Raw genomic sequence first — 127,200 nt, forward strand, 5'->3', positions numbered from 1 at the left:
TGAAAAAAACCCGGTTATAAAGACAAAAAAACAAAAAAAAACAGGCTAACATTTTTTTTCTCAGTATATGCATGCAAACATGTTTCCAGCATTCCAAACTGAAGGAAAAAGTGAAATTAAAAAAATACGTACAACGAGTGAAGTTAAAGCAAAGCATGTAACCACCCGAATATACCGGTCCGTCATCATCGACCTGGATGTCCGGTTCCAAAAGTCATGATGAAACCTTCTATTGTCATTTAAGACGAGTGTTTAAAAAAATAGCACCCTAGGACATCTGGAAGTTGGTTTAATCAAAGTTGCAAGATTTGAAAAAATCCGGTCATATAGACAAACAATTTTGTTCAGTATATACATGCATGTAAACATGTTTCCAGCACTCCAAACTGAATTAAAAAGCGAAATTATAAAGTTACGTACAACGAGTGAAGTTAAAGAAAATCATGTAATAATAATAACAGCAAAAAAGTGTAGCAAGCTTGACTTTTCAATTGATTTTGAAAAAAAGAACACAAGAAACAAGTAGAGATTGCTGTAAAGTACTTAGTGGGGTTAACGACAACTTAAAGATATTTCAAGTTCACACTACCAAGAATAGAAACAAACTTACTTAAACTGAAACTCAATTCATCAAAGATAAGGCAAAACAGGGGTTATTTTCAATGGTCCGTCGTTTGAATAGATTTGTAGCTCGACGTATAGCTTGCTCAATCACAAAGCGAGCTTTATGTTTTTGATCGGATTCATTTGCTTCACGTTGAGAATTACTTTGACGATCTGATTCTTGGCGAGCTTTGCGTTCTTCAGAAATCTCGATTGAGCGAGATTGTGAATTTTTCAACCTGTTTGCTGCTAAGCAAACTTTACGTTCTGCAGGCGGTTTCTTTTAAACGACGTGGTCAAAAACGTTCCCGTTCTGTCACTTGGGTTGAACATCTTCATTATTATTAAGCTTCTATATTTCACACGAGCCTTTTCCAACCTTCTTTTGCGCTGTGTTGCTGTTTCTCTTTTCGTTGTTAGTCACTTTTTTTGGCGGTTTAGAGTGTCTGTAAGAAGACTTTTTAATTTTAGTTACATATTATGTTTTTTTTTTTTTTTGACCCTCGAATATACCTGCCCGTCATCATCGAATTGGATGTCCAGGTCCAAAAATCATAATGGAACCTTGTATTGTCATCTAAGATGAATGTTTTTTTTAAAAAAATTATCACCCTAAGATATCTGAAAGTTGGTTTAAAAAAAGTTGCAAGATAGGAAAAAATCTGGTCAAACAAACAAACAGACAAACAATTTTTTTTCAGCATATACATGCATGTAAACATGTTTCCAGTACTCCAAACTGAAGGAAAAAGCGAAATTAAAAATTTACGTACAACGAGTGAAGTTAAAGAAGAGCATGTAACCCGCGAGTATACCGGTCCGTCATCATCGACCTGGTTATCCGGGTCCAAAACTCATGATGGAACCTTGTATTGTCATCCATGACGAGTGTTTAAAAAAAAAATAGTACCCTAGGACATCTGGAAGTTGGTTTAATCAAAGTTGCAAGATTTGAAAAAATCCGGTCATACAGACAGACAAACAAACAAACAAGCAAACAAACAAACAAACAAACAATTTTTTTTCAGTATATACATGTATGTAAACATGTTTCCAGCACTCCAAACTTTAGGAAAAAGCGAAAATAAAAAGTTACGTACAACGAGTGAAGTTAAAGAAAAGCATGTAAAAACAAACAAACTTGTGTATAAATTTTAAATAGTTATCTTTTAAATAAATTTTTATGATCAGCCCAAGACTTTATAAATAACCTGTATTGTACATATGAAATTTTACTGCAGCAGTTTTTGTAAAAAAATATCACCTTTTGTTCTCTTCAACTAGGTAGGCAAAGTCTTTTTTAAAGTACATATGCCTTTCCTGCAGTGCAGCTCTTTGTAGGAAATGCAATTATGTTTTATTACACTAGCAACTCTGAACCCACTACAAGTAGGGGTTGCACATTGTGTTCCACCTTTCTATTCTTCTGATTCACTTAAATAAGAAGGATATTAATTTACTGGATTTATATATTGGTAGCAGGACATGCATTTACAGTAACTACATGATTTTAAACGAGCTTCTACCTTTGGGTCAAGGTATGAAGTTAGATATATGACTCTGTTTTGACTTAGTGATTGCGAAAAGAAAATTTTTCACTTTAATGCACCTCTTGCATCTACCTCAAGTACAAACATTTTTCTTGGTTGGGTGTATGAGAAGGGTAACGTGGAACTCGATGAGCCGTCACTTCCTTGTGGTGAATTCTGGGTTGTTAGCGTAATAAAATATAATTGCATTTCCAAAAACTAGCTGCATAGTGCGCATTTTTCGCACAAAATTATATCTGGAATATAAAAGAAAAATTACTGCAATGTGCAAAAAAAAAAAAAAAAAAAAAAAAAAAACAGCTATAACAGTCAATTTTGGGAAATTTCACGAAGCGTGATCTGAAACATACAATATGATTTTTTTTTTCTTTTCCATATTAAGGATGCCAATACCATAATTTTCTTTTGTTTTTCCATTAGAACTTGCTCATAGAAACTTTTCTCTTTTCGGTCAACTCTTGTACTCATGGCCCAAAAGATGAAGCTTTTCGCTGTAAAAAAAAGTGAACTATTTTTCAGCACGTCAAAAACCGTTATGAAATTTAGCTTTAAATTCGTCATATTTGTCATTGTTATCATCACGTTCATTATTTTTTTTATATCTGCAGTATCTTATCTGCAGTTCAGTAGGCCGTCAACAAACGTATTATTTTACTGTTAAAGAAATTTTTCGAAGGCAGGAAAAAATGAGTTGGAAATAACCAAAAATTGTATGAATCCTAAAAGTATTGCTCGCTTTAAGCGGGGTTAGCTGCCGACCAATTAGTTCTAATTTACTAGTTAAAACCGGGTTCTCGTTAAATCAGGGCTTAATAAAAGCAAGTTCGATTGTATATTAAACAAATGATAATACGAAATGACAACATTATTAAAGTTCAAAATCGCAACATTATTGCATCACATGTTTCTTGTTTTATCCAACATTTTTAATAAGTACGAAGTAGTAAACTTCCGATGCTAACTGTCATCCAACAGAATCAGAAAAGTGTCCAATTACTTAGCTTTATTAATCAAAAAAAAAAAAAAAAAATTCTGAAAATTATGTTAAATATTCAGTTTCAATGTGTCAGTGTTAATGAAAAACTACGTGCACGGGAATCCTTTAAAATCTTTGCGCTTTAGATTACTCCCAAAATATAGGTTTAGATTGACTTGTTCAGACTTCAGTAAATGAAGCAATTAGTACTGTAGGTATAGTGAATTAGAGAATTTCAATATTTCTTGCTTAGTTAGGGATTAATAAAAGTTGTGTTGATGATTATAAAACTAACTGAAGTGTTTTTCAAATCATATACCTTTAAACATAAATCGGATAATTGCCGTAAGCAGTGAAAATCAGAAACCGCACTCCGAACAGCATTTCTTTTTTTTTTTTGTTCCGCTAAAAACAAAAGGTTTCTTTTCAGTTTCGATTCAAAAACTTTATTTTATATATACGAGTATTTTATTAGTGCTAAAAATAAATGTTTATAAACAAATGCATCAATGTACTGTAGTAATGATAATTATACAGTTGTTAACTTAGAAAATATTGCGGAGAGTGATAAAATGGCTGAAGGTATATACCCCCCCCCCCAAAAAAAGCGATTTTTTTTCCTGTTCAGTTCCGGTTTGATACCCTGGAAAGAACTGTAAGCTGGCTCCATGTTACAATTTATTGCTTAGTCATGTAATTTATGGGGAAAAAACCAGGCAAACTAATAAAATACAAAAATCACTAAAATTATCCAAAATATGACAACTTCTGCCAATTTTCTTCCAAAAGGAGAAAAAAAATTACCTTTTTTTTGACGACAGTGATTAAAGAATAATTTTGAGCTGCAGAATTACATTTACGCAAACCAGTTTACACATCACCGTTTTATTGCGATCCAATCCGTGACTATGCTATTGAAGTTAAAAGAAAGCATTTCAAAGCAAAAGTTTTTATTGTAGCTGACGAAAATGAAATACTGAGGATTGAGATTACTTTCACGTAGATACAGAAATGAGCATTTGAAATTGCTAGAAGTTCTTTTGCTCAAGGGCACAAATATTCTAACAGTCTAAGCGAGATTGATAAATGATCACATTATGCCGATTAACGCTCTTTTAAATGCACAAAAGGTTTTTCTAGGGGGGGAAATCTAATTTATGCATCGGAAGCAATCTTTACTTGACAGACTAGCAGATGTTTAATTTTTTTTAAGCTTTCGCTAATTAATTTGTTCAAGAAATGTTTGAGCTAGAGGTTGTAGTTAACTGAATCGTTTGAAAAAAGACCATACAAGGTTGCATCATGCATCAAGTTTAAAAATTAATAGCACCCTGGGACATCTGGAAGTTGGTTTAATCAAAATTGTAAGATTTGATAAAAATTCAAAATTATTTTTATTTTTAAAAATAAATATGGTTTCATAAATTAAAAACTGTATTAAAAAAAATAAAATGAATTTAAAGAAAAAAAATTTTCGTGCTGCTTATTGTTACAAAATAGTTAATTTAGTTATATATATATATATATATATATATATATATATATATATATATATATATATATATATATTTTTTTTTTTTTTTTTTTGACCACCGGTCCGTCATCATCGACCTGGATGTCCAGGTCCAAAATCATGATGGAACCTTGTATTGTCATCAAAGACGAGAGTTTAAAAAAATAGCACACTAGGACATCTGGAAGTTGGTTTATTCAAAGTTGCAAGATTTGAAAAAAAACCCGGTTATAAAGACAAAAAAACAAAAAAAAACAGGCTAACATTTTTTTTCTCAGTATATGCATGCAAACATGTTTCCAGCATTCCAAACTGAAGGAAAAAGTGAAATTAAAAAAATACGTACAACGAGTGAAGTTAAAGCAAAGCATGTAACCACCCGAATATACCGGTCCGTCATCATCGACCTGGATGTCCGGTTCCAAAAGTCATGATGAAACCTTCTATTGTCATTTAAGACGAGTGTTTAAAAAAATAGCACCCTAGGACATCTGGAAGTTGGTTTAATCAAAGTTGCAAGATTTGAAAAAATCCGGTCATATAGACAAACAATTTTGTTCAGTATATACATGCATGTAAACATGTTTCCAGCACTCCAAACTGAATTAAAAAGCGAAATTATAAAGTTACGTACAACGAGTGAAGTTAAAGAAAATCATGTAATAATAATAACAGCAAAAAAGTGTAGCAAGCTTGACTTTTCAATTGATTTTGAAAAAAAGAACACAAGAAACAAGTAGAGATTGCTGTAAAGTACTTAGTGGGGTTAACGACAACTTAAAGATATTTCAAGTTCACACTACCAAGAATAGAAACAAACTTACTTAAACTGAAACTCAATTCATCAAAGATAAGGCAAAACAGGGGTTATTTTCAATGGTCCGTCGTTTGAATAGATTTGTAGCTCGACGTATAGCTTGCTCAATCACAAAGCGAGCTTTATGTTTTTGATCGGATTCATTTGCTTCACGTTGAGAATTACTTTGACGATCTGATTCTTGGCGAGCTTTGCGTTCTTCAGAAATCTCGATTGAGCGAGATTGTGAATTTTTCAACCTGTTTGCTGCTAAGCAAACTTTACGTTCTGCAGGCGGTTTCTTTTAAACGACGTGGTCAAAAACGTTCCCGTTCTGTCACTTGGGTTGAACATCTTCATTATTATTAAGCTTCTATATTTCACACGAGCCTTTTCCAACCTTCTTTTGCGCTGTGTTGCTGTTTCTCTTTTCGTTGTTAGTCACTTTTTTTGGCGGTTTAGAGTGTCTGTAAGAAGACTTTTTAATTTTAGTTACATATTATGTTTTTTTTTTTTTTTTTTGACCCTCGAATATACCTGCCCGTCATCATCGAATTGGATGTCCAGGTCCAAAAATCATAATGGAACCTTGTATTGTCATCTAAGATGAATGTTTTTTTAAAAAAATTATCACCCTAAGATATCTGAAAGTTGGTTTAAAAAAAGTTGCAAGATAGGAAAAAATCTGGTCAAACAAACAAACAGACAAACAATTTTTTTTCAGCATATACATGCATGTAAACATGTTTCCAGTACTCCAAACTGAAGGAAAAAGCGAAATTAAAAATTTACGTACAACGAGTGAAGTTAAAGAAGAGCATGTAACCCGCGAGTATACCGGTCCGTCATCATCGACCTGGTTATCCGGGTCCAAAACTCATGATGGAACCTTGTATTGTCATCCATGACGAGTGTTTAAAAAAAAAAATAGTACCCTAGGACATCTGGAAGTTGGTTTAATCAAAGTTGCAAGATTTGAAAAAATCCGGTCATACAGACAGACAAACAAACAAACAAGCAAACAAACAAACAAACAAACAATTTTTTTTCAGTATATACATGTATGTAAACATGTTTCCAGCACTCCAAACTTTAGGAAAAAGCGAAAATAAAAAGTTACGTACAACGAGTGAAGTTAAAGAAAAGCATGTAATAAAAGGGTGAGACCTGTAAAAATATGAATTTTTTTATTGTTCACCCTAATGTACACTTCTCTTAGACCGTAAATGTTAAAAACGCATCAGTAAATTAGCTGCACTTAGGGTTTTATTTCTCTCAAAACAAGTAACAATATGTTCTACAGTGTAAAAAATTACATTCGAGTTCAGCTCTAACGAGCAGTTTAATAACCTCTGTAGCATTGGAAGAGAAATGTTAGACTCGACAATCGGTAAACTGTTAGGATACAAGAACTTGTCAAAAACATGAGAACGTATATCTCGCCAGTGTATTCCTTAAATATACATCCCCAGTGCCCACAACATTGAAGTTCATTTCTTGTGCTTAAGGACAACAATTGTCTGGCTTGTAAAGGGTGTTTTTTTAGAGGTAGAGAACTTTAGATTCAAATAAAACACAGTTAAATGTTGTTAATTGCCATGAATGTTGCTTTATTCGAAAGATGATTCTTTGCCATTTTTATTTAAATATGATTTTTGGCCGCCTCGGCTGGCTCGGAGAAAGTCTTATCGGAAACTCCAATTTTCTCACTTTTTGCAGCAATAGAGGCCGTTGTCAGTAATAAGGTGACGAATGTTCTCTCCCAAGACGTCAATCGTCTGTGGCTTATTGGTGTAGACCAGAGACTCCACACCAGACCCACAAAAAGTAGTCCAGCGGTGTTAAATCGCATGATCTTGCAGGCCAATTCACGGATTCATTACGCGAAATTATTCATTTACCGAACGTTTCTTTCATTAAATCAATTGTGATGCCCGCTGTGTGGCATGTTGCACCGCCTTGTTGTCTATTCTAAAATGAAATGGCAAACCGAACTGAACACAAAACAAGTGACAGCTATCAAAATTGCACACATATGAAAGTGTTGCGAACTTAAAGTTCTATACCTCTAAAAAAAAAAACACCATTTAGTTGTCACTTTTGAGTAAAACAACAAAATTGGACAAGCGTGAGATACAATTAAGTAAAACAATTTTCAATTTAATATAACCGTTGACTGAGCTATTAATTTTCCTAACAGATTTGTGTTCTTTAAATTCCAGATAGTTGACAAAACAAGGACTGAGGAATTAGACATTGACGTTGATCAGCACTTTGATGTAGACGTAATATCGCTAGTGATGAAACAAGCAACTTCTTTTGCATAATCCTATGGATATTCGTTATGAATAAGATGATTTCTCCTTTGAATCCAAGCAGTTGTGAAATGAGAAATAAGTTGTGTTTGAGTGAAAAACAGCTTTATAAGGTCATCTAACGTGCAACAGTTACGTGGCTTCTAGTTGTCATTTTTGAAATAAGTAACAAAATAGGAAAAGTATGATATAAAATTGAAGGGCTCGGGGCAAAAACGTGATAGACTCACTTTTGAAAAAAATGAGTTTTTTGTTCTAAATGCTGTTTTAATAATTTAAATAAACATGACAATGGTTTATGTCATTGTCAGAAAAGCGTATTTGGTTTTAATATTGCAGAACATACAATATATAATATCCATGAAAAATTCTTGTAGAATTTTTTGGAAAGTTGGAAATTGGCCAACAGAAAAAAAAAAAAAAAAAACTCATGTGTCGTATCACGTTCTTTCCCCGAGCCCTTTAATTCAGTTAAACAAGTTACTAATAATAATTAATTTAACATAGCTGTTAACTTAGCGATTATTTCACTAATAAACTTTTGAATATTCTTTGGATTAAAGATAAGTTTCAGAGCACGAACTAAGGAGTTTAAAACCTTGACGTCGATCAGCACGTTGATGTAAGCCGTATAATAACGCCATTAATGAAACAAACAGTTTTTCTTGTATAAACCTCGTGACATCGTAATGAATGACATAATTTCCTTCTACAAATCCAAGAAAATATTCTTGAGGGAAATACACCTATATATGAGCCAGTGAGAAGAAAATGGATGTAAGTAGACTTTATAAAGTTTGGAGGAAAACGCATTCAAAGTTCAGATTCTAGGTAGGTTCTCATTGATTTTTTTTCTAAATAATGCAGTATATCAGCACCTACAAAGATTATTAGTACAATCTCTTGCCCCAAAGCAAAGGGGAGGTTTTCCTACTACTTGCACTAGTTATCTCCAATTTTTCAATTACTTACATCCCTTTTGCATCTCACTGTCTCATATGGTCATTTACCATTGAAAAAAATAGCAAAATTGAAAAAGCATGATGTGCAATTAAGTTAAACAATTTACTAATTCAACATGACTGTTAACAATTCATTTTACCAATAAATTTGATTGTTCTTTAGTTGTCAGATAAGTAACAAAGCAAGGACTAAGGTCTTAAGAGCCATTGTCTGTAAGGATCAGGCAGGTTGTGATTGTTGAGATTTTTAATATTCTTTATTTTCACATAGGTTGTTTCTTATCATGAATGTAATGTAAATCCGAAATTTGAGCTTTGTCTGACTCACCGTTTTTGAGAAAACAATTTCTTTTTTATTTAAGGGGCGTGGCACATTTTTGCTGGTTTTTCAAATTTGCAGATTTTAATGTGCTTGTTGCTTGAAGCGCCCTTATAATGACATGGATTTTTTAATTCCATATTACTTAATGGTCTTGTTAGATACTGTTACAGCTGTCAAATCGGTGACACTACGAGGGCGACGCCCACAAACTCCGTTTAAAAATGACCGAAAATGATTTTTTTTTTCTATATTCGAGGCCAATTTTCTCAAAGCGCCTTCATGATGACACCAACATTTTTAGATCATTTTCTAGCCACACTTACATACATCAAAAATATGTATCAAAATCGGTGTCACTATAAGGGCGCCAGAAGATATTGGAACTTTTATTCGATAAATTTCACAAAAACACAAATATTTAAAATCTAACTACAACTGTCGCCCTCATAGCAGAGATCTGATACTAAATTAGATTGATAACCAACATGTTTGTCTAGCATTTGCACAAAAAAAAATCGGTGTCACTCCTATTATTTTTGGAAATATAATCGTTCGAAGTTAGTACGTTATGGCGTTTTTTTATATTTATTTATTTAATCCTTTCACCCCCAGATAGTTTTTTTGAACATATTTATTTTTAATTTAATACAAAAATGTGTATCTTTTAACATAAATAGCTTTGGGAAGCAAGAGCGTCTTTTTCTTGAGTAGAAACTGCCCGTTTTGATATAGGTACAGGCGGATGTATTGTGCATAATATGTCTAGATTACCATACCAATACTCATCTTGTTTTTTGGGCCAAACAAATATATTTATTCCAATTGTTCTTGACATAAATTTGACCTCAACTTGCAAATGGATTTTAAACGAAAGATGTATAGAGAGAAGCTCTTACAAACATCTTATATAAATGCTTCAAATTTTCAACTAATAAATACCCCTGCATTGCCAAAAGTTCAATTTAATGAAATTGGATGGGCCCTATCTTTACGAGCTTAGTTCAAGTTCACTTCAAAGCAGAAGGAGTATTTATAAGAACAATTTACGACTGGTGAAAATACTGGGAAAAAACAACATCCCTGTCAAGTTGCACACTAGATGAGAAATGCAGTTTGTAACGGGGAAAAAACTGTTCGTTGCTTCAGAGTATTGTACTATGAAACAAATCCGATTCCTTTTTTTTCGATGGAAGAAACAAAAAAACGAATGTATTCTCAATACATCAAATGAGAATATTGAAGAAAGCGAACATTCAGAATTTGAAACAGAATTTGAGGATAACGCAGACCAAAACGAAGAAAACATTAAGAATCAAATCAAACCAATTTCAGAAAGACGGTCATCTCTTATTGAAAACTGCTAATTTTGTAGCACTAAAGCATGGGAAAACATGGTATCCCAGAAAAATAGTAGAAGTTGACCATTTGCAAGTTTAGGTCAAATGCATTTCAAGAACAATTGGAATAAATAAATTTGTTTGGCCGGAAAAACAAGACGAGTATTGGTATAATAGTCTAGACATGTTATGCACAATAAATCCACCTGATACCTATAGCAAAACGGGCATTTTCTATTCAAGAAAAAGACTCTCTTGCTGCCCAAAGCTGTTTATGTTATAAGGTACACTTCTTTGTATTAAATTAAAAATAAATATGTTCAAAAAAAAATCTGGGTGTGAAAATATTAAATAAATAAATATAAAAAAACGCCATAACGTACTAACTTGGAACGATTATATTTCCAAAAATAATAGGAGTGACACCGATTTTTTTTTGTGCAAATGTTAGACAAACATGTTGGTTATCAACCTAATGTAGTATCAGATATCTGCTATGAGGGCGACAGTTGTAATTAGATTCTAAATATTTGTGTTTTTGTGAAATTTAATGAATAAAAGTTCCAATATCTTCTGGCGCCCTTATAGTGACACCGATTTTGATACATATTTTTGATGTAGGTAAGTGTGGCTAGAAAATGATCTTAAAATGTTGGTGTCATCATGAAGGCGCTTTGAGAAAATTGGCCTTGAATATAGAAAAAAATTCATTTTCGGTCATTTTTAAACGGAGTTTGTGGGCGTCGCCCTCGTAGTGTCACCGATTTGACAGCTGTAACAGTATCTAACAAGACCATATAGTAATATGGAATTAGAAAATCCATGTCATTATAAGGGCGCTTCAAGCAACAAGCACATTAAAATCTGCAAATTTGAAAAACCGGCAAAAATGTGCCACGCCCCCTAACCAAAAAAATTGTTTTCTCAAAAACGGTGAGTGAGACAAAGCTCAAGTTTCGGATTTACATTACATTTATGATAAGGAACAACATATGTGAAAATAAAAAAATTAAAAATGTCAACAATCACAAATGCTTTGAACTGCCTGATTCTTACAGACAATGGCTCTTAATCTCTGATGATGATCAGCACGTTGATGTTGGCGTAATAACGGCAGGCATGAAATGAGAGCAATTTCTAGATTATAATCCTTAGAATATACGTGATGAAAAAGAAGAGTTCCTTCTACGAACCCAAGAAGTTATGTTTGAGGGAAATACACATTTATAAGATCATCTAACTTACAACAGTTGTCAGGCTTACAGTTTTTTTTTAAAGAAAATAACAAAATCGGAAAATTATGATATCAGTAAATTCATTTCACTGGCAAACTTGAATGTTCTTTAGATTGCAGCTACGTAACAAAATAAGGACTAAGGTATTGAGCATAAAAGTCGATCAGCATGTTGATGTAGGTGTAATAATGCCAGTGATGAAACGAGCAATTTCTCGAACATAATCCTCCGGATATTCGTGATGAATAAGATGATTAGCTCCTACGAACCCCAGAAGTTGTGCTTGAGGAAAATACACTTTTATAAGGTCATCTTTATCACTGAAAGAAACGATAAGTTATTACTACAGAAACTCGGTCTTAGTTCAGTTACATGTTATGTATTTAAAAACAAAGAGGTTAGAGAATGAGGGGAAGTCTTTTCACAAATTAGTATTAAAATAGGGGGCGGGGCAAAAACTTGTATGAATGACTTGAATACTCATAGTACGTAATGTTGCAATCTTACACTACATATCGCGCCTTTTTTAAAAAGTCAAAATAGATAATTTTATATCTATGAAATTGCATTATTATCATACTTTGATATAAATCCGAGAGTTCAGCCACACTTAGTTTTACAGCTGTGTAAAAAATCCCATAGAGCACTTAAAATAAATCATGCTTTTCTATTTAATAATAAATATGAAACGTATATATTTCTACAAAAACTATATAACCAATTAATTAATATTTTCAAATATTTTTTTTTCCAAGTCCTTTTACTGTGGCACGTCACCCGCTTCGTCACCGTACTATACCGTACTTGTGCGGGAGTTATTGCACACCCAAAATATGAAAAGAATTAAACAATATATACCTGAAAAATTATTTACTAAGTAAAAGCAAAAAAAAATATCAATGATTGTAGCGTAATGAACTTGGTAATTCTTGAACATTTATTAATATGTGATAATCCATCGTGAAATCTTCACCGCATTTCAAATAAATTACTTCATTACCTTTTGTTTTAAATATTTTTAATTGTTTCTATAATTTAATTTATTTGCGTTCTTATCAATAATAGTGGCTAAGAGTACTACTGCTGTGTTCTTTATTGCGTGCTGTACTATCACCTAGCTAAGGCATTTACTTCCATCTATACGCTATTTTTCCGCATCGGTAGTAATCTGGCATCGTAACAGCGTGCTTCCGAAGCAATATTCCGAGATTAAACCCTGAGTGTACTACGAACTCACCAGGATTACCGACACGGTGTTTTTGAGCCATCTGGGGGCGTTATTCATATTGCATTAAAAAAAGCAGCATTAAGTATATGATGACATACAGAAGCCCCACAAAAGAATTGGCACTTCAAATTCAAACTGTAATGTTATAGTAAACTGTAATGTTAGATATACATTTCATTTTATTGAACTTTTTGGACAATCTTTTTTGTTTTTAATCTTTTGTTACAAAATCCTCACAAGCTAATCTGGTAATAATTTTACAAGTCACTGTTACAAATGATAAAGCAATGATCATAAATAATCCTCCACAATTAATTATTTTTAGACCTTTTTTGGTCATTTGTAACAAATTTATCCTTTTCTGGGACGTGAAGTAAATGGTCCGGGACACCGGGATTTTGTTTGAAAACCGGGACTGTTCCGATCAAACCGGAACGTCTAGCAAACCTATTTAAAACTAATCTATCCGAAATCGGAACTGAAATACAGAGACGTATTTTGCAGTCGGTAATTTTTAACCCGATTCCGAGGCCAATTACTGAAGTTGCAAGATTCCAGACACATCAAAGTAACAAACTTCGGAAAAATGACGTCATGCGTCACGTGACAGCTCAAATTCCGAGAGGGGAAGACTTTCCGGATAGATGAAAGTAATGCCCTAAGTCTCATAAGGAAATATTTTAGTTAGGTTCTTTGTAGGTGATGATGGTTTTGCACTGCTAATTCCAGGTTCTACATAATGTAAAATGTTGTGATGTTTGCTGTTGAGTACTTTACTTGTTGAATTCGCCTGATGTTGAGTATTTTTTGGTACCAGCATTTAGTAAGTATTCGCCAATATCTAGAAGAAATGATCTCGAATATCCTTGTTATTAAGAAAAATAAAAAAACAAATTAATCAAACCCAGAAAACCTATTTCAGCGGTATTAAGTCAGTAGCATAGCAAAGTAGAACATGGTTAGAAAAAGTTTAATTTTTGTAAAATCGGTATTTTGTAAAGAAACTATCATGTATACCAGAATTCGCTGTGGCACGCTATCCCATATCGAACAGTTTAGAAGCCACACGCCTTACTTTCATGTCCTTGTAAAAGAGAATAGAGTATTCAAACTTATAAAACTCTATACAATCCTTACACTTAATTTTGACTTCAAAGTTTCAATAAATTTGCATAAGTTATTTGAAAATTTCGGTAAGTAAATTATGCCCCTAACTCAAAATATCTATGGAACAGCTAAAATGATCATGGAACTAGGACTCACGATATATAATGGCTAAAGAAATCTCATTCTGCACCTATTAACTTGCGCGTGTGACTGCCTTTCTTTAAATGATTACAAGAAATACAAGGGGTGCGGCATCTATCCTGCGCACCACAATATTCCTGTCACCATACTGTTCTATGGTGCGGAGAAACGAGCTTCAAAACTGGTGTCTAAAATCGAAAAAAAAGGGTAAAACATCAAATCAAAGCTTGAAAGAAAGAGGTATACTTATAATTGACAGAATTTTTCTCTTTAATACATTTGCTTGGATCAATGTTTTGTTTCCGGGAAAATCCCGATGGAATAACTTATTGAACGCTAAAAAAAGTTTCGTGTTTTTCAATACAACTCTTTAATTCAAATACTTTAAAATGTTTAGAGCAGAAATTTTTCTACTGAACAATTGTATAAGTACGTAAAGTCAAATAGTTTCTTAAATGCTTGAAAACTTTGAAACGTAAGGACATCACAGCAGCCAAGAAAGGTTCACTATTACTTAGGCTGAGTCGCGCTGGCTTTGGCAGGAAACAGGTAGCAAAGGTGCGTAAAATTGCCGCAAAAAGCAAAACATCATAGATTCATTCCATGTCACGTGACCCGTTGGTCCCCGTCCAACCATATCCGATTAGGAGGACGTTCTACAAAAGTGCAGACCTGCCTTTGAAACTAATCTATTCAAAATTTCAGCTTCCAGGGCACAAATTATGAGGATCTAGGATTCCTCAAAAATAAAAGAAAAAGATGTCTTCAAAATGCCCTCCAATGGCGGATCTTGGAAGCTGAAAATTTGTACAGGTGAGTTTCAAAGTCATGTCTGCCCCTCTGTAAAATTTCGTTCAAATCGGAGATTTTCGGGTGGAGACGACGAGATCATTTGACATGGAATGAATCAGTTTTTGACGAAACTTTCCTACCTTCTTCCTGCCAAAGCCAGCGCGACTAAGCTTAAATAATAGCGAACCTTTCTTTCCTGCCGTGATGTCCTTACAGAGAAAAATTTTGAGCCTTTATACTATGACGTAGGTCTGGCTCTCATGGGCTCTTGTATACTTACTATACTACTCGATATACTTACACTCTTGCTAAGGATTTAGTACCATAAATATATAAAGTATCTTTTTCAAATAATCCTGTTAAAATTATTGCCTAATGCTCCAGCATAGATGCTCTGTTCCAGAACGTCGAGATTGGCTTGCCAAGTGATATTGCCTCCGTCAATATTTACTGGTGCAATACTAGCATCAAATGCTCTCCGAGGAATAAAACTCTAAAATAGAACATTTAGTTTTACTAAAAACTGACATTCATGAATGAGTAGAAAATTCGGATAAAACATTTCTACTTAACAATATCAAAGCTATGAATTTATTTTAATTTATGCTACCAAATTCGAAATATGATCCTCAATACGTACATATTTTGTCTCCATGCTTACTTTATTTCCATTAAACACTTCTCATAATTTAGCAGTAAGTTAACACTCCTAAACCAGCGCTAAGGCAGAACTACCGGGTGACCCAGCGGGTAATGTTTGAAACAAAGTCCAATAGATGGCGCTAGGTGCAAGTGAGTGAAGCCAAACTTGGTGCGCATGCTCCGTTCAGTGGGCAATTGCAACTGTGATGTTCCTTCAGTGTGCGGTGCGCTTTATCGTGTGATTCTCGTTAGTAAAAATAAACAAAAATATTCGACGGAAGTTCGCGTATTTATTGTGCTACAAATGGCCAGATGTGATGAAAATGTGAAGGCAGTTCAACGAGCGTGGCAGCAGAAGTTCCACAACAAGAATCGGTCAAACAAAAGAACTATGGAAAGGTGAGTCATTTTGTGCGTTTGACGGTACAAATGTTTTCCTCTTTGCTTCTATGTTTGTTCTGAAAAATGTGTTTCAATCCTCTTCCCTATAGACTGTATGCCAAGTTCAAACGTACTGGATCGGTGGGAAGACGATAAAAAAAGCTATCGCAACAGTCACCGCTACTGTGGTCACAGACGGTTTTTCGCTGCCGATAAGACCCGATCTGCAGAACCACCTAACTGCTGTCCTTGTTAAAGATGGCGGTCACTTCGAACCTCTATATCATTAATAGGCCAATATGTCCTTTCAACATAAGTCATTAAATTCTTCTCATGTCTCTTGTTTGTTTTTATTTTTTCATTTATTTCAAAATTACCCGCTGGGCCACCCAATAGATGCAATATACCAAACAGACCGGTTTTCACATCCAGGGACTGCTGTTTCAAAGTGATAACCGGGCAGGCTTTTATATTGCATGCACTTGGGACAATGCTTCTGATATTGTCTTTGTATTTACTTGCAATCAATTGTTGGTTCTTGATAATCGTCTTCGACTTTTGACTGACATTTGTATTTCGACTTTCAAACTTTTGTCTTTACGGATAGTTCACAGTATTTTAGCAGGACTGCTCCAGTCAGAGAACTAAGTGAAAGAAATTTAGCAGCGGCTTCTTCTTTGAATAGCTTTTTATAATACTGGAATTTAGTCATTTGACAAAAGACATTCACAACTCAGGCAAAACATCAACCAATAAATATCAAAAGCAATTAAATGGAGGCCATTGTCAGAGAAGTGCAATTTCCCACAGCGTGATTGGTTAAAGGCTTTGCTTGTTTGCAAAGTCTGGTTGTCGTTTACCAGACGAGATTAGAATTGAAGACCTCAGTGCAAGGAGGGTATATCTTACTTTTTCCCCGATTTTGTGTGTGTGTGTGTTTTTTTTTGAAGTAAATACGTATGAATTTATTATCTTTCATTAGATATAAGGTCGAGACATCTCTAACCAATATCCCAAAATATATTTAAAGAGACTACATTTCAGGAAAAGTACGGTATAGCTCCTCAGGAACTCTATGTATTATTTTAAATCTAAAGAATTTTTAATCACATGACTTGCGTTATTTTTATTTTAGAAGCAAATAACATTTAGATTATTATGGAAAACCAAAAATGCGCGAGGTTAATTATAAGGTTTTGGAACAACAACGAGTCAGCTCCGATTCATTATACGTAATTACACACATAGGTAACATTATTTTATTAATATATCATTGAAATAGGTTTTGTAGAGGTAAAATCGAGCATAGAATTAAATATACGGACAAAATCTTTAAAAGTGAATTTTTAAAACGATTTTCTGTGACCCCGGAAGATTTTCAAATGTGGAGTTGCCCCCTCCATGCACCGATCCCTCCAGTGCACTTAATTACCAGCTAAATATGTACTATGAAATATGCTTCACTCGAATTTTCCTGGTAGAGACATTAGAAACTGCAATTAAGTCCTCTAGGATAGATTCGCTTTAACATGTTCTGGCGAAGAACAAATCGTCGGTTTAGACTAATGTAGGAAAAACTCACTAAGTGCATTTGGATTAATTACTAGAAACGTAGAAAAAATTAAAAAATGATAATTAAAAAAAGAATATGCAATTTTTTGTTGCCATAATTTATATCTTGAAGTAAAGTTTGTTTTGAGCCTGCATTATTGTAATTTTGGTTTAATCGTACCAGTTTTTAGTAACCAAAAGTGCTAACGCCTCAAAATCGACTTGAAATGCACTTAGTGAGTTTTTCCTCTAAACCGACGAAATATTACTAGCACGATCAACAAAAATGTCGAAAGAAGAGTATTTTTGATTAGGAATATTAGACCACAGTCTGTGAGAGGAGGTAAAGAAATAACAACAGGTTTGAGATAAGCATTAGTTTCAAAACCGGACTCAGTTCCGAGAATGGGAAGGTAGTTACTCCACAAGAGATTTTCTTTTCCACAAGAGATTTAAATAAGAGTATCAATGAAGATTGAAATAAATTAAACATCGTTAACACTAACAAGTAAATAAATCTGTTTTTCACCGATTGTAACAAAAAGGTTGCACATCGCTAGATAACTTAAAGAAATTGAATGCTCTTCGATGTTTGTGTCTACAAAACTTTGAAATACTTTTTCAAAATTATAACAAGAACTTAATGTTTTCGAACTTTGAAATATGTGTTTTACAAGTATGCGTCTACGAATCATTATCGTCATTTAGTAGCATTACTTACTTCGGGAATAGCCTTTAAGAAAAATGCTTTTACAGCCTCTATTGCTGTTTCTGCATCCGCATTAGGAGGGATGGCAGTCAATGACTTTCGTAACAGTCTCATAAGCAATCCAGTAGCAGCGTCAGGCAATTGAGTTAAGTCTGCCATTGACATATCTTCAACAATTAGTATCTGTACTTTGTCAGGCTAGAAGTCCAAAAAGAAATTTGATAAGAAAATGATGGCAACGATACTTATTCGTTACAATTAAAAGAAAATGTGGTATACTATTTTAATGAAGACGATAATGTATAGATAGCTTTTTTTCTCAACCGACCAAAGGAATTTCAGTGTACAGAATATGTTGACACATTTGCATGTGTTATCTTTTAAACGCAGTATCCTTATATATCAGCACTGCATTCATTTACTCTAGACCTATCTTCATGTGAGTATTTTTTCCCCTAAATGTACCGTACTATTTTATAAAAAAAAAAAAAAAAAAAAAAAAAAAAAAAACATTATTTTAGCTATTTCAAACTGCAGTAGAATTAGTCGGGTTAAAAGAAACAGGAGGTAAAATGAAACAAACTCTATTACACGCATACGATAATTTTTAAAGTCAGCATTGCTCAAAGATGACACTATAAAAACTTGCTTGATAAAGTTTAGTGACTTTCCATTATAATGTTCAGGAGGTCTACAAATGCTTTAACAGGCTACAGTTAATTTTGTTTGCCATGTGGAAGATTGCAAATTACATTTATTTGTGAATTTCTTCTGCCCAGCTATTTTCAATGCGCAATTCAAGTATTTCCATCTGCCCCATACGTGCTGTACTCTGGGGGTGAGTATAAGTAAAAAGGTTTTTCATTCTTCCTATTTTTTGGAAGAATAAAATTCGATGTAACATACACTTTTCTGTGTACTTCACGTAAATTCGGTGCATAATTTAATTGTTTTTGTTTTTCCTTTTTGATTGATTTCAGATTACATTTGGAGGATTCAAGGGGTCGCATGCGAAGCCGGGCCGTACATTGAGTTTTTTAGAGCAGAATTAAGCTTTTAAACTGATTGTATATAGTGCGATTATCTACCTGCATAATAATGCATGAAACATGATTTCATTCTCTAACAAACAGTCGTGAAGTCGAGTTTTTCATTTCCAGTCATTCTTAAATACAATGCACAATATTCTTTCTTCTAAATTCATCCAACCGAAAGGGAATGTTCTAAAGTTTAAACCTTGTAATTTTCCCTATACCTCAATTGACTCTACTTTATTCTTACATGCATGCCATTTTTTTTAATTCAAAGGGGAGCTTGATCAACAGTCATATATTTTACCATCTTGTGTAATTTACTACTTTAAAATTGATTTTAATTTCAATATTTTTGTGATGTAGGGGAATGTGGGTCAAAGTGAAATTTCAAAATATTTGCTTTGCTTTTAGCACCAACTATCTAGTACTATTTTCATTATGTAGTAACACATATAGTCTATTCCAGTTGAGAAAAAATGATGTCTAAAAATCAAAGAATATGATAATACAAGCCAATTTCAAAAATTGATACTCATATTGTAATATTGTGTTGCAAGTCAAAACTTATTTTTGTTATTATTAAACTAAAAAGTTCTTGCTATTAACATTTTTAATATTAATTGAGACCTACAAATATTCAGTGTAGTATTTATTTCTTTTATAATAAGTAAGCCTATTTGTATTTTAAATGCTTTGTACAGTTATTCAAGTAAATGCGGTGCAAAGTGGATGGGGCAAAATGAAATAGTTTTTTTTTTACTTATTCAATGTTTTATCAAATCACTTACGTATTCAATTATTAAATATTTCATTAAAATTCCTTTATTCACTTATTTTCTTATTCATTCACTATTTTATTAACAGATTTATTTTTTTTCTAATTTATTAACTTATTTATTTATCTATTTATTCGTTTATTGTTTCTTTTATTTTTCTTTTATTCATACTTTCTTTTATTTATTCATTTAGTTCATCAAAAATGTCTTTAATAAGTGAATAGAAAATATTTCATTAGAAAAATATTTTATTTTTCACTTTGCTCCATGAAAAAAATAAGTGAAGAATTTCCACCTTTTTTCGAGATTCCAATTTACTGCCAAAAATAAAAAATAATGTTTCAATGCAAGTTTTATCATAAAATGTGTTGTTCTTTCTTTTTGTACCGTAAGCTTAAGAACAAAACTTAAAATTGTTTGCTTTGAAATAAGTAAGTTATCTTAACCATTTCACTTTGCCCCACATTTCCCTATTATGTTTTATTTTTGAGCTTGCTTGTTTCGTTTAAGTGATGTTTTTACTTAATATTAAGTGTTCTTTCATGTTATCATTAATAGCTGCCACCTTTCTTAAAACAGTTGTTGGAAAATAAACAAATAACATAATCATCATCTACAAAATAAACAAAAAATTAAAACATACCTGTCTTAGAGCAAGTGTCTGGGCTGTTCTTCCACCCATGCTGTGACCTACCAATATGGTTTCTGATATGTTACGTAAAGCAAGAAAGTCTTCTAAATCTTCCGCCAAAATGTCTATATTGAAGTCCGATGTCCATGGACTGTCTCCGTGGTTTCGAGCATCATAAGTATATATCTACGTTATAAATATTCTTGAGAAAAGTCTTGTAAAACGAATTCAATAAGGGATTTTTTAACAAACTTAACGGAAAATTAAACATGTAAGCAATTTTTTACAAAGCAGCAAAATATTGATTTAGAAATCTGTGATTTTCGTACTTCCCAGAAGAAAAAAGCCTCACTCCCACCACGTCTATCTTTTAGGGAGGGGGTGAGGGGGAGACAATAAAGTTGGAAGAAAGTATTTTGGTACGCAATACGAAAACAATGGGGTACTTCCTTCAGTCAAAACTACTACTTTTAGTCACTGAAATTGATAGAATAAGCAAAAAATGAAATGGTGCCAGAAAATAATTTTATCTTTCCAACATTTAATTTTTAATTGTTTTTTTTAAATGATAGATTTCTAAAACAAAATGTTTCTTCGCGTGGCATCACAAGTGAAGAAAACCGTCTTGAATTGAAGCTCCTGGTAGTCTTTTCCGGCATGTATCGCCTTTTGGTTATTTTTCACTGCGAGCATTTTTTGGCCGAATGATAATTGTTACTTAAATACAATATTCCTTTGGCGAAGTTTGGCAGTGTCTAGAAACTTTATTCATGTTACCCCCTGCGACTTGCTCACTTGTGACGTCAGCAGCGAAAATGGAAACAACGACTTAATGTCTTTTAAGTTAATTTTTTTAAGAGAGAAAATAAGTTAAAATTAAGGAAAAAATTGTAACTGACCCCATGTTTTGACAGTAAAAATATTCGGTCGAATTGACTCATGAAGAAAGAAAATAACTTTTTTAAAAAATCACGAAAAATGAGTAACTTAAAATGAATGTAATGAAGAAGTGAATTTTCCCCCGTCATTAGGAACCATACCTTCTTTCATTTATGTTTGAGAACTAAACGTTTGAGAATTTTAATAATATCCTAGAGTTAGGCACTTCAAGAGAAAATTTCTTTGATCGCTCTTATTTAAGAAGATTACAACATAAACTCTATTGTGATCTCAAGGATGTGAAATGCACTTCCTTCTTCAACCAATCAGAGGTAGGGAATTCGCTTTCACTTAAACTGGAATGAATTAATATTGTTTATATATTTAAAATTTATGAAAATAAAAAAATACATAGATTGTATTTTTTTTTTCAAAAAAACTGCATGTTTTGGAAAGAAAAAAAAACTCCTGAATAAAGATGAATATTTATGTCTTATTACAGAAAAAGACAAAAAATAAATTTCCCTCGTTAAATTAAAATTTAAAAAAAAGTAATTTTTCTTCAATATCCCGTTTATATATTATTTTCATTCGTAATAAAAACCAAATTACTTGGACAAAAAAGGATAAAAATCATTTAAAACTTAAATTACGTTTTAAAGAACCAGTTCATTAGAAACCCAGCTTCAGGGTGCACAACTTTGGAAAGAACTGTATTTTTACACCACGTTGCATTTTTTTGGTCTAACTGTTCTCATCACAACCGTTAGTCACAAAAAGCAAACAAGTATTTTGCTGTACCACATATGTATGGGTGAACTAATTCTGTATATACTGCATTAATTTGAACAGAAGAACAATTTTTTAATCAATAAACTTTTTCAATATTGGGTGACCTGTAAAGTCAGCAGTGTTTACAAAAGTGCAATTCAAACAAAAAGTGCTTCAAGTTTTACCCTGTGCATTAAAATTACAACAAAATGCAACATTTTATAATATAAGGAAACAAGTCGTAACTCACTGTTCGTCCTGTTTTGTCGGCTAAAGGTTGTGCGACATATTTCCAGGATTTTTTTGAGTCTAAAAATCCATGCAGGAAAACTATGGGAGATAATCCAGGCTGTTCTCCACTAGATGGTAAGTAAACATCGTACGCTAAGTTCATTTTTCCATTAATTTCTATAAAAAAAAGAATGAAAAACCCAAAAGGAAAAGCCATTTTACGAACAAAATTGAATAACATGAAATTTAATTTCATAGACAAACTCATTCGTTGCCGAGTAAAATATTATGACAAGTTGATTAATTATTTTGCCGTAAAGAGCAACTTGAATAAGTAATTTTTAAACAAAAAACTACTCGCCAACTAAAAAACGTTGAAACATTTTCATTTTAAATTATTCTTTATTACGTTCAAGTTACTGACTTTTAGCCTACTTTCCCAATAACAGTCGGAAAAAGAAGAAAAAAAAGCATTAAAAAGGCCTAATGCATCTGAAAAATATCGCGAAAATCAAAATAAGTCAAACATAAACAAAATAATTAAAAAATTAACTAGAATTTATAAATTTTGAATTCAAATTATGTTTTTCGCAATCACGAGTTGCGACAGGACCCTGCCCATTGGGGGTTGTTGTTTCTAGAAACGGCTCCTGTCCCCCCAAGCCTGCCCCTCCTCCTGGGCGGTTACGTGTGTATAGTTGTGTGTGTAGGCTTGTGTGTGTGCGTAGAACTGTGTGTATGCACGTAGGCGTGCGTGTATGTGTGTAAAGGCTTGTGTATGAGCTTGTATGTGTGTATGAGCGTGTGTGTGTGTATGAGCGTGTGTGTGGGTATGAGCATGTGTGTGTGTAGGACATGGACGTCATCGAATAGGAGAAACGGACTCCAGGAGACAGTGCTCGGAGCCGCGCCTACAGAGGACGATGGACGGTGATGCTGCAGAATCCACCTGGTCCAGCACGGACACCAAAAGCGGTCAAATGAGAACAATAAGCAATCGTGATTGCTCAATAAATATCGAAAAATTAAAAATTTGAAAGTAGGGTATTGAAATGGGGTAAAATGTCTGTCGGTCTGTATGTCTGTCCCACCCTAATAACTTTTGAATGAATAGTCCGATTCGAACAAACTTTTTTTGTTCGAAAGATCTCGGAGAGGACACCTCGTTCCCATATTTCACTTTTTCATTTGAACTTTTTTCTGTTCAATTTTGAACAGTTCAAAAAACTTAACATTAGCGCCTACGGGGAATTTCAAGGCAATTCCGAAGTGTGAGGCGAATTTGCTTCAAACAAGCATTGTAGGAAAAAGGTTTTGATGATTAATGTATATAAAATATCTTTTTGATTTGAACAATTTTCTGTTCAGTTTTGAACAGTTCAAATCCCTTAACATTAGCCCCTACGGGGAAACTGAAAGTCAATGTAGATTCCGTACTTGAAGGAGCATTTACTTCAAACAAATTTTGTTGGAAATAGCTCTTGACTCCAAACTCCAGACCGATTTTTTAAAGCCGCCGTTTAAAGACCGCTTTTCACGGTCCCAGACGGTCCACTATATTTTTTAAGTATTCTATTTAAGGACGCTTTATACTTAAGGACGACTTTTTTTTTTGGTTCCTTAAAAGTCGTTAAACAGACAGCCAACTGTATTATTTCCTTTCATTGCCTGAGGAATTTGTTTCCTCCCACGTATATACCTTGCCAGTTCTACATATCAGTTTCTTTGGATAAGTGCGTGATTTCATTCGTAGTTTTCACTGGTTTACATTAGTTATTCAGGAAAATGCACTTTCACACATAAAAGACAATGTTTTTAACATCATTTAAGCTTAGAGACCGAGTTAACGCCTACTGATACGTAAATCGTTCACAGGGCGCATTGGCGACCTTACTAACTAGAGATAAATTCATTAATTATTATTATTATTATTATTATTATTATTATTATTATTATTATTATTATTATTATTATTTTGAAGATATGGCTGACACGAAGAAGCCTACAGACCTAACTAGTCTCAAAAGTTCTATCGAGAACTCAATTTGGAGCAGAAAAAAGAAATGCCAGAACTTGTAACAGACTATTTTAGTTGCACTGTTGTATCACTTCCAAAGGCTCTGCTTATGCATGAAGCTTTTTTTCTTCATTCCTTTAAAAAAGTGTTTGCACCTTAATTACTCCAGTGTTAATTTAGATAAAAGTTGTAGGTTAATAAAAATCAACTTAGGTTAGAAATAAAAGTTAGGTAGATAGTTTTAAAAAGCAGCTTTCCGACTCAAAATATAAAGAAAGCGAGTTTAATAATTTATGATTATACGTATGCGATTTTATATTTTGTGTGTACCTTGGGTTAGTTTTGAAATCCTTGTTGTTCACAATTTGCCTCCGTGTAAAGCTTTATTGCTGTAACGCTTTATTGCACTTGATTTTCAAGTCTATTTGGCGTACTAAAGCATAGCTCTTGCATAGGCTTTATAGGGTGCTTATAGCCAGTCCTTTGAATTATTTGAACTGCTTTATGTGCATACCACTGCAACTGTTTTATGTGTTTTTAATTTGCGAAAATCCCGAGCGTAACAATTATGTTTTGCTATCCCAACTAATATCAGGGTCATTCACAGTATTTTAGACAAATGTCGCGTCCGTAACATGATACTTTTTTTTATCATAACTATTTAATTTACAGTTTGATTAGCACATTGTTTAAATTTGAATCTGTGTATCGGTAAGGCAAACTCAAAATAAACTAATGAGCTAATCAAACAGTAAGTAAAATAGTTATGGCAAAATGTCCTGTTACGAACTCTATATACTTGTCCAAAATACTGTTAAATGACCCATTACTGAAATAAAACTAAGTATTTCTTCTGTGAGACACAAATGTGCAGAAAAAATGTACTTTCAATATTTGATTTAGTCAGTTATACTATCAGTATAAAATTATTTTGTAAAGCAATATTTGTCTGAATTTAATTCTTTAACGTTAATTTTGTTTTTCCATTGCAACTAATTTTTTCTGCAACTAAACAAACAAAGAGTAAGATACAAATGGGCAATGTGAATTGATTTGGTATTTAATCAATTATATTGTTGGCATAAGAACTATATATGCATTTGAATAACTCTCACGTTGCAACTAAATGATAGAGTTCTAACCAGCCTCATTAGGAGATATTGAAATTGATGGGACATTGAAGGATAATTACAATCATAGTCCTAAATATTGAATTATTATAACAAAAGGACGTCCAACAGTATCTTTCTTTGAAAAGAATGCTTTTCGCAAACGATATCAGTAAGTCAAATCCGACCCAAAGCATTTAATAAAACGGATTGATTTAAGTAAAATGAGAATATTGAAATTATTTTCAAAGTCACTGATAAATGCGAAGGTAGATAAGGATGATAATGTTAATCTTGTATCATTCGAGGCAATTAAATGAGTACATACCTCTAATTTCCACAAACAAGAAAAGGAAAAAACCTATTGGAAATAAATACTCCTTCATTTTCGAGCACTTACTGTCGAAATGAAAGATCTAAAAAAGTGAAAGTAATCCAAAACAACTTTCTCGTCGCTGTGTTTCCTCAGAGTTTTTCTTACGCAATCTGCAGTTTAAGGTCATATACTATGTATAAGTGGTACCAAGATTGTCCTCAAACTTGTTTTTTGTCTTTTCATCTTCTCATTCATTATAAAAATAAGGAAAACATATTTCAATAGTCAATTGAGCGATGATTTAATTTGGAATTCAGACCATTTAAAAGTGCGAGAAATGCTGAAAACACTTAATAAGAAAACTACTCATCACAAAAAAGTACTGGATTTTTTTTTTTTTGCAAGGGGATATTTTCGTTCAAACTACTGTTATAACCAATCAATATGATTTCGAGATGCATTAGGCTTCTCATCACATCTGGTCTCTATTGTGTGTATCACATATAAATAAAAACCTGCATTTTAAAATCAATTAGACTCTTTTGTTAAAATTGAATATTGAACTATTTCGTATATATTTGTTAAAAAAAGAAGTATAAGAAAGGAAAATACTTTATTTAAGTTAGATGCGTTAGACTCCTCATCACAACTGGTCTCTAATGTATCATACATAAATAAAATTTGCATTTTAAAATCGATTAGACTGTTTTGTTAAATTGAAAATTAAACTATTTCGTATATATTTGTTTAAAAAAAAGTATAAGAAAGGAAAATAGTTCATTTAAGTTTGTTGATTTGATAGTTTGGTAAGCTTGTCAAAGTTTAAAGGAACGAGCTGATGTTTGCATCACATAATTTTCTTTTACTCCAATTTAATGTCATTTCCCCATTACTGGCAATTTTAATGTGATTCAATGGTTTACTCTCTAAATATCACCAACATTGGCCAAATGAAAATCAGATTAAAAAAATAAAAAATAAGAAAAAAAAATCTCCGAATTTGTCGCCAAGTTGGCGACCGAAAGACTGGCGATATATCGCCAAGTGTCCTCCAAACTATAACTCCACTGGAGTTTACATCGAAATAAACAATGATTTCCTCCCAAAAAGGGGCAAAAGACCCCTTTAGACACCCGAATGCAACCAAAAGGGGAGGTGCACAACTAGAGCCCACTAGGATTCTACGTACCAAATTTCAACTTTCTAGGATATACCGTTCTTGTAATTAACTCGGGAATCGTCAAAATGGATATTTCGCGTGTCTATACGTTCTTAGGCACTTATCCACGTGTGGGCGAGTAGAAAAAAAACTTTAATATTAATTCGGTGGTGATTAAAATGGAAATTAAGGTCGATTTTTGAGTGAATTTTTTTCACGACTACAAAACTTCCTTTTTCGTAAAAGGAAGTAAAAACTTTGGTTTATTCTTAAAGCTTGTTTTTCTGGTCATTGGACGAATTCGCATGGTTTCAACTGCAAGAAGATTTTTGCTCACCTTGTCAAAATTTACGTGTTCTATTAGGTATCAAGGTATCATGCGTGAGAAACGAAGAAAACGTACGAGATACCTAAAATAGTAATAACGTATTGCACAATGGTGTAGTATGGTTTGTCTTCAAATGTTGCATAAAAGTAATATAGTCCAACTGCAAATTTCTGCCAGTGGGAGAAATTCGCGCGTCCATTTTGGATTTTCGAAGCTTTTTTTTTCGTTTTGTATCTCTAAAACTATTTATTTGAGAATAAAATCAAACATTAACAAATTAAAGAGCGTAAAACTAACTCTGAAAAGGTTATTTATTTGTTATTTATTTGCTTATTTTGTTGCTGTAGTAAGTGCAGACATATTTGGTCCCTTATCTCGTGAGTTTTGAGATAGCGATGCAAGTTTCGCCTAATTGCGTTCATATTTTGAAAGACAAAAGCATATTCCTCTAATCAGAATTGTATTAAAAAAGCAGATGGGGATAGAAATTTGCAGAGGAAGAGTATTATCAAGAGAAATTTGTTTTGAAGCAAAATTTATTTAAGAAAAATATAAAACGAAATCTAACCAATTTTCCACAAATACAGTGGTGGTCAGGTATTATAAGGACACACAGAAAATTGAACAATAAAAAAATGTTTCTGAAATAATTCAGTGAAATTTTTACACAAAATGCTTTTTTATGCTAGAAATCATTGTGGATAATATAACATTTGAAAATACAAAATATAAATGTTTTACCGTGATTGATTAAAAAAAAATGTCATTGCTAAGACTAAACAAAATTAGAAGGACAACTAGAATTTTGCTCTGAAAACCCCCTAGTAAGCAATAATATCGCTCCTTTTTAAAACTTTTATCTGTCTTAAAGTCATGGAAGTTGAAAAATGTTCTAGGAAATTTTTATCCCGGCTTTTTCGAAGGAAAAAATGAGTTTTGTCTTGTTTCGATATTGAATACCATTTTTTCATACTTCGGGTGCTAAACTTTCTCACAAAGTTTCCATTAAACTAAGATCAAGCCTTTTTTCCGGCCAGTACAGAAATTTCACGAAATAAGCACAAAGAATTAATTCTGAGGATTTAGAAATATGTGATTAGGCATTATCCTACTGGAACAAACTGCTTAAACTTGTAATTAACGACGTTTTTGTTTTAAAAAATATTGCTAAGTTCATTCTGCCCCGCACAAAAGAATATTGGCATAGTTTCCGTTTGTTGACTATTCCTCAGACCATTACTGAGCCGCCTCCAAATGTACGCCTTGAGATATATTTTTTCCTTCACGGAGATCGTACCATCAGAAGTGTCAAAAACCATCTAGTTCATCCTAATTAAACTATTTCTCATCAGAAACAATTACATTATACTACTTTTTGTCCATAAAAATGCATTTTTCTCAAGTTCCTTATGATTTTTTAAGAGTCGGTGTTGGTATTAGTTTCACATCATGAAACTTTTTCTCTTTTTTTTTTTTTTTTGAGCAGATTTGTCTTTTTATAATGTGTTTCGCACGTACAGGAACAGAAATTTCCTACCCTTTCATCTTTGTGGACCTTATTTGCCGAGGTTTTTGAGAAACTGTAAGTGACCAATATCTGTCTATTCAGATTTGTTTTTGTTTGACGTACATTAAGTCGTGAAGTGTTTCAATCAATCACTTTCCTTTTCTCAAATTATTTAAGTTAAGTACCTAGCGGCATGACTAAAAATAGAATGTGACGTCACCAATCGCTTACTAAACATTTAAATAGTTATGTATGCAGTGTGCAGAGCAAAGAACACGCAAATTTTGCTTTTTAGAATACACAAATCAAAGTGTCCTTGTAATTTTGTCTATATTACAGGGATGTCTAAAATCAAAATTCATTATTTAAATACGAAATTCCTATGTAGTTCTAATAAAATTAGTTTAAAATGTTTCTTTTGCCATTAGTTTCCAGTTTTAAAATTCGTATAATTTTCCAACCAAATGCAGTCAAAATTTTCAGGATTTTTCTTTTGTGATTATAATTTTGGCCACCACTGTATTGCCGATCACACACACACATGAAGAGATAAAACACAAAAAAAATAATTTAAAAAATAGTAAAATTGTTTCTTTGATCTTTCGCCGCAAGATACTGGTTTTGTTTGCTCAATATTTATTCATGTATTTCACAAATAACACTAGACAACGAATTTAAAGTTTTTTATTTGTTGCTTAAGGTATTTAAGCATAACAAGTGTTTCTATTAATGTTGGTCTTCTGAATCCGAATTTTCAGTTCGATTATTTCATCACGTCATGCTTCCTTGAAAAAGGTATTTTACATGTATTGTATAATTAAAAGAATTTCATCAGAAACGTATTCATTTACTTGTTTTTTCTTAAAGAAAAAAGTATATTTAATGTGCATAATTTGCTGGGTTTAATTACATAATTAATCTTTGGACTTGCGGAAATAATGTTGTGTGGAAAATAAAGATTATTTAAGTGGAGACTAAAGTTAATTCGATTCAAAAGATAAAACATATTTTCGATAATTTGTTTTGACAATGCAATAAACAAACATTTATATCTGTAGTTATTTCATAATACAGCAACATTTGAAAAAAAACTGAAATTTTTATCAGTTTTAACGAAGACATGAGAGCTGAATCAATCTGTGTCAAATGATCCATAATTTTCTGAAAATGTTTTCCACCAGCTCCGGTTTTATTCAAATTTGGTGTGGTATACTTGTAGACTTTTTGATGCTGATTATGAAAACATAAATTATATTGTGATTGATGAAAGGCTCGAAACGTTACGAGCCTTTAAATATATGCCAAGAAGATTTTTCTGCCGCCATTTTGAATGACACTAAAACGGGTACAAATGGCTTTTACTCATTAACAAATTTTTCTAGAACATTATTTTTTTCATTTTTTTTCAGTGTGATGTAAGCTTGATTTTAAACTGAGTTAAACTTTTACAACCCTTTCACATTTTTTTCTGCGAAGGTTTACTTCTAATTTTTTGACTCGAAATGGAGTAACTTTGAAAGAACTTTACTCACCCTTCGATTGTAACCAAATTTTATGCACAGGTGTACCTCTAAGTGTAATAAAACATCGGAAACAAAACTCTCGGTGGCACATTCACAGTAAATTGTAAAAAACATGATGTTTTTTTTTTATTTTCAGTCCAAAAAAAAAGGAACTCCTTTTAAAAATAATGCTGCTTTCGCTGTGTTTCTCACAAAATGAAAGCCAACACATATAAAAGGAGCCAAAAGATGAGAGAAATATTAACAAATTTTAACAGAAGTTTCCTCACAAGGCCCCCTCTTCAACTGCAACAAATATATGTGGACAGGTATCTTAGAGTGAATTTTAACACCTGGTGATAAAACTCTGATGGTCAATTCTAGGTATTTTTTAAATCTAAGTTTTAATATTTAGTAAGTTACCGCCCTATAGCCAGGGCTAAGGCAGGAGTGCCAAACAAACTGGTAGCTAATACAGAATTAGCGCTGACCAGACGAGTGACTGAAACAATGGTTCAGTTCAACTCGAAGATTGAAGGCAAGGTAGGTATATTTAGTAATATAGGGTGGTAACTTACTAAATATACCTGCCTTGCGTTCAATCTTCGAGTTGAATCGAACCATTGCTTCGGTCACTCGTCTGGTCAGTGCTAATTCTGTATTAGCTACCAGATTGGCACTCTTATCTTCCACCTCCAGCTCAGTCACTTTCCTATGCCGGGCTGATGAGTGCTAATAAGCACGAAACTGCAGTCCTCGGCTGGAATTGACTGAGCTGGCGGTGTTTTTCATGTAAAAGTTTTTATATTTCATTTTTAAAATTTATTTGTGATGTGTTGAAAATTTAAACGATAAAAAAATAACTTTTTTGACAGATTTTTTTTCTATTCAATGATGTTAACATCATTCGATAGAAAACCTTGACTGATGAATGAGTGTTGAGTAATCATATTTAAATTATTCTCTAGAAGGCTAATTTCTACCCAGTCACATTCATCCCTCCGTTTGAGAGATAATATAATTTTATGCTTTGCGAAGAAATCTGGATTTTACTTACATTTTAACATGAAAAGTCATTGTGCTTGATGACTGTGAGACCTCTACTGAAGAAAGATCATAGTATTACAGAAATCTACATCAAAGAAAGTGACGCATCACCTTATCTTCAGCGTCCATCACTTTCTTACTCTGGGGCAGAGTATGACAACTCTTACTTACTCATTGAATAGCCGATATTAATACAACACATGCCGGACATACAGACTTGGTGATAAGTCAAAAGTTTTAGTGTGCACTGTGGGGATAAAATATGCTTCTAAGAGTGGAAAATTCTAATCTTGGAAACTATACATAAGAAACAGAAAGATGTAAACTATTGCTTATTTTCAAAATACATATAATATGCGATCACTGTTTTAAAATTTTGTAGCAATTAAACAACTCGAAAATATATTGTTCACTTTATAAAATGTAGTGCAAGCAAATAATATTTGCAATTATTATCTGACACTTGACACGAAACAGAATTTATACAACACTCACCGACGCTTACACCTATCGAATTGTAAAGACGTCAGCTGAAGTAAGTCCAAATGCATGGAGTTATATCTCATATTATTATTCATTTGAATCATATTTATTAAAAAGTTTATCTATACATGCTTTATAAAATACTAATAGATTTGAATTAACATTTAATGTTTTCGGTGTGTTTTGTAAATCAAAGTAGTAAATGCTTTTACTGATTGATAATCCTAACTACTTATTGTGATGTTTGTCTTTATTTTGTAACACGACTAAATTCTCTTGCTGTGGCTTTTTTACTTGTGTTAAGTTTCATTTTGTGGGAAACACAGTTTAATAAACATTACTTTTGAAGAAGTTCAATTTTTTTGACTTGAAATTTAAAAATGTGTTTTTCACTATGGCCTGTGAATGTCCCACCGAGAATTTTTTTACCAGATGTTTTAACACACTTAGAAGCTCCTGTGCAAAAATTTGGTTAAAATCTAAGGGTTGAAGGTCCTTCTCTCAGACATTTTGTAAAGTATCTGTCTTAATGATGAGATTGTTGACTGTCTCAGGCACTGTTAGGCAAAGGGATGGGGTTCAGGGACCTTCCTACTGTAATTTTTCAAAACTGAAGTTCCAGAAAGGAAAAAGGATTGAAAAACTAATAATGAAATTAAAAAACGCAGTTTTAAAGGACCTTCGATGACGTGAGGTAGGAGATTTGTTGGAAGCTTTTCTCTGGAATTATTACGAAATTAAAGTTTTGAATACGCAATTTTCGAATACCTAAACTCGGGGACCTCTCGTCTCCCTCTCGACTAAACATTCGCATTTTTGTTGTTTTATATAAAAATTATGTAATAGCCCCTCCCCCTTTCTCCAAGGCTAGAGTACATCAGAGTCTTTGTAAGAAGTAAGTAAAAAAAATGAGTCGTGCCGTCTTGAACATTTTCTGTATCTGCCTTTGATCATTTTGTGGAGTTCTTTGTGATTGCAGAAAATTCAGTATGTTAAAAGATCTTTTGAATCTAGTGCTGTACTTGTATACTTTCTTTCAGAAGCTTGATTTGGTTCCAATTTCCGAGTCCCCTGACAATTCAAGGCTTATGGTTAGTTACGATAAGCAGTAGGGAAAAAGGATGTCATTTTAATGTATGCTTTAACTCTCGTGGATTTTATTACTGTGTAAAGTTTATGAAATTGTATGAAGTACAACTGATTATGTGACTCTATGCTTTCATTTTGTAGTCTGTGTAGTTTCTAATAATAAGTTCTGTCAAGAGTACATCAACTTTGTGTCACCCACAATTTTTTAGCTCAAACTATCTTTATAGCTTCCCCTGTCTTAATATTGTCACACAAAGTTATTTATGATTGAAATCTCCATTAAAAGTAGAGCAATTATCTTTTTAATTATTTTTATTTCTTAATACATTTTGGATCGATCAAAAGACTTGACTTGTCTTGAGTATCAACCTTTTTATTTAAACGTTTAACAAAAATGTCGAAACTTGAAAAAAAAAAAAAAAAAAACTGAATGGTATAACAACCTTGCACCCGAAGACTTTCAGAGAACCTATGAACAATGGCAAAAACGCTGGCAGCGGTGTGTTGATGCTCAAGGGTCATATTTCAAAGACTTTTAGTTCGCTGTACAAAAATGTTTAATAAATATTGTATTCTCAGGTTAATCTTGAAACTTTTTGAGCACTCCTTGTATACCTAATCCTTTTTTATATTTAGTATCAATAACCAAACATTGATTATTTCTCAATCTCCGAAGCTGACCAGCATGTTGATTCAGGCGAAATAAAACCAGTGATGAACCGGACAATTTCTCGTACAAAATCCTCCGGATATTCATGATGAACGAGATGATTTCCTCCTACGAATCCAAGAAGCTGCGCTCGGGGAAAATGCTCTTTTATGAGGTCCTTTTCTTGGTCACTAAAAGCAATTTAAAAAATCTCATTAAAAAAGATACTGCCTTTAATTGGCATAGCATAGTTAAAAAAAACCTTCAAGTTAAAAAAAAAAACCTTCACCATACTGTTGCTAAAACAAAAACGGATTTTTTTTCCTACGTACAAATTTACAAAATTTATTGACATTTTAGAAAATTTTGAGTCAATTTCTCACATTTGGGTTAACAATAAATAAAATTTGGCTACTTTAAATCAATCCCAAATTTGTTTTCAATTTGACTGAAAATTAAACTTTTCTTTATTCGACCCTCAACTCTAATTCACATAGGGGAGCTCAATTTTTAACTTTAAGTTTTTCTTAAGACCATGGGTAATTTCAGAAGCTTATCAAAAACCTAAGAGTTAAGTTTAATTTTATTTCTCAGCTTTGACCAATTATTGTAAAATAGCTTGACCCGAACATCTGCGTTCTAGTATATCTTTTACGGAGTATAAAACATAGCACACCAGTGAAAGTCGGTGTTCTAAATTTATTTCAGCTACCAGTTTGTTTTAACTCTCCGCTTCTATGAGATGACATCTTGCCTCCAGCTCGGTTATTGATAAGTCTAGACTGCTGAGTCCATAACAAGAACGAAATCGTAGTCTCTGAATGTCATGACCGTGCTGTCGGTAAATTGCATGTAGTCATGGGGCGTAGTCACGTAGCCAGGATTCTCATTAGGGAGGAGAAAGTATAGGCGACATGATGGTGGTTTTTGTTCCCGCCTCTCCTCCGTCAGTGCCGTATCTTTGTTTTCGTCTTCCCGAAGCAAAGACTGCCTCCGTAACCCGTCTTCCTTCCAGTTCCATACTTAAATTTAATTTTTTTTTTGCATAAAATGTGAATTAATAATAGTTACTACAAAGTTAATATTCAACAAGCTCCGAGTTTTTGCAAAATAGAGTTAGCAGTGATTTTACCATATTTTCATTTAAAAAAATTGACTAGTGCAGAAGGGAAATTGAATATTTGTACAACAAAGCACTTTACCTAGGGGCCTAAATTTTCGTTCAGAGCAGAAAGGGCGTATGTCAAAACTGCAGAAGTCCCGGATTTATACCGTTTCTGTTCGCAGCATGAATCACGGAACAGTAAGAGGTTCTGTTATCATAGAACTAGATTTTTGGCAGAATGAAGTAAAAACAAATAACGCCTTCACTATAGCATTACCACGGTAGAGGCAGGACTGTCATTTAGTGTGGTCAGGGAAGGGTTAATACCACCCCCCCCCCCTCGACTTTGAAAATTTAGTTCTTTTACATATAAGTGAGTGTTGTTTTTGTTGGTTTGCGGTGAAACTTGCATCCCCAACCCTCCATAAAAGTTTACAATCACGGGCCTGAGTAGAGGAAAGGCGGAAAAGAGTATCGGAATAAATTGCTAATTTCTCATGGATTTCATTAACAACTTACTAGGAAGTAAGAAATTTAAACGCTTTCAGTGATATATGCGCAGATCAAAATAGGAGGAACACTGTAAAATGATTCTACAAAAAAAAAAAAAATGTTTTAAATTCTCAACATTAATGCAAGTAATTTTATTTACGGTTTTCAGGAGCATATTTTCGTGCTTGCGAAGTAGCGCTGGTCAGCTATGGCTAAATTACCTTCATCAGTATTATTGAGTGCAAGGTTAAAATTCTCATAATATAAGAGGAAATAACTGATACCAAGAATATTATTGAGTGCAATTTCGACCATAGTCATATTAATATGTACATCAAACTTTTGTTCACAAAAATAGACACGAAAAGGATAGAAAAAGAATATTTCTACAGAGGATGCATTTGATAAATATGTGTCGTTTTATACACATTTGAAACTTCTGCTTCCATCTCAATTTATTAGTTTTTCTCAGTTCTTTATTATTTTTTTGATACCAGACTATACTATTTAACAAAAACCACAATCGAGAAAAAGATGAAAATTTAAGAATTATTTTCTTAAGATGATGATTTTACGCATATGGACTTCATTAATTATTTTGTCACTTTGTTTTATTGTTTTTAACTGTCATAAATCAGTTTAAAGAAATCTGTTTGACCCACATTCCATTTTTATCACTCTAAAAGTCTGAACTAGACATACAGCTTGTTGATAACAGAATGAGCATAAATCTAAATGAAAGAAGAAAAAATTAATTAATTTCAGAAACGAAACAAGTACTAATTTAAAGTGAGGTAACAATCCTACTCCTGGTTAGATTATTCATAAAAAATCTTGCAGAACTTAGGTCATTTATAAATAAAATAATGATTTTTTATTGAAAAGAGATTTTTAAAAAAAGTAGAAAAATGGTTCAATTTCTATATTTATATACTTACATTCTTGCTATGGATTTAGTACCGTAAATATACAGAGCATCTTCTTCATATGTTCCTGTTAAATTATTGCCTAATTTTCCATCACGGTAACTTTTTTCTAGGACATCGAGATTTGCTTTCCAAGTGATGTTTCCTTCGACAATCTTAACAGGTAAAGTAATATCGTCAAATGCTCTTTTAGGTGCGAAGCTCTGAAAAAAAAAAGTAATATTGCACCTTGCTAGCAACATTCGAGCAATTGTTCAAACAATCGTTAATTTCATGTGATATTGATTGCTTTATTGATCGATTTAAGAGCAAGACAGGCATGGATAGTTGACATTTTTGATTCTGTCAAAGTTTTCAGAATATGTTCTTCAAGTACCGTTGTGAGAAACGTGATTTCTTTTTTTTTCTTTGCAATTTTTCCCCTTAAAGTATACGGAGGTCAAAGTTGGAATTATTTTTCTTTAAGAAAAAACACCGATTTATATTCCCCAGCATTTTAGATGATTTTTCATATTTTTACTATTTTTACTATTTTACTACATGGATCATCTTTAAAACCCAATACTCCAAAGGTGGTCCAGCAGCTACGATTTTGAAATTGTATCATAAAAATAGTTATTTTTTTACATTTTCTTTCATTGTAAAAAAAAAAAAAAACAATAGAATATAAGATCAGTAATTAATCTGCAGAATGGAAAAAGAGTTAACTTAATTAAGGAATATTTGAATATGATATATTTAAGGAACATATGAATACTATGTTATCATTTCAACCTTAAAAAAAAAAATGTTTAGAAAAAAAGTTTTTAGCTTCTTTTTTTTTGCATGAAAAATAAAGTGCATTAGATTTATTAAATCAGAACCGTGAACTTAATCAAGTAACTTTGTCAATTTAAACCTATGGAAAAATATAATTCAATTTTTTCTTTGCCCAAAAAACAGTCATTTTTTGCATTGTTTATTTTTCACATTCCTATTATTAACTCACAATCTCCGTATATTTATGTATGTATATTGTTCAAATTTTGCGACTCAATTTTCACCCACTTCCAGTGATCGAATTCTTTTGAAATTTGGAACTCGACTTTACACCTAGTGAAAATGTAATATTCTGTAATCAAATTAGTTAATTAACTATTAATTATTAGTTAATTTCAATTTTAATCAACATTTTTGCATCATAAATCCCCTAATATGAGGACGAAGAAATGCTGGCAAAAACTAGAATAAAATATTCATAGTTTTATATAGATATTCCAGAAAATCCTCTGATTTTCCTGCAACAGATAAAAACTTTCCAATATACCAAAGTAATTAGAATGTGAATTATAATTGTTTTAAACTAATTTCATACCAAAATGAAGGTAAACCTTCAATTAAAAATTCATTGTTGATGATGGTTACTGTTGAACAATGCATTTATTAAATTTTGTATTAAAGCTTTCGGATAAGCAGTATCTCCAGTTTTTAAAGTAATCTGAATGTGAATTCCACACACAGGAACGAACTTGACCTAAGCTGGCATTGACTTTAAAAAACATTTTTTTAGGCATTATTTGTTTATTTCAGTATTTATTTATTTCTACTTCATAAAGAAAATAAGCTCTCAGCAGAAAATCATAAATCTCCGCAGTGCACTTTTCAGTTAATACCATTTCCTTAAAATTATTTTGTAGTCCTCATTATTTAGAAGTACGTGTAAATGATGATTGAATTTTTGCCTTATTTTAAATCTTTTTTCACTATAATTAGCTTTAAAACTATAGTTAAGACCTCGTACCATTGTGAAGGTTAAGGCTACGCAAATCTTTATTACTTCATTATAAACCCTGTCAGGTAAGGTTTAACCCAGCTATATATAGAAATTTATTACCTAACACAAAATAAAACAGCATGAACTAGTTGTTTCCGTGCAATGCACAATGTGTATAATGTTATTTAAATTTTAGTTCCCACATCATTGTCTTAAAATTTTTTAACTTTGGTAACATGCTCTTTTTATGCATCATATTCACTTGAAAAAAAAAATCAAACGTTTTTATTAGCTACTCTATTTGAAATAGTTCATTAACATTTTACTAATAAGTAACTTTGTTCTCAATTCAATGATTTCCAATACTTAAAATAACGTTCAAGGAATTACGTTTTTTTTTTCTTTCTACAGGTATAACTTTCCGAATTTTTTCCATAATTCATTGGAATGCTCTTGGAATGTTTTAAGAGTTACTTACTCCTGGCAAAACCTTCCAAATAAAGTTCATTAAAGCCTCTAATGCTGTTTCTTCGTCGGCATCAGGAGGGATAACAGTCAACGATTTTCGCAATACTCTGATAAGAAACCCAGTAGCAATGTCTGGTAATGAAGTCAAGTCTGCCATTCCCATCTCTTCTACAATCAACATCTCAACCTTTTCAGGCTAAAAATAAAAATAAAAAATGAAATTTAATTGAAATGACGGAAATAATGATTATTCATGGTAACTTAAAAGAAAGTAAGATAAATGTTAAGGAGAAAAAATGATGAGAAAAGAATGATTGATAATTAGGAAGAGAAGAAAAAAAAAGAAAAGGAAAGCGAGATAATGAGAAAAATGAAATTAGAAAATAGGCTAATTGATACCATAATACTAATTAGTGGTGATTGTATCACATTTAGAATTCTGAAAAATCCTAATTTAATTCGAATGAAATGTGTAAGTCACCAAAAAGAAAATTAACGTTTACCTCCCATTTCAGGCACTGATGGCGGCAATTTTGTTAATTTGGGGAAAATATGTACATTTGTCGTTTTCATGTGGATTTTTTTTTTATTTCTATCAAGTATGGATTGTTTATTGTTTTCTTTTCAACCAGAAGTAACGTTATCGCGTTCATTGAACAAACACAAGTCAAACATAAGCATAAAAAAGTCACCCTAACTCGAGAACGGCCGGAAGTTGAGGGTCAAGCCAGGTATCAAAATATCCAAAAACTTCCAAGGAATCAATTCAAACTATTCTTAACTTTGTAGGACTGTTATACGAGAGTAAACTGAATGAAAATATTGATAACATTCTTTCTCAAAATTAATGGCAAAAATGTACTGCCACGTTCAAAATTTTAATTCCAACTTGACTTATGATTTCGATTAAGAAATGATTGATCTGGTGAAGGCAGTGGTCTTTGGGGTATTAAATTCTTGCATTGCAGATGGCACGTTTTAATTTGATTATTAAAAATAAAAAAAAAAATGTGTTGAAGATTTGAAGGAAACGTAAACATATCACTTAGAGGAAGGTGTTGCACCTCTACCATATTGTTCCTTTGACCACCTAGGTTGTGGAGCCATCTAGCACTATTTTAGGGAGTGTAATATATTTAGTGATTAGTTTCTTCTCTAGAGGGCCTGTGCAACCAACTTTCAATTATTCAAGTCAAGGAGGATTCTTGTGAATAATTTTATCACAAAAATTTAAGTATGTTTTTGATAATGTTTTGCCTAACAATATTTTTTGTGTTATGCCTATGTCGGTAGAAATAATTGGACAAGGCAGCTATCACACTGTAAGAAATATCGTGGAATTCTTGAAAATGATTAGTCATAACCCTAAAACTGTAGCAAACTTTATTATTCGCACTACCATGGTGTTGTACGTCTGACCATGATTAGTTGGCTGTTCCTCTGACCAGCTCAAAGGTACAACATCTCTGAGTGACTTTCTCATCATTTATATTTTGCTGCAATTTTTTTTTCAAGCTTGTTGATATTTTTTTACTTTAATTGTTCATGAAGAATTTATGAATATGTAATTTATGAATGAGTATATTAATTTTCTAGAAGGTTTTCCATTATGTTTCTTTTATTTTAGTTAGAGACAAGTCCAAGCAGAATGTCAATAAGCAAGAAAGACATCAAATGGAAGAAAATTGATAAAAATCACCTGCAAACTGCGATAAAATTTATCAAAGAGCATAAAATGACAATTGAGGAGAGGCTTCAAGGCCTTTTGGTTCGTAAAAACGCACTTTGAGTGACAAGTTTACAAGGGAAGATTAAAAGTTGCATGACATTAATGTAGAAGACAACTGTGGTTTAACTTCCAAATCCTACTATTTACTAGTGAATCTGTTCGACAATCAAAGAGTTTTTCATTTGGAGTGGACTTTTCATCATGAAAAAATCAGATAATCAAACATGAACTGCAACATTCTTATTATACTATAATTAATGGCATTTATATTACGCTTACATTGTCCTGCATACATTTAACGTACAATTATTTACATCGATACTGAATACAATGGTTTTTTGCGGTGTTGTGTTGTTTAATGGCCTGGTCAGAGGTACAACAACCCATGATCAGAGGTGAAACTATATGTTGTGCCTTTGACCACGGTATTATTTCTTTAAAAAATCAAACAAAGCATATTAAAAGTAAAACTAGAACGTTTGAAAACTAAAGGATGATTTAAAAAAAATAAAGGAATACAAAGGTAAACACTCCAGTAGTGACTAGTGCTTCAGTAAGTAGTGACCACTCCAAGGTTTATATTTGAAAAACTAGGAGTTCTGTTATCCCAGTGGATTAAAATGTGCAGGAGGTAATACCTCCTGCACTTTTGATGTACTTTAAAATCCATTTGGAGACCTGGAATCCTATTTTTCAAACATAAACCTTGGAATGGCCACTACTGAAGCACTGGCTACTACTGATGTGTTTAACTTAATTGTAACGAAATTTTAATAAATAGATTTAGCCTTAATATTCAAGCTGAAAAAAAATTGCAAAGTGGTCAAAGGAGCAAAAACCTCCCCCTACGTCTTGAAACTCTGAAATTATACACATTGATAAAGGGTTTCATTAGAACCCTAAAATGTTTTTCCGTACAATAAAAATCTGTTCGCGACGTCTGTCTGTCCATCTGAAGATAGATCTTCTCGAGAATCGCTGCGAGTCGAGAGTCGAACGAGATACCGAAAAATTTGAAATTTTACAAGGAAAACAATGGGGTCAATCTCGTAATTGTACTAATTTAACTAGCGGAGAGATTAATTAAAACGTTAATTAACATTACGTTATTTAGGAAATTGTATTTCTTTCCTGCTGCCCTTTTGCATATAGGTGAGCAAATAATAAAATTCTAATATTTGTTTTAAAAGGAAATTTTTTGGCTGCGGTCCAAAAATTTAAACAATTTTTCCATCTAGAATCTTATTTTCAATTAGCTGCGTTGTCCGGCTTTGCACGGTCTACCTTGAAAGAAAAATTGTGTCAAGTGAAGTATATTTAACAATCAGGAATAAATAAAAAAAGACATCATGCAAAATTTCCCTTCCAAACAATCACGACAGATATTCAAATACTTTTAAGAAATAAGAAAGATGTATTTAAAAAGCGTAACCATGGAAGCACAAAATAAAATGGTTAAAAACTTGAATAGGGAACAGATTTTTGAACTTCATTCAATTCGCTTGTAACTTTTTTCTAATTGAGATAGAGGTTTAAACTTTCGACCTTAGATCGAGTTAGATCTGGAGTAAAAAAAAAGCAGCTCTTTCCAATGGTGTCAAAAAGAAAACTGTGAGACAATTCCTTCACTTTTTATTGATGGATTTAATGAAGAAATTAGTGCATAAATTTCAACTAAGCCTAAAAAAATCGAGCTAAAAACGCAAATAACTTCCGCCGTAATTAAGGTAGAGCATTGAAACAAATTGCATAGAACGTGAAAAATTTACCCTTTCTAACCATATATAATATTGCTATATGCGAGTAAACTTTCACCCCATATTCGGGAATTTATGTGAAAATTGGGCCTAAATTGGAATAGAAAAAGAACTATTCCCCGATTTTTTTCTCGAACCGGTCTGCAAACCTTTTCAGGACTTTAAAAAACAAACGGCAAAACTTTCAGCGAAATCGACCGGTTAGTTCTCGAGTTTTGAGAGTTCAAACACACAGGTACGCTTTTTGAAGACTTCATTTTATACTATGTAGAGATTAGTTTAATGCAGCGTTTCTTAAATTGTATTCCACGGAACCCTTGGGTTCAACGGAGTTCTCTGAGGAGTTCCATGAAACCAGCATGTTTTCTTTTCACCCTCTTCCAATTCTTCGAATTCGTCGCTTAAAATATCGATTAAAATAGACGCCTTTTCAAAATTAAAAATAAAATTACTTTTACTTTCGTCTAAGCATAACTACCCACCTGTGTTAGCCACTACAGGAATAATTTTGTTTTTTACCTAAAATAACGCAAATTTTAAGCTATCAAAAAGAGCCTGAAATTGTGCCCTTTAAATTTCGATATCCAACATTTTCCGAGATAAAAACACCATCTTTTCCCTAATTTCTCCAAAGATAGCCGGAAATTACGCTTTAAAAACTATATTTTGAAAAATGTCTGGAAGAAGCTATTGATCTTTTAATATCACTAAAGGTAGTTTAAAAGTGCCTTCAATGTTGAAAAAATTTCGAGAGGGCAACATAAAAACCATCTTTTCAACAACATTACCAAATGTTGCCAAAAACTATGAATTTTGACGTGAATTTCAAGTAGTTTGCTCTTGATAATTGTCATTCTCGATCTATGGCAGCAGTCAACAATTTCAACATTTGAGGAGTGAGGACCAATTCAAGAAGCAGTACTGGTCAAGAGCTTCTAAATGGTCTATAGCTCTATTTGAAGTGAACCCACATTGATATCAAAGTCTCTGATTAATGAATAACTAAAAAAAGTGTTACAAAATAAAAGACATTTCAATTTTTAAGGTTAAAAATCTTTTTCTGTGTAAATTTAAGTGAATTATTAACGCTATTGTAGGTAAAACAGATCAGTATTTCCTTTTCTTGTTAAGAAAATATTTTAATCACGTAACTCATGCATGCATTCTAAGGTTATTTATTCCTTTGAAAAACATTTGGAATCACAAATACCAGCGTATTGGTTTTTAACAAATAATGGTTAGCATTTATCAGTAATTAACATGACCTATAATGAAATTAATATTGAATTTAGCTTGATAGTCTCTTTGGGGTAAGAAACTTGGCCCCCTCTAAAACAGAATCCTGGCTACGCCACTGCAAAGTATGGACGAAAAAACGGAGGTTCCGCAAATAAAGTGAGCATTAAAAAGAGTTCCACTCATCAAAGAAATTAAGAAACGTTGGTTTAATGTAGCTTTTATTCTGATGCATCTTTATTACTAATAATAAAGTTGAAAGTCTCTCTGTCCGGAGGATGTCTGTAGGATGTCTGGATGATTGGATATCTGTGACGCGTACAGCGCCTAGACTGTTCGGCCGATTTTCATGAAATTTGGCATAAAGTTAGTTTGTAGCATGGGGGTGTGCACCTCGAAGCGATTTTTCGATGTGGTTCTTTTTCTATTCCAATTTTAAGAACAAATATATCATAAGATGGACGAGTAAATTACGAAATTATCATAACGTGGAACCGTAACATGCCGCAAGTCAATTGGTGAGATAAGAAATTATCATAACGTGCAACCGTAATAAGGGTACAAGCCAATTGGCGAGAAAATTCACAATTATTATTTGTATATCTACAGGTGAACCAAAAGATCATTTAATTTTTCTATTACGGGCAACGCCGTGCGGGTACCACTAGTAAAACATAAAACTACTCTTAAGCAATTTTTCATTTATAAATTTATTGTAAATTAGGTTTGTTTCTCTTTTATTCTTAGCAATGATTTCTATTTCTTTCTGTTGCCATTTTACATTTGTGTTACTAAATAACATTTTAACAATTGTTTCAGTGGTACTGACGTCATCAAAACCATCAACCGGGTTAATCAGTTGCTCTATTCGGATATAACCTTTATTTGTCGTCTATCCTTTTTTTTTTACAGCCAACGTTCTTAACTCTTTTCAGCATATGAAAGTTTATTCATCGTAGCGTAAACTTATCATTACCAGCCTCAAAGTTTGGTAAATTTAGGACGTGCGACTATTTTGTTTATTTGTTGAACTCTTTCCCTTCCAATTTTTTTCGAGTTATATTAACTCTCTTTTTTCTTTCTGTTCAGTTAAAAGAACTCGCTAAATAAAGATTGTTTGGATTTCTTTAAATGAAACAGAGTTGAACAAAAAAGTTTGCTTTTAATGATTTTAACTAATTCTTAATTGGAATCTGATGACTTGGTATTGAAGTAATACATATTAGTATTTATTAAGTCTTGATGCTTTAGTTTCGCGTAATCAACAAAGTAATATGTGTCATTTTCTGTAAAAAGCTGATGGTTATTGAACATATAAATATTTCAGAAGTACTCATAACTTATATCATTGATAACTATTACTAACGTTAATGGGATTTTTGCCAAAAATATGTTTTACTGGTGTTTTGCAAACCCTGAATTACGCGCATTTATTTATTCCTTGACGCGCTTGAAACTGATGTCAGAAGAGTACCAAAAAAACATCAACTGGACATAACTTTCGTTTTTTAGGTAGCCCGTGCAACGCCGGGCACGCATTTAGTAAACATTATTTTTGGCAATGTGCGCTACGATGAGAGATACTATCAGATCTATTCTCACGAAAACACACATACTTCATGATGTAATATGCTAAGTAGAAAAAGCAAAGCATGTTTCATGCACTTGAGGAATGCTTTAACGATATCTAATGGCAATTCATCTATGGAAAGAAAGTTGAGAGTTAAACTTCAGTTAATAATATACCAATAAACAGAAACCTATAATGCGACAATAACGAATAAAACTGATTTTACGCATTTTTTTTTTTTTACATTAAATAAATAAAGAAATTACTTTCATGTGAAGATGTTTAAAATTTACCAAAATTAGTTCTTTCTCTCTCAACCAACGTGTACAAGCAATTAGTTTGATTATGGTTGTGTATTATTGTGTTTAATGACACATAGAGAAGCGGATGCAGAAAAGATAGGGAGAAAAAACTCGAAAGAAATATGTATAAACTTGAATGAAATTTGTAAATTTGTTGTTGAAATGTTACAGAAAATGTATATTTTTCTTATGTGTAACTAGTACATTACCAGTTTTCATTTACTTTTCCCAGTTTTTTAACCTACTCACACTATGAAACGCAACATACCTCTGTTAAAGCAAGTGTCTGGGCTGTTCTGCCGCCCAGGCTGTGGCCAACCAGTATGGCTTCAGAAATGTTATGCAAAGCAAGGAAATTTTTCAAATCTCCCACCAAGATTTCTATATTGAAATCTGATGTCCATGGACTGTCTCCGTGGTTGCGAACATCGTAAGCATATATCTAAAATCGAAATGAAATGTGAAATGAATTAGAGAATAGAAGTTAATCAGGAGTTGTAATTAACAAACTAAAATCCTAAGGTTTTCAAGTCAAAGAAAAGAGCGTGGCATCTAACGTCCACTATTTCTTTGAATCAGAAACAGACAGTTTTAGTACTTGTTGTTTTTTTTTTTAAATAAACAAATAATATTGCTGATTGATTTCAATTTTACGTGACTTGACTTTTCCCAGTCTGTCTGTGATCAATAGATAGCAATTCAATTAAATAAGAAAACGTAAGTTGGCAAGATACTTTCTCAATAATGGTCCAAAGAAAGGGTCAATCTTGGTATCATTAACTTCAGAATTTTCAAAGAAACTGATTTGTGCCTGTCTCATGTTTATAGGTACTGTATATGACTGTAATTAAAGGAGATAGAAATTAGAAATGCAAATAACAGTCTTTCACAAAAGTAGTGACGGTTATGCTAGCATATTTACGATGATGATATCAATCAAATAAGAGGATTTTCTGCTTTTAAGATGGGAATTAATTGGAGCTTTTAAATCATTTAGAACTGTAGTGACAAGTGTTTTTCTGAGAACTCGAACGATTTTTAAGTAAACTTGCTAACTCTCTCCTTTTCTTTTTACTACATTTTATTTAATATTTGTTATTATTTTTATATAATTAAATCTAACATCGTTTGTTGTCGAAACTCGACCATTTGTTCTTAATGTCACTCCTTGTTTTCTCACCTTTTTAATTAGATCTGATTGTGTTCTTCTTGGAGACATATTACAAGTACATTTTAAATTTAATTTTCAAGAAAAAAGACAGGCTTTTACTTTAAAAATACTAACTCAGCAATAAATAAAAACATTCCTGCAGATAGACTTCTGCACTTTTTGCCAATCAAAAATAGCTGAGTATAAGAAGCCATTTCTTATAAAAATATTGTAACATTGCTGCTGAAACTAACCAATCCACAACCAGAAAAGAAAACCTCCATTCACTTGGTTAAATCGTTTTGCATTGACAAACCATGTGTGTGAGTAATAGAATGAACGTAAACTTCGAAAACTTTCCGTTACTTACACGACAATGACATAAAAGGAATTATTCTTGTCATAGGATAACCTTAAAGGTAATAATTATTCAAACATTAATTTCTGCCCTTATATTTGACTAGAAAGATTCAAATAAATATTAACATAAATTAAAGAAGTAATACCTTACGAATGGGGTAAAAAATTTTAAGTTTGCGATTATTTATTATTTATTTATTTATTTACTTTGTCTTGTAAATTATTAAGAAATCTATGAAAACTACAAGTAAAGTTTAAAAGAAAAAAACTGCATTGAAAAAAAGTGTAGAGAGGTTCACTATCAGTTAGTCACGATGAAATTGGTACCCAATTTAATAACCCTAAAGATCGATACAGAAATGTGAGCCTAAATTAAATAAAATGGAAATTAAGGTTGATTTTTTAGTGAAATTTTTTTGCGAATACAATACTTTTTTTTTGTAAAAGGAAATTAAAAAGTGTAAAACCTTATAAGAATCAAAGATCAAAACGGTTTCAAAAAAAAATTATCATTTATAAGAAAAGGAGGGGGGCAATGTCTAGAAGGGAGTCTTAAAGGTCGGAAAAAAAACTCTTTCCCCTTCAAATGGGCTAAAAACTGGACAAATCATCAAAAGACCCCCAAAATTATCGCCGACAAGAAAAAAAAAAAAAGACTTTTCACCCTTGGTTTCTTTGAAACGTTAATTAAAGACGTTCTAATCGACTGGCGCCTTCAAGCAAACTCCATCTTTACAAAAATACTCCCAAGTTTCGACCAATGGAAAAAGTTAGGAAAGTAAAAATGTTCCCTAGTCTGGAAATTTATACATTTAAATTTTTTTTCAGAAAATAAAAGGAAAAGAAATAGAACTTACAATACATTATAACTTCGATTTAACGATTGTCAAGGGACTGGAAAAAGGTGTCGTTAAGACAAGGACATCCTTAAATCGGGGAGCATATACATTCAATTCAGTCCGGACTAGTGAAATGTATCATTGAATTGAGGAAATCGTTAAATCGGTGTCGTTAAATCAAAGTAACTTACAATACAGTATAATCTCGATTTAACGATTGTCAAGGGACTGGAAAAAGATGTCGTTAATTCAAGGATATCGTTAAATCGGGGAGTATATACATTCAATTCAATCCGGACTAGTGAAATGTATCATTAAATTGAGGAAATCGTTAAATCGGGTGACGTTAAATCAAAGTAATTTACAATACATTATAACCTCGATTTAACGATTGTCAAGGGACTGGAAAAAGATGTCGTTAAGTCAAGGATATCGTTAAATCGGAGAGTATATACATTCAATTCAGTCCGGACTAGTGAAATGTATCATTAAATTTGAGGAAATCGTTAAATCGGGGGGTCGTTAAATCAATGTAATTTACAATACAGTATAACCTCGATTTAACGATTGTCAAGCGACTGGAAAAAGTTATTGTTAAGTCAAGGATATCGTTAAATTGAGGAGTATATACATTCAATTAAGTCCGGACCAGTGAAATGTATCATTAAATTGAGAAAATTGTTAAATCGAAGTTATACTGTATATGTAACAAAAATAGACATCCACCTTGCTGCTTATCTTGAATTATTTCAGTTTTAACAAATAAATAAATACCTTTGTTCCAAAATATAACTGGAAATATCCAACGTTTTTCAGCACAAATAAACAGATTTCTGAATACACTTGAGGGTTTCCATGAAACTATTTTTTAATTCGAAGTTGTGATCTTTTGGAAGTAAGGGACATCCAGTGAAAGCAAACTTTTACCGGATGTCTTTACAATGAATCATTTATGCATCTAAAAAGTGTACTAAAATAAACGTCAAGAGCAAAAATGTACTCTAAAATTTAGATACCAGATTTTAAAAAAAAGCAATTATTTACTTTGAGGGAATTAGTAAAGAGATGATAACTTACTGTTCGTCCAGTTTTGTCTGCTAAAGGTTGCGCTACATATTTCCAAGTATTTTTGGAATCTAAAAATGCATGGATTAAAACAATAGGAGGTAAGTCGGACTCCTCCTCACTAGATGGAAAGTAAATATCGTAAGCTAAATCGAGTTTCTTCCCTTTAGTTTCTGGGAAAAAGGAAAAAAAAATATATATTAAAAAAATCATCTTTGAAAATGTACTTAATAAAGTAAAACTCAATAAGTCTATTATATATATATATATATATATATATATATATATATATATATATATATATATATATATATATATATATTATATATATATATATATATATATATATATATATATATACACATGTTTGGCGGGAAGCTTTTTGCTCACCAAGCAACCACTTCACTTTGAAAAGCTTTTCGCAAAACAGGATAAACAATTTAAAGGATCTATTCATATTTTTGAAAAGTTGAAGGTGGGAGAAGGTTCTAACGGAAGTAAAGGTGAAGAAAGAGGAGAACAGGGAGGATGATAGGATGATAGTTTGGCAGATACTTGGCGGGCAAACTAGATATCATAACTTTTTAAGGCTGAGGGTTTTGGGGTTTAGGATGAAGGCTTTCTTTTTTGTGCAGAAAAGTTAAAGTTTTTCTTGGCGGGGAAATTTTTACGACAGGGTTGTTTTTGATGAGATACATTATCTATCCGCAAAAGTTTCCGTTTTTATTGAGTTTCTCCTCCCTGGAAACACTAGTTACAAGTGTTTTTCTGAGAACTCGAACGATTTTTAAGTAAACTTGCTAACTCTCTCCTTTTCTTTTTACTACATTTTGTTTAATATTTGTTATTATTTTTACATAATTAAATCTAACATCGTTTGTTGTCGAAACTCGACCATTTGTTCTTAATGTCACTCCCTGTTTTCCTCCCCTTATTTATTAGATCTGATTGTGTTCTTCTTGGAGACATATTACAAGTACATTTTAAATTTAATTTTGAAGAAAAAAGCCAGGCTTTTACTTTTAAAATACTAACTCATCAATAAATAAAAACATTCCTGCAGATAGACTTCTGCACTTTTTGCCAATCAAAAATAGCTGAATATAAGAAGCCATTTCTTATAAAAATATTGTAACATTGCTGCTGAAACTAACCAATCCACAAACAGAAAAGAAAACCTCCATTCACTTGGTTAAATCGTTTCGCATTGACAAACCATGTGTGTGAGTAATAGAATGAACGTAAACTTCGAAAACTTTCCGTTACTTACACGACAATGACAAAAAAAAAAAAGAATTATTCTTGTCATAGGATAACCTTAAAGGTAATAATTATTCAAACATTAATTTCTGCCCTTATATTTGACTAGAAAGATTCAAATAAATATTACCATAAATTAAAGAAGTAATACCTTACGAATGGGGTAAAAAATTTTAAGTTTGCGATTATTTATTATTTATTTATTTATTTACTTTGTCTTGTAAATTATTAAGAAATCTATGAAAACTGCAAGTAAAGTTTAAAAGAAAAAAAACTGCATTGAAAAAAAATGTAGAGAGGTTCACTATCAGTTAGTCACGATGAAATTGGTACCAAATTTAATAGCCCTATTATTATTATCAGATGACATCCGTCATTACGTAATTCTGTTGCTACCAAAACTGTTTCTGCAGCTGTGAGTGGTGACAAGTTTTTTCCCCTGTGTTTTTGCATTAAGACCATCAAAATAATAAGTTTATGAGTGATTTTGGGTCGCACATTGATTTTAGATAACATTTTTAGTGCTCGTTTTTACGTTTTCCCCGTCGAACATCAGTTTTGGTGCATTTTATGAAATGGGTAAACTGCCTGAGCTCTCACTACGCAAAAAAACACTGGATATATGTATGCTAGACCAAAATACCTTTTCACAAAGAGAAATTGTAAAAAACCAAATATTCCCCCCCCCCCCCCCAAAAAAAAATGTCAGCAGAATCACTTTTTCTGTCAAAGAAAGCATACCAGTTGTCTCAATGGGGCTGGCAAAAATGTTGCAGAAAACGCAAAATGCCCCCAAAAGCGGAAAGAAAACTTATTCGGATGGTCAAGGCCAACAGAAGAGCAACTAGTAAAGACCACATAAACAGTCTGAAGCATTATGATGCGGGGTTGGTTAAACCCATCCGGCAACGGCTGGTCCGACTCATTGCCAATGACATGCTTTCTCTAAGACCACGCAGCAAGTACAAAATCACCTCAGCTATGGCAAAGAAAAAGGATTGAGTGAGCCAAAGATGTTCAAATAGTATTCAAGAGACCACTGAATCCTTTTTTTTTTTTTTTTGCCACAACTGGGTTGATTTTGGCCTTCCTGCGTGGCCTTCGAGCAGGCATCTCATTGGCGATGAATCTTCACCGTACAAATGATGGGTTCAATTCCACACCTTAATGCTTCAGACTGTTTGCAAGTTGTTGCTCTTCTGCTGACCTTGACTATCCGAATAAGTTTTTCTTCTATCCATGGAGACATTTTGCGTTTTCTGCCACATTTTGCCAATCCCTTACAGACAACTGGTATGTTTTCTTTGAAGGAAAAATTGATTCTGCTGAGAGATTTTTCGGAACAATTAATTTTTTCGCGATTTCTCTTTGTAAAAAGGTATTTCGGTCTAACATATACATAACCAGTGATTTCTTGCGTAATAAGAGGTCAGGCAGCTTACCCATTTTACAAAATTCACCAAAATCGATGTTCGAAAGGAAAAATGAACAATAAAATTGTTCCATGAAACCAGTGTGTGACACAAAATCACTTTTAAACTTGTTATTTTGGTGGTCTTAGTGAAAAAAAACACCCGAAAAAATACTTCCCATCACTCACAGCTGCATAAAACAGTTTTAGAAACAACAACAGAACATAATGGCGGGTGCTATTCCAAAAGACTCGGTGTTTCCAGGGTGGTGAAACTCAATAAATGGGAAATTTTGCGGGGAAATAATGCATAGTACTTGGACCATTCTGGGAAAACATAATTAGGCTTCTAGAAGGGATCTAGAGGTTATTTTTCTAAAAATACCTTTTATCACTTTTCTAGAGATCCTTTTATCTTCAATATCAAGAGGTTTTCTAAGAGGATCAATTTTTCCTCATTTTAAAAGGCATCGCGTTTTTTTTTTTTTCCTTCCTGTTCTCATCGGTACTGAGGAATAATTTTGAAGCTCTCTAATATTCAGGTTATTATATTATTTTTTTAAATTAAGTTTTCCGGTACACCGGCTGAGCTACTGATATATTTGTTGTTGTAAAAAAAAAATCATTGACTCAATTAAATCTATATTTTTCTTATATATTTTTACGCCTCCTTTACTTCAAATTTATTTATTCATTGTTCTGTATATTTTTCAGAACTCTTATCTGGTTTCCATTTCTTACATTATTATGTTGAGTGGTTTATCAATTCACCACATACTAACTACATAAACAGAGTCCAGCAGGTGCGGGCTCAATTTAGTATGAAGTATGCTAATAATATCAATATGTTCGGAGGAACAAAGCACTTCTGGGTTGCCCCAGCTTCTGTTCATCAACAGTAGGTATCTTTAATTCTTACAATATTTCAACATTCTTTTTTTTTTCTCTCTGTGTAAACATAAATTTATGAGTCTTGAAAATTTTGGAGGAAAATTTTATTTAAAGTATAATATCTCCGCTGTAAAAATGTGACTCAATGTTTACATTTTTACTAATATAGTTTTGCAACAATATGAACTTCGTCATGTTTGCAAAAATAATTTATGTGTTGTAGTGCTAAATTCTGAGAGTTCAAAGAGGGAAGGAAAGGGACGCTGCAGACGCTGCTGCGTTCTCCATGTACTTAAGAGCCATTGTCTGTAAGAATCAGGCAGTTTAAAGCATTTGTGATTGTTAACATTTTTAATTATTTTTAATTTCACATATGTTGTTCCTTATCTTAAATGTAATGTAAATCCAAAATTTGAGCTTTGTCTGACTCACCGTTTTTGAGAAAACATTTTTTTTTTTTGTTTAGGCACATTTTTGCCGGTTTTTCAAATTTGCAGATTTAAATGTGCTTGTTGCTTGAAGCGCCCTTATAATGACATGGATTTTTTAATTCCATATTACAATATGGTCCTGTTAGATACTGTTACAGCTGTCAAATCGGTGACACTACGAGGGCGACGCCCACAAACTCCGTTTAAAAATGACCGAAAATGAATTTTTTTCTATATTCAAGGCCAATTTTCTCAAAGCGCCTTCATGATGACACCAACATTTTTAGATCATTTTCTAGCCACATTTACATACATCAGAAATATGTATCAAAATCGGTGTCACTATAAGGGCTCCATAAGATATTGGAACTTTTATTCGATAAATTTAAAAAAAAAACACAAATATTTGGAATCTAATTACAACTGTCGCCCTCATAGCAGATATCTGATACTACATTAGGTTGATAACCAACATTTTTGTCTAACATTTGCACAAAAAAAATCGGTGTCACTCCTATTATTTTTGGAAATATAATCGTTCGAAGTTAGTACGTTATGGCGTTTTTTCATATTTATTTATTTAATCTTTTCACCACCAGATAGTTTTTTTGAACATATTTATTTTTAATTTAATACAAAAATGTGTATCTTTTAACATAAATAGCTTTGGGCAGTAAGAGCGTCTTTTTCTTAAATAGAAAATGTCCGTTTTGATATAGGTACCAGGTGGATCTATTGTGCATAACATGTCTAGACTATTATACCAATACTCGTCTTGTTTTTCCGGCCGAACAAATTTATTTATTCCAATTGTTCTTGACATGCATTTGACCTAAACTTGCAAATGGTCAACTTCTACTATTTTTCTGGCATACCATGTTTTCCCATGCTTTAGTGCTACAAAATTAGCAGTTTTCAGTAAGAGATGACGGTCTTTCTGAAATTGGTTTGATTTGATTCTTAATGTTTTCTTCGTTTTGGTCTACGTTATCCTCAAACTCAGTTTCAGATTCTGAATCTTCGCATTCTTCAATATTCTCATTTGATGTATTGAGAATGCATTCGTTTTTTTTGTTTCTTCCATCGAAAAAAAAAGGGATAGGATTTGTTTCATAGTACAATACTCTGAAGCAACGAACAGTTTTTTCCCCGTTACAAACTGCATTTCTCATCTAGTGTGCAACTTGACAGGGATGTTGTTTTTTCCCAGTATTTTCACCAATCGTAAATTGTTCTTATAAATACTCCTTCTGCTTTGAAGTGAACTTGAACTGAGCTCGTAAAGATAGGGCCCATCCAATTTCATTAAATTGAACTTTTGTCAATGCAGGGGTATTTATTAGTTGAGAATTTGAAGCATTTATATAAGATGTTTGTAAGAGCTTCTCTCTATACATCTTTCGTATAAAATCCATTTGCAAGTTGAGGTCAAATCTATGTCAAGAACAATTGGAATAAATAGAATTGTTTGGCCGAAAAAACAAGATGAGTATTGGTATGATAATCTAGACATATTATGCACAATACCTCCGCCTGTACCTATATCAAAGCGGGCATTTTCTATTCAAGAAAAAGACGCTCTTACTGCCCAAAGCTATTTATGTTAAAAGATACACATTTTTGTATTAAATTAAAAATAAATATGTTCAAAAAAACTATATGGGGGTTAAAAGATTAAATAAATAAATATGAAAAAACGCCATAACGTACTAACTTCGAACGATTATATTTCCAAAAATAATAGGAGTGACACCGATTTTTTTGTGCAAATGTTAGATAAACATGTTGGTTATCAACCTAATGTAGTATCAGATATCTGCTATGAGGGCGACAGTCGTAATTAGATTCTAAATATTTGTGTTTTTGTGAAATTTATTGAATAAAAGTTTCAATATCTTCTGGCGCCCTTATAGTGACACCGATTTTGATACATATTTTTGATGTATGTAAGTGTGGCTAGAAAATGATCTAAAATGTTGGTGTCATCATGAAGGCGCTTTGAGAAAATTGGCCTTGAATATAGAAAAAAAAATTCCTTTTCGGTCATTTTTAAACGGAGTTTGTGGGCGTCGCCCTCGTAGTGTCACCGATTTGACAGCTGTAACAGTATCTAACAAGACCATATAGTAATATAGAATTAAAAAATCCATGTCATTATAAGGGCGCTTCAAGCAACAAGCACATTAAAATCTGCAAATTTGAAAAACCATCAAAAATGTGCCACGCCCCCTAAACAAAAGATATTGTTTTCTCAAAAACGGTGAGTCAGACAAAGCTCAAATTTCGGATTTACATTACATTCATGATAAGATACAACCTATGTGAAAATAAAGAAAATCAAAATCCCAACAATCACAACCTGCCTGATCCTTACAGACAAAGGCTCTTAAGCAAGGATTTTCTTCGCAAGCCTCAGAAATGTGCTTTCTTTTTGAATTTAAATATCGTCACTCGTAATTGAGAAATTGCGCCCCCCCCCCCAGGGTCGCCCCATTGGGAAGTCACCTGAGATCACTGTGGCCTTCCCCCCTCCCCCCAATTTTTTTGGGGGAAAAGGACATTTGATTAACTGAATTGACAAATTACAAGGCAGTTTTGAAACTTTTATATTATTTTATTTATTTTTTATTTTTTTCAATGATGCCCAATGTCGCAGTAGATGTTATGTATGTATATTTGTGCATGCTCGAATTTGATCATTCCTTAAAATTGGGATTTCATTCGGCAAATTGAGAACTTTCTCCTCCCCAAAAATTTTAATTCTCCCTCCCCCTCTATTTAACATAATTTCAATAAAACCAATAATATTTGCAATTCGTCAATAAACATCTTGCCACTTGATACCTTAGAGACCACCAGCTCCTACCAACTGCTCAAATTCTCGCTTCTAAATGCTCAGATAAATCTGAGCAAGTGGATCTCTCAGGAACTTTATTTAAATATATAAAAAATTACATTATTGTCAGTTACAATTTGGATTTGCGCTTGACAAACATTTTGGAAATTTAACATCAATATATGTAATAAAGTAGACAAAAACAATGCAAAAGAGCAATAAACACCTAAATCATGTACGCTCTTGAACAAATGAGTATAAAAAAATTTCAGTTCCTTTTATAGCAATGTATTTATATTATTTTTTTTTTCCAAAACAGCTTGAAGTTTTAATATAATTTGTTTCAAACACTTCGAGAATATATAATAAACATAATTTACACATTTACTAAAAGAAAGAAAGAAAGAAACCTCAATTTTTTTCATAAAAATCAAAGCATTTAATATATTCTATAATAATTAGGAAAGCAAAGCAATAAACAAAAATCATTTCGGATCGTAAATTGACCGGAAAACACGACTATTTACAGGCAAAATTAAAATAGGGGAATGTAGGGCAAAGTGAAATAATGAATTATTTACTCTGTTTTTCAGTGTCACCTATCTGGTCTTACTTTAACCATGTAACTTTATGTAGTCTATTATAGTCAGAAAACAGCTATCTCTGAACATAAAAACATATGATAATACAAGCGATTTTCAAAAAAATGATATCCATTTTGTAATATTTTGAAGTTAGTCAAAAATTATTTTAATTACAATAAATTCATTAAGCTTACTTTTAGTTTAAATATTTTGTACAATTATCCAAGTGCATGCAGGGCAAAGTCGATGGCGCAAATTGAAATAGTTGATTTTGTTTGGTATTCAATCATTTATTAAATCACTTACGTATTCATTTATTAATAAATTTATTTACATTCCTTCGTTTAATAATTCATTTTACTTATTTTCTTTTCATTCACTATTTTATTGACTCATTTATTTTTTCTCATATATTAACTATTTTATTCATTTATTCCTTTCACTATCCATTAATTTTTTCATTTTTTTTTAAATTTTCTCATCCACTACATCAAGAGTATTTTAAATTTTTAATAGAAAATATTTTATTAGAGGAATATTTTATTTTTCACTTTGCCCCATGAAATAAAAGAGTGAACATTTTCCACCTTTTTTAAAAGTACAAATTTAGTGCCAAAAAGGAAACTAATGCTTCAATGCAAGTTTTATTATAAAAAATATTGTTCTTTCTTCATGCACTGTAATTTTCAAAACTAATTTCCAACTTGTTTATTTTGAAAAAAGTAAGTTATCTTAACTATTTCACTTTGCCCCGAATTCCCCTACTATATGTTCGGTAATTAAGGGCTCCCAATATTTTGTTCAAATGACACTTATATTATTTATAGGGAGAATAGATACTTAGCCTAAGAAAAACTATACACTTCAAACTATACTCCACAAAATGTCGCCCATTAACTCCCAAAAAAAAAGGAATCATCCGGCATAGAACGACCTCCAACACCGCTCCCTGGAAAACAAATCGTGTGTATAAATCTTTAGGCAACTCGATAAATCTGAATAGAATTTCACGCTAAGGGTAAAATCCCCCCCCCCCTTTTTTTTTGAGAATTAAGGATTGTTTCATTTTTTTCTCTAGCTCTTTTTCTTGCGAGACTTTTTTTTTTTAATTATAAAAACATTTTTCTTCTTATATGATCACATTTTTTGAAAAATTTAAAAAAAATATATATATATTTTTAAAAAATCAGTCGAGATGCCGCCCCCTGACGAGAACCACTCCTGCCATGCTTGTTACGCAACTTGTTCCAACACTAGGGGGGGGGTCTAAAAACTACTATCTGGTTATGCCTATGCTTCTATGCTTGCACCTGCTTAACCGAGAATCTTGGCTACGCCCATGTTCAGTCATGAGAGCAGTGAACAACCAATTAATAATGTCTCACTCTCTCCTCATTGCAAAATATAATCTCAATAGCTGCCAATCTCAGACAAAGAAAGAAAATTCATAACATCATTGTACTGATAAAATAAGTGTTAGTTAATAGTTTAATGTATGATTAACATCACCAGTCTGCAAAGTCTTTCTATCAGTTTATATACAGTGCAACAAACAATGGCGATATTTTACTTCTTCGATGGGTTAAAACAATAATAACATAGTTATTTTTCTTACATGATATTCAGACGTAAGACTTTTCATATAATGTTTACAGTGGGTTGAAATGACATTTAAAAAGTTTTGCCAGGTTGGAAATATCCAAACAGTAAATAAATTTTCTCGCTGTTCTCCCTGTCTCACTGTACTCACTCCCCTATTATCGGTGGCGTTCAAAGAATAATTTTTTTTCCCTTTTCAGAACAATTTTTGTTGGGAGTTTTGATATCGGTTCTGTTTTTGCTTTTAATTTTTTTTAATACATAGAGATTATTTTTGCACAATTTTATAATTTCTCTTGTTAGTTTATTTTTTCTGTATATGAGTCAACTACTAGTGCAGTTTCAACTACTGATGCTTTCATCTGATACGGAAACTACAAGTTTCTTAATAATTTCCCATTGGAAATATTGTATGAGATAATTAAGTGTAACTACTTACCTCTAATTTTCAAATGAACAAACAGAAAAAAACATGATATTAGTAAATATTTCAGCATTTTAAAACACTTGATCTCGAACTGAAGAAGGAACTAGGTGACCACTAAAGTGCTGAAAAACAATTTCTGGTGCCTATGCATCCTCAGTGGCATTTTCTTACGCAATGACTGACATCTACAGCAGCTTAGGGTTACACACTAAGAAAGTGGTCACGAGTTTGGCATCATAACCTGTTGTTTGTCGCTTCAGCTTCTTATTCATTGTGGTAGAATAAAGCAAAAAATACATAATATATTTCAGTAGCGATTAAATCATGAACCAGTTCGAAACAATTCATATAACATATTTCATCATATGCCAAAGAAAAGAGGGTTTGTATTTTTGTAACTGCGAACAATTTGGTTGAAAATTGCTAACGCAGGAAAATCGCAAAATTATATAATTCGTACATGAATTTAGCTGCAATGACAAACCGCTGGGATTCCATAATGAATAAGCTCAGATATATTGGCAAATGCATTGATTGGACAAACTACATTTATTTTGTGTTAAACTACAACTGCAACTACTTTGTTACAAATGTAGTTAACTACAACTTCTTTTTTTAAATGTAGCAACTACAAACTACTTCTAAAAGGTAGTCGCTACTTCGCTACTTTTCAAAAAAAAAAAAAAAGTTAATAAATAGCATACACACTAGGGTGTCCCACAAAAATTAAAGTCGATTTTTTAAGTCGAATGCTCTTTTATATTTTTCCTTTTATGTCAAAACGATTGTGAAAAAAAGTTTCACATAATTTGAACAACGGCAACCCCTGCTAACTTGTGTCTCAAAGTGTAAACCAGCACTTGTATTCTAGGCCAAATAGAAATAGAAAAACTGTTTTTAAAAACTCGAAATTTCTATTGATAAAACGTTGCCCCTCTACCCCACACCTCACAAGCACCACAAAAACATTTATTCAAATTAAAATATCTTTAGATATCCCACACTTTTGCCCTAAACTATATAATTTTCCTCAAAATTTGATTTTTTTATTTATCTTTCAAAAAATAACGTATAAATTTAAATAAAATATCAAGTTCAAAAATTTGTAGCGAACACATTTTCAGATCAACGTTTGCAAATATAATAAAAAAAGTTATATGTTATAAATGAAAAATTTAACCTTGAAAAATCCATATCTTTGACTAATATATGGGAGACTTAAATATAGCAGGCCTACTTAACTGTTTATATTTTTCAGTTTCATAGTTTCGTAAGATTTACATGGAAAAAAAAGCATTTTTTTGAAGAAAATTTTAAATTTTAAGCCAAGTGTAGGATACTTATATGTTTTTCTTTTTTTTTAAATTTGAATAAATGTGTTTGTGGTGCATGTGGGTGTGGGGTATAGGGACAACGTTTTATCAACAAAAATTTCGAGTTTCTGACAATTTTTTTTTTATTTGGCCTAGCATTACAAGTGGTGATTTACACTTTCAGACGGAAGTCAGCATTGATTGCCGTAGTCCAAATTATATGAAACCTTTTTTTTTTTTACAATTGTTTTGAAGTAAAAGAAAAAAAAATATAAGAGGGTGAACGGCTTAAAAAATCAACTTTCGTTTTTATTTATTTATTTATTTATCTTTTGGAACATCCTAATACACGCACACACAGTAAGAGAATTGAACAAAAAAAAAAGTTTAGATTGATAAATTAGCTCATCTGAACATGGAATATTGCTAAAAATTAGGGGACACTCGGGATACTTGATTCCTGGGGATACATGATCCCACAGCCAAAAATGTACCAAAGTCATAAAGTAGATATTTGAAACCTGACAATTATGTTAAAGTTATACTCATACACAAAAACTGGCAAAACTTTGTTTTTTAGCCATTTTGTTTTAGCTCAAGAAATGATTGTCTGAATGTGTAAAGGGAAACTTTTTTTTTTAGAAAAACATTCTGAAGTTTATACATTATCCGTGATATATAACTTTAAAAAATACCGAAGTGTAATGTTAAAGTATAGACAGTCTTTAATAACTAAGACATATTTTTAGTAAATTGTTATTAATAGAACAAGTATGTTTGTAAAAATCGCATATTAGGGATACTTGATCCCTTCATTTGTAGGGATATTTGATCCCATGACAATATAAACACAAAGAAAACAATATACCGGTGGTTTACTTAGTTGACATTAACTTTAAACATTCAAAACCATTTTAACATTTCGTACTTGCAACATTCATTACACCTCAAACATCTAAACATACTAACTGTACTGATGAATTAAGTTCTGATCAGCCAAATGAGCTTAAACAAGTTGTCAAATCCTTATTTGAATGAAAAAAAATTGATTTGCTATAGTTAGATTTACTACAAAAAGTGAGTTGCCCATTATATAGACCCATTAGCAAATAGATTGTGAAGTCGGATTTCTAGAGTTTGAAATAAGTTTTCTAAAGCGAAATGGCAATAAGCTTAATCAATCTGTTTTTCCTGAAAAATTGACAAAATGTGTTAAGTTGCACACATCCAGTTGGGTGGTTGAGTAGAACTTTGAGAATTACACTAAACGAATTGTTTGCATCTGACTTTTCAGGTTTTGAAAATATATGCTAGGCTTTCTTTTCTTTTTTATCCGTACACTGATACTTACATATTTCTTCCCTCTTCTTTAAAATTAATTCAATTGATAAAACTCTTAATTTTATCATTGCAAGACAAGAAGCAAATAAGTAGATTTTTGTACTTGTCATCCTATTTTGTTGTAATTTTAGCTTCATTACGCTACTTTAAAAAATTGTTTGTTTTATTTACAAAATATATTGTTCGCAACTGTACTGGAGAATAAGTAACTGTTTAAAAGCATCATATATTCATTAAAATTGGGTACATTCATTTTTTACAAATGTCCTAGTGGAATTTAAAACAATGTTATTTTGTGTTCACATTACTCTAATTTAATTTGAAAAAAAAAAATAGAAATAGTGTTATTTTTCAGAGACATTATGTAGAAAACTAAAATCCATAAATAAATTGCTGATCTAATGAAAAGTCTATGTATTTTCTAAGTGGGATCAAGTATCCCGCATGAAGGGATCATGTATCCCTTGATGTGGGGATACATGATCCCTTTATGAAATTATTGAAAAAAAAAATATTGTACCAAACTATATGTTAAATTTCAACTAAAAAAATATGTCAGAGGGAAAAATTATCTTTTTTCACGTATTTTTTTTTTTTTTTTTTTAACTGATAATTTTCATCAGAGAAAAATATTGAAAACTAAAGTGGGGATCAAGTATCCCCAGCCTCTCCATCTATTATTTATTCTTTTTTTTCCCAAAAATGCCCGTTATCATGCTCTTATAGAACACTAATGCTCGTATTTATTGTAAGCCGGACAGGGCAGTTCAATATTATCCTTTTCTGTAACGTTTACAGTAGCTTCTTCATTTGGTAAAAATAATGTAAAATCACTTATTTTCGCAAATTTCGCATGCGCGTTGTAACCACAAAAATTTTGGCCTCGTGAAACATATTTTTTTTCAACTTTCGGTCTGTTTTATGAAATTCAAGAAATTTTTAACTCGCGAAATCACCGATATCTTAATTTTCACTAATAGCCCAGTCAATGAAGGCCAAAAATGGCTTCATGTCGGAACAAATTAGGGACAAGCTAAATGTTTGCCAGTTGTTAGCATCTAAGGAGGGGACTATTTTTCCGAAAGTCCCCGTCTCTCCCCTTTGAGCTTTCCCCCTAGCCCCCCCCCCTTTAGTATAAAATTAGAGGTTTTTAAACAAAAGCCTATATCTCCATTAAACATTATTTAAATCTTTTAAACTTGACATATTTTTAATCTTTACAACAAGATAAATGATAAATTAATCTTTTAAATTTTTTATACAATTAATAATGTTTCTGTAATAAGAGCAGATACGTTTTTTTTTTTTTTCATTTTTCGTTCTTCATGATGCAATCTTGGGGGCTTCTGCATCTAATATTAATTATTTGAAAAACATATGCAGCGCAGCTTTTAGAGCGGCTTTTAAGCTTTTCTAAGATATGTGCATACATAGAATTATACAGAAAAATTTACTCATAGAACGCGCGACAAGATAGCAAGCACCAAGTTCTAACGCACTCGAAACTTTCTTCTTGCACCAGTCAATCAAAGGTTTCAGCCGGAAGAAATTAGGGACATGCTGATTTTTTGTCCGCAATCATCGCCAATGGATACGAGTATTATCTCAACAGTCCCTCTAATACCCCCCAAGTTGGTTTTGCACTCGTTTCTACTTATGAGCATATCTTGGTCGCTGTTCATTTGAAATGACAGTGTGACGATAAACATTACACTATTTCATGCATAAAAATCTATTCTACAAACTGAAGTTTTCAGGAAAATTAATATTCGCTAAAATAAAGTGTTAAATTATGAAAAAGTTTTTAGCTCAAATGTATATTCTTATTGATTTTAGAGAACAACGCTTTCAATTATAAGCTCATTTCTTTTGCATTGAAAAAGGCGTTCCTTGTAATGCCGAAACACGTGGCTGCAGTAATCTGCAATTTTTGATTTTTGTCGCTGTTATTTCTTATTTTATTTAAAAAAAGCGAATGTTCGCCGTACTTATTGTTACGTTCTCAGCTATCATAACTTAAAGTTATTCTATGTGAACATCATTTTTTGAGGTACAAACTCGAACCAGATGAGCCGGAGATTCTAATAAATGAGGACTGGAAGTTCTACCGTAGTTCCCATTATGCGCAAAATCTGAGAATTAATAGTAATATATAGAAGAAAGATTCGTGATGGATCACTTGTTTCTATCTTTTTCTTAAAGACAATTTTTCAATTTACTTTCTCTGTGATAATTCCTTCGTTTTGCTTCCGGTTTTAAATTGTTGCAAAAAATATTGAAAAATAACAGTAAGTAATTACTTCTGCTTTTAATATTGTCCAGAAACATTGAAAAATAATAGAGATTAGAAAGCTTATTTTGCAAATGATTTCGTGACTGAACCGAAATTATGTCTTATGATTTTAAGCATCATACTTGCTTGCGATAGCGCAAAAGCAGGGGCGAGCACGGAAATGACTTTTTCGCCCCCCCCTCCATACAGTGTTTGCCCCTATGTCCCTACATATATTTTCACTCTCATTAAAAAGATGTCAGGCCACCTTCAGGCTGGGGCCAACAGGTGTCCCTTCTCCCCCCTGCGCACAAGCGTATGAGTGTCGTGTCTCCTTAGTAGAAGGCCTTTTCGGTACTACTTAATAGATTAATATAAGCCTTCTAAGAGAATATAAATATGATAACATAAAATATTACATAAGCCTTTAATTGCGTTAATTTTACTCATATTTTACAAATGTTTTCGTTCCTGAGCTCGCTTGTTCGCGTGACCGCCTTTTGGGGAAAAAAAAAAAAAGATAACAAAAATAGTTAATAATTCAAATATTCAAAAATATACTTGCTGTTTTACTCACATACAAACTAATGAAACATTTAAAAGTTTTTAATGGAAAAGCTTAAATTGTAAAAATGCTTTTTGTTTTACTGAAATTGTTCAAAATTACTTTTTAATTCGAGCATACAAAATTGCAATATTTAGAGCAGATAATGGTAAATATAAACTGCTCTCTCTGGGTGCACAATGCATTTATACCAAAACGGAAGTCAATACGAAAGGATCGATAATAGATAATTTCACCTCAAATAAATTTCTTAACAAAAAATCTTTAAAATAAAATATAAAAAATTAGTTTTAAATCTAAAGACTATTTCTATAAACTTGGTTTTTGCATTAAAATGCATGAAACGAAATAAGTATTTCATGATTAAAACACCAAAACATTGTAGAATTAACATTGATCTTAATATCTTTACATTTAGGTGGTAATGCTAAAGCAGCTAATAAAATTTAAGCTAAAAATAGATAGAAGAAGAAATAGAGGCGGTATAGTAAAAGTTATTCGTAAAACACTGTATGCCGCATGTTTCTCTTTCTCTCTCAATTTTTTAGTTTGTATTTTATTGGCTACTATATTGGCATTTTATTGGCTTTGGAATTACCCTAAATATAACGATATTAAGATCAATTGCAACGTTTTAGGGTTTTAATTAAGGAATCATACACTTACTTTATTTCATACATTTTAGAGCGATAATCAAGTTTATAGAAATAGTCTTTATATTTAAAAATTATTTTTTACGCATTTTTCGGCTTGCAATTAATTTTTATTTCCTTTCTTTTTTTTCCGTCGTTGTTGCACAATTAGCCCAGCGTGAGAATAATCTATCATTACTCAGGTAATACTTCTTAGAAAAAATAAAAAGAGAAGCCATTATATTTTATATTTATTATATTGCCGTCCTTATATCAGCTAATCTTCTTCACATTTAGTCTTCTTCGGTTTGAAACGACCATTGGTGAAGTGGATAGCTTCTCGACTGAAATCTTCTTCATACTCCTGATGTATCAAATGAGTTGCTCCTACAAAGCCAAGTTTCGTGGAGCGAGGGAAATACTTTAATATAAGTTCGTCTTTTTCTCTGAAACATAAAACAAAAATTTTTACTACAAACGATTCATATATTTTTTCATAGCAGTATGGACACTGAAGGTAAAATCTTCAATATTTAAATTATTTAACCTGAAAATAGGAAAATAGTAGTTGCGATTAGATATAATTTTCAAGTAAAAATTAAGCAGTAACAAAATTGTAAAGTTACCAGTATTAAAGGGTGTAGCGTTACAAAAATTCTGAAGTGTGTTGCATCATTCTTTTAAAACCTCAAATTGTAGGATTAACCTTGCACTGTGGTTTTAGGAGAATTCAAAGCGCGTGTATCAATATCAGAATCGGCGCAGAGCATGTACTCTTATTAGCGAAACGGTAAAAGTCCTTGGTGGCCGAGAGGTAAAAGATCTTGCTATGCGACCTGTCTGAGGCCTGCGTTCAGGGTTCGGACACCAATCTGGTCATTTCCTCTCTTAGTGCAATAAAAATGTCTTGATTGTATATTAAAATAAATAAATAAATAATTAGTGTGTTATGGTTGTTAAGAAGCTTAAACATGATAAATCGGTCAAGAAAGTGAGATGAAAATTTAATTTTTGGTAATGGTGTAACCTTACGCAGAAATGAGTGAGACGGTACGTTATAGTTACATTACCGTGGTGAAATCTTCCACAAGCGATGTGTAACTTTACACCAATTATGTCAGTTAGTTACACAAGAGAAGTGAAGGCAGCTAAGTTGCCTGGATTTTGGAGTTTGGTTACACAAAATGTTTTACAGTGTAGAGCTACATTAGTATTAGAAGAGACTTTTGGTTTTTTATCCAAATTTTAATTGCACCGATAGTCTTTTAATGTGATGAAATTCCAGAACAGCATCACATAACCCTAAAAAATAAAAGTTAATGACCGAGATCCTTCATTAATAAAAAGTTTGCAATACGGATTTGCCTTCACTTCGATGTTAAATAATTAAAAGCAAAGCATCAGTTCACTTTTTTCCTAAATAATGTAACTTTTACATAGTAAATTACATATAACTCAGGATAATAAACAGGTACTCGTAAGTGATTGCTCACCGTTTTTTAAGTAGAAGAACTAACGGCTGTTCATAATTTACAGAAATGCAATGCGTGTAACGAACACGGGCGTTTATTAAAGTGTTCCTCTTCTAACTTTAAGGCCCTTTTACATTATTTTTGTGTTCCTTTTACACATTTCATCTAGGTTTGGCTATCAAATTTTCAGATTTTTGAGTCATTAACAAAAATACACTAACTTTTTTTAAGCATCATTTTCTATATTTCCAATTCATGAAGACTATGCCTTTAAATTAGAGGATACAGATCAAATTTCTGACATCATCATTCCGAATTGAGGTATTAAGGTATTCGATTTCGTTTTGAGGAGGTGGTTATTTGAAATCTGTAGTTAGTCAGAATTTGTGTTATATCAAAAGAAATTTTATATTTACTCAACTAAAATAGCTGAGTTCTTACATTTAATTAGCGCTGCGACTGTTGGCTGCATTTCTCAAATCAGTCGGAAAAATATTACTTTTAAACTTTTTTTGCTTACAGAAATGACAGTAACTGCAAAGGCGTGATAGTAAATGTTGAAAAAATAAGTCCCAGTTGGGTTAAAAAATAGTAGTAAAACAAGAATTATTTAAAAGCATCATGTATAACGCTGGAAATTAGAAAAAAGAAAAGGAACATTAAACAACAGGAAGTTCTGTACAGAACTAAACGAGCCTACTTTTCTCTGTACTGTTATCGATTTTCTGGCATCTGATAAATATTATTTTGAATAGCTCATACTGCAAATTAGGTCAAACATACTTTTTAAAAATTTTGAACTAATTTCTAATAACGAAATATTCCTCTCTCCTCTAATAAAATAAATACGTAAGAAATGAATGAACGAAAAAGCATTTTTAAAATAATGCAGCTATTATATTTTATCCATAAAAAAATCTTTAATCGTTTTCAAATGAAAAAGCTGCAAGTAAAAAAAATTTAAATTAAATAAATAAATAAATAAATACTAATGCACCGAAAAAAATACATGTTGTCTAGGGAAAGAAATTGTTTGTTGCTCTTTTTTGGGTAGAAATAAAGCGACTCAAGTTTAATTTTTCCCTTCCAGCCAAAATGTGAAAAAAAAGTATACTTTAGAAAATAAATAAGTAAATAAATAAGTATCCTCTTAAATTAATAATTATCGTCAAAAGTAAAATCGTCAGCACAGTTTCTTTGAGTTAAAAAATAAAGCACTCCAATTTTCCTTTTATTTCTAGTTGCCAAAAGAACAATAAATAAATTAAAACTCAAAAATGAAAATAAAAGCAAATTATCTCAATAATAATTGTTTCACAGCAAAAACCAGAGCTGCGCAGTCGACACTGAAGTCGTGGAGTCGTAGCCGAACTGCTTTTGTGGTAAAGAAATTGGAGTCAAAGTTGATATCCCGAAAATTCTAGGAGTCGGAATCCTACTCCACCGCCCTATTAGAAATATTTTCACTTGGAATTCATTTCATTTCAATTCAGTCAAACAGTAGAACCTCGTTTATTATGCCCTCGTTTACTCGGATCAAATTTGTAGCTTTTAGAAAAATTAAGTAAAAAATGTTTACATTGATAATTTCAAATTATGATCGCAGGAATGTAACTGTAAGCAAACTGAATGTTCATTTTTTATTTTCATTAAACTTACAGCCTCTGCATAGACTGTTGTACACAATGAAATATGGTAATCCAACAAGTACCACTGCAGCTGAACTAAGAAGATAAAAAGTTAGATTGACCGAGCTTTATTCAAACAACACACGTGTTTCAACGGACCCAATTTTTGTTAAGAAGCTATAGAAAATTTGTTTTGTTCCTTTTCCCGTCGTTTAAACAATTCCAAGTAATTTTGCTACGAAATGAATTTTGTCTGTATGAACTGCAAGTCTGCTTATTTAAGGATTTGCTTTGCTTATTACCCATACTATCTAACTATCTAGTTTATTCAGATTTTCGATCACCCGGATTTCCTTTGGTCCCAGTTAGTCCGGATGAACGATGTTGTACTGTGTTTATCTTCGACTTGCGTCAATGTTAAGTCTACGGGATAAAGAGTATTTATAGATTTTTATTAATAACTTTTTTTCCATTTCTTGAAAGCCAAAATTGAAAAAACATTCAGAATCTTCACAATTGTTTCCCTTTTAGACAGGACTTGTCTTAACCTTTCAGGGTCTGAGCAGTCCTCCCCCTTGGAACTCTGATGCAAGCTCATGCAACCCCTCCTCCCTCCTCTCAGATAAACATATGTGGTCAATACAAAGCTGTTGAAGAAATTTGAAACTGAAGTTAGTTGGAATAGCAAAAGCTGGTTATTTTATAAAAATATCGATAATTTTTTAACGAAATTCAACATAACTACTTATAACTTTGTTTTGTACAATTTCTTATTACATCACATTAGATCAAAAAGCTAAATACAATTAAATCTTAAGTAATTTCAGAAATTTGGTGAAGTTGGTGTGTTTTACCAATCACCTTCACAACATCAAAACAGGTAAACAGTTTTTTCTTCATTATTTTCGTAGATGATCAGCGTGAACAAATCGTATTTGCTTACTCACTCCTGCCTAATTTAGATTTTTTTGCTAATATTTTTAAAAAAATCAAGAAAACCATTCAATTTCATCATTTCTAACAGATTTTACCCAAACTATGTCATTAACATTGTATTGTCGTACAGCAGAATGCAAATTCGCACGTGATTGCTGATGTTCCCGGAAATCTATTTCGCGAGTCAAGTGATATCAAACCGCAGTTTTACGATGTTTGTTTGAAGAGTAAATTTGAATAGCAGTTCAGCAGGAGATTTTAAAGTGACGGAACACGGTGTGCTTTGTGCAAGGAAATAAATCGCAGTCACTTCTATGTTGAAAACTCATACATTTTATTCGATGATTTTTGCTTTTATAACATTTCTTTTTAAAACAATATTTACAGTTAAGTACCCATACTTGGGACAGTTTTAAACTTTTACCATTAGTAGCATATTAATCATATTTTCCATTCGAACGAAGTATTCTATCTTTAATATGTGCCTTAGTACTTCACCCCAAGACAAGGAATAGATGTGTAGATATGTCCCTTTAAAAGTTAAAAAAAAAAATGTTCAGAGTCCCAAGTTAGGGACGCCTCTCCGTAACTTGCGACACTTATTATTTTTATCTTTCTTTCATGTATTCAGCAATAGAAAATAGTTTGGGACATCAAATATCATTTTAAAGAAGTTTGTATTACAACCCAATAAAGAAAAAAATATGATTAGATAGAAATAATATAATCTTGTTAACTTTCAATGATTTCAGAATGTACAGTTGCCTCTGAAAACATTAAATGCCCCCCCCCCCAGCCTTATTAATTCTTTTGAATGTAATATTTCTGCTTTCCTCTCTATACTTGGAAGCATAAAAGTAATTGGTAAACCCAAATAATCATTAACACAGAATATTTTTAGCTCTCCATCTTCCTTATAACACATCTTTTCGCATTCATTTTCATTCTTTAATATTACGTAAAATTCACTACAGATAAATTAGCCTCATCTATACTTAGAGATTTATTTTCATTAGAAGAACTAATATATGTAATATTTTGGCAACACGTTTTTTGATAAGCAATAGATTCAATTTTTTTCAACAATGACAACTGTTCTGTCCTGTTATGGTATATGACACATTTATTGTCATCAATAAGCCCTCAATTTATAAATCTTTGTATCTATACGTTTCTGTTGATAAAATTGAAGGTCGTGGGGCAGAAATGTGACAAGCCACAAGGAGTGACTTTTGCTCAAAATTTTTGTTTTTCATAACTAAAATTGAAATAAACATGACAATGGATAATGGTATTTGGAGAAAAACATATGTGGTTTTAGTATTGCAGAATATAGAATGTATAATGCGTATAAAAGTATTTATAGAGTTTTCAAAAGTTGAAATTGATCCACTGAAAAATTCACTTCTTGTGGCATAACACATTCTTGCCCAGAGTCATTCAATTATACACTTTATTTCCTCAATATTCCTCATACACACTTTTTATGCCTTAGTATCCCGACTTGGAACAGTGTACCAAGTTTGGAGTGCATTTGTAATTTCTCAAATTTATGAATAAATGAATTCAACTGAATTCGCCCAAATAAGGTACAGGTACATAGCTGAGCTGAATTGTGAAACAAATTTAAACTAATGCTGCACAGTTAGAGTGGGTAACCTAAATTGTTTCCATACTTAAAAATCGCATAGTTTTTCGAAATTTTCAAAATTATAAGAATAACCCATAAAGCTGATGCATCAAAGTTCAGCTCATATAGCCTCATAAGATAACTGTTCATTTATTCTGTAAAACCATTTATTTCTTACTGGTGTACCAACAAGTTTACCAGCCCCCAAAACTAAGTTCGGCAAAATGTCCCAAGTTAGGGTACTGTCCCAAATATGGGCACTTAACTGTACACTTTTTCTGCTGCTTCGTTTCAGTTAATGGTAAAGAGAATTTCGAAATTTTATTTACTTCGATTTGCAAAAATTAATGAGTTCTTCCGATTTAATTCGACTTACGTTAAGTGAAACCATTTCATTTCGTAAACCAAAGCATAAAAATATTGCCCTTAATTTCGTAGTAGTAGACTTTGAGTCCATACTTTTGACTACCACATTTTTGATCCATTTATAATACAAATCTTTTATAGTTAGAAGATTATAGTTCTCTAATCCGGCGTGAACAATATGTATACGAAAGAAAGGTTTTGCCAGTCAAAGACAATTTGTTTGATGGAACTTGGTAACTGCATTTGATATTATCATTTGGCAAGGAACATATTTGTTAATGTAATTTCCAATTTCCTTATGGAGAAACCAAAAATATCGTCGAGCGAGATATTTCATCAGAACTATACTAAAATGTTCTTACTATAAGAGTTCAAGTACTTTGCAAGCATTTTGGGTTACTAATTGGCTCTCAAAAAGCAATTATTTTCATTACTTAATTCAGTCCTAACTTTATAAAATTGATGTAAATCTTCGGAAACGCTTTGAGGCCATCCAAGTTTTGTGTGCTTAGTAACTTGGCTAATCTGACCGTTCGGGCCACTAGCCGTTTCTTTATCCGTATTTGAAAAATTTTCAAATTTTAAGAAATAAAAAAGTTTCCTACAAATTTACCCAACTATTCATCTTTAACAGAAGGAAACTTAAAAAGTGCGGCGGCTAAAAGAAGATTGGCACCTTTCTTGTGTTGAATAATGTAGTCATGATTTGATAAAAATATTGACCATTTTTGCATTCGTACATTTTCTATTTTATTAACTGGTTATTGTGACTTCTCACCTCCGTGAACTTAAATTTCAGGGATATAAATTAATGTAAAAAAAAGAAGTGAATATGTTTTCATATGCTTAATATGTGCAGATTGTAACAACGAAGCTAAATAAAATATTTCCCTGAAAAATGTATCCATTAGGTCTGTATTAATGGAAAATTCCTCACCTCCGTGATAGACCTTATCAATGTCATTATTTCTGAGGTGAAAATAAATGATGGAGGGGAAATACATCAACCTTAGGCATTCTACCAAGTTTATGAATTGCCAGTATATTCTCAAATTTACTAAATACTGTTTTTAAACACACATTTCAACTAAAAGGATAACTACTAATTAAGTCGTATTTTAAATAAGAGAGCTTCATATTAGATTCCCACTAATCATTAAAATAGCTCATTGTTTTCATAATTATCAAAATTACTACTAAGATATTAAATTGGCCTCGGTTTTTAAACTTTAAAAGTTTTTTTCCCCCGTAAACAAGGAATTTTTTTCTTTTAAATCTTTTTAATACGAGTAAAATATTTGTAACTTAGCTGGGCCATTGTTTATGGTTACTTCTAGTTGGTAACAATTTCATGTAACAATGAAAAGAAAAAGAAAATAATAGTTTAGAAAACTAATAAAAAACACGCTTTTGTAGCAAAATGAACTAAAAAGTAAAAAATAAAATACCTACTAGTTTAAAAAACTACAAAAACACGCTTTAGTAGCAAAATGAACTAAAAGGTTAAAAATAATCTTTGGATAACAAGTATATAAAGTAATTGACCAAACACTTAATTTTACTGTAATAAAAAAAGCGTGGGTGACTGCCTATTTACATTTTTGCATGAATAACAAGTGGAAGAAATTTAAGACAACTGATAAGAAGCCCCCCACGCTTTTTTTCTATTTCAGTAAAATTAAGTGTTTGGTCAATCACTTTATATACTTGTCATCCAAAAATTATTTTTGATTTTTTAGTTCATTTTGCTACTAAAGCGTGTTTTTTAAGTTTTTTAAACTATTATTTTTTTTCAAATAAGATTTAGATACTAAATATTGCTAACACTTGTAACTCTTAAATGAAATCTTTGTGCATGTGTTCGATTTTTAAAATGGAATGTATCTTAGTATTCTATTGCATCATTTGAAACAGACATTCTGAATGCTTTCTGGTAAATTCATGATCAAACATTTTTACACTCTGCAGCTCTGATTTGTACGTTGTAAGTAATTTTAATAAGCCACTGACAATTTGTCCAAAGGAAAGTTGGACACACAAACATACAAGTTAAGCTAATAAAAGCGTGCTAATTAGAATAAACTAATAACTTATCGTTAATAAATTAATTTGATTATAGAATATTACATTGTCATCGGGTCTGAGGTTGCATTCCAAATTTTAAAAGAATCCGATCACAAAAAGTGGGAGAAAATTGAGTTGCAAGATTATAAATTTAATTTCGGTGTGGATGGGATTAAAACGCACGCCCAATGATTCCCAGATGTGGACGTCTCCGAAGACCCGCACCTTAGACCGCTCGGCTACAAACGCTCATAAGGTGGTGGAATGTACTAACAGTAACAAGCCACTAGCTTTTAGTCCAAAGGAGAGTTACTCACAAATATACAAGTGAAGCTTATAAAAGCGTGTTAAAAAAATAAAACAAAAGGTTTCGAAATTGAAAATTATTTGCGTACAAAAGTTACCTTTTCTGGAGAATGACCCATGTGGTATTTGTTAATTAATTGGAGCCAGAAAAATTAAAAATAACTTACATGTCTGTTTTTTTCCTTAGTCTATAATTTTATAGATTGTTAAACAAAATTTCAAAATATTAATTTAACCTCAATATAAGATCGCAACTTTTTAACAAGTGGGCGTTGAAGTGTTTTTGGCTCATTTTTTTTCTTTTTGTTTCATTTGTCATTCCGAAATCTGTAGTAATGGAAAAAGATAGAAAGGGTTTATTCATAAAATACATTTTTAATGGAGAAGAACACATACTTACACGTTGAACACCGATTTTGTTCCGTATATAAACAAAGCATCACCAGGATAAGGCTCATAAGAAGATAAATCTTGTCCAAACGTAGTAATTCCATTTCCAGACATAATATTTCTTTCTATTGCATCGATGTTCGTCTTCCAAGAATACTTTCCTTCGCTGAGTTTGATTGGAAGCAAATCGAAGTATTTCATTTGACAAGGGACAATTTCCTGAATAAATAACAGATCGCTTAGTAGTTTTAGATAATTGGAAAAACACGAATAGATAGAGTAAAGTCAGCAATTAGGGTCAGTTTCAGAAAAATAATCTAGCCAATAACCTTTTCAACTAATTTATTTCTAGCTTATAATTACTTATGCTTCTAAATTTTCATACTTTTCCCAGACTTTGTTTCATGTTTCACTTTTAATGCTACCCAAAACTACATTATTGTTATTTTTTAATCGATGCTGAACGAAAAGTTTATTATTGGTTTTCGGCTAAAAAACTGGACCTTGCTAATTCAATAAATGTTATTTATTCAACTTAAAATCGATTCCTAAATTGGCAACGAAATTGCAATTTCAAAAGAGGCTGAATATTGAACTAATAGACCGAGTGAATCGAATTTACACTTTTAGAAATAAATATACCCCTAGCTTAGTAACGAAAGGCGTTTGAATTTTCTTCCAGCCATGTGAAAATAAATTGCAAAAGCATCGCCATTTTGAACAATTCTAAGAAACAGTCAACTTGCATTGTTAACAAAATGTGTATAATGTCAGTATTGTTAGCTGGTGTAACATTACACAACTTCTGGAGTAAGTAGTGCCGACTGATGGGCGACATATGTCTTTAACTTGTTCTTTGATAAATAAATAGAAGGGTTTTATCAGGTCTTCGAAGAGAATTAATTTGGAAAAGCTACTTTAGAGTCCAGCATAATTAGTTTTAAAATTTGATCTTGATTTGAAAAAGTTTTTTGCACGGCGTTAATATACTTCGTGTGCCTCGTTCATAGTTCTGAGAAGATTTAGGTTCTTCTCAATTTCGTACCAAGCACATGCACAGCCAGAATTTTCCTTCTGAAGGGTGAAGGTTTAGTCGTGACAGTCCTTACACGGATATGAACTGTCATGTTAGTATTGGCAATATGCTTTAAGAACAAAAGTTCTGAGCGTTACCTCTCTAGCGTTAAAACCTCTCTCGTCGCACCCCTGGAGTCAGGTGTTATTGTAGCCCATTATATCGCACCTATTATTATTTCTTTTAATGTGTCAATATAAGTAACCAGTGTACAAGCACTTTGTCTTTGTCAAAATCCAATGAGTAAAAAATGCATTGAACTTGTTCTTTCGACACCATTTTCATATTTTGACCTACATCACATTTTCTCATTGGTACAATTGGGCAAAATTGCACGAACAAGAAAAAAAAATTGATGAGATAGTATCAAAATAAAAAATGAATTGTTCATATTTTTTGTTTATTTTTTTAATACATTTCATTTATCAGAGCAGGATTTTATGAACATTTATCCCATTTGAGAGTTATGCAAATAATTATGACTTTGATGACGAAAAATTATTTTTTATGATATTCTGTTTAATTACGTCTTTAAAATTATACCATCATTGCTCACAAGATAACGGTTCTAGCTACAATATTATTTGTAAAATTCCCATTGATTTTGAAAGATCTACAAATCCTAATATTTTTAACTTTTTATAAATATTATGTTAGCAAGAAAACTGCTTTTTTGACGTCTTTCTTAAATTAGCAGAAAAATGCATTTTATCAATGATCAATATCTAAAGTTATATTTGCACAGTATTTTCCTAAATGGCCGACATAACTTTTGGTTTATTTCGGAAGCTCATATATTTAGAATACGATCAGTATACACGAGACAGATTAAGATTAGTAACATAATATTAAACAGATACCGACGTCATTCCTTTTGTATTATTCCAGCTGGTAGAAAATTAATGCTAGCAACGCAGCGAAAGTGGACTCTGCTGTAAAGGCCTTTTATACACCAAAAGCAGTTGGAACACTTTTAAAGAATTGAATGAACTGTAATGTAAGCTCTGTACTTAGCATATTTTCTGCTCAAAGGCGCCCAAAAAAGGCAATTTTCTTGGAAAACGTTTCAGATTTAATTTGGAATAAACATTAGTAAATAGACTAAACAGCATACTTTTAATATTTATTAAAGGCATATCAGATGTTTTAATAACAGTCAATTTTTGAAGAAACATTTACAATTATTTAAACACGAACGCAAATTATTTTCAACACAAAGGCAACAATACTTTACTATTAAAACTAAATAGTATAAGAGAAGAAAATGATTGTCAAAAAGGCCATTCCACCGTTACGTGCGGGACAATCAGACGCTTAAATTTCGCCAACATTTTGTCATACCTCTTAATATTTTAACTAAACAAGGGTAAGCTCATTTTTTAATCTTTGCTTTGATACTAAGATACTCCTGACTCCTGACACAGTTATATTTTGAATAAATATTTTTTTATTTAAATTTTAATTTTTATACATGCGTCACGTGCGAGACATCCTAAGTCAACCTGTTGTAACTTGATGTATGAATCTGTTAATATTTTTGTTCCATTAATATAATAATTTGCCCCATTAAGAAAATAAATTGTAGATGGTGAAAATAAAAGGTTTTAATTTAAAGGATACATATCTCATTTGTTGAGAAATTAGTTTAAACCATTGGAAAAACCTATGTATTGGGCCATGTGACGCAAAGTAGTCATTTTGTTCCGAATGTGACATTATGACAATTTATGTATTTCATTTAAAAGGAATAATTTTAAACGAAAATTAAGAAATCTTTTGCTTAAGGAATCGTATACGTTTGTAATTTGTTGAGCAAAACATTTTTGTTCATTACCCTTTATTTATTTTATTTTTAATGAAATATATGAGGCGTCACATGCCGAACAATATTACCGTTTCCTGTAGAATGATCCAAAACCATTTTGAATTATGCGCATTAATGTAAAAGACCGGAATTGGCGAATGTCAGTATGAGTAGGAAAATGTTAAAAAAGTTTTTCTAAAAAATCGATGTTACACGGATATGCAGGGTGATCCAAAAGTCAGGAACAAATTTAAAAATTAATATTTCGAAAACGAATGAAGATAAAAAGTTGCAGTTTACACTGAAAGAATCGAAAAGAAGCCGGGTTTTGTGTGGCAACCAAACAAAAATATTTCCGTTTTCGACCAAAAGATGGCGCAATAGCTTTTTATCTCTCCTTAATTCTTGTAATACAGTTTAACTAAACGGGCTTTTTCAACTACGGACAGCATTTCGATGCATATCAGCTTCGACTACCATCACCTGCTGCCGCTGCTTCTTTTAATATTGTTTGTTGCTTTACGTGATCCTATATCAGAAATCAGACTGCGCCATCTGTAGGTCTCCAGAAGAACTATTTATGTTTCGTTGCCAGACAAAAACCCGGCTTTTTTCTATCCGTTTAGTGCAAACCGCATGTCATTTTCTTTATTTGTTTTCGAATTATTCATTTTTAAAGTTGGGACTGACTTTTGGATTATCCGGTATTTACTAAGTGCATGTTCACATTTACTATCGAATGCCAACATTTACTTGATTTCAGTCTTCCACAGTACTCACAGTTTACTGACCGTAAGGTGCAGCAGAAGCAATTGACTAATATAGTTCTTCTTTGTTTCATATGCTTATTGCTTTATCACGGAAAACTTTGTAAATTATTTCAGGTTTCCTATTACTTTTTGTTTGAAGCAACTGGTTGTAAGTTTTGATTTTCTTTCTCTTTTTTTTAGGTAGCAAAAATTTTGTATCTGCTTTCTTTGCCTACACAAAACTGTTAATCACAAACGTATCATTTCTTCCCATTCTGAAATGTTCTGAAATTAATACTGAAATGAATTTAAGAATTTTTTATTTCTGCTGCCATCCTAATTGCTATTCGACTCGCGGGGAAATATTTAGAAAATTACATTTTTTTTTTTTGAACATGGAAGAGTTTACGTGTTGTAAGAATGTGCATGCAAAAATTAATATTTTCTCTCTCGCTGTTTTAATGAACTTTCAATTTCAATCAAGCAAAAACATATTTTATTCCTTTTCCTCTTTCAGTTCTGAATAGCTAGACTGTTTAAATTGTTACGACATGCGACATTAACGTTAGATAGAGGGCGCCTAAATTGGTCTTGCTCTGGATCATTTTCCCCGACCATTTTTAGTATATTTTTTAAACTGTAGATGGCAGCACAAAAGTAATATATATTTTCCGAAAAATTTATAGGACTTGACATCGGGACCGATGCATCGGCCTCGGCGACGATGGTTCAACAATTTAGCCATCGGCATCAGCATCGGCGGCCGATGCTAACTTGCGGAAAACATCGGCCCATCGGCCTTAAAAGACATCGAAAAGCCAGTGGAATTGGCCGATGTTTTTGAAAAAAAAAAGACCTTTGTTGTTTTACTTTTTAATACAAAGTACAAGGAGTTATTGTTTTTACATTAAATTGTTTGCTTACATTTCAGCATGAATTTCTATTTTAGTCACCCCTGAAAGAGTTTTTAATACTGCATTCAGGATTCAGGTACCAAACAAGTTAATCATTGCGTTGTTTCTTGCGGCTGGATGTACGTATGTATCTCTTATAAGTCATAACTCAAAAATGGTAAGCTGTAGAAGGCTAAATTTTCGCATGTGGGGTGTACGTACGTTCCAGTTGTGCACTTCCATTTTTGTTTTCAATCGGGTGTTCTAAAAAGCCTATTTACTCATTTTTGTGGCTATTAATTACTTATTTCAATGGAAAACTAATATAGCTCTCAGACATTTGGTGATATATTGCCGAATTGGAGACTATGGAAACAAATATGAGATGGCGAAACCGGTTTTGTTTCATTTTGTTAGATTCCCGTTGAACCGACGGTAATTTTTAATTTTTCGATATTTGTAATATGAATCACAGTAATGTCTTTTCTGTACCGCTTCGTCGGAGCTACAAATTTGGGGCGCGTCGAAATACATTTTCGACGCCCTATTCCATCCGCCATTAGGGGGCCCTATTTCTCTATCACAGAAGTTGTAAAACACTTATCATAAGCATTTTTGTAACTCCTACGGTGCCCCTATGGTTATGGGGCCTCTCGCGCAATTGCAACATTTGCTATATTTTAAATCCGCCACTGCACGTCAAAACAAACTCGGTTGCAAGTTTTAAAAGGGTTTTTCTGCTCAATGTTTATGATTATTTTGAACTCTTATTTTATGACTATTTTTTGTATTTTCGAGAACACTTGCGTGCCCCTCCTCCCACTCCCTCAATTTCTGAAGTTAAACTCTAGTTTATACTTCTTAGTTGTTTAAAACTAACACCATTCATAAAATTAGAGGTTTTTTTTCAAGCTTTATCTATTGTTTAGGAAGAATGTAGAGCATTAATGTAAGAAATTGATTAAAGACGTTTTGAATGGTGACATATTTCGGAAATCAAAGGAACTTTTAAACTTTTTCTTCGGAAGTGCTGAAGTAGATTCAGAAACTCCTCGAGGCATTGGTGGTAGCGGTTCTGTACTAAAAAAATGAGGCCGAAGTTTGATGTTGTGAGTTACTCCAAAATCAGAATGTGACCCCACTTACCAACCCTCGTCGTTTCAAGCATTTCTTAAATATTTAGCGATTATTTATTTTACTCTAGAAATGTCATTTTGCGTATTTCTTATACTTGTTTCACCTATATTTCGTAATGCGCCATCTTTTTTGCATCATTAATAGCGATCGAATTTTTTTCTGTTGTAAGTAACTATTTTAATGTATTTATAGAAAATCAATGAATAAGTTATTTTTGTTTGCATTATATTTTTAATAATATGTTATAGAAAAAGTGCAAGGACTTTCTATTATGCAATTTTTTAATTTCAGAAAATTATTGTTAAATTGAAAAATTTAACCTGAACTAGTTTGTAGTGCTTCATAAAAGATTAAATAATCAAATTGTTCAATAATACGTGAGCAAACATCAGATCAAGTAGTATATGTATTCAGTTATTAACTTTGTGTAAATATTGAGTTTGTTTATTGTAGCTGCGTTTTACGAACCTCGCTCTTTTCATGGCTATTCCTTTTTTACGCAAAATGTATGTCACTGTTATAGCTTTTATGAAAAAGGCAAACATTTCTATTAATAAATTTTAAATAAGTATAAAAATATTCCAATTATGATTTAATATTGTAATTTATCTGTTACCTTTTTTGTTTGATGACTAAAAAATGTCTATGTGCAATCTTTCCACTTTGATTGCGTTTGTTGACGGATTCATAGTTTATTATTATTTTTTTTGAATGATTAAACAACATAATTTAATGTTTTTTAACTATGTTTAGTGTACCTAAATGCATACATTATTACAGTATTACTGAAATTTTAGTTATAGTTCAATCAAAAAAAAAAAAGAAAAAACAAACAAACAAATCAATTGGTTATTAAACAGTCTCTTTGTTTTTCTTCCTTGTTTTTTCCTTTCTTTCTTTTTTTTTTTTTTTTTTTTTTGGCTCTTGTTCTTTGTCTTCCATCATACAGCAGTCAAAAAAGGAAAAGTATAACTACACCCTATACAGATTGTACGTAGTACGGTCAAAAAGTTTGGAGGACAAGCTGTTTAAAACCTTGCCCAGAATAGTTCACATTACTGAAGCACATCCACCTTCAAAAGGTGACTTTGAGTCAGTATGTATTTCCGCCAGATTCATATAAATTTTGGAAACACTACTGGAAACCATTTTTTGCTACCTTCGGCGATGCAGCTTTATCTTCTCCTGACGGAAGAAAGCGGCGTCCATGCAAATGTTTTTTTGTTGGGAACAGGTAAAAATCACACGGAGCTAAGTCCGACGAAACGTTATGTTATTTGTTTGTCATATCAGAGTATTGACCAATCGAACCGTGTATCCTCAACATGAAAGTCGCCTTCTTCCCCACGATGAAGTTAAAGCAGCAGCGCAAGAGGCCTTACAGGAGGTTGCGATAAATGTCTTCCAGGAGTCCTTCTAAAAGCTATACGAACGTTGGCAGAAGTGCATAGTCGTTCAAGATGACTATTTTGTAGATAGATGTACTTCGGTAATGTGAACTATTCAGGGTAAGGTTTTATAAAACTTGTCCTCAAACTTTTAGATCATACTACGTACGTATGAATTTTCAACTTACTATTTCCTAACGTTTTTGAGTGACGCAAGTTTACGTGCATGAAGACATCACAAGACAATTAGCGATAATTAACTAACGATGCGTTCAAAATGGATATTTCGGTCATCTATATGTTCTTAGGTACATATGCATGTACAGATGTGCTGAAAAAACTTGTGAAGTTTAAATTTGGTGATCGTAAAATAGAAATTTAGGTCGAAATCTGATTTTTTTTGTGTGATTACAATTCCTTATTCGTAGAAAGGAAGTAAAGTGAATTGAATCAATGATCCTTTAAATCCCTGACAATCTTATCAATTTATTTCTGTTAGATTTTTTTGAGCAATCACAATTGCTTATTGTTTTTATTTGACTGTCCTTGACGTTACGCTGATTTTATCCCACCCCCTGCCTCCCTCTACAGCACTCCAAAACACCGTCCTCTGCAGGCGCGGCCCCTCCGGTTCTGAGTAATGTCCCCCGAAATCCGCTTCTCCTGGTCGGTGGCGTCCATGTCCTACACACGCTTATACACACTCACACACACAATCGCGCCTATATGCATACACAAGTCTATGCACACACAAGTCTACACATGCACAAGCGCCTATACACACAGAGAGATACACATGCCTACTTGTATACACAGGTCTACGCACACACAAGCCTAAGCATGCATGAGCGCCTACACACACACAAGCCTACGCATGCATGAGCGCCTACACACACACACACACAACTATACACACGTAACCTCCTAGGAGAAGTGTCAGATTTGGGGGGACAGGAGCAGTTTCTAGAAAGAATAACTCCAATGAGTAGGGTCGTGTCGCAACTCGTGTTGGCGAAAAACATAATTTGAGTTTAAAATATCAAAATTCAAATTATTATTATTATTATTATTTTGCCATCGGCCAACGGCATCGGCCATCGGCAATCGACCATTTGAAGGAAAACAATCGGCCATCGGCTATCTTTGAACAATCGGCCAACAATCGGCATCGGCCCATCGGCCAAAAAAGCCATCGGTTGAGCCCTAAAAATTAACTCCTTAGTATTTTTTTTTCTTCCTCAGAGGGGACTCAATACCCCTTCTAGATTTCAGACACAAAATGTAAATATTCATAATGTTGCTTTTTTCTCAGGACCTATTTACCGCAAAGGCAAATGGGGCAGCTGTTCTGAGCCCTCCCTTGAAGAGGTCCAGTAAAACACTCTAACGACATTGAAAATTTTATACAATTCTTGAGCAAAAAAAAAAAAGAAAGAAAGAAACACACACAAAAACTAAAAAAAAACTAAAGAAAAGAATTATTTTTGTGATCTAGAAACAATTATTTCTTGAAAATATAGCTTTACGAAAGCGAAAATCTGTAGTAATTATTCTAAAAGAACATAAAATCTCACTATTGGAAGGACTGATTCGATATTAGTTTCTCCGTTGATAAATTTCAAAAAATCATTACAGAGTGGATTTCTTTAGGAAAATTGCTTGAAAGAAACAAAAATTAATTTTTCTTTCTAAACTTCAAATTTCAGCTTCTTGGCTTAATATACGCTGTTAAATTTTGAACGGAATGCAAGAGTCAAAACTGAATTATTTTAGTTTTTGGTATATAAAAGGAAAAACGCATCCTGTCTTACACTCTTAAACTTTTCGTCAAAATATTTTGTTTTGTACTTACATCTGGCAATTTCCCTTTGATGAATTCCGTGAATATATTTTGAGCTTCTCTTTGTTCCGTGCCAGGAGGAATGACTTGTAAACTTTTCCTGAGTAATCTAAGCAATAAACGTGCCAAACCTTGAGGAATAAATGTTATGTTCGATACTGGGATGTCTTCAATTAGAAGTTTTTCTACTTTCTCTGGCTAAAAGAGAAATGATGAGTAAGAGTACATCTCAAAAGCATATTACAAAATTATGGAAAAAAAGTACAATAATGTTAACACTTTTATAAAGGAAAAAAATTATGCTCCTAAAAATTTGAGAGAATTTGGAACAATGTTTTAAAGAAAACCGTTATTACTTATTTAAAGCGCTACTGGCATCACTACTGTGTAGATAGAAAATGGTCGATAAATTTCTAATACCAGTGACAACTGTGAAAAAAAATTTTTTTTTTTTTTTTTTGTTACTGTGTTTAAACTTTTAAATATAGAAATGTTCTAGAATTTTTAGAAAACGGTTTTACGAGCAGCTTAATATGAACATTTCACTGCTATTTACCACAAAAAGCAAACAATATTACATACAATTCCCACCTATACTTATCTATATAAATAAGAAAACTGCTATCTGATTCGTCGGATTACCACCTTAAAATTTTGTTGATTCAACCTACAAAGTCATTTTAAAGTTTAAGTGATTGAGAAATATAGAGATACGATGGATAAGAATTAGAAAACCGAATTAGAAAGCACCAATCGCTTTTACAGATGACATTTTTCATCTTTTTCCTTGAATTTGCGTTAGGGTAGGTCAAAAAAAAAAAAAAAAAAAAAAATCGAAACGTTAAGGAGCAGGGGATTAAAAAGGTGCCAAATGGTCTCAAACTAACATGTGTGAAATTTTATTCAATTCAAGTTTTTTTGCCTCCAGATTGAGTTTGAATTTTGGATTTCCTTACCCAAACAGGATACGTTCCATGTACGATGGAAATAATAATAAATGTTACTTCGTTTACAGAAGCAAGTGATGCCATTTTAGCTGTTAGAATTGGCTGAAATGTGTGGATTAGGTCAAACACTCTCTGCCTACTTTGCAACGAAAATGAATAAGAGATGCTAAAATTCTACCTCTTGAAATGCAGCAGCAATCTTTTGAAATTATATCCGAAAATAACTAAGAAAATAATCAGAATCATTTTACCAAGCTAGTAAATTGCCATTTGACACTTCATCTTGCAAATGCAAAGATATTTACGACTATATTTGTCCGGAAAAAAAAAACCGAGAGAGGAGGAGAAATTGCAGCTTTTCAGCCTCAAGAAGAAAGTGAAGATAGCTTTAATATCATTACTTGGCTTCTATCGGATACGGACAGTGAGGATGAATTCGAAGGACTTTTGTAAGCTTCAAACTTCAAATGCTTATATCGATAAATTTACTACTACAAGCAATACAATGAACTTAAATTTGCTTTCACGAACATGTAATAAATACAAAGTATCTGACAGGGCTGAAGTAGGTATTGCTTCAGCAGTACTTTACCCCACCACTTCAGAAATTATTGAGAAAAACATGCCTCGTCGGAAGCGCAAAATAGCACGAAAATCTGCCCTGACAAGAGCCAAAGCCTAACAAAATGTCTCATTTTCTGTGGCTAACTGATGCTAATCGAATTCTGCGTTTTGTGTGTTTCAGTGGAATCTCCTTCTGAAAATTTAATAATCTTGCAATATAAGTCGCCAACGTTTATTCTCCAATCTGGTTTGCTATCAAAAGTTACCCTTTATGTACAGATTGGCTCGGCAGTTGTTCAAAATCACTGCAACTACATATTTATCCACTGAGTTGAAGTGCAAAATACATCCCGCAATTCAAAGAAGCAGTGCTTTCGTATGTCCTAAAACTTACTTTATTACAATGCTGACAGACCTGGAACAGCACATCCGTGAATTGGCAGCCAGTTGGATTTTAGAAGCTCGTAGTGTTCAGCACAATAGACTCCCAAAAGACAAATTTTTAACATTCTTATTGTTAAGTTTGATGCAGAAACTTACATTGATCTCAACGACTGGAAGAATGTGTCTGATCCACCAATACTGAACTCAATCTCTGAAGATATTCAACTGTTTGTTTCAGGCAAAAAAGAACTGTTTACTATGCCTGCCATGCCATACACACAGGCTGTTGAAAGACAGGGGTGCCCACCAGGGGAGTTCATGGCACAGACTGCGGCATTAAAATTTGTAAGAGGATTGATTATATAGATTTTGGGGGGGGGGGGAGGCTCTCGCTCTGGGGGGTACCTCCCAGCATGTGGCGGGGGGGGGGGGGAGGTTGCCATCACCCTATGGGGATAGGCACCCCTGTGGAATGGCAGTTAAAATTAAAGTAAGTTTCAACTACATAGTGCAAAAAGAGAAGCTTTAAAAAAGAACTAACGGGTGTCCCGGAAACTTTTGCCAAAACAAAATACTAAGGAATTTCAAGCTATTTTAAGATGAATGTTTTTAATTTTGAAAATTAATGATTACTATAAACGATTTTGTAAATAAATAATTAATACTTGGACAACCTTAAGTTGTTATATATATTTGTAATTTTCTTTTTCAGTTTTTTTTTTAATGAAAATATACTTTTTTCCTTAAATATGGGTTTTTCAAACTCAATCCGGATTCGAAAAATGAATTCCTAATCGAATGAAATTTTATAAATAACCTTAAAACGTCATTTGGCACTTTTTCTTGCCCTGTCCGATGGAAATCAGAAACTTTTTATTTTACCATAGGACGATGACCCACCCTAATGTGCGTGTGGTGTGAGGGGAGTGATGCCATAGGTTGTTAATTTTTAAAAGTTTAGTTTTATTTTCCTCCTGAAATTATCATAAAAAGAGGTTTTATTCAAAAGAACGTAAAGGATAAACATATAGTTTGCCACAAATGAACAGTTGAAATTTCAAAACAAGATTCAAAACTTACAAATAAATGAAACAAAAACACAATATGAATTTATGAAACTTTTTTAACACTTTCGACAAACATTGTTTTCGTATTGAATTTTAATTAAAATTTATTCTCCTTCATGCCAAAATGAGCATTAATTGTTAGATGCAGCACGGCGGTCATCAAGTTATACCTGAAATAAGCAAAGAGCAGCAATACATATCATTTTTTTTTTTTTTTTCGTGAACTAAAATTTTATCTTTCAATGATAAAGCATTTTAATCTTAAAAATCATACATATCAATTTTTTTTTTTCGTGAGCTAAAATTTTATCTTTCAATGATAAAGCATTTTAATCTTAAAAATCATACATTTCATCCTAATATTTGAAATAGGTAAACTTTTTTTTTATTTGTGAAACCCAACTAACTGAATAGAAATAGAAGCTTTTTAGGGGGTTTTAAGTATTAATTCAACTTTAACACTGAATAATATTTTTAAAAAATTGAAAAGAAAGATGTGTGGTTGCAGTATGCACAGTTTAGAAGCGGATTTTAAGAAGCTTTAATGTGGATTAATAAATTTTTCAAAAGCAATATTCAATTTCCTGTTTTGGAAGCAATGCTTATTACACTACCGTCTTTTTTTTTTTTTTTTTTGAGTAATCATAAATTGCTAATTACCTTCCCTTGATCAAAGTTGATATTGCTCTGATTTTTCAGATTACTATGACGACGGTTGTTTTTAGAGAGCAAAACTTCGTCGTTATAGTTAAAAATCATCTGCTCTTTTGTTTTGTTCATATATTTTAGGGTTTAACTCAAGCATATTTTACATAAAAAATGCTTTTTTTAATTACGTTTATTTAGGTAAAAACATCTATAAAGAAGAACTTCAGCAAAACTTCATCTCAATACAAAATTTCTAAAATTCCCACCATATTGGCAATAAAAACATTAAAACAGACTCATAATCACCATTTCTTTTTTGTTTATGGATACGCCACATATCCTCTATTCTAGAAACTCACCAGTTATAGTATGACGTGTGCAAATTTCATTGTCATTTCCATTTTTTTTTTTATTGTTAGAAACAAGATGCCCAACGAGTAAGGTAATATCGCAGTTCGTCATTGCGAAAAACATAATTTAAATTCAAGACGTTAAAATTCAAATGAATGCTGGAAGTTTATTAACTAAAAAATATTTATTTATTTTTTTGTGATATGCTTAAATTTTTTGTACCGTTTTAAAAGCAATGCTTAGTTTGCTGTAATTGTTGATAGTAGAAAAGCCTTACCCTTATATTAAAAATGCAAGTGCACTCTCGATATCTCGAAAACCTTGATCTGACGGAAGAAAAAAAATTCCCGTTGATTTTGCGTATTTATCTGATGTTATTTTTCATTCTTATGTCGAAGAGTTTTTAATCAAAACCTTGTTATGTCGAATACTTTTCGAAGTCAAATATTTTTTCCGGAAAAACAGCAGTTTATTGTCTTGAAGCAACTCGAGAAATGTTTCCAAAAATTTCTCTCACCCTTCATATTCTCGTAGGGGTTAGGAATGATTCGGAGAAGCTTTAGAACCCGACAAACTCAAAGGGTGGCCCAAGGCCCACAATAATTTGATGACCCCCTGATGACTATAACAGAATGCAGTGGGGGGGGGGGGGACATTGGAATGCATTTTTCAAAGCCCTTTGCCAATCATAGAAATATGTTAAATATTTATCATGTATCATGTGCATTTATGAATCCCTTCGGGGGTTCCTTTGATCATTGTGTCCTCCAGCTATTGCGACATGGTAAATCTACTACTGGCAGAATTTATAAAAATTAACCTTCAGGATTTTTTCCCCAATTAATGACTCATTATTTTACGAAAAATTACGTGCACGGTAATTTGTGCGTAGTAGTTGTGATGCTATGCATAATTCTTTTAAAAAAAAATGGGATCCCTTAGGAGGATGAGGGCCCTAGGCCCAGGCCTAGTAGGCCTGTGCGATAATCAGGCCCTGAGCTATTTCGTTGGACCTTTTGACTCTATTTCCACCCCCGTACGGACTCCTTTAGAGACACAGGGAGTGGTGGAATCCTTTGTCCAACTTATTTTGTTCCGAGGCGCTTGAAACTCGCTTGAAACGGTTCTGCAACTTCGTAACCCAAATCTTTGATAAGTTTAGCTGTGTTAAATCATTTCATTTTGCTACTTTACTAGATCCTTTTTTTTAAATTCTTTTTTCTCTATTATTTTTGACTCATTTTTAAAATTAATTTTTTGTTATTGTATTAACACTTTTTTCACGTTCATCACATGTTTCCACTTCTATTTTAACTATCGTGACTAATTTTTAGAATAAATTTTTATTATGATTATGACCTTGTTATATCGGAAACTCAATATCTCGAATTTTTTTACCGTCCCTTCGACTTCGCGACATCGAGAGTACACTGTATTTATATTTTTCTCTTTAAAAGGCACTTAAAAATGGAAGAAGTATTACAGTAAGAGTATGAGAAGAGATTTAGTTTTCCAAACAATCAGTCCAGAAATAAATACATGTCTGTGTGCGGAAAAGTAAGTGGTAATCAACAACGTTTTGACACACAAAATTAGCAGATTACTTCCTACACGTGTTTTGAGGTTTCAAGGATTTTATACAAAAGCTCACTATTTGGATTGAAAAAGAGGTTCCCTGAAACTTCAAAACAAGTGTATGGAATAATCTGCTAATTTTGTACGTCAAAACGTTATTGATTACCAGTTATCAGTCCATAGTCAGCATAGAACGATTTTATAATGCATTTCCTGCTTTTCCCTGGATTATTAATGAATTATATTCAATGTGTCATCAAACGTGAGCGTTACAGAAAATTTGATTATCAGCCTAATTAGAAACGCAGGGCTGTACAGTTGAGGGGGTCTGGAGGCATGGAATCGAAGCAGTAAAAGCTCGTAGAAGGGGGAGGGGGCGTGACCACACTGTCGAGGGGTCAGCCTTGGCTCTCGGCGGTTCTGGACATTGTGCATTTATTTTTGTTTTAGCTCACATCGACATAAGTTCTGCCTCTTTGGAAAACCTGCGGAAGAATCCCGAAATTATTCGTTTATTTAGGTCAAGAAAACTGCCAGGATGTACGCATAATCAATACATGTTTTCTTAGTATTTTATGCAAATTGGTGGAAAAGAATGATTTTCATTTCAATTTAAATCACATAGCTGCAGAGGCGTTCACAGCGAAGGAAGGGGGGGGGGGGAGAAGGGACACTTGTTGGCCCAGGCTCGAGACTGAAGGGGCCAAATATTTTTCTAACTAGGAGGGAAATATAGGGGTATAATAATAATACGGAGGGGGGGGGGGAGTTATTTGTGCCGGGCTTCAAAATTTCTGTGCACGCCCCTGCATAGCTGCATTTTTTTTTTTTTTTTTGTATAAAATTCGATTTGGTGAAAATATAAAAATATTGAAAATATTAGAAAGTATAAATAATAAGAGAAGGAAGAAAGTAGATTATACTTTGCTTATTAGAGAAGAAAAAAAATACCTTTCTTAAGGCGAAGGTTAGCGCTCCTTTACCTCCCATACTGTGGCCAATCAACACAGATTTTGAAATGTTATGCTGGTTAACGAAGCCCTCCAAATCATCAGCGATGACGTCGAAATTTATTTCTTCCACCCATGGGCTCTCTCCGTGATTTCTGAGATCAATTGCATAGATCTAAACAGAGTAATAATTGATTGATATGGAGAATAATGTCATTGAAATTTAGATTAATATTTTTTATTCTGCATAAATTGATACAGAGATCTATTCTTCTGTAACATTCAAATAATAGTAGTTATAATGGTTTGTCTGCTTAATTCTTCAAAAACATCTTTATCGTTGAAAATCCAAATTTAAGTTTTGCTTTAAAACAATCTTAAAATTTGGGTAGAACATATCGTCGGTACCACGCCAAACTAAAGAATGTGAAAAATCACGTTTTCCAAATTCGATGTTTGCCGTTGTACTCAAAAAGGAATACTAGTTATAACTACCTCAAACGACAGTTTTTGTTACTCTTAAAATTACTTACAAAAACTAAAACATTTAAAATAACTAAACGCGTCAGGTGGGAAACAAATTCTATTCTGTATTTTGGCTGTCCTGAAAAGCGCTAATTTTCACATTCGTTAGTTTAGCATAGTGCCGACGATGTGGGAAAAAAAAGGAGTGAGACCTCGTTTTTCCGGCGCTCAATAGTTCCTATCTGCGTATAATTTGAACTAAATTCGTAGAATTTGTTTGAGCAGTGTTTTTTTTTTTTTTTTTCTCCACGTAGATAATAACTTCAAACTACGATAGCAAGAAAGTAACTATAAGTAAGTCAAACATACGCCTTTGATATACCAATAATAAAATCTTTTACTGACTGGTTTATTCTGATGCCGCTCATATTTGAAACAGAATATGGTTAACCATTTTTTTGTTAGAAAAATTCACATATTTTGAAATATCTTTTAAAGAATTATATGTAGGGCTGGTTAGGGGAAGTGGGTCACTTGGGTAATTGGGTCACCCCCCTAAAACTGAAATATGGGCTAAGTTTCCAAACCTTTTTGCACTGTTCATGTTAAATTTAATCACAGTGATTGGTTTTGCACATATTTGGATTTTGTGGAATTTTTTTCCAGGTCGTAGAACTTAGTCAATAAAAAAAAAAAAAAAATCTGAATAAAAGTTTTTGTTAGTTCAAGCAACATTTTTCAAATTGTTTTTTGGTTAGTTTTTATTATTTTTTTATGATAATAAATTTTTCATGTATAGTTTAACTTAAATATCATACAGCAACAAGAATTTTTATATAAAATATTATTAATATGTGTTTAAGAAGAGGAGTCCCACTTACCCCGTACATTTTTACTGTAAGGAGTAAATGGGTCCCCCTATAATAATGGCTATTTCAAAATCAAAAGCAACTTATATTTGTACTAGTGAAATACAAGACAAGTATGATGACCTAGTAGAAATTGATAGTTCAGCTACAAAAACTGCTAAAGCTGGTGATAATGTATTTGTGAAACATACAGTCTGAGTAAAATCTTTAAGGCCAGTAAACTTTTCTGAGAAATTGGACACATCTTTACCTGAGGATCAAAACATAATTTGACTGATAATTATTAACCTTAATACAAGTAAAGAATACAAAAAAAAAATCATTCGTAATTATTCCATTAACAGAAAATATTACGCAGAAAATATACAGATCAGCATTTGAGCTTGAGTAAAATCTTTAAAGCCAGCATAGAAAAAAGCACAAGATGAAAAAAATAGAAACATTTAGAAGCTTGTGTAGGAGCAACTTCATCGAATTACTTGAAATATTCTTGTTTTCATAAGTAAAACAAGTTTTTGACAAAGTTCGGGATCTATTTTATACCATTCATCTTCGACAGTAGATTTCAGCTCTATTGATGAAGTAAAATGTCTCCTATTTGCATAAATTCGCCTTGCTATGTCACCCAATAAGATCTCGATTGGTTGAGATCTGGAAACTTAGCTGACCGTTTCAAAGTTTCAACATCGTTTACTTGGAAACAGTTTTTTGTACTGTTACTCGAATTGATAGATGCATTGTCTTGCTGATATTTCCCATGTTTTCCAGCAATAAACTCAGCATTTAGTAAAAGATGACTTGCGAAGACATTTTGTTTTGCTTCTGAATTCATTTTACTTGAAACAAACGCAACGGGTCCTATACCATTGTAAACAAAGCGCCCCGAAGTTATGACAGAGCCGCCACCTAATTGGCGCTTTGAAAATATTTCTTTTACTTTCCGTAAATCATGGCAATGGTTCTTCCATCCATCTGGTACTTTCTAATTCCACTTCTTTTCACTAGAAAACATTATTTTAATCCATTGGTTATCCTAGGTCATGACTTTCTGGCTAAAGTTCAAACGCTCTATTTTGTGCCGATTCAATAACTGAGGCTTAGCCAATTTTACTGCACGAATTAAACTTTCACACCTTCTAATTGTGTTATGTATCGTCGTTTGACAAACATTTAAGCTTGTCGTCTGAATAAGTTTCCGGGTTGAGTATTTTCCAGTTGATGAAAGTTTGCAAACTTTTCTCATAGCTTGAGGACACAGCTCTAGGTCTTCCACCGGTGTTCCTTTTAAAATAATTGTCTTTCAATCTTAAAAAAATTATTGACTGCAGTCTTCGATCTTCTTATTTTTTCGCAAAAGTACAGCTACTCATCTCCGTTGAAGAAAAAGCTTCAGTCCGCCCTCATTCATGACCAGATAACTTCTTACCATTCGACATCTTCACAAAGAGAGCCAAAACTTCGAAGAAAGTAATGAAAAAGTTAGAAGTTTAAAGGTTTCATATTCTTACTAACTGCTGTGATATTTATTACAGTAAATGTACATGTAGCTTTTAAAAAATACTAGCGTCCTTAAAGTTTTTACTCAGGCTGAAATACTAACTTTGAATATATAACTGTTTTTCTGGTAGTTGCATACTTCACAAAACCTGTCTATTGCGATATTTCTTAAAAATAAACATTAGTAATTAATAATTCAATAATATTAAAATCCTTTCAATTGAATTTTTCCGTTTTCTTTAAATTTTTTTACTGGTCTTAAAGTTTTTACTCAGGCTGTACAATAAAGAAAATCATTAAGATTTGACTAGGTCTAATGTTGGAAGTTGATGATACAAATTAAAAAATACTGTTGAATTTGCAAGAACGAATAGAAATAGTGGCACTTTTTTTTTCGCATATTGCAGATGATGTTGGAATAAGTACTGAGGATGAAGCGATAATGGTTCTTCCTTAGCCAACTTTATATAGACGTTTGCCATTCGGCTAATTTACTCAAATTGATCTTAATCCACTGTATTACGTTCATTAAACACACCTTTATATGTAAAAGTAAAATATATACTTTCACTAAATTTAAAATGAAATTGTTTTGTTTTCCGTTTCAAAATTTTTCATGATACAAATTTAAAAGACAGTAAATATCTCACATAAATGGATGCATTTACAAAAAATAATTCACACTAAAAATTTACATACTTTATCATGTAAGACCCCCTTACCCCTTTTTTTTTAGATATGCTTCCTTTAAATTTAAATAAAAGGAGGGTGACCCACTTACCCCTTACTATGGGGCAAGTGGGACACCAATCCAATATTTTAAAAAAATATAATCGTTAAGAATATTTACAGCATTATTTTAGAAAATAATGATGAACTTTTGTTTATTGATTATGTAAAAGACATAATAAGACAATAAGTTTAAATTTTTTTGTCTCAAAACTTTTGTATGAGGTTTCAAAAACGAACGATTCTCAAAAGGGGTCCACTTACCCCAACCAACCTTGGTATTGCTAAAGACATGTTTTTTTTTTTTTTTAATCAAAATGAGCAATAAGTTCGCCTATTTAAGGATATGTTTTGCTTCTTATCCATATTACCCGGATAATCCAGATTTTTGATTATCCCGATTGCGTTTTGGTCCCAGTTAGTTCGTATCTATGAAATTTTACTGGACTATAATAAAATCTCCTAAACATAAATAAACTAGTTCTTCTTTTGATCAACCTCCAATGAAGATATAACTTTTCTTAGTGATTGTTGCTGTTCTTCAATTCTGGCAAAGCTGTATTTTTTAATTAATTCCTAGTTCTACGGAGATTTGAGTTTAAATTTTAACTACCATAAAAAACACAATTCTAATGAATTTTTAATGAACTTCGAATATAAGAGATTCAATTTCTTTGAGCGAAGATGTGGAATTTTATGGAGACAGTTTCCTCAACTCCTAAGCATGCATATTCAATTAGTTATCATTGAGGAAAGCGTTAATTATTTGTTGCAATTTAGCATGTCTTCAATCTAACCTCTTCAAACAGAATTTTAAAATAGTGTGGCCTCCCCTCCCCCTTAAAGCACGATAAAAAACTACATTCAGAATCAACCATGAAACGTTTGAGTTTTCTAATAATGAACAAAGGATCATGATTTGTCCTCGAGACCTGACATTCCACCTCAACTATTATACTGTAAGTCAATTTAACGAAAAATTAATATTCGTCTTTCCAATTAGCAATTACATTTAATGAAAGTCGATCAGTATTATGCAGAAAATTGACGATTTATCTATTATTTATCTATTGTTTGTGCTTTTTTTTAATTTAAAACGAGCTCATGTGTGCCTCACATGACTTTCTTTTACTCCAATTTAATGTCATTTTCCCATTATTGGTAATTTTAATGTGATTCAATAGTTTACTCTCTAAATATCACCAACAGTGGCCAAATTGAAACCAGATAAAAAAAAATTAAAAATTGTCGCCAAGTTGGCGACCAAAGGACTGGCGATATATGGCCAAGTGTCCGCCAAATTGTAACATACGCTCATACGCATGTACGCACATACGTACATACGTACATACAGACGTCACCAGAAAATTCGTTGTAACTAACTCGGGAATCGTCAAAATGGATGTTTCGCATGTCTATACGTTCTTAGGTATTTATCTACGTGTGGTCGAGTCGAAAAAAAAAACCTCAACATTCATTTGGGGGTGAGCAAAGTGGAAATTAAGGTCGATTTTTGAGTGAAAATTTTTTTGCGATTACAATACTTCCTTTTTAATAAAAGAAAGTAAAAAAGGGTGAGAAATGTTGTTAAAAAAATATGTATTCTTTAAAATATGTTTTTATTTTTTCCAAATATATTTTCCCAAAAAATACGCATTAATTTGTGAGCAGGAAAAAACTAGTTTTGTTACTAAATTACATGTTTTTGTCTTTTCATTTATCATAATTATGATCTGGCGTATGATTACATAGATCATTGAATGATACTTACTTCCTTTGTCTGTCTTTTTTCTCCCTAACTTTCCTCAGCAATAATAAAGCAACGTTGCAGAGTCGATAATGATCTGCATCTTTTTATTTTATTACGAGACATTCACATATATAAACAATCTGATATTTGCATTTTTATTAACAGACGTTCGCAAAAAGACAGTGAGAAGCAAAGGAATGTAAGTGCTACAAATGCGCCGATTAATCGGTGCTATAATCGGCCAATGTTTGCCGATTAATTAATGGAAAAAAAAATTTAAATTTTTTTTTTTTTTGCATGTATACATTCAACAAGATACCATGATGAATACATTTGTTAACAATAATAAATGCAATTTTCTGCAAACATTACTATAACATGCAGTATAAAAGTGATTAGTAAGTGACAAATAGTTGAGAAAGTGAGTAAAACTGAATGACATACTAAGAGATCATTTCTTAAGTTTATGTTATGATACCCTTACCCCAGCGTTTGTTAACACATGTGTTCCTTGTAACTATGCTCATGATTATGTAATACATTTTAAAACTTGCTCCAATTATTGATTTTTTTAACAAAACATTAACTATATTATAAAATATAATTTTATTTAAAAAATGTTTTTCTACTTTATTATTATTATTATCATTTACAAACTGATGGTTCAAGTAATTTTATTTTTTAATTTATTTTTTCTTTTTTGAATAAATATACATACACATGTATACAATGTTGCGACATTTTACTTGTGTCGATAGTTTTCTCCTTTAGCATATTACTTTTAGCTGACCTTATAACTTTTATTAGGAATAAAAGACTTGAATTATATAAATGGCTACTAATTATCCAAAAAATAAAAAAAAATAAAGTGCTCATGAATAACCCTGTTGACCACAGGCTACCCCCTAATATTTTTAAATTTTCATGTCTTGTTTTACATAATGTAATTTTATTAACAAGAATGAAAATTTGATCAAAGAATTTGAACGAAATTTTTAAAGTAATTTTCAGAAAATTAGCAAATTGAACAAGAATAAATCATCTCTGAGAAATCAACTATTTACTGTTTCTGAAGTCGTAACTATGGGAGAAAAAATATGATTGAGTACTTGGTAGAGCTAAAAATAATCTTTATGATCATTTATCGGCTCTGCTGATTCAATTGCCGATTATCAACAGCCGATTTATTGAAAATTGGTAATCGGCCCAATTTGCTTATCGGCGCATCCCTAGTCAGTGCCAAAATTTTAAAATGTAAAGTAACCGGTACAAACAGTGTTAGACCCTGTTCTCTGCATTGGGGCAATGGATGGCACTAGTATACATGGTAGATGCTGCTAAACAGCATAATTTAGAAAAAATATTTCAATGAAAGCCAACCAAGGATATGAACTTCAAGAGCGTTTTTCTCGAAACTTTAAAGAATCTACTTGCATCCCTTTGCTTCTAACTGCCTCATATGCTACAAGCACAACATAACATTTAAACAAATAACTACAATACACCGAGTCGTGAACAGTGGTGTAGTCCGAAAAAAGGACGATATTAAATTTCGAAGGAACTATTGTTAATTTCATTATTTGTCCATGGTTCAAAATTAAAAGTTCTGAGCAATGGAGGGATGTTACCCTTGAATCCCTCCTCTTAACCACACCCTACTCCTGGGAAAAGGTTGAGATCACAGAATCATTATCTTTCGATCATGGCAATCGTTCTACCCACAGTTCCAGGATTGTCACTCTCCAGGTAGGGAAGGCTGCTACTCGGTGTAAGGATTACATAACTCACTATAGTTGCGTTGCCCATCATTGCACGGTCAACTTCGAAAATAAAAATCGTGTCAAATGACGCATATTCAACCATCAGTCTTAAATAAAAGGAAAAAAAGAGAGCAATTTTATGACTCAAAGTTTAAATTTGTACCCCATTGAATTTTTTTGAGATTCATTGAATTTTTTTTATTTTTGGCAAACACTCTCCATGTGTGAAGGGGGGGACGCCTTCACTCAGAAGGGAGAAAGCCCTCCTAAGTGAATTCCTGAGCACCAAAAGACCCCTCTAGCAAATTTGAGATCCCACGTAAACTGCGGATTTGTATGAAAAAACATTCTGTGTATAAAAACTTGAGGTTCAAAGGACCTCTGTGCCAAATTTGGAATATATCCGAAGTAAACAGTGAACGCACACCCATACACATACACTCACATACATTGCTCACTCCTTTCAAGAACATAATATTTTAAATAATATGGTTTTTGCAAGAGCTATTTTCAAAAAACAGATGTAAGTAAGATATTACGTATTAACACTATTTGTATATATCAACCATTGATTGAACTTTGTTTTATGCATATGGTATTTTTCAAGAAAATGCGGTGTTTCTTCTGTTTCATGAGGATGAAGTGTAAAAAGTGTAAGTATATTAAAAAGTTCCGTTTTATTTATGGCATTCTTCCACTAAATTTCAAAGATAATTGAAATATCTCAAAATATGTCATTATTGTTACTAACTGTTTTCCTTTCAATACCTACAAAAATGCAAATTCTGCGTTCTTGATTAAGACATAAGAATGAATAATGCTCTTTTTTTGTGCAATACTGTTTTCGGATTAAATAATATCATCTTTCGCTAAACGACACAGATGTTTCAATCCTAATGGATAAAGCACAACCCAAGATGTGAAATTCTTGTAAAGAATTAAGAAAATACTTGAAAATGCAAAAACGACATTTTCGTTCTCTAACTGCGAAATATTAAGTTATAGAAATGCAAGTCTTAAAGAAATATGCTACTCATTCATGGCTTTTCAAAAAAAGGCATAGCTCAAAATCGCAAAGTTTTGAGATATGACGTTTTTGAAAGGAGTGAGCGATATACCACTCCTTTCAACAGCGTCATATCGGAAAAAAAACATGATTTTTCCGAAGAGTGGTTTAAAAAACTAAAAGTAAGTAGTAAAACTATATTTCAAGCCATTGATTGAACTTTTTCCTACACATAAAATCTTTTTCAAGAATATCTGGTGTTTCTTCTCTGTTTCATGAAGAAGTGTAAAAAGTAAGTTTTAAAAAGTTGCGTTTCATTTAGGACATTCTTGCACTAAATTTCAAAGATACTATACAAAACACCTCAAAATATGTCATTATTGTTACTAATTGTTCTCTCCACAATGCCGACATAAACGCAAATAGTGCGCTCTTGATTAAAAAATAAGAATAAAGAATGCTCCTTTTTTGTGTGCGTAGAATGCTATTTTCGGAATAAATAATACCACCTTTCACTAGCGACCCAGATGGAATCAAGCACAACCCAAGACGTGACACTCTTGAAAAGAACATTCCGAGAATACTTGAAAATGTTAATACAACACTTTTGCTATCTAACGACGAAATATTAAGTGGTAGATGCTACTCTTTCATAGCATTGCATAACTCAAAATCGCTCATGTTTGATATAAGACGTTTTTGAAAGGAATGATATATGAGGCAGTGAGAAGCAAAGGGTTGCAAGGGGACATTTTAAAGTTTTGAGTAAAACGCGTTTAAAGATCATATCCTAGGTAGGCTTTCATTGAAATTTTTTCTAAATCAAGAGGGAGAGTTCTAAATCTAAGATAGAGGAGGTGTTCAAATACCATTTGTACTGGTTATCTCCAATATATATAAGATATCCAATCAATATAGCAATCTGTGTTAGTAGTAGGAATAATAATTTGCTCTTAGAATAAAGTTATCATAGCTTTGACACAGTTTACATATTTATGTACTTGCAGTTGTACACTTACCTTTCTGCCTGTTTCATTCGCTATAACTGGAGCGATGTGCTTCCATGATTCTTTGCTGTCAAATAGGCCATGAACTAAAATAATTGGAGGGAAATTTATACCTTCTTCAGTGGGAGGTGAATATACATCAAACGCCAATTTAATCGGAGATCTTTCTGCTAAAAGAAAAATACATAAATGTTTAGCATCAGTTTTAATAAAATTAGACGCATTGTGGGAGTAACATTTTTATGTACGGCCTTCTAAGGGTAATTTTACTAGCAATGTTTTGCTTTATCAGTCTGAGAGTTCTTTCATACACAAAACAGTTCAAAGGTTTCTTCTGGTTTTAATATTTTCTGTGAATACTCATACTAATTCTCATTGCGGTTATCATTCTCTTCAAACAATTTTCTGTGATATATTTATTTAGCATGTCCGTTTGCTTTGTCAGCATTTCTTGACTTTGAAGCAAATTTCATGCATTATTTTTAAGACTTTCAGTAAACTTAAAAATAAATGAATAAAATGTATTAAACGGACGAATTACACACAAAAGAAATCTACCTAAATTGAACGGTTGTTAAGCCAACATTGTAAGTTGAAACCGAATCCTGAATCCCCAAAATAGTTTAAACTTTAATAACAATATAAAATAACGTAGCTAAACTTACCTTCTACTGCTGCTAAATACACCAACCCAAAAGCAGCGCAAAAGATGGAAATTATATTTTCTAATTTGCCCATATTGTTTTCAGCTCCTCAATACTTACTCTTATTAAACTGCGTTTGAGATCTCTTACGAGGATAAATATATAACTGTTTCTTTTCGGGAAACATGTTATGCTTTTCCTTCATCAATAAAAATTACTGCTGATTTCTATTCTTTCAAAGTATATCATGTGCAAAATCTAAGACAAGAGATCCGCTAATGACCAGCAATTATGGATAAAACGTAAGAATTTAATCCTTTGCATAGAGATTGCATCAAAATTTCCTGAATCCAAATTTGCCTTTAATTGTGTGACAAAATATTGCAGTATTTTCGTGAATACAAAGAATAACAAAAACTAGGGGAGAATTGCAAAAAACAATTGTAGGGAAACACCCCCAGTAATTGGCAGGTCAAAAGTGATTGGCACTTCCAACAAAAATGGCCAAAAATAAGATTCGTATCCAATCTTTCAAAAGTAGAATGCTATATACCAACTGAATGTACATTTACTTTAAAGATTATAACTTCAATTCATGTTACGAAATGGTAGCAGTGCATAAGAAAAATAAAAAATTGTAACTTGTGTCAAAACAGCCATTTTTGTTGCAAAAAGCTTCTTCTCTGGTTTAAGTGAAGCATGTGTATCAATCCATTAAAATCTGAATTTTCGTTCTCAAAACTTTTGTTTAGTTGAAAGGTGTTATTTTGAGTGTGTAGAAATATATATTTTTTCCCTTTTCTGATTTTTGAAGTAATGGTGGATGCCATTTAGTGGTGCTTCAGTTTTGCTAGTCTCCAGTAATTAGCACCTGTGCCTATAAACACTAATGTGATGTGCAATATGTCACTAGTTTGATTTCTGATACTTTTGAAGCAACTATATTATATGGGTTCTACTATTAATTTGAATCCTACAGAATACCTATATCCTAACAGTCGCAGTTAAATTTTTAAGATAAACAATAGAAAACAAGTATGTTTGGCCATCAGTCAGATACTGCGACTGTAGAGAATAGGTTCATTTTTTACGGTCCCTTAGAATCATCGGGACAATGTTTCTTTTTTGGTGTAAACCGCTATAATTCGTGAAACCGAAATTGCAAGGGTGTCCCCCCCGTGCCCCCCCCCGTGAGGGCAAGGGCACACCCCTCTCAATATCGTAGAGCTCCCTTAAAAGCAAGAGACCCCCCCCCAAATGAGAATAATACCCCTAAATATTTTAATTGCCCAGTCTGGCCATGACCCCCCCCCCCCCCCCAGGTGGACGCCCCTAAAAACCCGACTAATAAAACAGCAATAATCTCGGTATTTTTTTTCCGCAACACTCCAATTTTATTTTTATTTCTCTAAAATACTTTTTCAACGTCAAGTGTGTAATTTAACATTAATTTATGTAAAATTACTTACCTTAAATTAACTTCAATTATGTTTCTTATGATAACAAAATTTGTATGCAACCTAAAAGTGAAAAATGAAGTGATTTTCCAGTTCTATTAACATGTGCCAATCACTGAATCACAAGGTGTCCTACACTGGGGTATCACGTGCCAATCACTGGTGATTTTGTTAACTTTTTATGTATATATTTTTATAAAAATATCAATTCAAATATTTTTGATTTTAGTGATTTAAATAGATGCACAGATGTGCATTCTTTAATACAAAAATATTTGCAAGTGAATATTTTCTTCTAAGTATAGAGAAAACAGAGGTAAGTTTAAGGACAAACTCTGAAAGTGCGAATTACTGGGGTCGTTACCCTATGCCTTTTTTAACGATTAATAATACAGGGATAACCACGACGAGGTTAATGACTCAGACTGCCAATTCAAGGGGGGGGGGCTTTTTAGTTTTTGAACTTTTTTTGGGCAGTCCTTGAACTTGGGAGGTGTGCAGTGTCCGCCGCGGCATTTGGGAAGGAATCGTTGGGAGGTCATTCCAGGGTATCACCGATCTGGGAGGACTGGCACCCTTAAGTAGTGTGACCTTCATTAAACACTATTTTGCAACTACGTTCTCCATAAAAATTTAGGTGCACCAATGCAAAGGTAAAAATCATATTGTTACAGATTAACTCAGGTGTGCCATCGTCCTTGAATGATATAAGCGTCCAGTGGCGGATTTACGGTGTCGCGAAACGACCAATTTTGAGAGGACCCTACTAACATGAAGGAACAGAAGAGGATTCGAAAAATGCACATAAGTATTTTAGATAGTTCCGGCATTGGCTAAGTAACATCCAAAACTCATGGCAACGTTCCCCCAAACCTATAAATCCGCCATCTTGTGGCACACCAGAGCAATATCACTTTCGTTTAACACTCCTTTCTCCATAAAAAAAATTGGTGTCTTACTGCGAACAAAAAAACCAAAATCTTACAGTAATTCAAGGAAGTCATAGAGCTTGGAAGATGAGCACCCCAGAAAAATGTAACCTTCTTTAAACGCTACTTTTCAACAACATTACTCAAAAAAATAAATAAATAAATAAATAAAATAAAATGAAAAAAAATAAATAAATAAACGCACAACTGCGAAAATATGAACCACAATCCAAGTAGCGCACGCAACGTTTAAACGTTTCATAAACGTCTTCAAATGGTTGTCATAACGTTAACAACCATAACGCTAACAACCATTTTACAACGTTTTTAAAACAAAGTATGTTACCTGGAAGAGTTAAAAAATTATGTGCAATTTTCAATAACATTATGAGAGGAGCAAATAAAAATCTGTACGAATCTGTAATTTAATTTAAAGAAAAACGCATAATTATGTTATCATTTGAAAGCCAAGATTATAGAATACAGAAGTCATTAAATTAAAAAAAAAGTAATTCTTTTAAAATGAAGTAACTTCCTATCGAAGTAAATTTCATCATCCTTTAAACATTTCGGCAACTATTTACCAAAACAAAACAAAGTATTTCTATATTGTAATAACAAATCGTTGTGAATATAAACACAACTGAGGTTTTCATTTTTTTTTATGCAATAATGGTTCTTAGTATATTGCCGCAAAAATTGAATCTTTTGCTCAAAAATGCTAAAACGATTTTGACGGAAAACGATTATGGTTTTATAGTACCTTTCGTGATCTGTAGCACTGTTTTTTAAAAATCAATGTGAGTCCTTAAGAGTAGAACTTGAAAAGGAAAAAATCGCTTGAAAGAAATAAAGAGAAATTTCTAAAATTTCTATCACGATCAAGTGCTTAAATATTTTTTTAATTTAAATGATTTATGAGGAAGATATCAAATGGGGAGATGTTAGTTTTTTTACAATAACAGATAAGCACAAAATGCCCACATAGGAAACACTAGGTATTGATCATGAAAATTGGAAAATTGAAAAATTTGCGGATGTCAAGAAGAGTAATAGCATCTTTCCCTTGTCTCTGATGAATTAATATATTTACCTATACGTGGGTGCGTTTCTCCGAGTCTTTCAATGTAGTATACTCGTTCATTGAGTTATACAAAATCAAATAAGCAATCTCAAGTTGGTATTGATTAGCACGGACGTAGCCAGAGGGGGTAGGGAGGGGCAAAAGCCCTTCCTTAGAAGAGAACTTTTGATTCCCACGCTTTTTTCCAAATATCACCAAAGATAATTTAACATTACAATTTTAGGGTTTCAATTTCGAAAAAAATCCAGGGGAGAGCCACATAAACGCTATTTCCGCCCTGATTTGAAAAAAATAGCATAAAATGTTTATTTTATTTATTTTCTTATTTTAGGGGGAGAGGAGGAATATAGTTTCAATCTCTTTCCGTGTCTCGTACTTGCGGGGGGGGGGGGGGGGTAAATAAAAACCACTAGCTTGACGCGCCTATGCTTGTCCCTCCCTGATAGGAATCTTGGCTACGCACATGTTGAGAAGATAAAATAAAAATTGAAAAGAAAATTGAAGACAAAAAAGTAAAAACATGTTTTTTCGTGAAAGTTACCCCCGGCTGTTTTTCATTCTGATTCGTATGAAAAGATCATATCCACAAAAGAACAAAAAGTTCCTCCACTCAAATAAACCAAAAAACTCAAAGAAAATCGAGATTGATATTTTGTGGCTGAAGATAGACCAATTTTTATGAATTAGGAGAAATAGTTTCAAAAACAGGTTTTTTTTTGAAAAAAATCATTTCAAATCACGTGCCAGTTTTTTATGTACGAAATGAGCACATGAAATAAAAAAGCAATATATGTAGGCTGTTCAATAAGTAATAAGACTAATTTTACTGCCGTGAAATCAGTCATGGAATGTTAATTCCTGTGGCATGAGAAATGTCTGTGGTCTGTACTATCAAAAGCTATCAGGAACATGAGTCTGCACGTACAGACTCATGTCCCTAAGTGTCAGGTGATTGAATTGAAGCCTGTTGGCGGGCGCCTTCAAAAATAAAACTAACTTAACTTCTGCGAAACCACTCATCGGAATGTTGATTTCTGTGGCATGAAAAATGTCTGTTGTCTGTATTAACAAAAGCTACCGATATCTGGCGGGTATATACTCATATTCGTGAGTATCACGTGATTGAATTGAAGCCTGTTGGCAGGCACCTACAAGACGCAGCCAGTTGACAGAATGGAAGCGTCGTAGGATCAAAGTTATGCGATTAAAGTTTGTTTTCCTCTGCAAAAATCAGCATCTGAGATCTTTGATAATGATACGTGAAGTTTTCAGCGATGAAGCAATGTTTAGAGTCAGTACTTTTTGCTGGCATAAAGCTTTTAAGGAAGGCAGGAAAATATGGAAGACATTGAACGTGAGGGACAACCTTCAACGTCCCTCACAAAGACAATGATTAACACGGCTGCTATTATTATCAAGTGGAATCTCACAATTATGTTACATCAGTGAGTTCTGACAGTTTCCTCAACATAAGAAACAGTTACGACGCAAACATATTGAAAGCAATAAAACATGTTTAAACTCTGCGGAGGCGGCTTTGAAATAGCTCTCACTAACGTAACGTTCGCAAAGTTTTTAAGAAGTGGATATAACGTTGGAGTAAATGCATTTAGTCCCGCAGAAGTTATTTTTAAATAAACCATGTAAATTATGAGGAATCAAAACGTTATGTATTTTTTATAATTTACTTATTGAACAGACCCCGTATAATTAAGTTATAATACTGAAAAGAAATAAGGACTTTCCCTTTATTCCTTTTGCTTAATTGTAATAGGAGCTGTCGAGTATCGCAGCATCCCCCTCCTAGGTGGTGTCCCTTTTAATAAATTGACTCTTATTAAATATTTCCATCCTAGAGAAAAACAGTAACAGCCCATAAGTGCCGGACCTACGTCATAGTATAAAGGGCCAAAATTTTTATGCGGAAGCACATCACAGGAGGTAAGAAAGAGTCGCTATTAGTTATATATAAGCTGAGTCGCGCTGGCTTTGGCAGGAAACAGGTAGCAAAGTTGCGTCAAAAACTTAGTCGTCAAGAACTGCCTAGTGACCTCGTCCTCCCCACCCGCCCTTCTCCGATTTGAACGAAATTTTATAGAGGTGCCGACATGCCTTTGAAACTCACCTATGCAAATTTTCAGCTTAAAAGACCTAAATCCTGAGGATCTAGGATCGATTAAGGAAAATGGCTCCAAAATGGCGGATCAGCTTCGTGAAACGAATTGCCATGTTATCACGGTTCCCCTATTGGAGGCCATTTTGGAGCCCCCTTTCTTTTTAGGTGTCCTAGGTCTTCATGATTTGTGTCTTGGAAGCTAAAACTTTGAATAGGTTAGTTTCAAAGGCATGTCTGCACCTCTCTAGAAAGTCCTTGAAATCGGAGATGTTTGGATCGGGACCGCCAGGTCACGTGACATGAAATAAATATATGATGTTTAATTTTTGTAGCAATTTTACGTGACTTTGCGACCTGCTTCCTGCTAAAGGCAGCGCGACTCTGCTTCACTAATAGCGAACCTTTCTTACTTGCTGTGATGCGCTTACGCAAAAAAAAAAGGGCCTTTATACTATGGCGTAGGTATGACACTCATGGGCTCTTGGAACAAAATCATTTGATCTAGAAGATTTCAAAATTCTGATGAAATTGCCCTTTATTCAGATAATGTTTCCCGAACAAAGTTAAAATATTTTTGTTCCCACAATCACTTAAAATTTGTTGATGTAATTATTTATATTGTTGTCGGTATTACTTAAAAGTCGATTCCATTTATATTTTCCCACTTTTTACTTAGTTATTATATTTTTTTCTATACGTAATTTTGAAAAATTTAAGAACTTGCTTTAATACCTTGCGTTGAACTGATTATGAGCTACAGCTGATGAAATCAATAGTTTTTAACTATATTTAACTTATATTTTTTTTGAAAAAATGAAATACATGAACGTACAAATATCGTCACCTCAGAGCAACAGTAGGTAATCTTAGTGTTATTTTCAGACTTGGATATTTTACTGTTGCCCTAAGACGACAATATGTTAGTATGAGACAGTTGTTCTGTTTTGTGTGAAGACATACATTTACATTTTATAACTTGTGACTGCTCATTAGTTATACGAAGTAGAAAAATAAATTAATTAAACGTTAAAAAAAATCTAGTCATCGTATTCCTTTTCTTTGGAAAAATGAAACACACCTCAAATAACGTTTTCTTATCGTATTTTTTATTCATTTATTTATTTTTAAGCGCTCATATTAACATCATTCAATCATTTAAACAAAAATAAATTGCAATTTGAAAGAAGTTATTTTTCTTATACAGTTAGGCGATATTATCCATGATTTCTTAGTATTTTGATTGAGGATTCACTCTTCCAGTTATAAATTTGGAAACTTCTGCTACAAACTGTTTCGGAAATTCATGATGAATCAAGTGATTGGCTCCTTCAAATCCCAGTTTTGTTGACTGTGGAAAAAATTGTGGAATCCGCTCATCTTTCTCACTAAAATAAAAGAAAATATTTTCATTTTCTTCCCATAACATGATGATTTTAATGCAATGATAATAAGTTTAAATCAAGGGTACCATTAGAATTAAAAATGTTGTAAGTTTTAACAAAACAGCATTATAAGTGCTCAAAAAGGACTAAGTATCCTCATATATAAAAAAAAAACGAATGATCGAGTAACGCTGACGTCATCAACAATGAAACTCGCGCCACGGCGTGATAATTTGATAGTATATTTTGGTAATGTTTTACTTGCAGGGAAATTCATTATTTTGACAAGGTTGAACTGGATCCGGTAACTTAACTGTTTTACTTATAAGACTCATTCCAGGAGAATTAAGAAACGAAAAAGCTGTCAACAATGAACGCTATCCACTGGAGTTTATGGTTAATCCACTAAAATTAGGGTTAAAATTTCAACTATCATAATATCATCAAACAGGCAGTTGCTTCGTTCAGTTAAATGTAGAAGCAATTTTCACACGTCATATCTTGAAGGGCAATTTTCTAGTTTTAAATAAATATCTTCTTAATTAAAGTCTCTGAAAGATGACACCAGGCAAAATTTGGTTATCCGTTCTCGAGATAGCATGACGCCAGTGCAAAGTTTGAAGATGATTTTGATAAATGAGTAGAACGCTACCTCTCCAATTGCAGATGATACAGTAAGCAATCTTTGATTGCTCAAAGAAATGTGAAAATAATTTGAATAATGATAGAAAAGTGTAACAGAAAGAAATTAGCTAATTTATTAAAGTTGTTTCTGAAACCAGCTCTTATTAATTTTCCTCTTTTTTACCACACGGTGCAACACCTTTTGACGTTTAAATTTTTCTTCGTCCTTTTGCAAACAGTCGGAAGAATTAATATTGGAATTTAAAAAGAAAGTTCATGATTAAAACGCACAAATTTATTTAGGTCATAAAATTATTAGGGTCTGTCGGGGTAATTTGGGTATATAAATGGCCTACTTTGAACTTTCCATTCCTGTAATAAACTTATATATACATTATACATATTTTTTCTTTTTCTCGTTTAAGCTTAACATTATGACTTTCCAGAGTAGTTTTCTACAAATTACATGTTAATAGACCCATTTGCATATAAATGGCAAGTTTCACTATACCCAAATTACCCCATGGATATGGGAATTTGGGTATAGTGATGGTTAAAGAGCAAAGAATGGTTTTAAAAACAATCTTACTCAATTTTTTCAAACTTAGGTTGAATGTAGGTACAATAGAAATAATGGAGTGGTATGAATACAATTTTTTTTTAAGTATTAAGATGAGTTTTAGACAGAAAATAGCACAATATGACAAACCGTTAATGGACGGAAAGTAGTTTTTTTGTTACAGAACATTTTAGCAAATTTAAACAACCTTCCAATTCATTTTTAGCATATATTACCTTGGGTAGTGAGGATGCACATACAAACATTTGTTTGAAATCCAAGGAAATTATTATTTGTCCTTCTGACTGGTAAAATGTGATGTATACCGAAATTACCTCATGATTTTAAATCATTAATTACATGAAAACTAATTATGTTAAATGTTTCAATTCAATGTCAAATTTAAGTAAACATATGTAATGTCTACATACCTAAATTTGAAAAACATAGAGTGGAAAGTTAATTAGAAGCACTATTTGGAAGTGGTTGGTTTGCATTGCATCGACTTCACCAAAAAGTTTAATTTATTTTTTATCAATTTCAAAAAGAGTGTCGGCGACATTTTTTCAGCATGTATTCATAGGTAAAAATTATGTTTATAACTGAATTTTTGTAATAGTATCAAATGAATAGGTTTTCATTTTATTCAATAAAAAATAACTTATACCCAAACTACCCCGACTACCCAAATTACCCCGACGGACCCTACTCAAAGTACTTACGTATTTAAAAGTTCACATAAACAAGGTTTTCTTTGTACCTGTAAGGTAAACACACCGGTAGTGGCCAGTGCTTCTATAGTGACCATGGGCGCCCATATGCAAAGTTGCAAGGCGGGAGGGGGGGGGGCTCAAATATTTTCCTCGTGGTTTACATGGATATCTTCCCCGTGGAAACTGATTTCAAGACAGATTTGAGTCATTAAAATTTGTCATTTTTAATAACTTATTCATTAATGACTGGAAAAAAAATGTTTTTACATTTTTGCAAAGAAAAAAGTACTAAAAGCAAGGAAGTTCTAATTTCAAAGGGAGGGCTCAAGCGCCCCCCCCCCCCTTGCCCCCTATATGGGCGCCCTTGATAGTGACCACTTCTAGGTTTATACTTGAAAATATAGGGTTCCAAGTCTCCCATTGGATTCAAAAGTGCATCAAACGTGCCTTTGGTAGGACCTCCTGCACGTTTGAGTCCATTGGGAGACCTAGAATCCTACTTTTTCAAATTTAAATTTTGAAGTGGCCACTACTGCTGTGTTTACCTTATGCATAAATACAGTTGTACTGAACTAGACTTATATGTATTAATAGGTCCTTACACTTTGAAAAATGATTTTGTTCCGTATAAAAATAATGCTTTTCCCGTATACGTTCCAGAGAGATTTTGCAGTATTTTATCTGTAGTTAGCATATCTTCAATAACATCCAGATTTGCTTTCCATAAGTAATTCTCGCCGTCTTTCTTCAGAGGGATCATTTCTAAATCAAATTCTCCTTTAGATGAAGGTATATTTTCCTAAAAGAAAGAATAAAGAAATACAGTATTATTGTTGTGGGTTGTACTATCCTACGCAAAACATTAAAATGTTTTTCTTTTTACTCCGGTCTTTCATTTTTAAAGAACAGTCATTTTAAATTTATTTTATAGCATTCTTCTTGTATCTGTTATCCGAAGTTTCACCAAAAGTTCTAAAGAACTACGTAAGTTGGATGTCATTTATTTTTTATTAATAAGCTACAAATCATGTAATTAGGCGAAGTGGTATACGCGAGATATGTTAGTCTCAATCTCTAAGATTTTACATTTGTTATGTTCGTTCTCTTATTTGTTTTTGCCATTCTCATAGAAATGAACTATGGGTTTAGAAAAGAACTACAAATAGTTTTGCCTTTTGAGGATAAAACTATTCGCAATTTCATAAGGTTTTTCAACTAAGCATTTATTACGTCATAGCAAGGCTATGCGTTCAAAAAAAAAAGAAAAAAAAACAGAATGACTTGAATTTTTTTTTAAAAAAATACCACGAACCTAAAAATAATTCACGAAAAAATTTAGATTTCTTATAAATAGGTTACAATGGCGTATCTCGGGGGCTAAAATTCGAGATATACCCCCTCAGCAACTCGGAAATTTTCCCTTTTGATTACAGAAAAGAACCAAAAACGACCATAGAAACCTCCAAAACTTCACTTTATCCTCGTCGAAATTATTTTCTGACCTAACTATATAGATTCTATACCTAAAAATAGGTAAATAAATAAAGGAGAGTACTTTAACTTTCTTTCATTTTCTTAAAAAATAAACTACTACAATTTTAGTCTTTTTGGGGTCCTTAAAAATAGAGGACCCATGGTCAGCAGCTTAATTCGTCAGTTTGTGGTAAATAAGCTCCGATTTATTTGTATAATACAATAGGAATTAAATTTCCATGCTTCGTTTTTTATTTAATTTATGGATGTACTAACTTAAACACATGTCACATATATTTCAATGTTAATATCTTAGAAATTTGAGCTCCTGTGCAAAAACTGATGTTATATTTGAACTTAGAGTACCAAATTCATTCAAAATCAGCTCCAAATACCAGTGCACCAAAGCAAATGTTTCCCTGTGTAATCGATGTCCCAAGCTATTATTTATTGCTGCATACATAAAAGTAAAATTAAAATATTAAGTGTCCCAAGTTAGGGAGGACGATTCCTAACTTGGATAATTCACTTTTTTTTAATGACATATCTACACATCTCTACCTTGTTCTGAGGAGAAGTATTGAAGCTCTTCCTATAAATAGAATATTTTGTTCAATTGGGAAACGGTAATATGATACTTAAGGTAAAAGTGCAAAACTGTCCCAAGTCTGAGCACTTGATTGTACACATTGTTCATGAAAAAATGTATCCATCTCAAATGAAATATCTAAATAATATCATTATGGAAGTAACATTTAAGAATAAAGTAGTAAAAGAAAAGTATATAATTTTCCTGGGTTTACAGACTTACTTCTGGCAATAAATCTTTTATAAACTGTACAATTGTTTTCTTTGCTGTGGTTTCATCAACCCCTTGTGGAATAACTTCAAGTGAGCTTCTTAAAACGTTTATTAGCTGTACTATTAATCTACTAGAGCGAGGCGTAAAATTACGAGGCGTCATGTCTTCGACGATTAACTTTTCCACATTTTCCGGCTGAAAAGAAGAAAAAAACAATTTAACTTTTTCATGATTAAAAACTTTAAACATCAATTAAAACTCATACGTATAGCAAAACAACTCAGTACCTTGAAAATAGATACTTTATAGCTGAAAATTTTCAGAGATATCATACTTCATACATTTTCTTTTTTTTTTTAATTTTTAGTTAGATATATACTTTGAAAATTCTTTCGATATTCATTATTTGTTTCTATGCCTTATTTATTTTTTCGGGAGATTTTCTAAAGGTTATTTTTTAAATAAAGAGAATCCATAAGTAACTATAGGAAATATAACATTGATAAAGGACAAATTAGCAACGTAACTGCCGTCACGTCTTTTTAGGTTTTAGCGAACTTTTCCTCTTTTCAGTAATATTCTGAACAAACATCGTTTCTTTTATTTTGAATTTTATTTATGTAAGAATGTATATAAGCTTTATTTAAATATAGAATCATAAACTGAGCAGAAGAGGTGGGGTACATTGTTTACCCTAGGTACCCTTACCTTGGTGTCTTCTAGATATGTTCACTAGTATTGTATATATCTAGAAGGCACCGCGACAGATCGTTATTGTTTCTCGTTTTAAAGTTGTTTGGGTCTTATTTCATCGAATTGATATATTATTTTTTACTTTTACGATACTCTATAAAAGTTTCAAGTTTTCTCGTTAAACGAAGAACATTCAAAGAGTGACCGGCTCTGATCAAAGTCTAAGTTACGTAATCAAGTCAACTTACACGTAACTGATTATATAATGGAATCACGGCATGAAAAACCGTGATGTCGATGTGTGCGTGTTAGTCCATGTATAGTAAAATTTTGAAGAAGGGAATTACATCACAACAAACTAACAATCACGCAAGGGAAAACGACGCTGTTGCAATTATTTCAAACTATTATTCATTCAAATAGTGATTTTTTCGTTGCATATATTGGCAAGAATTAGTTTAAAGGTAGTTATTTTCTGAAAAACATTTTCCATTTTTATTCTTTTAAGCAACAAAAGTTCACCATAAGATACTAACACAAATAACCATTGTTTTGACCGACTTTATATCAAAGCCTATTTCGTAAAAAACACTGATAACTCTTAATGATGACAATACATTTTGCAAAAGGAATGTAGTAATATTTCTCTCAGAAATTTTAGTGTCTTATAGTAAATATTACGTAAAAGCAATATACTTGCGTTAGACACTAACATTTGATCCAAAACTGACTAACAAATACATTGCTTTAGTTGAAATATGCACATTTTTTGAAATTTCAAGTCACTATGGTGAAATAAAACGGACATAGCTTATCTACTGTAAAGCAGCAATGCATTACATATAGCCTGCAACACATGCGGCCGGTCAAGTTTTTCGATCCAATCGAAAATGGTAAAATTAGCTTGGAATTGTCAGCCCAGAAATGTTTCTACAGAAGTTCTGTTTTCTGAAGAACCTCAACTAAACGTTAATCACATCTGGTTTCTCTTGATCTTTCTAAATTGGTTTAAGGAATGAGAAAATTTCGCCGATTGTTGTACCTAAAAAGAATGTCTTGCCTAATGTCCTTCTCTTTAGTTACCGTTACCACATGAGCAAAAACAAAATGCACCTAAGAACCCTAATAATCGATATTTTAATATCGATAATATGGTGTAAAGTTTGAAAAGTTATTTTACCTTTTTATAGAAGTGCCAAGAAAATTGTTGACTTTTTAAGAGTCTATCTTTAAGACATGTTGACCGCGATTCTTCTGATCCCAGGCACTTTCATGGTAATTTTGACGGATTGAAAAAAGAACTCGGAGCCGTTTTCAGCGCAAAATGTTAAACTTTGGGCAACTCTTACAGCAATACTTCTGAAAGGGGAAACAATATTGAAAACGTCTACTGAGTAAAAGTTAATTTACCTCAAAATGTTATGTATGTGTTAGAAGTTATTCATTCAGATCCGTTTTATATTGTCAATAGTTGATATAAGTTCAAAAGACAAAATTATTGTTGTTAAAGAACATGTAAAACATTTTGAACACTAAAGAACATTTTCGCAAACTTGAAAAAGTTGCAATCAGTTTAAGTTCCACTTTAGATAATTCCCTTAATCAATTAGGAAATATTCTACAACAACTTTTAACGGAAAAGGAGCTGCTCAAAACTATTTGTCCAAGTAAAAGGGTTTTATATTATTTTAAGAAGAAAAACTCGTAAGGAATTATAATTAATATTTACTTTCTTTAGTGCTAGGGTTAATGCCGTTCGTCCTCCCATACTGTGTCCAATAAGAATGGCCTTGGAAATGCATTGTTGATCCATGAATTCATCTAGATCGTCTGCTAAAACATCAAAATCAAATCTATCGTCCCAGGGACTGTCACCGTGATTTCTTGCATCAATAGCATAAACCTAGAGCGAATGAAACTGAATAGTTTAAAGCATAAAAAATTAAAATAATTATAATAATACTAATAGCCAGTATTAGACAAAAAATGTAAAATATTAGGCGCTGGGAAATATTTTAGAGGTCAGATAAATTATTTCTCAGAGTTAATTGGAAACTTCAGTGCGACATGGCTTGTCTTGACATCATTTTTGTGATATACAACTTAACCAATTTTTCAAAAACGATTAGGTTGATAAAACTAAATAACAATACTAATAATAATGAAATTTAAATTCGTTTCTGACAAATTAAAAGTTATCGCGATCAAGAATTTCAACCAGGATTTCCAAACTCTAATCAGCACGAACTCATATGGATGCACGGACACATGTGTCTGCTGAATTTCGATCGATTTCATGCAGGTAGATTTTAAGTTAAAGTAGCCATACCCCACACCTGTGCAGATACGCACCGAGACACTCACAAACAGACAGACATTTTCAAACGACGGTTAAAATGGAATCAGCATACCTTAAAATGTGTAAATCTGTTGAAATACGAAAAATTTCACATATCCAATGCTACTGTACATCACATTATAACTTCATTGCACGTTTTATTATATTTGAAACTTAATCACTTTAAACTACTATTACGTAAAACCTTGATTTTCTCCAATACTGTTTTATTTTAATTTTTATATTTTGAATAGTATTTGCTTCTTTTGTAAAATCCACGTGTGGTTGGTTCCTATTCCTTTCGGTTTTGAACTAAATGTTAAGGGAATGGCAACATGTTTGGGACATACGTTACTTTGCAGCGTCGTAATGCTGTAATAAGGATCTGCGTAACTGTCACAATGATGCCTGGTTAGGTTTGCCCCAATTATAGGTAATGATGTCCTGTATCTAGATCCATTTATAAATTTACTTTCGCGTTATTTCTGACAGAGTTTGAACTTTCCAATTTAATACCAATCTTAATGAAATGCTGATCAGAAAACTTAACATGTATACTAGGTTATCACTTTAAAGAAGTCAGTGGCTCTGTTTTTTTGCAATGAAAAAAGATAAAAAGGTACATAGGTCTCCCTTTTCCTTCCGCTTTACACCATCTACTTTAATCTTTAATCTTACGACAAATAGCGCTCATTTATGATTTAGTGCAAATCTGCCAATTATGAAAATATGCTGCCACTTAAGTAATACAATCGAAATTCAAAATAATAGAATACTCATCTCGTTTCAGAAAAAAGGTTAATCTAACAAAACATAAACAAAAATCGGCATTCAAATGAACGAGAGGCCTTTCGTAGGCTTTAAAGTGCGCATAATATTTCATCTATACTTAATTGAAATTAATTTTAAAGAAAATAATGGTTTGTTTATAGTATAAAAATTAGAATGTTAGAAAAGAGAAAAAAAATCTAGCAGAAAAAATATTAATACTTTGTCCCTTCACCTACGTACATAACATAACTAAGTAGGTTTAGTTTTAAACACTTTCTCGTTTTCTTAAATTAGTGTTCAACTCAGAATTTAATGCTTTAGGTAGTAGTTTATAGGAGACTCCAACTTCAAATGGTTATTGAAAATTAAGAGATCGTATACATTTAGCAAGGTATTAAAATAATTCATCGTACAGTAATTAAAATCTGTTTATTTTATAATTAGGAAATCGTATGTAAGTATTATTAAAAATTTATTATTAAAAATTATTGAAAAATTATTTTTTACTTTTTAGTTCCTCTTTGTTTTTTGAAGTCGGTACTTTTTTTATTTGAAAATAATTTATATGTTATAAAGATATACTGAAGATCTATATGATAGAGTAAACCACGGCACGTTTACGCATTGGACACGTTTAAGCAGAGCCCTTTTTTCAAAACGAATTATAGCTGGAGAGTCAACAGTCATAACATATTGATGCTTCTCCCTAGCAAATATCCTTCCAAGTTTTTGAGCGTCAGTTGAGCTTCAGTCTAGCATGCAGAAAGAATAATCTGTTTTTTACCAAATCGAGTAAATTTTGAGTTGAACGTTTTGAAGCTTATTGTGAATAAAAAATACTTAGTTAAGAAAGAACAAATATATAAAAATTAGTAGAATTTGATCTTTTTTGAGAATTGTATTTGTATGAACTGAAATGTTATTAACTTTTTTTGCAAGTTAAAACTAAATCCAAACTTGGCGACGGGGCAAGTTTATGCGTTGACGTCTGAGCACCTTTACGCGCGTTCTTATTATATCTTACTTCTAAACGTGCCCTGACGCTTTTTTCGCTCCGAACTGTCTAAAAACTGTTTAGTATTTTCAGACTATTTAGTTTTGAAACTCACCATTTAATTTTTAATTCAGTTACAAATTCGTATCTTATAGCTTACAACAATGTAATGCTGTCTTCATGCCCGTTCAACTTTTACTTTATACACTTTTCTGTCTGTAATAAATTTGCTTTATTTTAACGATGGTAAGACATTATGTTCAAAACACTAACAGAACCACGTTAGGTGTCAAAATAAGTATGCGAAAACGTGCCCCTACGTGCCCCGTGTCCGGGGCAAGTTTATGCAACCGACTTGGACAGAAAAATATTTTTTTTTTTAACGCGTAAAAACACAAACTCAGTAACAAATGAATATACCAATTTTGACTCCATTAACTGCTTCATAAAACCGCAATGTCTAAAATTTCCTAAGTTAAAACATAAAATTTAGGAAATTCATTGAAAAAAATCCGCGTAAACGTGCCTTAGTCTACCCTACTTGAGAAATGTAAACGTTGTTTTAGATCAGCTCTCCGGTTCCAGCAGCACTCATGCTTCATGCATCCTCATACCATAACAGATGTCAAAAATTTGACAGAGCATCTACACTCGCAGGTATTTCGTCTTTCTCGCAGGTATTGTTTTTTAAACGCCAAACCTAAGCATCCCCCCACCTTTTCTTTATAAGATACTTGAAATAAAGATTCATTACTGAATAAAACGTTTCAACATTTTTTTTACCCCCAATGAGCTTTTCTTTGCAACCAGAAAACATTGCACAAACAATGTCTGTTTCATGTTCATCTTTGGTTTCATTTTGGGCTTCCGCCATTGAAACTCCTGTTAACGCAATCTCGTCTAAAAAGGATAATTTACTATAAATACCAACACTTATTGAAATAAATAACTTTTTTAAAACGACTATTTTGAACGATTCACTTTTTATGCGTTCATCTCTGGAAGTTGTTACAAGCACTTTACCACATTTATTTCGGTTACGTGTTTTGTTAGTTGGCTGGTTCTTCTATATTCCTTTAAAATCTTCAAAACCGCAAATTGCGAAACATTCATTTTAAACAGCAATACGATGCACGATTTTGTTATTTCAACAAATATCGTTTCGACGACCCATTTTCGGCAAAAATAAAACTGTGAGTTTAATATTCAACTTTGCTGAATTTATTATTCTAGTTCTTTGATTCATGTATACAAATCAACACATTTTTTAACGGTTCTTAAATACCGACAAAGTTATTGAAAATAGTTTTGCCACTTCCTGTCTAACATGCGTCCTCCTTTTTAATTTGTGTGTGTTCCGTTTTTAAGTTTGTTTACAATTTTTGTTTAGAATCTTTTGATATTCTGTTATTTTGAATTTGGATTGTGATTAAATGAAACTTATATTATTATTAATTTTTTTTTTCTGTCTTGGAAAATGTTTTTTGAGTTAAATAAGGACATTTCAATAAAATATTCAAGAAACTTACCTTTCTTCCTGTGTTATTTGCGAGTTTCGAAGCCACATATTTCCATGTTTTCCGAGAGTCTAGCATTCCGTGTAGAAGAAGCACTGGAGAGAGATTGTAATCTTTGCCACCAAGTGGTGATATTGTTTCATAAGCAAGTTTCATTGCTTCTGGGAGTCTCAGAAGTATTTTCATAGACAAAAATCCTGGGGAACAAATTTTTTTTTTTTTTTTTTTTGTCAGTTTAAGTACAACAGGGAGAGATATATACAGGGTGTTTCAATCAACTCTTTCAGAACTCCTAAGAGGGGCAGTGTGCATCCTGACGACTCGAAATCATTAAGCAATGCGAGGTCGGAAATGTTTTCCTGAAGCGGTGATGTACACAGAAGCACCATGAAGAAAAGAGACCGTAAATGAAAAAACTCTACAGTAATACATGTAAAAAAGCAAAAGGTACATAGGTCCAAGGAAAAAATTTGAAGTTTTTTCAACCGACCACAATGCACACTTCACGTCTTTGGCGCATAAGAATCTGAACAGTCTGGAATACTCAAGCTTAAATTTCTCGCATCGGGGAAGCATTTCGGACCCCACATTGTTATATGATTTCGAGTCATCACGATACACCCTGTACGCTGTTGGTTAAGAAGTTTAGTTCTGCTCGAAATACCATCGAGTTTTAAACATCACATACCGGTGACGAATTTGCGAAAGGTAATTTTAGGGGAATTTTAGGCAAGTTGAAACTCTGGAAAAATTGTACAATTTGAAGCTTGGTGAATCAGGAAATAACAGAATACAGAACCTTACAGAATACAGAAATATCACTCTTGAACTGTTTCTACGGATATAAAATGCTTCCAGATGGACTCGAACTTGGAACAAATCAATCAAAAAACCTGTCATTTAGGCAAATTGGTTTGCATTTTTTAGTTCCTCAGTTTAACTCTTACAGAACCCAGAAATAATATACCCAGACTGTGTTTGAGTCTTTTTTTTTCTTTAGAAGTTCGGGGCCGTCTGGGTTATTGTTATTATTATTTAATAACCGTCCAAAGAGCGCGATTTCTGCACTCTGTAAGAGCTAAAATAAGAAACTAAGATAATCATAAGGTTCCTAAAGAGTGGATTTTTTGATTGACTTTTTACAAAGTCACTAACTCCGCAGTAGCTAAACCGCAAATGGCCTGGCAAACTCTAAATTCCAGATTCACTAAAGCTCAAATTGTCCATTTTTCCAGTTTTAACTTACCTAAAATACCTTCTCCAAATTCGTCACCAGCTCTTGGACTAATATGTCATAGCACATTTGCAAAAAATGCAAAGATTCCGATAAAAGCAAAACTGTTTAGTTTATTTTAATGTTAGCATTCGCAATTGTACATTATAAAGTAACTAGTATGTTGTGGCCATCACAAAATTTTCTTCTACATCTTTCTTATAATTCTGATCCCTCCCCATCCTTGACGAGGAAGCAATATTCCTAACAAAAACAAAATTACACCATGAAAAAACTTGATGACCATCCCAATGTCTGAATTATCGCAAAATCAAAGCAAAGAGCGAAAATTGAAAGTTATTTTAAAAGACTTGCTTGAATTGCAAATATTTTATTTGTTAACAAACATAAGATGGTAACAGTAAAAATTTTTAAATCATTTTGAGATGATATTTCCGATCATTACCATACAATTAAAATCACGAGAAATACGCAGACGACAGTTTATTACGATTTATCTTTCTTATTGTTGCATTAATAAAGCTATTTTATTTCACAAAAAAAAAAAAAAAAAAATCAGCACCTCTTGGAGCGATTGGCGCCAAACTTGAACCAACGCCTATTTACAAATGGATTCACATTTATTCTAAACTTCATCCAGAACGTTGCATTACTTCTTGAGATATGGCACACACAATGGAAAAAAAAAGAACGTTCGATTGCGCCACCCCCTTTTTAGCTGTTGACACCAAAATAAAATCAGCTCTTATACCCTCTAAGGGCTACTTGTCGATAAATTTTTGTTTTATTCCGTTCGTTATTTCTTGAGATCAGCAGTCACAATTGACGACAAAAAAACGTTCTATAACTCAACCCCCGTTTGAGCTATTGACACCAAAATTGAATCAACACCTACTCCCAGTAGAAGCAATATATGGACCAAATTTTGTTTGATTCCGCCAGTTACTTCCTGGGTAATAGCAGGCACGAATAACTCAAGAAACGTCCCATTGCTGCCCCCCCCCCTTCGAGGAATTCGCGCCAAAAACCAATGGGCACAAGTTCACATAGGTACACATAAGTGTACCGAATTTCGTTCGATTTCATGCGGTAGTTTTTGCTGTAGAGCGGCCACAAAAAATGGTCACACACATACGTGACACATACGGACGAACACACACACAGAGAGAGAGACAGACAGACATTTTCCAAAAATGGTCGAAATGGACTCGGCACACCTCAAAACGTTCGAATCCGTCAAAATTCGAAATTCGAAAAGTTGCACGAATCCAATACTTTCTTCTATATATTAGATACAGAAGAAAGTAAAAACAAAGGGGAAAAAAACAAAGAATAAAAAAAATAATAATAACATTTAATAAACAATTAGTGAATATCAAACAGCTTGTTGCGGCATCCAGAGACTGTAGTTTCACACTTATTAGTGATTATCAGTCTAGAATACCCATTGCAGAACTGGAGGTAGTAAACCACTCATTAAAGCAGAGGACCTTCACAATAATTTAGTATATCAGCAAGAAACTAGTCTCTGGATGTCTTAGAGAATTATATGATCCTTTCATGAAGTTCGTCCTTGATAAGATTCTCAGCTTCTTATTAAATGAAGTATTCAAAAAAAAAAAAAAAAGCATTTAGTTGCATAATTTCCTCTCAGATTTCTTTTTTTCTTCAGCTTCCAAAATATGTACGGACTGACCAAAAGTTATGACGAATAGATAGATAAAAAGAGAGTTTCACCTGCCCTTCTGCCTTCTACCCAGCAGAATGTTTGATTTGGAAAGTTTCGTCTTCTAACAAAATCATGGAAACCTGCGCAAAGGCCACCAAAGAGCAATGGCGCACCCGCTAAGGTGCTACCTAGCCCGCCGCCCCCCCCCCACACACACACACCAGAACAAAACCCTCAAAAAAAAAAAGTCCAAGACACTGGAGCTCGCTATTGGGGGGGGGGGGGGCACGGCGCAGACTGCGTCACTAATTTTAGGGAGTGTTTAGGGTGATTCAAACGTCACTTCTAGGACGATTAGAGTTTTTTTAAAACAATTATGTATGTATACCAAATAACGAATAATTTACGGCTAAAAGTTAAAAATTTGTTAATCTTATAAAAATACTTTACAAAAATGATTTGATAAGCAAAAACACGTTTTCTTAATTTTTTTTTTCAATGAAGTAGCTTCCACATGTGGGACAAGCGTTTGGACATCAGTTTCAGATTTCTCCATTCTCGTAAAAATTACTCCAAATCTATTGTACTCTTATGCAGCTGCTATTTTTTAAACATAAAATTCCGTTACTTGCTATTCATTTTTACTATTATGTAGCATGTAAAAAAGAGGCTCACTTTGCGAGTCAAAGTTTAAATTTCAAGAGCCGGAGTCGGAGTCAGATTGATTTGGCATCAGGGGCCCTAAAATTATAGAAGTCGGAGTAGGCAGTTGGTCATTTCCCACGGAATCCGCAGCCGTGGTAAAAACAAGTACACTTTGAATTCATTTCATTTTGATTCAGTCACATTTATCTCTGACTTGTGACAATGTTAAGTCTACGAAGTATGGTATTTCGATTTTTATCAATATTTTTTTTAGTTTTTCTTAAAACCGAAAATTGAGAAAATAGTCAGAATCTGCACATTTTTTTGATACCAAAAATAGTTTTTTCTCGTTTTAAGTTACTTTCCTAAAACTGCTCGAAAATATCTAGAAGACGTTAATGTTCAGATCATAATGATTATTTTTTATACTACCATTTTTTCAAACATTTTTTTTTCTTTCATAATTTCGACAAGAGATATAGTTAATGTTTTATTTCTAAGAGACGTTTTATTTTTCTCCACTTTCTTCCTTTTCCTGAAATAATTTCTAAATGTCATCCGATTCCTTTGACTCAACGTTCATATTATTGTTAATACAATTGCATTATGTTAATTAGACATAAAAAATTAAAAAGATAAGGGTATAGCCTATGGTCGGCAGGCTAATTTTGAAGCAGTTTTAATTTAATTTTTTTAAAATTATTAGTATACATTAGTTATTATAATCGGATTGTACACATATACAAGTTATTGGGAGGGGGGGAGCACCCAGATCGACAGTCGAACATTTTCCCCATCTCAAAAATCTGCTTTCTAATTTTTTAACTTTCAATATGTATTTAATTATTTTATTATTTTTTGTTTTGTTTCCCAAACGAAGCTTTCGTTGATTTGAAACATCGACATCAAAGTCGTGATGTACCTATCATTCTAAAAGCTATCTATCGATTAATTCTTGAGGCGAATAAAGTGCAAAACATTTGTAAAACGTTTTTTTATAAAAGATAATATTTTGCTTACGAAGGAAATAACTTCGTATATGATACAAAATATCGCTATGCGTGCGCTAAGCTGCCAAATATTGTACCCTTACTTTATTTGGCAGTTAACATGAGTAACTGGCTGACTGCTTCTCTCATTACTAAGCAGCGTCCTTTCGCCGTGGGCGGTTGTGGAAGAAAGATATCGCGTAAACGAAATAAAATCTCGTTAAAACCCATTTTCCTCCTGCTGTAAACTAGCAAGCTAAACAAAATATCTTCGCAGTTCGCGTTTTCATTTTTGGATTAAATTCAAAATTAAGTAGTGTTTATAAAAAGAAAATGGACTTACGTACTTCACAGCAAAAACTGGTGAAAACTAGTTGATAGAGGAAGTCATGGGTGGGGGAAAACTACACGCATGTTGATATGAGCTGAAGTAACCTCAAGGATTTTGAGCCGCCAATCAAGTTTTGATATCTAGCTTATTTGGCGATTGTTTTCTTCTGCTCTTTCGCTTTACTCTCTGAATGAGGGGTTTGGAGAGAAATCCTTCAATCTCGAACCAGTCTAAAGAATAGGAGAAAACGTGAGCACTTTATTATATTTGCAGAAGATTTTATACTTAATAAATTTCTGTTGATTGAAAAACCTTCATAAAATCGCCTGAAAAGAAGATTCATTAAATCAAAAAAAAAAAAAAAAAATAATAATAAATAAATAAATAAAAATAAAAAGCTCTGTGTATTTCCAATTAATTCTACCAGCTCGACTGACGTACTGCGTTTGGGGCGCAGTTGCAACCGGCAAAATATTTTCCTTGAGAACTAAAAAAGCAGCATATGATTTTTGCTTTTGCAATTCAACTACTTTTTTATGTACAATGGACGCCGGTTAATTGAATCAGTGGTGAATTGAATTAGCCTCTTTATTGAATCAGCCACTTTATCGAACCAAAATTAATTGAGCAAAATGATTTGTGTGAGCGGCGGTCTAATGTAACATGTATCGTTTTAATTTTGACGCAGGAGAATGACTATTTCCTGAAATAAAATGTATTTTTAATCTTGTTTCCCGTAAAAAAAAAAAAAAAAAAAAAAAAAATGCAAAAGTGCAATGATAGGGACTGGCAAACACTTCAGTAAAAAGATTTCAAGACGAATGAAATTATGGGAAAAATAAATTAATTCATTGCTTACCTAGTTTTTATGGTTGTTATTTTATCATTTAAGCATGAAAGTTTTTTTTATAACAATGATACGCTTTTTTTTTCCTTTGAATGAGATGTGCAAATTAGTATGTTGATTCGTACTCCACATAAAGTGATAGACTTAGCAAATTGAAAAAAAAAATCTAATTGAAAAATTTGACTGTCGAACAATTTGCCTTTGTCTGTCTCTTTGAATTGGAACATCAGAGTTATTAATCCGACTTATAGACATTTCCCTAAACTTTAAAGATATTTACTCAACCATCTCACACCCATGCTCAATTTTTCGATTTCAAGCTCATGTTCATTTTCGCATAAAGTTGGAAACTTAAGCATTGCATTTGAAGAGGGAAAATCCTGCAGAAAACATCGACATCGATCAAATTGGCAGAATTCCTTTCTAAGTTTTCCCAGAAGTAGCTTTTAAATTACAATATTTTCAAAACAATTCTTTTTAAAATTTTCATTTAATAGTTTTATATATATTTTTTAATTATTTAAAATTTTGCTCCGCAGTCTGCACAAGAGTACCACATTCAAAACAGAAAAAAAGTTAAACTTTTGCACTCAAATAGAAATTAACAACCGTTGTCCGAAAACTTTAATCAGAAAACTACCTAATGTAGCGTTTCTCAACCTTTTTTGACCAGCGGCCGGCACAGCTTTTGAAAAAAAATTGCGGACCGGTTACGTTTTTCTTCGTTTTTTCTTCGCTTTCTAATTAATAAAAAACTTGCGTTTGTATGGACAATTAAAAACATGTATTTTTTTTATGTATCAGTGAAATTTTACTTGGTGTTAAAAAACTATGAATATCGAATCGTCAGAATAATTCGCCGAAAAAGAATTTTTTTTCGAAGGTCACAGTGACGTCTTATGACCTCTCTTCTTGGCGCTGTTTATAAGTGGTAGTTATTCTAATAATAATACAAAAGCAATGTACGGTGTCATCATAGAAAAGTACGAAAATTAATCAAATAATGCACGTAAAAGATGTCGTAAATGATACTATGTAGGGGGATGGGGGGCACATGTGAGCTCGGAGCACATGTGAACGTGGTATGTTTTACTAGGATACCGTCAAGCAAAAAATCCTGAAAACGTTTCAAGCAATGGCAGTACCAACCAGTCCTACCTCGTGCCCAAACTTTTAGAGCAAGGAGCCAATTTGTGTTCCTGTGGTGATAGCTTTTTCGTTTTAACAGATGCTGATGTAATTCTATAACTGTCTTCGACACATGAAAACATATTTGAAACTAACCAATTAAGCTAAACTCAACTATTGCAAACCATATGAACATTCAAGTAAAATTATGACAATGTTTAAACTTTTTAATTAAATTTAAAAATTTTCATTTCGGATAATTAGTTCTAAGATAGATGACGAGGCACTAATAAGCACTACTTGTAGGTCATGTGTACAGCCCCCATATCCTTTCTTATTATAAATATTAGTGCAGGATGAATATTAGTGAAAAAAAGGTTTACAGACTTATAATTATTATTTTACTACAATCAGTTTTTAAATCTACTGTTATTTATTACTACATTATTTTGAGTTAATTACTTATTTATTTTATTATTTTTATTTTTAAAACTATTTTGTTACTAAATAGTTGGCCAACAATTTAGTGCTACCTGTATATAATATTTATGAGAAAGGAAAAAAAAATATTTTCCTTTAACCATAAACTGAAGTTTAAAATAATTTTTAAACTCATCCTCACATTTTGTATGAAGCTTAAACGAAATATAACAAGAATATTTTTTACATAATAAAACATTTTTTTGTATTGTTTAGTTTTATACGTTTTTTCCTTGTCTATTAAGTGATAAGAACATGCTGCGAAAATTTGACAGTGAGCTGAGTTACAAAATTCGGAAAAAAATATTTTTTTATAAACAGTTACTGTGCAATTTAAATTGATACAGCATTGGTGACAAACCCTTCAATGTAATTGGTACGTACGTATATGTTTCATATATTGAAGAGTTTTTCGTTGAAATATGATGCTTTTCTTGCATTTTTCATCGTGTTCAAATGTGCCCCCAGGCATGTTTGCATGTGTCCCTCTATAGGGGCGTGTGTGAACAATTGGAGAAGTTTTTTCTTTTAATTCCATAAAGTAAAGAAAGATTTTTTTTAACCTGAAAAAAATCCAGGGTATTAAGAAAAGACTGTTCAATCATGAGGATACTTTTGTTCTGAGAAATTGATAATATTTTTTGAGAAATTAAGAATTGAAAAAAATTGTTCACATGTGCCCCCTTTCCCGTTGTATAATTATTACAGTTGCTTTCTTTTCATTTCCTTCTTTATTCTTTTTTTTTTTTTTTTTTTTTTTACCGTGAACGAGCAAAAATCACTGAGGACCGGTCGAATTTTTCTATGGACTGTTGCCGGTCCGCAGGACCAACAGTTGAAAATCGCTTCCCCAATGAGTGACCTGGTAAATCACATGTGTAGTTGGGGGACCTTGGGGTGTTATGTAATGTAATTTGGCCGAGCTCGAAGCTTGAATAGTTAAATTGTTTGTTGGTTCATGGTTTGTAAATTATTGTTTTAACTGTCTGAAAGAATGTAACACTTTAAAATGCTAAGCTCTGAGAGCCTAGTTGTTTAAGCTCTATTAAAATACACACACACACACACATATACATATACAGGGTGTTCCGTTTTAACCTGCAAGACCTTTATTTTCACAACCGTTAGTCCTAGGTGCATGCTTCCAGTTGCAAAAACGTTCAAAATCAGATGCAGAGTTAAGATATTGAAAGTTTTAAGCAAAAATAAAAATGAATCAAAAATACAAAATTGAACTTTTTATACGGGCCCCAGGTCCCCTAACTTATATTTAGGGAAATAATCTCCATTGTAAGATACGACTAACACATAAAACTTTACATTTGTGCGACTAAAACTCAGGGAGATATTCCAGTTTAAAATTTTAAGGGATACCATACAAAAGATGAGATTGGAACTTACCATCCTTTCAGAAGAATGACAGATCGTCAAAGTAAGAAAAACAAGGTATTTTTATTTTTCATTGCTATTCAAAAATGAATGCAAATGTTATGCCGTGATATACGCGAAAGCACACGACGAAACCTCGAACAATTTGAAAAACCACATTCTATGCACAAGTATAATTTTAAACACATGTTAACTGCTACAGTCAAGTCCAGACCCCTCGCGTAAGTCGAAATTTCGCGTTGTGGAAAAGGGTATGTGTAAAATCTTTCATTAAAGTATCCAATTATTTTAGACACTTGTAAACACCCCCTCTACTGTTAAAAACCATTTCGTAGCTATACAGTACTGTTTCTTACATAAAGAATTGAATGTTTACTAATATTTAAAAAAAAAAACGTTTTATTCAACATTGAATACTGCTAAGATGAACAAAATCAATGATCAATGGGAAAGAAAGACATAAAATAAACCAGTATACGGTGCGTACAGTATACAGAATGGAGATTATTTCCCTAAATATAAGTTAGGGAACATGGGGCCCGAATAAAAAGTTAAATTTTGTATTTTTTGACTTATTTTTATGCTTACTTCAAACTTTCAATATCTTAACTCTGCATCTGATTTTGAATATTTTTGAAGGCCCTGTTTCTTTGAAGCCAACTATAAAAAAAAAAGTCATAGTTATTTTCATGTGATAACGAATTTCTCCCTCTCACACCTAGCTCCATCAAACTCCAAGACACAGACGCGTCTGGGAATCACTCGCGTCGCTATTTTGTTGGTGCGGGCCCTCACTTCGTAGACTTCGGTCATCGACGTCAAAATTATAATTCACATACTCAGCAAAAGATAATTTTTTGTGTAAATAAAGTATTATTATCTTTTTTTTTTAAGTGTAAATTGTCATATAAGGCTTTGCTATCGTACTAAAGAAAAAAATAATAATTTTGTTTCGATGTTAGTTAAAATATCGGTAGTGTTCCTATCAAAGCCGGTGATTGCTTTGGCCAATCAAAAATTTGACAGTTAGCCTTGCTAGGGTATATGGCCCTTGCTAGGAACTTTTTCAATTCATGGATAGATGAACGCTTAGTTTTTAGTTATAAATACGTGCCGGGAAAGTTGAAAAAATGTTTTATGTTTATAATATTATTTTTTATAAGGGTTATTCAACTTCTTAACTCAGGCTGAATAGATATTTCTTTTTACATTATTTTATTACAGATATATCTTTAAATTTCTCTTATGGAAAGGTTATTTCTGTAAATATGGCTATAAGAATAAATCGGTAATAGTATAGATGATTAAATTTTTTACGCATTATTTCAAATTTCAAGAATGTCAGGATCAAAACCTAGAAAAAGAGGAAGTACATGAGATGACAATTGTTTGAAATGCGCCATGGAAGCAGTACAAAATAATCAATTGTAATGCTGCAGCGTTACAATTCAGCATTCCAAGACGCACTGTTAGAAACTATTTATGAGGTAGTGATTGTTATTTTTTAGATAAAAAAAAGCTTGTCATAGATGGTAATTGTTAGTTTGGCCTTTTTAGGACTATGTTGACCTTACAAAGAATGGACCCATATGAAGGCCATTATGGGTTAATTTTTTTTACTAATTTCATTCTAAAAGGCATTGGCAACTTATTTATTATCGATACTTATTAATGTATTTTTTAAACAATTTCCGATGATGTTCAAGAAATATTTGTTGAGTTTTTTTGAAGAAGATTATAGTATGTTAAGCATGTAATGTTTCGTTTTAATGAAAGAGCTGTTTATGTAGTTTTAGTAAACGCGGATAGTTTATTACAACTGGTATTTTAAGTTGAAAGACTGATTTAACATATTGGCCTTGTAAGGAGCTCTGTTCATTGCAATGCCGTTTGGAAGAGGTTAGCAAAAGTTAAGTTTAATATAAAGTGATCTTATCTAAAATTTTAAAAATAATAATTTATATGATACACAATGAAACAAAGTGTTCATCAATAATTTGTTTCTTTCGTGTATGCAGTAATTGAACTTATAAAAACTGTTTATTTGTTACAGTGGCCTTCCATGGTCCAAAAAACTTAAGTTTCCGTAATAAAAGTGTTGAAATCATTCCTTGATAGGGAAATAGTAGCAGCATTACAGGGAATTTGGTTTTGGGGCGTAACATTGATAACAAAAATTAGAAAACTTAAAATGTAAAATGTATGAACCATACCTGGTTCATACATTTTACATTTGCATTCTGGACATACATCATATATTTTATTGTACCGGAACATAATACAAATCCGGTCTCCTCTACGGATCAGATACTATTTTGTCTGGCCAATGGCGTCGTTTTATGTGTCAGATGAGAAAACATTCAATTTTCCATTGCCATGACATGATAACTGATAGGGAAATGCTCTAATGAAAGCAGCATGCTGGAGATCAATAAGTTCTTGCGTACGCCTGACCTTTCTGTGCTGTAGCATGAGCTATTCCGATTACCAAAAAATGTTAAATACTGACTTACATCACTTGCAGAGAGAATTTCCAATTCACCAATTTTGGCAGTATGGCTATGACTCCATTCTCATTGCAAAATTCTGCTGGGAATTGTTTTTAGGTTATGGGATGCATATCAAGAAATGGTCTGCTGTTTCGCTAGATACCAAACTTCAGGAAAATATGTTGGGAAGCCTTAGTAAGCGATGTATGTAAAATTTGGCAGTCTGTGGCAGAAGCGCAGGCCACCATCGATGAAGTCTTGGACAATATTCATGCCAGTAACCTTCTAAGATTGGTAAGTGGTGTGCCACATTATGTTACGTATTTCAAAATGTATAAACATTTCAAATTCATTGGCTGTTAACTTACTTTAGTTCAATTCCGTGACAATTTTTCCTTTTTTTTTTCCACGCATTCAATATTTTGTACTGCCAGAGGTATCTTTTTAAAAAATAGTTGTGTATTATGTTCGTTAAATATTCGTTTCGTACTCAACAGTTTGTTTCACGCTGAGTTACAGCGCGAATTAAGTTGATGCTGTTTTGTGGGACACATCTTTAGGCTGAAAATAATGCAGCATGAGATGCCACATTCATAATACTAGAAAATGGCGCACTTGTGATTCTATTAGGAATTTTGTGATTCTGTTGGAAAT

The 127,200-nt window shown here is 32.4% G+C and overlaps 4 protein-coding genes across 6 annotated transcripts; all 4 read right to left on the bottom strand.

Annotated features, from left to right (window-relative positions):
• Nucleotides 1-11,348: 11,348 nt before the first annotated feature.
• LOC129223048 (protein ABHD11-like) lies at nt 11,349-26,077 on the bottom strand. Its single transcript, XM_054857614.1, has 6 exons — nt 25,937-26,077; nt 22,502-22,659; nt 20,614-20,787; nt 18,173-18,358; nt 15,179-15,370; nt 11,349-11,929 (listed from the first exon to the last, which is right to left on the bottom strand). The coding sequence occupies exons 1-5, from the start codon at nt 25,992-25,994 to the stop codon at nt 15,224-15,226; spliced, it is 723 nt and encodes a 240-aa protein (XP_054713589.1). The 5' UTR covers nt 25,995-26,077; the 3' UTR covers nt 11,349-11,929; nt 15,179-15,223.
• Nucleotides 26,078-33,443: 7,366 nt separating this feature from the next.
• Nucleotides 33,444-58,040, bottom strand: LOC129223075 (protein ABHD11-like). Its single transcript, XM_054857643.1, has 6 exons — nt 57,892-58,040; nt 48,453-48,613; nt 45,295-45,468; nt 38,443-38,628; nt 36,224-36,414; nt 33,444-33,879 (listed from the first exon to the last, which is right to left on the bottom strand). Exons 1-6 carry the CDS (start codon nt 57,947-57,949, stop codon nt 33,696-33,698), a joined length of 954 nt encoding a protein of 317 aa, XP_054713618.1. The 5' UTR covers nt 57,950-58,040; the 3' UTR covers nt 33,444-33,695.
• Nucleotides 58,041-64,222: 6,182 nt separating this feature from the next.
• On the bottom strand, nt 64,223-98,027 carry LOC129223058 (protein ABHD11-like). Of its 2 annotated transcripts, none has more exons than XM_054857633.1 (6): nt 97,915-98,027; nt 97,262-97,416; nt 88,168-88,341; nt 81,693-81,878; nt 72,805-73,013; nt 64,223-64,448 (listed from the first exon to the last, which is right to left on the bottom strand). In XM_054857633.1, the coding sequence occupies exons 1-6, from the start codon at nt 97,985-97,987 to the stop codon at nt 64,280-64,282; spliced, it is 966 nt and encodes a 321-aa protein (XP_054713608.1). In that variant the 5' UTR covers nt 97,988-98,027; the 3' UTR covers nt 64,223-64,279. The 2 variants fall into 2 exon arrangements, with proteins under 2 accessions (XP_054713608.1, XP_054713601.1); XM_054857626.1 differs by having other exon boundaries at nt 97,262-97,419.
• Nucleotides 98,028-104,563: 6,536 nt separating this feature from the next.
• On the bottom strand, nt 104,564-120,386 carry LOC129223085 (protein ABHD11-like). 2 transcript variants are annotated; one of them, XM_054857654.1, is made up of 6 exons: nt 120,230-120,386; nt 115,358-115,542; nt 111,455-111,628; nt 109,042-109,227; nt 107,360-107,556; nt 104,564-104,864 (listed from the first exon to the last, which is right to left on the bottom strand). In XM_054857654.1, exons 2-6 carry the CDS (start codon nt 115,529-115,531, stop codon nt 104,708-104,710), a joined length of 888 nt encoding a protein of 295 aa, XP_054713629.1. In that variant the 5' UTR covers nt 115,532-115,542; nt 120,230-120,386; the 3' UTR covers nt 104,564-104,707. The 2 variants fall into 2 exon arrangements, with proteins under 2 accessions (XP_054713629.1, XP_054713634.1); XM_054857659.1 differs by having other exon boundaries at nt 120,226-120,349.
• Between the last annotated feature and the right edge of the window lie 6,814 nt (nt 120,387-127,200).

Source organism: Uloborus diversus, chromosome 1 (genome assembly GCF_026930045.1).
Source record: "Uloborus diversus isolate 005 chromosome 1, Udiv.v.3.1, whole genome shotgun sequence".
Lineage (NCBI taxonomy): Eukaryota > Metazoa > Arthropoda > Arachnida > Araneae > Uloboridae > Uloborus > Uloborus diversus.

Excerpts from the sequence above, each read along its gene's own strand:
- LOC129223048 (XM_054857614.1), bottom strand. The coding sequence starts at position 25,994 with ATGAAGGAGTATTTATTTCCAATAGGTTTTTTCCTTTTCTTGTTTGTG. Across the intron at positions 22,660-25,936 it reads CTTGTTTGTGGAAATTAGAG|AAATTAATGGAAAAATGAAC; the intron begins GTATGTACTCAT and ends TTTTTTTTATAG. Across the intron at positions 20,788-22,501 it reads CCGACAAAACAGGACGAACA|ATATATACTTATGATGCTCG; the intron begins GTGAGTTACGAC and ends TTTATAACGTAG.
- LOC129223075 (XM_054857643.1), bottom strand. The coding sequence starts at position 57,949 with ATGCTGAAATATTTACTAATATCATGTTTTTTTCTGTTTGTTCATTTG. Across the intron at positions 48,614-57,891 it reads TGTTCATTTGAAAATTAGAG|AAACTAAAGGGAAGAAACTC; the intron begins GTAAGTAGTTAC and ends CCTTTTTCCCAG. Across the intron at positions 45,469-48,452 it reads CAGACAAAACTGGACGAACA|ATATATGCTTACGATGTTCG; the intron begins GTAAGTTATCAT and ends TTTCGATTTTAG.
- LOC129223058 (XM_054857626.1), bottom strand. The coding sequence starts at position 97,987 with ATGGGCAAATTAGAAAATATAATTTCCATCTTTTGCGCTGCTTTTGGG. Across the intron at positions 81,879-88,167 it reads TAACCTTCGCCTTAAGAAAG|CCAGAGAAAGTAGAAAAACT; the intron begins GTATTTTTTTTC and ends TTTCTCTTTTAG. Across the intron at positions 64,449-72,804 it reads ACAAAATCGGTGTTCAACGT|AGAAAAAGACGAACTTATAT; the intron begins GTAAGTATGTGT and ends TTTATGTTTCAG.
- LOC129223085 (XM_054857654.1), bottom strand. The coding sequence starts at position 115,531 with ATGAAAATACTTCTGAGACTCCCAGAAGCAATGAAACTTGCTTATGAA. Across the intron at positions 109,228-111,454 it reads TAACCCTAGCACTAAAGAAA|CCGGAAAATGTGGAAAAGTT; the intron begins GTAAATATTAAT and ends TCTTCTTTTCAG. Across the intron at positions 104,865-107,359 it reads ACAAAATCATTTTTCAAAGT|TGAGAAAGATGAGCGGATTC; the intron begins GTAAGGACCTAT and ends CTTTTATTTTAG.